Source organism: Camarhynchus parvulus, chromosome 2, assembly GCF_901933205.1.
Source record: "Camarhynchus parvulus chromosome 2, STF_HiC, whole genome shotgun sequence".
Taxonomy (NCBI): domain Eukaryota; kingdom Metazoa; phylum Chordata; class Aves; order Passeriformes; family Thraupidae; genus Camarhynchus; species Camarhynchus parvulus.
The window spans coordinates 106,266,589-106,410,767 of record NC_044572.1 but is presented as its reverse complement, the minus strand read 5'-3'; the positions used below and the strand labels follow the sequence as shown (position 1 = coordinate 106,410,767).

Here is a 144,179-nt window from a genome sequence, read left to right as displayed (position 1 = left end):
AATTTCTGTGGTTTCAACTTCCAGCCATCAGCTCTAATTTAGAGCCCTTCAGTAGCCAGTAGTTTTTTTCTGTCTCTCACTCATACACCACAGCACAACCATCACTGTGACTCTCTTCACTGCTCTTTTCTGTTCCTCCCACCTTCCCTTTACCATGGGAGTGCAAGGTCTGCAGGTAGCACACCAGTATTGGCCTCACAAGGCTTTCACAAAAGACTATTCCTTCTCTTTGTAGACCTGCTGAGTACCACAGGATGCTCATTTTCACCTCCTTTTCTGAGCACTCTCGCTCCTCTGCCATACCCCACAGACCACCTTCCTTAATCTGTATTTTTAGCATGGAATTTTTTTTAAATGGTCCTATTCTTCCAAGGTATTTAATCACTATGTAATTGTCCCCACTTTTGTTTATCACTTACAGTCGTCTGCAAATTTTGCCAGAAGTGATGTTGCAATTCCAGAGCCCTGAAGAAAATGTTTAAGAATATCATCTTCAATGTCCTCTAGTTTTCTCACCCCTGTTGTTCAAAACTCACTGAATTTCTGTGTTTGTAGCCTCCTCTTTTGTGTTGTCTGTAGTACAGGTTTTTTTGGAGAGACGTGACCGTCAATTTTTATTTCAAGTTGTGCTTCTCCTTCATCTTCTCATGGATTGTAGCCGTCAGGCTGCGTGTAGTCCAGGAATCTTTTCTGTCCTTTGGCAAAAATAACACATCTACAGCAGGACCAAAAGTTGTTCCTTCTGCTAACACGCCAATTCCTTTTACCTAGGTGGAAAAAATGAGCTCTAAATTCCTTCTCAGAATTTCTTCTCACTCATACAGTGTCAGTGAGGAGGTCTCCTTACACAGCTGTACCACCAAGAGCAGATTTACCTGCTGGAGCTATCAAATCTTGGGTTGATCAAGGGTTCAAGGCCTGGCTTCAAACCTTATGTTCTTCAGATGAAGCCACAGAGCTGGAGGCAGACAAGACAGACAGCAATGTAACCCCTGTGTGCAGCTTTTGGTTGAAGCAAGCCCACATCTGCCTGCTGAGCAGACATTGCCCCAGGGCTCAGTCAGCAGGGCTGGCTCTATGCTCTGTGGCCTCATCCTCCCCTCCAGCACACACTAGCACAGTCAAGGAGAAATCCAGAATTTATGCACTTTAGCAAATGGGCAAAAGATAGGAAGCAGAGATGTTCTTGGCAGACCTTTAACTGCAGCAAAGGTCTATATGGAAGCATTTTTCTGTAGGGAGTGAAAAGGGCAGGAACAGCAAGGAGGAATGTCCTGATTCCAGCTCCCATGTAGGAACTGCGGCATTCCAGCCAATTTAGGCAATTCCTGAGATGAGATAGAGTTGCATCCCAGAAACTGTATCACCACAGTTTTTCCTACCTCCTATACCTCATAGCCCTGTGCAGCAGCCAATTGTTGGGGGAAGTAACAAGAAAGTTGCTTCCTTCTTCCTCTACCCCTTCCCTTCTACCCTTATTACAGTCAAGGAGGAATTCTTAGTGCTGATTTTTAAGCAGACTGAGAGAAAAAAGTGCAGTTGGATGGCATTTACTTACCCTTGGCCAAATTTGAGATGGAAGTTTATGTGTTCAAAGAAATGTAGATAGCAATCTTGACTTTGTTGTTTGTATTGCAAAAGTATCAGGAAGCAAAGGTGCTCTGTAACTAATTTCTATTGTATTTTCCAGGCAGCTTGCTCAGTGCCATAAATCTACTAACAGATGACCTCAGATGTTGCCTTTTGAGCACTTTTGAGGAGCAGGAGCAATGTTTGTCCATGTCTCTATAATTTCCCTACTGAATAAACAATGCTCCCTTTCCCCCAGGTGTGACTGCTTCATCAGCATTTCCCTGGTTGTGCATGAAACGTGAGCATGCTGAACAATAAACCCTCTGTTTTCCACAGCTGTACTCACACCAGCAAGACTCTTTGTACCACTCTGAGGCTGAAAGCTCTCACCCTTCTCCCCATCCTCCTTGTGGGGATGCAAAAGATCCTAGAGAAAAACCCAGCTTGTTCAGCTATGGGGAGATTTACTTCATTAGCCCTTTAATCGATGAGAAGGAAGTCACTGGACTATGTGCCATAGCTGCCATCCTGGAGTGCTGCCAAGTCCAACTTCCAAAAGAGGTAGCTAAGTCTGGAAATACGATGTGATATTACTCTGAGCACTCAAAAGTGGACTTGTCACCTGCTGAGAAAAAGTCCCGTGCAGCCTCATTAACTGCAGCCAATGCAGTGGAAACTCCTGCACATGCCTCTCTTCGAAAGATGCTGATCAAGAGATTAAAAAAGTATCTCTGATCTTATTTTTTCTCTCTCTCCCTCTTTCTGTCCTTTTCAAGTTCATGGATCTCAGACTTGCTAAGGGTGAAGGATCCACTCAGAATGAAGATACTATGAAAGAGGAGAGCTGAAGATCAACTCTTCAATTGGATGAAAAATTCAATGATAAAACCATCTTCCATTTTGTTTAGTTTACCTACCCAAAGCAGGCTCTTACCAAAATCTCTTTTGCATGATTTCCCAAAATATGAGAAAACCAGGACTCACCTCTGGCAAGAATGGCCAGAAGGGAAAGGAAAAGCAGACAGGGAAAGCTTAGCAGATGAAAGGTGTTAAGCCTTCAATTTTTAAATCCTACTATGAAAGACACATGCACTCTGTCAGCTTCCAAGTCCCCAGCTCGTTGTCCCTGAAGAGCCATGGGGTTGAGCCAGCCCTTTTGGGCTGAGAGCTGCACACAGGTTTAACACCTACGTTAGTGCTCTCCATCTGTCACTATGTGTAATTGTACTTCCCTACCGCTGTTCGCAGAGTGGGGGACGACCACGCAGAGACACAGCTCTCTTCTAATTAAAGCATTTGGATTTAATCAAGGTTACAGCAGCTTGAGGATGCCAGACTACCCACAGAAAAGACATCATCCTGAGCCATCTTAACTGAGTGCATAGATTAAGAGGAAAGAAAGGAAGCAGTGCTTTCGTTCCTTTCGCTTTGCACTTCTGCATTCCAGCTGCCATGGCTGAAGGCCAGCACTTGCTTTTGCAGGCAGCCAGAACTGCAGGCTGTGTGTGTGCTTTCTTCGGTACCAGGGGTGTGGAGCTCTGCTCCTGGACAGACCAAACTGGATGACATCACAGGGAGGGCATCCCTCCATCTGACCCTGACACTGGGGGACACTGGAAGGCAGAGATGGGGAGAGACTGGAGGAGGAAGATGTGAGCCAGGAGTCCTGCAACCCTGTGGCTGCCAGAGTATTGTGTGCCAAGCCCTCTAATGCCTCTCGTGCCAGATTTTCCCCATCTGTAAATGTTGTTTGCCATTGTCTAGCTAATTTTCAAGTGACACTTGAAGTCTTGATACTAGGTCATGGATTCTACGAACAGCTGTGCCTGTCAAAGACTATCGTTTCTAATTGGGGGTTACCATGCCACAACCAGAAAGCATTGTCACCTGAGCTCTGCCAAGAAAGGGGCACACAAGCCCTTCCTTATCTGCTTCAAGCCAGACAGTTAGAAAAATTGCCTTACTCATCTATATAACCTCACTCATCTGCTGTGCTCAGGAACTCTCACTGAATCATGTCTTCTGGTAGCAGTAATAACTTCCAGCAACTAGCACAGAAACACCTTCATCTGAGGTTGTTGAGTGCATGAGGGACACACCCCTAGAGCTTCACTCTGCAGCACCAGCAGCAGGTACAAGACTATTCTTATGCATGTATTCTGTCCTCCCTGTGGACATCTCAGAAACTCTGTAGCCACAAGAAGAATGGAGATGTCCAGATTTGGCATTCACTTCTTTTGGTTTTAGTTTTATGGCTCTGGAAAAGGGACACCAAGCCCTTGATGCAGAGAGTCTTAAAAGTCATGCAACCATTTGCCCTCATAATGTTTGGGATTCAGATTTTGCCATTTTTGCCAGCTAAGACTGATCACCTGAATCTCCCACTGAAATGACAGAGTCATCAGTGGACCAGACATGGTTCTCTACTGGAAGTCACTTGCCTGAAAGCCGTGTTTGTGTTACTGCAGCATCATGCCTGAGCTTGCAGTACTGACACATCAGGTAACACACTCCTCTGTCAATGCTGAGCCCATTTCTTAACATGAACTTATGGGCTGCTTCAAAGTTCACATCTTAAAGGCACAAAAATTACCTAGAATTTCTTTGGGCAGGGTCATGCCATTTGCAACGGACTAACTTTTGAGTGTCTGGTCACTACAAAAGGTTCTGTCAAAAGACACTACAGAGCACTTGACAAAAGGTAGAGCATCACACAACAGAGGCCAAAGCACAGATGCAACATGACATGAAACTCTGCGAAAATGAGTGTATCTTCAGCTTTGCCTGTTTCAGGTGCTGAGATATTTAATCTCTTGTCAATTAACATATATTTACAGTTCACTGCCTAGAACCCTGTTCCAAGTGGGTCATGGGACTCCTTTTCTAGCAGTTGTCAGAAAAGGAGCTGGTCCTTTCAATAGCTGAAACTGACCTTGTATGAAGGACTCAGCAAGTGGGGAGGGACAACCTGAAAACCCTTATCCTTTGGGCTCCCTCCAGCCAGGAATGAGAGAGGAGGTTGAATTCCCTTGGACAGAGGGGAGCAGAGAACTGGAAACTTCATGGCACATGTCTCTTGGCACTGTCACTTGGTCTCATCTGTCCTGGGTAGGGTTTAGGTTTGTGTGCCTGCTGAAGCAAAAACCTGCCTTAGGTCTGGCCGTGTGTAATTGCATAGCATTGAAACCATCACTGCAGATACTCCCTGAAAAAGTAAAGCTCCCTGAATGATCCCTGCATAATTGTAAGCTAAATAAACTTTTTTTTTAAATGTGGAAGTCCAAGCTATTTGTGCCTTTCCTCACTTATCCAGAGCTTGCTAGGACACCAAGCCTGAGGCATTTAAAGCACTGCTGCAAAGTATTGTTCCTCATTAAATTCTGTCTTTCCACACCCTCATCCCCTTGCCTCACAGTATTAGGTGACACTGCTACCTCGCAGCAGAAAGCCATCAGCTCCGAGAAGTGATGATAGCCTTTTTCAGGACTGCAGCACTGCTGTGAACAAGGTGCTCAAGTATGATACATTATCCCTCCAAGGCTGAAAGTATCACCTCTGCGATGCTCCTAAACTCTCAGCTAGGTGAGGTTAACACCACAGCCCAGGTTTCTCATGTGATAGAACATTGATATGCTCCTAACCAAAAAATCAAGACTGTTTATACACACAGGACACTGGAGCTTAATACCTTTTGCACTACCTCGTGCCCGATTTATATATCCCTTGTGGGCAGGAGAGCTTATTGCTCAGAATACATTCCAATAACTTTTACACATTGAATTTGTTTAATTAGCAATAGCTATTGGAAGCCCCACTATGGAATACTTAATTTTGTAAACTAATAGCAGTGTGACTAAAGAGAATCATATAAACCAGCAAAGGATATTTCCTCAGACATTAGATTTATTTCCTTGACAGATGTAGTATAATTTTATACTACAGTGTGGTAATATGGTAGATTACTATAACATAGTATATACTGTAATACAGTTTTATACTACTATGTATTTACAGCAGTTGTTCTGGTAAGTATGGTGTAAACTTTAAATAGTTTAATGTATTTATAATGACAAAGCAAATCCTGTAAAAAAAACCCAAGACGGTTCACCAAAATGGAGCTCTGCTGCTGCAGTTTCCAACAGAGCCAGATTACAAAATAAAGGGATGCCTGTCACCTGGGGCAATAAAGTACAGATTTATTTTAAACCAGTATTTTTGCCATGTCACATTAATGCCCTGTACCATAGCTCATGACATTCAGATGTTTAAATAAAGGGGTAAGTAGGCACTTCTCTGGCAGCAACCACTTCTCTATGAACCTGTGTTTATAAACTTGTAGGCACCTGAAATCATTCTTCTAAGGCTTCACTTGAACTCAAAATTCCCACACACTCAGCCAAGATGAATCTTCCTCCAAGCAGAATACACTTGCCAGTCCTATCATAGAGCAACACTGCACAAAACTGCTGGGAACAAACTGAAGAGTGTTTTATCCAATTGCAACTGCCTGAGGTCAATGAGGAAGGCATTAGTTTTATTTTTAGCTTGCTTTTACAGCCTGATTGCATTTTTCATAAGATAATCCAGTAGAGGTTCTCCTCTCTGTTGCTTTGGGTTTCTTTTTAATCATCAAGTTTGCCACATTACTAATTAACAAGCTTTTAATAAATCACTGATTGTTTAATATGAATCAGAAGAAGAAAACACTGGCATCCCATGACTAAATTTTTTCATCTTTTGTTAATAGAAACACCAGGATATTTATCACTGAAGCACCCCAGCACCTCTCAAAAAATGAAGGATTTGGTCTCATAGCAGCAATAGGAAAGTGCAAGAGTGATGTAAAATGAGGCTGGCAAGTAGGAGGCTGAGCAAAGATCAATTAAAAAACTTGCTTTCAGTCCTAAAAGAAATGGGTAACACCAGTGTCAAGGCAGAGTAGGCTGTTTAGCAGTTTGTCCTATCTGACAACCATTTTCCAGTCCTGGGGTTAGTCTTTAATTTAGATTGGAAGACTATAGAAATAAAAACAGGCTACAGGTGAAAGTCAATAGCCAAACCTGCTTGTAGTTTGGCTTTTGATATCAGATACCAAAGATATATTTGCTTTTGTGTAAAGCTGGAGTCTCTGCTTGGAAAAATGGGTGCCATGGAATTTTAGCAACGGTCAGAGGTAAATTTCAGTAATCATGAATTAGATTTTGAGAAATTATGAGATTAGGGTAAAAATTATAGAAATGTTTTTGAATAAATGCTCTTTTTTGTTTTCATATTTGTCCTTTTTTTCTCTTTACAGCATTGAGCTTTTTGCTTTGCATGACGAACTGTCAAAGCACTGTGCAAATTGCAAGGAGAAAACTCTCACCAGAAAAATCTGTACCTTTTTGTAAAAATATTTCAGCCATGCATTTACTTGTCTTTTCAGTGTGTAAAATACACTTAATCTTCTTCTAAAAATGGTAGTCTTGTCTCTGTTAATTTCCCCTCAGATAGGACTTTGTGGCTGGGAACTCTTAATTCCTGTCTTCAGCCACTTTTTTACTGTTACAATAAATCTTTTGATCAGAAGCTAGAGTACTGGAGCTGGATGAGAGTGTATGCAAATTCAGCCAAAGCCTTTGCCCAGTTGATTCAATCTTCCTTTTAATCCCCATGATGATCTGCAGTAATGGATAAAAATTATGAGCAGGAGAAAGAAGGGAAAAAACAAACCCACCCTCAGGAAGCAATTTCGATTGCTGTGAGGAAGCACTGGAGGCTTTTAGCCCCAGGGAACTCTCCCCAGTTCACTGGAGGCTTTCAGATACCATGGTGATGGGGGACTTCATGAATAACTAGGTAGATAAATGGTAAGTGCTTTTGATCTCTGCTAGCCTGCATTTCATTCTGTCAGCTGGAGAAGAGGCTATTCAAATCTGTCGGCTGTAGGAGGTCAGCCAGGAGAGAGAAAATGTCTTCATTACAGCCTTCTGTTCAGCCAGGCCTCCCAGCTGACCTCGGTGCCCGGGCTTGTCAGTCAGTTGAGGCAAATTTTCCAACCGAGGGAAGACGTTGCTGCGCCAGATTTTTATCCCTGGTTTAAGAGCTCGAGCTCGGAGGCAGCAGCAGAAGGCCAAGGAAGAGTTAGCTTGCATTTTGACATCTCCCCCAAAACTGCCATGGGATTCATGGGAACCTCCCTCTGGCAGGGGTGCCTGTGGGGAACCTGAACTCATTTTCCTCAGCACTTTTTCAGTGCCACTGGGGCAGGAGGCCCTGAAGGCAGGCACGAACAGAGCCACTATAGAAGACAGAGTAACTCTGTCATTAGAAATGCCTAAATATTGATTATATTTTCTGCCTTGAATCTTCTCATTCAGTGAATCTCCTCTCACAGGTCTGACATAAATTTCAGGCACAGAAGCTGGAGTTCTCTTTAACTTCCATTCCAGGCTGAAAGTGAATGTCTCACATTTAAAGATCCCACCTATTTTTGTGGCAATACCCAGGAAGGAAACCAGGTGCAGAGCCCTGTGTAATGGAGAAGGAAGATCTCAGCTATTCAGGATGGAGAAGGAGGTCACATTTTTGCAAAAGGATGCATAAAAATTGAAATAGGAATTCCAATCCCATTATTTGGTAATGGGATTTGTAAACCTCATGTTCACAGGCTGAGATAAACAATATATGCTTCCCGAATCCCTCTTGGAAGAAGAACTCCTTGCAGCATAGCTAAATTACACAGTAAGTTATCATTTACAAAGAACAAAAATAGGAAAAAGAGCCAGTGAAATTAATTTGTGTCTAAAGGATTTTTCACTTTTTGGATTGAAGGGTAGGGAAACAGTCTCCTCTAAAACCACATGTAATGGAGATTTTTACTGTGTTAGATCGTTTCCAGAAAACGCTATAAAAATGTTCTTTTTACTCAAGCCAGCCAGGTTTTAATAGTATCAAAGCAAAATATAGTCTGCTATTAGCATGAAATAACATTAGCATAAATAGAAAAGAGTAAGGACACTTGAAAAAAGTTCCACATAAATGGCCTGCTCATTTCACTAGACACTACTGTAGCTGAGAAACTGTGAAATTTCCATAATAATCGAGTGCAGAGAAAAACAAACAACAATTTTATTGATAGGGAAATTACATCCTGTTGCTGAATATAAAACTACAGCTCTGTTCAATGGCCCTTTAACAGCATTGAAAGTATATATTAATTTGTAAGCGTAAATGAAATGTAAACAAAATATTCAGTTCAGTATGGCCACAGAGACCTCCTGATAGTATTTCAGGGCAGGAACCCAGGAGACATATGTTTGGATTCCATATCCTAGACTCCATATCCTAGAGCTAGTGGCATCTGATACCTTTGTGGAAAAGATTTACGCAGCTGCTGTGTGGTGACATACTTGTGACAAAAAGCACCACACCAACTGGCCTGTGAGACATTACTGGCCTTGGGGGAGAAGAGCTCCTTTGGGTTTTTTCCTTGCTTTGTTTCAAGAAGAGGATCCTTCCATACTTTGCAGAAATAATCCCAGATACTGCAGTTGGAAGTTACACTGCTGCAGTGCTCAGGACTGCTGCAGAGAGCTTTTCTGTGCAACAGGACTCTTCCCAAGGGAAGCAAACTGCTTCTGTTATGTGGAGAGCAGTAAGGAGAGCAGCTATGGAAAGGGAGTCCAGCTGGGAGGGACCACACCAGTTGTTGCCACACAGACACAGAGCTGGCAGCCAGGGGATGGGGCTCCAGCTGCCCCAGCAGCCCCTGACTCCTTCGGGGCTGGGACATGCGTGGTGAAGGAAGCAGAGCTGCCTGGTTTTCTTAATGAGCACCCTCCCAGATGAACTTCAGCAGCTGCCACCATGAAGCTTGGAAAACCCACAGGGAGTCTGGGGATTGTGGCACACAAACCCACTGGAGCCCCAGAGCTGCTGTGATCCCAGACCCTGGTGGTTCCAGCCAGGAACCTGCTGTGGTTCCAGCCAGGAACCTGCTGTGGAGCCAGGCTGTGGCAGATGGGGCCCCACCACCCATCCCAAGTGCTGGTAGCAGCAGATTCCTTCCTTCTGCCTGTGCATGTGCCTAGGTGTCAGAACCCCAGGACATCCCTCTGGCTGTCCTGAGCAGCCAAGACGCTTGCCAGGGGTCTTAGACACCCTGGCAGAGAGCCCAAAATGCCTGTGGTTTTGATTATGACTCATGGAGCATGTTACCAACATTAGATGAAGATCTGCATGCCACGATAGTTAAGTAGAATAATTGTGAATTTATCACAGGGTGAAAAAGTAGATTTTGGGGTTTCTAGAATGGGGGTTCAGGGGGCATAATGAAGGGATCTGGGCATGTCCAGCCTTTCTCCTTCTTCTTCTTCTTGGCCTCCATCTTCTGCTGTGATGTTGGCACCTACAGATTGGTTTAGAGTAAAAACTCACTGTCGAACATAGGCGCTAGGTATTGGAAAGTAATTGTAAACATTGTATACTTAGTTTTTAGTGTAAAGACATAACACCGCCCTGGGGGCAGGCAGAGTGCCTGAATTGTCTTGCTGAACGGACCTCAGATGGACAGGAGAAAATATCTTATAGATAAGGAACAATAAACAGCCTTGAGACTGAGAACTGAAGAACTCTGACTCCTTCTTCAAGCGCCGGGCTGGGAAAAGAGACTTTCTAACATTTCTTGGGGTCACTCTGACCAGTGAGAGGCCCCAAGACACCTAGGTACTGAACTACTCTTTCCCCATTGCCTCCTACACCCACAAACACTGCTGCAAAGTAGGTCTGAAGAGCTTCCCAGTCAGCACAAGGGTGCTTTACATCTTCTGCGTGCTCTGCATGGCAGTGAGTGATTCTCCCCGGGGCAGCACAATGAAAGGAAAGGCCCTAAAATGATGCCTTTAGCTGCACCCCTGCCAGGCAGCCCCCACCGAGCCCAGCCTGGATGCCTTGTCCTCAAAACACGGCATCCAGGGGATGGAGAAAGGTTTGGGGGGGATGGGAGTGATTGTGTGGCTGCACAAAGCCCGTTGAACAGTTAATGCTTTAACCTTGCGTATAATTTATACAATAAACAAAGTCACATGTTTCTCTAATAATTTAGATGTAAGCAAATGTTGATTTATTCAGGAAGGCTACTGCCAGCAGCAAAGCCTGCAGCACTGAAATTTGAATTAAACTAGGACAGAAGCAGGCTAGTCTATAATAACATTTGTATAATTTTATTTTTGCCCTTGGCTCAGTTCATTTCCTTCTACAGTAGATGCATGAAATTGGTTCTTCAGCCACCTTTAGCTGATGTTCATTGATATCGGGGGTAGGCAGAGAAGCAAGAGAATGTAACCTTTTTAGACTTTGTGTTTGCAATCATAAGGCCATGAATTCTTAGGTCATTTATGACAATCATTTTCTTCTGTGCCTTTCCTTTCCTCAGTACTCTCTGACAGTTCCATGTCACCTGAAATGATGGGGCTTTCCCCCACATTTTTTTTTTCCTGCATGGAGACTTCTAGAACAGAGCCTGCTAAACAGATGCAAATGTTGTGTTGTTTTTATTCTTTCATTCAGGCCTGAGGGCATGAAATTGGAGTTCTCTTACTCTGCTTTCAACATGAAGGAAGGGGACTGTATGATACTTCAAAAATGATGGTGAAAAAAACCACACACTAGTACAGATCCCTGCAATGGATCCCTTGGCTTCTTTTCTAACTTTGTGTTTGAGGAGGAGAAAATAAGCTGGATAAGGGGGAAGATACAGACAAACACAGGGCAGTGGTTCTCTAAGGGGTTCCTGGTTGCAGTGAAAGTCCTGCTCCCAAGCCTCAGAAGCGCAAGAACACAAAGATAAAATGTTTCACTTTTGTCCAGAGCACCCACATTGGGTCTCCAAGTGAAGTCAGAGGATCCCTCTCTGCAAGTGAGCTCTTGTGTTCCCTTTCTGGCCATCACTGGGCACTAAGTGGGTGCTGTCCCACTGCAGAGGGAAGTCCAGTGTTATCTCCCTGCACGCCCACAAGTCCTCTGCAGTGCTGGGCTGCTATGCCCTGGAGACCCTCCTTGAAATCCTTCTAAAGTCACTGTTTCCAGCTGTGCTGAGCCAGGAAGGACACTCCTAGGCTGAAAGGACTTTATGGGCAAAGGAGTGAAAGAGGAGAGACTGGAGAAAGGGGAGATGAGGAGAGGGAGAGAGGAGCTAAGAACAGCACTGGCACAAGAGTGATAACTTCTCTGTCTGGCAATGGCACAAAGTCATCTTTTAACTGCAGCCAGGAGAATGTTCTTACGTTGCACAGGATTGACTTATTTTTTTCCAGACATACACCTGGCCAGGTGTAAAAGCTCATATGCCTATCACAAACTGGGGTAATAGTGCTCTCATGCATGACACCCATGTATATGGTGATTTCACAGCTGTGGTATTTGATAAGGAGTGAGTTTCATTTTTGCAGTCCTCTTGGTTGCAAATAAAAGCTTCTTAACAAGACTCAAAATTAAACCAAGTCCTGTGAGTCCAGGGCAGTTTCTGGGGCCTATGACCTGTCCATGTCCCCAGCACACACAGACCCTGAAACCTGTCAGTGGCACTTTCAAACCAGCCCAATAAAAGTTTGAGCAGAAACAGCCACCTGATGTGTTTTAGTAGAGGGCTGTGGCTGACTGCCAGGATGGGAAACGCCAGCCTCAAGCTCCTCCACTGTAAAAGTAATGTTCTCCCTCTCCTCACCACAAGCGACCACTAAAATGGTACCAGTCCATGCCCCGCTGAGGGACCTATTGCCTCAGGAGTACAAGCACTGAAACAAGACAGTTTTGCAATCCTAAATCCTAGGAGCATGTCACTTATGGATGTCTTGGATCTTATGGCCCCACATGACCCATCTTGCACTGTCTCACCTAAAAAGGGCCATCTCACATTCCCCTTCAAGCAACTTTCCCTGGCTGTGGGCCACAGTGAAGGGAGCAGAGCCACCTCTGTGTGACTGCTGTGTCCCTTCAGTTCTGTCCATGGCAATACTCGCAGACCTTTGTTCTAGCCCACAGTCCTCTTCCTCTCCCCACCCGCTGGTTACTGTAAGCAAGGCAAAGGCAAGCTGGGGGTATTTCCTTTGCCAAAGCACGTGGGAAGCAGCAGCAGACCACAACACCACCGGCCACAGCCTCCCAGGCTGCTCTTTGGATACCACAGCCATGTGCCCCTGACCCGGGGCAAAGTCAAGTTTGAGCCCTTACTTCCCTTATTATTAATTAAAACATTGGAGGAGATCCTCAGCTGGAGTATTCATTGCTCCTGGCACTTGCCCACTGGTTTCTGAAAGCACCCAGAAGTAGTCACATTTGTGCTGTTAACACTGATCTTGGCTCACACTTCTGCGGTCAAATAAATAAATATCACTGCGTCCCATTTAGCTCTGTTAATGCCACATTAAGAATGGCATGTGTTTTGACATAACCACCCCTTCCCACATTTCTTTTAAACACCACAAATGAAGCATTAAAACTCCCAATCCATCACAGTGACATCAGATCAGTGGACTGTGACTTTTATGACATCAGAACAATTGATTATATGACTCTTTTATGTGTAGCTTGCTATGCGACAATTGCTCTTCTCTCCATATATAACATCTTAACATCTCAGAAAAATCTCAAGAGATAAAAAGGAATCACTGTGAAGCAGTGAAGTACAGTAGTTACAGAATTGCCATAAAGCTGTCATAAAAATTGTAGAAACAAAAATGCCTTTAAAGATGGCAATGTTCCATTATGGGTCCCTAGCTAATGGTCTGGAGTTGCCCTATGCATACGTTACCATATTTACTGCTTCTGGATATTTCTGTGCCTTTCTCCCAGAAGATTATGTTGTTATCGAGACATGCTGGTTTCCCTGCACACTTTAAGTCTCTTTACCCCATTATATCACCTCTAACAAGTCAAGTGATATTTGTACCAGGCAAAATTCAGGCTTTCTTTTCAAATAGCCCAAAAAAATGAATGAAAAAGAAGGAGAAGGAAAAAATCTGACAAGGAAAGAGAGGTATAATCAGTTTGCTGTTACAAGATTGCTGAAAGAAAACAGATATTCTGTAGTGCTTATATAGAAAGGTATTGTTAAAATTAGAAACCAGGTACAGAATAAGCAGCTCTCTCCTGCTGAGAGGTGACATGGAAAGCTCTGCCCAGAAGACAGACCTCCAACTGGATTTTTTGCTGTAAACCCACATGTGCCTGGGCCCATGTGCTGCGCCACATAGCTGTATGTTTTCTTGTGCTCTCCAGACTATCCACACAAAGCTGCTACCAAGAGCAATGAGCAAGAGAGTGCTTCTCTTTTTTAGATACATATGTGGCTTCTGTTGCTCTGTGGGACAATAAGACCCCATGGGCAAAAGCTAATTTGTTGGTTTTTTTTTTTTTATTTTATCTTTTGCTGTAATTTCAAGGCAATTTGATGTAAACAGAAAGGTGCTACAGTCATAAGGATGGCATAGGTCATTGCAGAAATAATGCCTTGGGTCCTGAACGACGAGCTCTGGCAAACCCATCCCTGCTGCTGCAGATGTGTGTGTTCCTGTCCCTCCTTGAGCAGGGTCACAGGGTCACATCATGTGCCAGTGCCCTCCCTGATCCACCTCCCTGTGCTTTCCTGGGGGTCCAGGATGGATGTGCACCATTGCTCCAGCACCCACAGGAGCCACAGACACACGGTCAGGCGTCTGTCTCATTCCCTCTGCTCCTGCAAGGGGTGACTTGTGGCAGAGGGGATGGGCCAGTGACCTGAGCAAGGGCTGCTGTCCCTTGAGCAGCTGCAGCTGTGCTGCTCCACATGTGAGCCATGGCACCAATAGCTCCTTCCCAGGGTGTCTGCCTCACTAGAACAACACAGCAGCTTCAAGAAGCACTTGAATACCTTGAAAATACTTTGGGATCCTTACACAGGAGGCACTAGAGAAAATATATATTTGTAAACTCTTGATGGGTAGACAGGTGTGCCAACACCCTCTAGTCACCATCAGAAATGATGCAGTGGAAGAAAAGCAGGGCCTCTCCAGCTGTTTTTTCCAGCCCCTCCAGCACACACACACACACAGATATACACACACCTGGGAGCTCCAAACCACAGCTGGACAGGACATTTGCTGCAGGGAGTAAACACAGACTGATGGACCTCCACTCAAAGCTGCCAGGCAAGGAAAGCTGCAGAGAGTTCAGCAGCCTAAAAACCAACCTCCAGGTATGGTGGTACCTCCGGGAAACCCTGGTACTGTAGTGGGAGGGAAGCTTCACCAGACACTCCCAGCCTTGCTTGGTACTCACATGAATCAGGGATCTGGATAAATTTACTCCTGGATAAATTACGCCTTCTTTTCTTCTTCTTCCTCTGTCCCTCCCAAAAAGGCATACTGTGGGAGGCTGAGAGAAAATCTAAGCTATCTAAGATGATGAATGATTACTACTTATCCCTCTTTCAAGGATCTGCACTCTCTTTTATTGGGGTGAGAAGGGAAGAGAGTGTGGCTGGGACCTTTACAAGTGCCCTTAGCAGACTCCAGGGTGATTTCAAGGGCAGCTTATGGCAGAGGATATTGACAACAACAGAGCCCATCTTGAACACACACCCTTAACTCAATTTATATGCAGACCAAGCTGCAACATTATTGTTCAGCTGGGGGCATATTTAATTGCTGAATGTTCTGCAGATGTCTTGCAGGCTGTATAGATAAAGGCATTTTAAGTTGCTGACTTATAACAGCACATCTTTCTTCTTTTAACATAAAAATTCCTACCTTCTTTGATGGATGTGGAATTTTTAAGACAGAAATCCTGTGCTAGTCCTTGAGAATATTTTAGTGAATGTTAAACTCCCTGACACTGCATGGGAGCAGCTAAACCCTGATGCCTTTTCATTGGGGAAAAAATCAGCTTCATTACTGTAAAAGCAATGTTTTCCCATGACATGAAATTGAGGAAGGCCCATTATTGTTTATGAAAGCCCAGCAGTGTGACTGGCCAGGCTCTAGCCAGACACTGAAGCATGGCAGTTTATTTAAGTGCAAGCAGCCGGCTCAGGGCTGAATAAGACATCCAAGGAGTCCGGAGCCTTGCCCTAAGGTGACTGTCACCCAAGGGCAGCTCTGAAAAGCAATGCTGGGGCCAAGGGTCCAGCACAGCTTCCCTCCTCCTCTGCAACACTGTGAGGTGCCAAACAATTCAGGGTCAGCCCCATGAACTTAAAGCTCCTGTCTATTGCGAGTTCCTATCTTATACTTAAGGACTGAATACTGCAATTACCCTGTCTGGGTTTTGGGGTGTTTTTAAATCTCTCCCAACCTTCAAGACTAATCAGACTTACAAATGGTTGTCCCATATAAATTTTTTAATGACACCTATGATGTCCTTCCCAGCTTGTGCTGCACCAAAACACCTCCATCCCAGTGACATAGGTGTCTGACAATTTGTCAAGGAGATAGCCATAAATTCGGCAGAAAGCTGGACTCCATGTAAAAAAAAGAAAAAAAAACATAAAAGCTGGGAGGAGGCAACTTGATGTGGCATGGCTCCTGGCAATGAGGAAGCATGAGTGCATACTGAAGCTTAGAAATAGAAAGTGATGTCCTCATAAAAATATGGCTCTAGGCTGGTGTGCCACTAGAAATTCTTCTGTCAGTTTAGAATATTTAGCTCTAAGGGATCTCTACTTTCAAATGGATCTTTTGATGCAAAATAGGCTGCACAGACAGAGATAGTGTTGAAGAAGGCAGAGTTGCATTTGCTCCCAGTCATGCTTGGTAAACTGGAGATTTTTAGATAGGCTTTTTGATCCCAAAGTATTGAGAGGGCAGGTGGGTTACCTTACCAATGCGTTAGGTCTCCAGGTTCTTCTAACTGAAAACTGTTGCTGATACCAGGGCAGCCAAATAATAACTGAAAGCTTCAACACTGCTGGTTATCAGGGGAACCTCTTTAGCCTAATTTGAAAGCTCAAAGCTTCAGGCAACTGATTTTTTTTCGTTACAGGCTCTTTTGTGTGATGTTCCAATGCAGTATATCCAATCAATGATGCCATATCACGCGTGGTACCATCATGTGGATGTTTATTCCCCCTGTGTTTTGTATTTGACTTGTTAAACTGCAAGTAGAGTTCAGGGAACAAACGGGGGGGAAAAAAATAAAAAGCAAACTCCTTGGCTCCCCTACTGCAGAAATTTTAAACTGGTGCATACACAAGCCTCAGCGCTCCAAGAGAAATGAAAAGAAGCGGAAAGTGAAAATATATACATATGTATACACATGAACAAAACATGAGCCACAGTCATGGCAATCTGGGCTCTGATGTGCCAAACAAAAGGGGTTATTCCTTCAAGCAATCTTTGTGTCGTAAAATTTAGGACACGGCAAGGCTGGTTTATGATCACACTGTAGATTCCACTATAAAACTACAGTTTCTGTACAGTAAATTCCACTGGATAATTAGAGCAAGATGCTTTGGAAGATTTTAATATTGCATCTTCTAAAAAAGGGATGTTAAGGATAGTCTGGCTGGAGAGAAGGGGACAAGACTAATTATCAAGATACTCATTCTTCCTTTCTTCTGTACTTCTTTTCACGACACACACTTCATTATTTAGGTTCATTTGGGGAAATGACAAGAATTGTGAGGATTCTTTCTACACCAAGTTTTTTAATGTAAATAATAATGGTCCAGATCTTCAGATTAAATGAATCAGACTATTTCACTTACAGCGTGTCTGTGTAAATAATGTTAAATTGATTTTATTTATTGGGATGCCAAAAGTAAAAGTAAAAGCAGGCTGTATGATGAATGATTCATTTACAGAGGGTGCTGATGCCTTCTGAGGTTTTGGCCCAGAAGAGCAGGAGCAGCTTAAGGAAACTCCATCATTTCATAACCCTTTTGATTTAATTTCTTGTGAACTATTTCACTTTGGAACAAAGATCTCAGCTCAACTAAAACCAGTGCTTATATTAACTGCATTTTTATTGTGTTTACAAGATTTTACTTCCAATCTGGTTTCTCTTGCCCCTCTGTTCTGAAGCAAGCCAGAAATCTGCATATCTGGTGCTGTAGTCCCTGGTCAGTGAGACAACTATGAGACAGTCATTTTCTCATTGTCTTTCCACACAATCACTCTCAATTAAGAACTAATATTTGTATCTTAATATCAGCAACAATGGGACAAACGGGGAATCAAAAGTGTCAGGCATCCGGCAGAGATGCACTGAGCTGTTTTCTTAGACCAGGAGAAGAATCCCTGCTTTTATTGGCTTGATGGTGCTTAGTGATAGAGCTGATGGCGCTGACAACCTTGTGCTGTCATTGACACAAGCCAGGCATGAGGCTGTTCCATCCTGCAGGGCTGTAGCCTGCATTTGCCATTATCCTGAAGCACTTACTAGGTAGCTGGATCTTACTTTTTTTTTCTTTTTTTCTTTTTTTTTCATCCTAAAATATAAAATCATCTAACCACTATTTATACATTTCCGTGAAAGCAAAGTGTCTGTGGACACACACTGGGAGTTCAACCAGGGCTGCTGTCCATTTCCTGCATTAGCTCCCTGCCATGTGAATCTTCATGGTAAGTCCAAGATGATTTTGTTGATTCCTGGAAGATGTCATCAATGCAGTTGTGACAGCAAGGGATGAAACAACACTTACACCATCACACTGGGCATATTAATCTCATTCACAAGGGAGGTGTTACCCAAATTTAAAGGTATTTCAGCTTAGTAAACAAATCACTGCTGGAGTCAGCTGGATGTAATCAGATGAGACCTCTTTTCTCCCTTAAAGGCTTTGGTGTTAGAATAACAAATCAAACGGTAAATTGATCAAATTCATGCAAGAAGAGCAAAATTTTCCTTCTTAAACCTACCTGTCTTATTCCGTATCCACACAGTTCAGATCTGTTTGTCCACCTTTCATATATTTTGAGTTCCTGTCATTTCTAAGCAGGAGTTAAGAAGGTGAACCTAAGGAGGCAATGGCTGCCACTCAGGATACTCAGTTAAATAGTGAAAAAATAGTACTCTCCAGCTAGGAAGCACAGCAGAAAAGCAAAGAAATGCATGATTAGGAAGCAAGGTGAGCCTGCTAAGCTCTCAGCTCGGTGAGGTGGAAACAATGGAAAGGCCCGCCCATGCCTGCAGGGGAACTGCAGTCCCCAGGAGTCCTGGAAATTGTGCCAGCACCTGCCAAAATGTGCCTGGGGTGGCACAACATCACCTACCTTTCAGAGTCCTCTGAAATCTGAAATGAAGCTCAGCAAACCAAAGCTAAATACAATTGTAGAACTGTAGGGTTTAGACATTTACCCTGTGAATGCACAGGGTATAACCAGGCATTAAGAAATTGAAAAAAAAATTAAAACAAACTCCCACAAAACCAAACCAACAAAAAAAAAAAAAACCACACAACAAAAAAAACACACACACAAAGAAAAAAAAACCAAACATGTAGGGACTGGGTTTATTTAAACATCATAGCTAAGAGATGTATGAATCCAGGTGTGTTACAAACGTTATGCTCAAATGATGTAGCAAGTGACATTAGAAGGAATGCTTTCCATGCAGGCAAAGGCAGCCTGGTACAGAATTACCTGCAGAATTCAGCATGGCAAGAACAGCAACTATTTTACCTACTGCCAGCTTATTTTGTATGACTGGCTGGGAGCAGCATTTTTCTGAAATACCACAACCCAGACATTCTGGAACCACCAGCATCCCCACAAGCCAGGGGGTTCCCTTTTGCTGCTGTTTATTTTCACTTTGTGCTGGAGGAACAAAGCATGCATTTCTGTCAATTCATACAGTAGTAAGTATGTTCAAATTAATGTCTGTCCTAACAATAATGTCAAAAATAACTCCTTTTTCCAAAGAGCAAATTTTAATTGCCACCCTAATCAGTGTAATAATCGGGGCAGTATGGAGGGTTTAGGCCCCAGTTCATCGAAGCATTTAAACATGTGCTAAGTATCATTGCACTCGTGCAAAGAGTGCAAAAGAATAGCAGGGCTGAAGGCCAAAATAAAACTCTTAAAACCAGTGAATGAACTTGTTGCTATTGTAGAATCATGGAATAGAATCATTTTGGTTGGAAAAGACCACTAAGATCATTGAGTCCAACAGATTATCCAAGCCCACCACTAAACCCTAAGTGCCACATCTATACGTCTCTTAAATACCTCCAGGGATGGTGACTCAACTGCTTCCCTGGAAAACCTGTTCCAGTGTTTGGCAACCCTTTTGGTGAAGAAATGTTTCCTAATATCCAATCTAATCCTTCCTTGGTGCAACTTGAGATGAGGTCTCCCTTTTTGAATCATCTTTTCTCCAGACACCGCAGTTCCCTCAGCTGCTCCTCATCAGAGTGGTGCTCTAAACTCTCCACCAGCTCCGTTGCCCCTCTCTGGACACACTCCAGCACCTCAATGTCTTGTAGTGAGGAGCCCAACACTGAGCACAACATTCAGGTACTGTGAGGAGTCTCTCTAAGGAGGATCTTATTGGCATTTCCATGCTAAAAAGAATCAGTAAAAAGCAATCAATTGTCACTACTCTGCGGAATTCAGGAAGTCAAATTTAGAAAACGCCCTTTGAAAAGATGAGATCATCTCCAAATAGTGATCAGGAAACACGTTACCTCCCATCACTGGTGATCCCACTGTGTGCAGGGGTGGCTGCCATCTGCAGTCACCCAGGAGCACCCAGGGGCTGAGCTGGTGATGAGCACCTGGACCTCGAGAGAGCCTCCAGGCAGTCTGTGATCCAATTCAGCCATTTAGGACTATGGTGTTTACACATCTTCCTGTAATGCTCCCCACAGTCTGCTGAGCAGTCTTTCTGACTGTCCCATCTTTCTTTAAAAATATTTTTTCAAAACTCAGTTGGAGAAAGCCATTCTGAATAAAGCATTGATTGTATAGCTCATAATTTTAAAATTATGAGGGGTTTGTGCATAGCTTTGGCTCTGCTGCTCACAGATAGATATGTATGTGTTTATACACACACAGAGATACACACAGAAGAGTATTCAGTATTACTATTCCTGTAAAGGAGTTCTCATAAGCCAAGAAATTTTTAAAACCTGAAAAAAAGTAACACAACATATTTGTTGCCAATACTAAAGGTAATATGAAATTGCAGTATACTTGTTTCCACAAGCTTAAACTTTAGATCTGTGATATGATCCCCACAGTAAAATTAATTTGAGATCAAGATAGAAATGAGAAGTACAAACCTGGGGTATTTAAATCTATAGGAACTTTGCTGTTGACTTCAGTTTGACAAGGAGTACAGCTGCCATGAAAGTTATTTTTTCTTGGGAAATACGAGCCCTTGAAGTACCAAGTAACTGTCAAAAAATCCAGAAGGGTGGTATGTGGTACCCATCCATTTGTAGGTTCCTCACTCCCTGAAGTGCTGTGATTGAAAGCCAAGCATTCATTACAAGAAAGTTCACAATTTAAATCTTTCACTTAGTAAAGTTTTGCAACTAAGTTAGTTAAGAAGACTGAAAACGTACATAAAAACAAATCCCACAGCTGTATAGCTTAGACCATAGAGGAAAGTTGTTGTATTAACTTTACTTGAGAAATAGATTGTGCCTTTGTGATCTTACAACATCATTTCTCACTGAAATCCAGCAAGCAAATTCCTCTCATAAACAGAAGTCATCCACACCAATACAGTATAGTTAAGATGATTTATTTGGATTTCCTTCAAGCTTTTGACAAGATCCTTTACTAAAAAATCCTGTAAAGGCTGCACAGTAGAAAAGTAGTGTTGTTCTCTGTTGTAAAAAGCAAACTGGGAGACGGGAACTCCTGAGTGCTCATTGTATTTCCTTTGATCTATATGCCCTGCTCATAATACCCCGGACACTTATTCCTTCTGCGGCTTTGGGCAAGTCATATAATCTCTCTGCCTCGTTTTCCTATCTCGAGGGGTATTGCATGGATTAGTTTGTCAATGTTTGCAAAGCAGCTGAAAGAGTATTCACTGGATTCTCCCAGGGAAGCAGGGACGCAGCTTCTTGGGAAGTCATGACCAATAAACTCTAAGGCATGCTACAGAAAATGAAAAACAGAAGAAAAACTAACCCAGTTTTGACACAGACTCCACCTAGTTTAGTCTAACTTGTTCCTGAAAAGTCTGCATACACCAACTCTCTTTCCACAGCTATTAGCGGACCCCAGGACCTGCCCAGGTCCTTCAGGTTTTGGGTGTGGCTGCTGTTGAGACAGAAAGAAATTAATTGCTCCCAAAGGGACACCAAAACCTCCCTCAAGGAGTGTTTGCACTAGCAACCTGGCAAAGGAAAATAAACAGTGAGTGAGTGACACTTGCTGATACTCATTGTCCCATGCCATTGAAGAGGACTGTGAGAAGCTTGAGAGGAACTGAAAAGCTTTGGTGTATCCTGAATTTGGGGATGACTGATGATCAAATGAAATTTATCTTGGATGACTATAAGGGAATAATTGGCAGGGTTTTCTCTGTGACCTCATAGCTTTTACTTTGATTTAAGTTTGGCTTGAATTTGCTGCACAGTCACAACCAGTACATTTTCATGTCTGTCTGTATGATAGCATAGAGAAATAACTGAGGAACAATCCTAGGCATCAGTGTGGATTTAACTAATCACTGAGTTTAAAAGGCAAATTGAAAACAAAAGCTAAGAGAGAAATCAAAAGAGACAATACCACAGCCAAGCCATCGACAAGTGGCATCAAATCACCAGGCAAAGCCAAAGGAATATATTCTCAGCATTTGTAATCCTTCCTGATCATTTTGGGAACTGCTTTTCTCTGTTGGCTGATGTCATAAGAGTGAAGGTGGCTGCTGCATTAGCAGCATTTTCTCCTGTGGAAGACAAGTTCAGAACACAGAGGGATAAGCCACCTTTGGCACTGTGGGTGCATCTGCAGTAAGTTGTTTTTCACTTTGGAGTAGCTCTCAGTGCACACAGGCAGTGTAATTGCAGGGAGAGGAGAAGGCAATCAGCTGCCTTGGCCAAGCCCTTCTCCTTTCCTTGCACCAGCAGCTATGCCAACTACATCAAGCCACTGACTCCTTGCCAGCACTGTTTGCTTTTATATCTCTCAGAGAAGTGTTCCTAGCATAGATGTCACCTTGGCAGCAATGCTGTCCTGCTGATGTGCTCTTACTTTTGAGATGCCTCTTTTGTGCCACCTTCTTTGAATTGTGTCTGGATTTATATTTGGTGGTCATCATGTCATTTTTCTTCTAAGAGCTCCCTTTCCTGTGTACTCTCCATGGTTCTGTTGCTCACCAGAACGCTGAAGACTAGAAGAAATACCACAAAAAAACCCAGAGCAGTCTAGCAAGAGGGACTTCTCTCAACATCTGTCTTCTGCTGGTCCGGATGGGGCAAGGTTGCCCAGAGGTATGTATGGCAGTATTGCCTTTGCATGAACTAGCACAGCAATTTTCATTGACTGTGGCATCAGAGGGAGAGTTTTGCCAGATGGACATTTTTCCCTGGCAGACATTTTCAGCCTCTGCCTTAGGAGATGTGACTGTGTTTATTTTCACAGGCAGTCAACTAAAATCCTCTTTAACTTGTAGGTCTCTTCATGACCCTCCAGCAGCTGTGATAGGACCAGCAGGGCATGGATTAAAATATCGACGAGCTTCTGGTAAAGCCACTGGTTTTGACCAAGAAATTAACAAATATGGATTGTGATGAGGCCACAAGGCTCATATCCCTGACTGCTGTCATTACCCCCAAAAACACTGTTGTCTATCACCACCTACTATATACATTTACATTTTTCTTATATAAAAATAGCTACTAAGACATTAATAAAACATGAAAATTACCTTTATAACTGCAGCTGGGATATATACACTATATATGGAATCAAGAAGGAGACACACAGTACTTAACATTTAAGCAACTTCCCTCCTTTGCATGCATAAATTCATCCATCAAATATGGCCAGAGTAGCCCAGGTCCTGTAATTTCCTGCAAACCCAAAAAATTACAATGATATGAAATCAGTATGTGAATAACTGTTGCTTTTCAGGAAGTGGCTGGGAGAAAAACATTCTTGATTTAAAAGTGGATTTCTCCAAATTATTCTAAACAGAAAAGCTCCACTGCTTTCCACAGATTCCTGTTTCTACAAAGAAAGAACAGGAGAAACACCAGTTTTTCAAAGTTCATGTATAATGTTGAAGGCATAACATAATTTCTGCCACACATAAATATAATACGAATAATAACATGTTTTTGCTTTGGAAAGGGATTGTTTCAGACACTTGCTGCTTCTTTAGCAGAAGGGTAGTGAGTATCTCCTTCAAACATCCTTTTGACAAGATACATTTACTCTACAATGATTCTAGAAAACTAATCTGGTTCCAAAATCTGCAGGTCACTCCTTACAAGCAGTATTTGGAATTCTAAAGACTTGGAATACACTATTCCTGAAGGGTGGATGAAGCAACAGCCCTGTTCACATCCCGTGATCTGCCCCTTTCTTTATCCAGATCCTTGAAAATCCCAGATCATAATACCCACTCCCAGACTTTGGGCTATTCAAAACATAGGCACAAATCCAGATTTCACAGCTTGAGTTTCTCTTGCAGTTGTATTGTGTATCACTCTGAAATATTTCCTCAGTTCAGTAGGATGGTACCTTGGGTAGAAATTCATACTTCAAATAATAATCTTCATGTATTTCCATATTATGCTGAATCACACATTTTCTGGAGGAGAGCGTTTAGAAACACATCTCTGTTGAAAGAGAATGCGGTAACATCAATGTCAATTTACTTTCTGAAATCTCAAGGTACACTTGAGTCACACTTCTGAGAATGATATTTTCAATGTTAAAAATCCACAAGGGAAGGTTGTTGGTGTGTTTTAGTATTTAACAACACCAAATACCTCTGCTCATTGTGTCTGTGTATATAGGTGTGCTCAGGGAATCATTTTTATAGGTAGGAATGCAGAGAGATTCTGACACCCAAAGGATGCACAAAGAGATACACTAACATAAATTTCTATGGTGCCCTGAAGGTGCTTCCATTGTATTATAGGGCTTCTCATGAGCAGTTCTGGCCCAGGCAACAGGACCACAAAGTAAAACTGAGTGTTTCTGGACTAGATGAACTGAGAATGAGGCAGATTATACTACTTGTAGAAACCATGTTTTCTGTTATAGGCTATTGAAATATGAAAAAGAAAACAAGTTAATCAAATGCTTATTTTTCTCCTTACTATTTCCCTTCTCCCCCAACCTACACACACATACCCACAAAAGCACATTTTACCCACTTTTCCTCAGTGTAGTCTTTAATTAGAATGAGTTGAGCAGTTAAATTGGAACGATTTTAGAGCAATTTGTACAATCTCATGAGATACATTATCAGTTATGCCCTGAATTCTGCACAGTCTCTCTGAACAGTGAGACCATCTGAGGCTCCTTCCATACTCAACCCTGCTGTATTTCACATGACTCAGCCCAGAAAAGCTTACAGTAACTGTAAGAGTGCATTAATCCTTTTGCAAAAGACTAATTGACAAATTGACTAATCTGAAAAAAAAACCCCATCTGGCCTTCAGTGAGGGGGTAGAGGTTTCTAACCTGCATTGGGGAAATCCAGTCAGAGTAAAAGACAGCAGGAGCAGAGGTGAACTCTGACTCTCTGACTCGCCTCTGCCCTCACAAGTTGTTTAGAACGGATCCTTTCTCACCTATTTTGCAGCAGAGACAGGTTTTCTGTACAGAAATGTCTGAAGGTAGGAAACAAAGCTTGGTACTATCCTCTTGTGCCCCCCAGAAAGGCTCTGGAATCACCAAGCAAGCAAAGGAGCTTCTTCTCAGGGGAAAGAATAACTGGGGAGGGAAGAGAAATGCAGAGAAAATGAGAGAAATGCAGAGAGTTTCCCAAAGTTAATTATAAATGCATATGCACATGGGAGGCAATGACACCAGGGTAGGGTTCACATTTTCAAACCTATGTGCTCAAAGGCAATACCCTAACCTTTTTAACCTATCCACAAGTGTTGTGATTTGCTAGAGGTTTTAGCACCTCTAGCCTCCATTGCTGGCAGAGGGATTTAGAAGTGCTAAAGGCTTCCAAAAGACACTCACAAAACAGCCCCCAAAACCTGAGGAGAGGCTTTCTGTGAAACTACTCTGTGATCCCTTGATTACCCATCCAGACTTTAAGATTATGCATAGCTTCACAAGGGAGCAAGAAGAGTTTTGTACACTCCTTCTGTAAAAATTTATGTTTCTGGACAAGGGAGTTCACTCTGGGAGTTTTCATACCAATGATAAAATTACAAAAAAATAGCTTCATGTCCCATTCTAGTGATGCTATTTCACATTAAAACAGCGACTCAACAAGTTTGACATTACTCTCTGAAGCAGACAACTGAAGGAGCTTGCAGTACAAGAGATTTTGGTGCTGGGATGCAGAGAGAGCCATCACCCCCTCTTACAGTGACTGGCAAGCAGAACTGTCATATCTGGTCATGACATAAGGCCAGAGCTAAGGGATCCACAAGGAAATCCACCATTCCTGTCTCTGTATGGATTTGCATTGCCTAACACAGGGACAACCACATAACCAGGAAGTGTAGTGGGATGTAGAAGCAGTTTTGTTCAACTTGGTCTTGTTTAACCAGCAGCAAAAGGACAGAAGTGCAAGCAGCCCACAAGGACTATTGTAGAAATATGGGAGAAGCACTTGCTGCTGCTCAAGTTCCGTTCCCTTCCTATAGAAGATCCAACACCCTGTAATTCTCACAAATGCGGAAGGGATGTTGTTGCTTAGATTACTTCACTATTTGGTAGGGTTCACACTGTTCAATCCATTTCACGGCTAAATAACAAAATCTATTTCATCAAATACTACATCAAAATATTGCTGGTAATAAAGAAAAAGATACATTATTTTTAACATTCCTTGGGGAAAACCAATCTGGGAAAAGTGTGTTTATAAATCTCCCCCATTCAAATGCAATGCAAAATCCTTTCTATTTTTCTCAAAGGAAAAAAGACCCACTGACAAAATATCTAGTGCAGGCAACGGTTGCTAGCTTTGTATTTCCACACTAAGCTGCTCTTCTCCGTATTTTTGAAACAAGACTGCAGCACACATGAAGTCCATGAACTGCAGGATGGAACTTTTAAGAGAAGGTCAAGCTGACAAGAAGGCCTTCCTGAGAAGAGCCAAAGTACTTGTTTCCAGACAGGATTATAGCTAAATCAGAAAGAATGCCCTTTAGCAAGTGGACACATATGATCTGCAGCCGTTGGAAAACCTGCCTGTTCAAAAGCTGCAATTTTCCAAACTGTTAACATTGACAATGATATGGAAAAACTACTGTAGTTTTCCAGAGGCTAATTGTGAACAGGTGATGATTTGAGGAAAAATTCAGAAGTCAAACACTGAGCTCAGTTTGAGCTCATTAAGGTTGCTATTCAGCATCAGTAAAATATTCATAATGCACAAACATGTTGTAGTTTTTATAAACCTGTTTAAAAAAAGATAACTCCAAGTAAAATGGAACAGAATTTGGTTTAATGTGTTCTCCTTTGCATGCAAATTACCTCCCAGGAGTTAATAAAGGTAAACACTGCTATCTTATTTAGATATACGTGGCAGCCTGTATGGGTTATATTTATATCTCGTGAACATTACCAATGTCAAAATACATCCCTAGATCAGAGTTTGGCCTCATCAGTAGTAAACTCAGGCCTGAGTTTAGACAGTGAAGGCTGAGGATACTGCAGACTGCAAGAAGAAAGAATAACCAGAGCCAGGGTCTCTCTCCTCTTCCTGGGCCTTACTATGGAAACGTTTAATTTGCATGTGAAAAGAGATGCAGATAGTACTTCAGTGGAGCAGTTAATATCGACTTCTTTGAGTAAATCTCCATTTTATTCATGTGCCTTTATATTTTGTATCCCCATGTAGAGGGAAGAACCATACTGCAGTCCCATCTTGGTATGGTAGTGGACAAACTGAGGCAGCAATATGCACCCAAAAGGGCTTGCAGCTGCCCCTGTGGGCATTTACCCTATCCCACTTCAGCCCATGATTTTCTGTCTTGGAGACGAAAGTTTTACCAAATGAGCCTCCTTAAGGTAAAAAATAATATGATTTTTTACTTCATGAGAAAATATACCTTTTCTTATCTAGTGCTGACATCATTTGATAAACTCCTTGCTGCAGGTAAAATAACTGTACAAGGATATTTTTCATATTTTTAAAGGATGCTATATTGCTATTTTTCTTCTCCTTTCACCATAATAGCCATTTGCTAGCTTGAAATTAAAGTTTTTTCCTTTACTGATTATTTTTCTCTGCATTATGCAGGTCGCTAATGAGTGCCAGGCTGCTGGCATGGCTTTATTTATTTATTAGAAAGAGAAGTGCAGTGAAGCATTTAAAAGTCACATACACAGGCCATATTTTGTGTGTATGTGTGTTGACACATTGTAATACAGAAATAAAGTTGGGTCACGACACAGGTGTACTTGACTTTATGTAAGGTTTTATTTCATCTGGATGGAAAACTGAAGTTTTTCTTTACTGTGAACTGACAAACCGTGAGAACCTTTAAATTGTTGAACCAGCTTTAAGTACTTTAAAATCACTGTGCTCAAGCTGCATAACATTAGTAAGGGTTGCAATGATCCTGTTTCATACAAACCCAGTTGGGGAAGGGGCATATGGCTGAGGGGAGTTTTCCCTCTTGTGTGCTGCTAGTATTTGGAAGAATATTAAAAATAGAATTTGAAGATGAAGCCACGTTTCTTGGAGCACGTAAGCGTGCGATTACTCTAGCTTTTCCTTTTAATTTCTGTCAGCCATTCCTGGTTAATTAACCTATTTGTTCTGGTTACAACAGAATGACAAAGCATTCGCAAATGGTGCGAGATTCCTACATGGGAAGTCCTACCATATTATTAGGCTTATCACTTAAAGAAAAAAGGGAAACCAAAGAGAATGCATTGGGTTGGATGCGTTTTTAAGCAAGGGAATTAGTCATTCCTCAGGCTGCGGCAGCTGCCGTAGGAGAAAAGACGATTGTTATATTTTGCATTACTTTCTCTAAAATACTAAAAACGTATCATAAAAAGCTAATTGCAGATATTCTCTGGACGAGTCTGGTTCTATTCAGGGGCTTTACTGGGCAGCTTTGGCCTCGTAGCCTGGTCTTTCTCCTAAGAAATGTCAGTAAAGTCCCTGAATTAATGGACTGTGAAGTGCTTAGAAACATACCGTTTCACAAAAGTATACAGCGAGGATGTGACACTAATGGGAGGTGACCCGTGGGTTTATGACAAAACAGTCCACTCTAACAGCAACAACAACAAATTAATACAGCTTCTCTGCGCAGAGGCTTGGAACAAAGCAATACACAGTGGCGTGGGAGGTAAAAAAAGGTGGAATAAGGGGAAAGTGACCAAGAGTAAGATTTGTAAATTATTTGTCTATTTACGGTTTCGTTGTCTTCAGGAGAAGGCAGCTGCAAGCTGCAGTGCAAAGAAAATTAAAAAGGCAAGGTTCCATTGTAATTGGGTAATTGGGGAAGGAAAGTTAGTAGCGTTTGGAAACATGTCACATGTACCTAAGTGGTAAATTCCAGGATTTGCTTACACGGATTTGTTTTATTTTAATTTTGCTGCTTAAAAAAAAATAAATATAGATAGACACATGTAGAAAAATTTTAAAAATGCAGTGCAACTCCTTCAATCTTTTTGCAATTCTGCATGGTTGAACATTTGAAATGAGTTTGTGTATCACCCCCAGGCATTGATTCAGACTCGACTGGGGCAAAGCAGACTCCATGTGCTTATTTTTATACACGTCATTTGGGAAGTTATATAGCCAAGGGAACAGAAAATGTGTTGCTCCACTGCCAAATTATCCCATATCCCTTGATCAAAACGGGAGGTGATCCTAATCAACAAGTTGTGAGACCTTAGTGCAATGGCAATGTCAGGTCAACTCGAGAAAGTGAAGAGACAGAGCTAAATACAAATAAAAAGAAAGAGAGAGACAGAAAGGAAGAAAGAAACAACCAACAATCCTTATAATTATCATCATCTGCTGCTTTTCCCTCTTCTGGCAAAGAAACACTCCATCCATTTGCAGAAATCGCCCGCGGAAACGTTACATCAAAACTAATCACAACGATTAAAATCAGCTTTTCTGTGCAAGAGGAGAGTAAAAAGCAAGTTGTAGGCTGGAATGAGACTGTTTTTTCCACCAAAAAAATCCGAAAAAATATACACGCGATATATATATATATATATCTTTCTATATGCACGTTTCGAAGGAGATCAATTTTATGCCCGTGTGATCAGTTAATTTAATTTAACTTTTATTTCGGAGATTGATTCAGACTGGAGGTAGAGACATGAGCTAATTGTATCCTGATCCTTGCCTTGAGGGGTTTCAAAGCCCTGGAGCAACTATTCTCTGTATTTTGCTCTGTCTACCTTAGCCAAGCTATTGCATTTCTCTCTGGTGTAGCGAGGAGAGCAGACCGCTGCCGGGAGAGAGAAATATCGGAAGTGTGAGTTGTGGGGAGAAAGGGGAGAAAGAAGGGGGGAAGGAAGGAAAAAAAAAAAAAAAAAAAAGGAAGGGGGGAGGAAAAAAAAAAAAAAAAAAAAAAAAAAAAAGAGGGACACTCTGGCGGCTCCGATGTTCCAGGTAAGGGCTGCTCGGGATTGTTGTTGTTTGCAGCGGAGGGTGCGGAGGGACTCGGGCGCCTCTCGCTTCCACGCATGTGCCGGGCGCTCGCACCCCGCGCGGGGACGCGGCGCGGCCGCCTCGCCCGCCGCGCTCCCCCGCGTAACCCCGCGCCCCCGCGCAGCGCCGCGGGGAGGCGGGCGGCGAGCGGCGGCGAGCGGCGGGAAGGAGGGAAGGAGGGAGGGGGCCGCGCGGGGGGCGCCTCCTTTCCCCGCCGCTGCGATGGGGGGACTCGGGCGCCGGCGGTGTGTGCGGGGCGGGGGGGAGGGAGGGTGGGGGGATGTGTTTAATTTAAACGTGAGTGTTTCCGCGCTGGGGCTGTGCGCCCGGCATTGTTCTCGCCGGGCTGCAGAAGGGGGCCGCCATTGTGTGTGTCTGTGTGTGCGAGAGCGGGAGGCACCTTCCCCCATGCCCGCGCCCCCTCCGGAGCGCCCCGCGGCGCCCTTTGTTGCCGGGGCGGCGGAGGGAAGGGCGGCCCCGCCGTTCTCCCTCCGCGCCGGGACCGCGGGTGCCCCCCGGGACCGGCAGCGCTGCCCCGTTCCCTGTGTCCGACGCCGGCCTGGATGAGGGAGCCCGGGTCTGCCGGCTAAAAAAAAAAAAAAAAAAAAAAATTTGAAAGAAAAAAAAGGAAGAAGAAAGCAAGCCGCCCGCCGCCTGTTTCCAATCAGCGCGGTACAAGTTTATGTGAGCGCGCCCCGCGGGCACCGAGCGTGCTCTGACTGTTCGGGGGAATTAAAGATGGGCGAAACGCTTCCCTCTCTGGGCGGCGGGGGCTGCCGAGGAGGGAAGGGAAGGGAAGGGAAGGGAAGGGAAGGGAAGGGAAGGGAAGGGAAGGGAAGGAAGGGAAGGGAAGGGAAGGGAAGGAGGGAAGGGGCCGGGCCGCCCGGTGCCCGCGGGCAGCGCCCGGTTCGCGGCGGGGGCGCGGTGCAGTTGGTGGCTCCCGTAATTGTTGTTCCCGGTCACGAGCCCACAGGAGAAGCTGGGCCTGGAACGCAACTTTCCAGCTTCAGCTGCCCCCGAGCTCCCGGGGGCCGTGGAAGGAAAGGGGGCTGTGCGCTGCGGGCGTGGGGACGGGGAAACTCCGGGGTGACCGGGGGAAGTTGGCTCCTTGCGCACGCTGAGGGCGGCAGGCAAAAAAAAAAAGGAAAAAAAAGTGTCGGTTTAATAGTTTCGGCAGTGCCCGCGGAAGGATGCAGGCCCCGCGGGTCGGAGGCACTTGGCGAAACTTCCCTGTGCCTATTCAAAATGACTGCGGTGATTTTGGTGTATTAATTGCGCCCGAAGCACAACACAAAATGTTCTAGCACACGCTAGAGGTCCCTCTCAGAGCTGTCAGACGTGAGGGTGTTTTCAGGTTGGGTTGTTCTTCATTATTTATTTTTCCCCGCTTTAACTGTTTGAATAAGACCGCTGTCCCTTCAAATGCCAGCGCAGCGTGCTTTGTTCAGATAAGGGTGAAGAAAGATTTGCGACTTTCTAGTTTGTGCCGTGGTTGTTTGGGCATCGGTTAATAAACTGCGCTCTTGGAAAAACGAACGTAAACGGTATTAATTTCATGCAGTGATTTATGAGTTTTGTTTGAAATAGCCTCACCGTTTGTTGTTGGGGCCAATTCCAAATTTTGTACTCTGTTTTCTCAAGTGAATCCTGCCATGGAAGTAAACAGCGTAAAACTTGAATAAGGATGCCAGGCAATGGCTTGTGGTTTTTAAAAGAGAAACATACAAGCAAGCAAAAAGCCAAGCATTAAGATTATAAAGAGTCAATAAAGATGATGGAGGTGACTAAAAATCATTGATCCCGAGAAATTTCCATATCCAGACCGTGTTAGAGAACTAATTAGTCCCCTCAATCTTCATGTATTACAACAATATTATCACCATTTTACGGATGGAGAAACTGAGAAATAAAAAGAAGGTCACTGACTTGCCTGAAGCCATATAGCAAATAAAAGATAGATCTGGAATCAGCTAGGACAGATTTAGATCTCTTGCTGATTTGCACTGCTGTAACCATTGATTTCAGTGGAATTCTTCTGGATTTAAGTCAAGTTTGGACCTTATGTGTTCCTCTGTCCCTTAGAAACACTGACTTAATGTAAATTCCATTTTGACCATGAGTGAATTAGATGCAAGATTTTAGGGGGCGTATTTGGTGTACATCCACTTTTGAAAGACAAATTGCAGTGAAACTTTAGGACTCGGTTGGCTTTTGATTATTCTTCTTTTTTTTTTCCTCAGTAGAGTTTCATTTGTCACCTCAGTGTAGTTCCCTGGTTGGGTTTCGATATTGTGGGTTTTTTTAAATGAACGATTTCCTCATGTCTAGTGCAGGTTTTTTTACTCAGGATTCTGAGAAGCATTTCTTGCTAGATGTCTCTGAATGAAACCTTCAGTTTTATGTTGGAACACCCTAAGAACGCCATAAGATTTTGTGTGAGGAAAACTTCCATTCATTGCAGTTCTCACTCAGGCAGAAATGAAAAATTGCGTGAACGTTGTTTGCAAAAAACAGCCAGGCTTTCCCCTGCAGAGTGGAAAGGCTGCATGTAGAAGACTTGCTCACATAGGCTCTTTATTGGGTTATGGTAAGTTTATGTATGGAGAAAATGCGATGTGAAGGGAAATATTCACTGATCATAACAAATGTTTGTACATTATTCAAAGTGGGGTCTCCCACAATTAACGAAATACCAAATCTGCCAGTCACAGTCAGAAAGCATTTCACATGAGCCCAGCTGGGAAGGAATGATAATTTCTGCTTTCTGTATTCCAACTACTTTAGAAATATTTTCAGGATACCATAAAGCAGACACAGATGTACAGATTGTGGTTGTACTACTTTACTCTTCATTTATTAATGTATGCTGGTATATACAAACTGCCTCCACTGAAGCACAATATGAAGTTCCTGCTTTCATGTCATCAGATGAATTTAGGAAGATGCTGGTACTTCAGGGAGCTGACATTCCCTCAAGTGCTGCTGACATCACTGCAGTGAGGGTCTGACCTGACATCCTCATGTGTGGAGAAGCAGGCATGGAATTTGGGTGTAATTAAGACTGTTCCACCCCCTCCCCCTGCTCCAATTTGAGCTTGTATGTCTGAAATAGAGAGCATTTAGTTGGGAATTAGCTCCACAGAGTGCATATGGTTTGTTTAAGACCTTGTCCTGGCTCCCTGGCTGAGCAGAGTTTTAACTGCCAGAGCTTGAGCCTCCTTTCTCATGTTCTGTGCAGTAAACTACTGTGCCTCACTTGCAGTACATGTTCAACTCTTCTCTTGTACCAGAGGAAAAATAATGTTGATCAGAAGCAAATTTTAGCAGAGATGCCTGCTGTTACTTATTTTGGATCTTTTTACGCTGTTGCAGCGGAGCCAAGTTGGATCTCCTTCCAGGAAATAAATTTAGTTAGTTGTTGGTTTTTTTCTGACAGAAACATAATTCTTACTGTAAATGGAATCTTTTCTGTTGGTCTGTGTTGCATTTATATTTTCTTTTTACAGCCTGGGTAAAATTAATCTCTGGTATAGTGCCATTGACTTCTGTGTTGTTTCACAAAGCATTAATTTGTTTTTCTGTGTTAAAATACAGATTTCAGTTGTCCCACTTTCCATAGAATACATTTTTCTTTAAAGAAACAAGTTTGATTTTAGAAGGAGACAAATATAAAATGCACATCTTCATTTTTATTTTGCCCACCTTTACTACTCGTGCAGGCAGAGATCTCTTCTTTCTCTACTTCTTTGGTAAATAAGGTTGAGTATGTATGTTTAGAGAATGTCTAGGCAGGAGAAGGGAGTAGCTACTATCTTCCCAGCTGATAACACCTTCAAAAAAACAGTAGAAGTGAAAGCCATTAGCACATTCCATATTGATGATGTATGCTGTAGCTTTAATAATCTTGGGTTCTCTAATGTGCATTTCAATCATGCTCTTGATCCAGAAATCAGATGAACAACATCCCATATCCAAATGAGCCAAAGCTGATGCTGTAGAAAGTTCAGTTGTAATCCCGTGTTTATGAAGTGAGTGGCTCACCTGATAACCTCTTCCTGACAGCTCCTCATCTGGCTGCCTTCCCCCACCGGCAGTGGAAGTCAGGGTTTGATGTGGTTGGCAGGTTTGTGCAGACTTTGCAGGTGGTTTGTAGGCAGCCGAAGTCTGCGGGTGAGGGATGCAAAGTTTAGGAGTGCTTGCTGGGACAAAGGACAACAAACCCTGACAAGTTATGTAATGGCTTTTACTCAACTAGTCTTCCTTGCCCAGTGCACTTATGGATAAGGAAAAGCCTTTAAAACAAACCCAAACGGAAAAAAACACCTCTCAACAGCAGTGTTGCTCAAAGATGATAGGAAAAGGAGATCTGTCTCACACAGGTTAATGGCTCTTTCTGCTTCTCATTCTCAAACAAGACCTTTACATCTGTGGTTGTTCCCCCTCAGCCAGCGTTTAAGACTCAGTTCTGCCTCAAACCTCAGGTTCAGGATAGGCATCTATGGGTTTTCCCTTATTTTCCCTGGCATAGTTCAGGATTATTTGCAGGACAGAGCCACAGGCATGTGCATCCCACTTCTGACTCTGTGATTGTGGTTGCCTCTATCTAACAGGCTGCTGGTGTGGGAACAGAACTGCTGTACTAGGCTTTGTCAGACCTCACCTGTCAGCTTTTAGTTCTCACAGGTGATCTCTGAAGCCTCATCATGATTGGATTGGGCAGAAATGATGGGAGGTTGTCTCAGGCAAAATATCTCCAGTAGACAGGAGGAAATGTTAGTATTTCTGCATAAGTAACAGGTGAAACTAAATCTGTAGAACAGTGTGCATCTCCAAACATTCATCTTTGAGGAGAGTGAGCTTGAGCTGGAGCCACAGCTAGAAGGCTGACGGGGCAATGGACAGTCTGTCTTTTGAAAGGAGATTAGAAGAGGCTTGAATGTCCTTTTTAGCAATGTGTAGTCTGCAAAGTGATATGAAAATTCCCTCTCAAGGCACACAGGTAGTGAATCCCAGAGAGAAGAGAAGTAGCTGTTCAAGCTAAATGACAATAAATGTGGATATAAACTGGGCCTGTTTAGGCAATAGTTTCCCAGAACACTTTCAGATGCATTATCTAGAAGATGCAGCATTTAAAGTGAGACCTTAAATTTGGCAATACTCTGTTTTGTGCATGCCTTTAAAACCTGGGCTACTTGGAGAATATTTCCAAAAAGGTACCTCAGTGACCTTAGTTGTGACCAATAGGCTATGGTTGATTAAGTTTTTTAATCAACATTTCTATCAGTGGCCAAAACAGTTAGCTTTTTAAAAGAATAAACACATTTATATAGATATGTAGATATATGTGTCAACAATCAATTTCCATACCCCAAAACCACTATTTATTTTGAATGTTATGTTCCTTAGATAGAATTTGAAAAATGCCAACTGACAGAAACATTTTTCAAAACACAAAATTTTTCACAGAAAAAAAAAAATATCTATTTTTATAATCAGTGAAAATTTTGCATAAGTTTTGTCAGTGGGAGGAATTTCTGATTTGCTATTCACATAGGATCCTTAGTTTATTTTCGTTCTAGCTGCAAAACTATTTCTATAGTTCTTCAATTTTTCCTAATTAGACCATTAATGCTTGCAGTTTTTCTATGATTTCTTTAGTGGCATTCACTTTATTTCCAACACATTCTATAAGAAGGAGAGGGGAGATTCAGCAAAGAAACATGAGCAAAAAGCCCATTTTTCTTTTCCTCACTTTCTTACAAACGTAACTTCAAAACATCCTCTCCATCATCCAGTCACCCAGTCAACTTTCAGCACGCTAATTTGCTTTCATGCCCAGTCTGTAAATCCTGGTGGGGCAGGACCATCTCCCCCCCTGCAGCAGAGCACTGCAGGTATTCCACAATTAATAATATCTGCTGCCATCAGTGTTGCCGGGAGAGCCGGAAGAGGAGAGGGGGCAGGTGTTGAGTATAACTCCGAATTACTGTTGCAAACCAAAGACTCCAGGGGCTGCCGAAGCATCTGAAAGTTTGCTTCCTGAGAGCACTTTGCCTTGAAACAGCTTTATTTCCCTCCGTGAACTGAACTCTGCGACAGCATTAGGTGGAAGAGGTGCTTACAAGGTGAATACAGGTCCATCAGCATGATCACAGAGATTCCAAGGGAAGGAGGGAGGAGCGCCCCGTTCGCCAGGACCTAGGGAATGGAATGAAATGTGGGTCTCTAGCTAAAATACCGATGCGAGTCTCCCCAGGATGCTTTCTAAACAAGGCAAGACTCACCAAGAGGTTAAGTTGCCCTAAGAGATGTTGATGGGCCGTTCAGCACAGGGGACCGGTGCTGAATAATTCACAGATCGTTATCATTTCTGTAGCCCATTATGTACTCATTACACCCAATCCTTTCTAGACACTAAAGAGAGATAATCCATGCGCTAAGGACCACTCCCGCAAGGTAAACAGACATTCCTGGCTTGCCACTAACAGGCAGGTGTGACACCATTTATCTACAGCAGCCTGCTCTGCTCTAAGTGGGACGGCAGGAAAGGGGTTGACAGGCTTAACATCTGTATGGGAGAGGGCCAGAGATGGCAGGGCAGCTGTCCCAGCTGGTGGCTGGAGATGAAGTGTGATAGATGAGTAACGTGATGATTGACTCTCACAATTAATAGACAAATATAATGTATAGAGGTTAAGAAAAGTTTTACAGATTTATGGTTAGATTTTACCCCCTCACGTGGTTATCAAGGGACAGCTGGAGTTGAGACGTCTGGGAGGGCCGGCTTGTTAACATCTGTATGGGAGAGGGCCCAGAGTGATGGACAGCAGGGCAGCTGTCCCAGCTGGTGGCTGGAGGTGAAGGCTTGGAGACCATTACAGGAGAAAATGAGAAAAGGGCTGACTAAATGGGCAGAGGACAATTTACACCCTGGCTATCAAAGGAGGCTCACAGATGCAAGGAAGTTAGGGAGAGCCTTGAAGACTGGTGAAAGTCCAAGGGAGGAATTCAAACAGAGTCAAAAGGGAGACACCAGCCTATGTGGACAAACAAAAGGCCAGTGGGTTTATTCTAGGCATTCAGGAGATGGTCACTGACAAGATCCAGGTGAAATCTTACATGGATCTGCAGCTTGGCTCTGGAGAAGGGGAAAAGAAACAGTGGAGTTCAAGATGACTGCAAATGTGAGCTGAGAGACAAAATGAGAAAGTGCAACCTTCCATATCCTCCAGCTTTTCCTTACAGTGGCCTCTGTGGTATAAAAATAGCTTGGGATTCCTGGAGGCAAAATGAGGACGTGATTTTTGCTATTAGCAGAAAACTGAATTTCTGAGGCTTGGTAATGCTTTTTCAAGGAAGAGACGTCCTGAGGAACCAAGAGGCAGGAGCGTTCCTGTTTGGGAAGAGCTCTGGTCAGGAATAAAACAACTCTTTCTCAGGTGGTTCTTTCAGGGAAAACTGTGGCTCTTAAGAGGCATTTTCTTTAACTCAAAAATCTGTGTTTATTACTGCCCGCATACAGTCTTTCCTTTTTTCTTTAGTCTTCCTCAAGTACTTGCATCAATGTCCTGCAACTGAGAGTTCCACAGGTTGCTGAGAGATAAGCTGTGGAGTGATATCCTTGTTCATTTATAAGCTAATGCCTTTTGTAATTCCATTAGGTGCCCTCTTGTTTTATGAAGGGCATCTGATTTCTCCTTCACACCATTCATTATTTTATATACCTCAATTCCATCATCTTTTACTGTTTTCCTTTCTAAATGAAATAGTTCTGGTTTTAATCTTTTTGTTTAGAAATACCCCCACATGTCTCTAATCTTTTTTTGTTGCCTTTGGCTATCTAGTGTAGCTATCTATCACTCCCATCTTGCTTCTCACTGGATCTTTTAAAGCTAGTTCCAAAGTCATCAGCGTGAAAGAGACTGAAGGATGGTATTGTGGTTAAAGTACATTACCGAGACTCCAAATTTCTTCTTCCAGATCTCCTGCCCTGTGACCTTAGACTAATCACTTGGCTGCAGAGTTTCACAATTTCCCTTTTAGTTCCAGAAAATACAACAGGGAAATCTCAAGCAAAATATATTAAGTGTTTCTCCATGTCTAGATGGAAATTATTCTAGATGCATAGCCATGTTAAATGTAATGGTTTTGGTTGTTTTTCCACAAGGCAGCTGCATGTGTGTTGAAATTTGTAACTTCTCCCTAACTCTTTGATTGTATGGCGCTTGACTGTTTCCTATTTGTTACACTCCTCTGATATTAGGTTCCAAGCATATTCAATTAAGTAATTTCTTTTTTGTTATTTTATGGTGAGCTTCGTATGGAAAGTATGAGTTGCTAGCAATTTGGGCCAAACAGACATATGACTTTCATGTATCCTTGGGGATTTGGAAAGTCAGCACAGCTCTGATGAAAGTGAAAAACAGGATGAAATTCTGACTTTTTACATGTAGGACACAGCCTGTTCCTGGGAGACACAAGGTACACCCAACTCCCACTCATACTTCCCACGTGTGGGCTCTAGACCAAGGTATTGCTGGCTTGCCTGCAGTCTACACAAACGAATTATCCAAAACCTGTCAAGTCTCTTACAAGGAGCATAAGACTCACCCATCTGGTTCCCTCCTCTGGCGTTTACAGCAGGGCCTGGCTGTTACATATTTTTAGCACCTCTATCACTCTCCAAAAGCCCACATCAGGTCTGGACACCTTATTGCCTGGGCGTGTCATCTGGTGCCTCATTTCAGGCATACAGGAGCCAGGAGCACTCTGGATGGGTGTACATTGCTGTCACAGCGCCACCCTCCAAGGAATCTCCCCAGCACACACCTTCCCAAGTGTCATCGCTTGCTGCAACAAGGTCATGTGTCAAGCAGTGGGAGGAGAGATCTATGAGGTGTCTGAACTATAAAAACCTTTCTTTTAAAATCTTCTTGTCCCACAAAAGATGCTGGAAAAATACACTTTGAGAGGATGCTATTCCAGCAGAATGACAAAAGCAAGCTGCTTTGACATTTCTAGCATAAAACTAAGGAAAACTACATTGTTCTTTTCACTGCATTTTTTTTTGTCTGCTTGTTTCCCCCCTAGCCCCATAGCTCCTTTTTTTTTTTTTTTTTGCCTTGGTGTCCCTCTTTCCCTTTGTAAACAGATAGTCAGCTCCTGCTTTCATGAATCCCCCAGACAGCACTGTCTGCTCCTTCCTCTGGAGCTCAAGCCTCTGTACGTATTCCTGTGCAAGCCCCAAGAAATTTGGTGCTTTTGTGGTCTCTGTGAAAAGAGGCCAATCCTGGAAGGGTCCTGATAACCCCATTCAGGTCGATAGGCTTGTTTGTGTGATTAAGGATAACACATAAGGATGCTCAGGGGTGTTGAGACATCAAGAATATTTGCAGCTTTAAAAAAGAAAAAGGGTGGTTTGGATTTTGGTGGAATTTGGAGTGCTTTGTTTCACTTATGCCTTATAGCTGGCATTTTGTCATAGCCTTGTGCTCACTAGCATTCCCATGACACACGAACATGCTCAAAAAAAACTTCCTGTGAGAAGTCAGTGGGCTTCATTAAATTTTCAGAGTTTAGAGCTGTGATCCTCTTTGCCCCTCTCCACGGGCGGCTGGCCCTGCCAGATTCTGATTGCTTATGTGGACATTTGATAAATCTCACTGTGGACTACATTTGCTCTTTCACCCAAACAGTCATCACACACATTTTCCTAACACTTTAAAATTATGCCTGCCAAACATTTTCTGATGTAAAGTTAAAAACCATCTATTACTGAAGTGATTTTTCAGCCCTTGTGGGGATGTTTTTCTTTCTTCTTTTTTTTCCTTCTTGTGTAGTTCAGATAGTTTCAAGCTCTTTTAAACAGGCTGCCAAGGGTCAGTTTCAAGAAAAAAATTTCTTCTTTAGTTTTATCCTAAAAAGTATGGTGGTGCTGTTGTTTTCTTTTATGCAACCCCTTTCAAAGCTGAATTCCAGTGAATGTAATGTTGTCTTACTGCCATGGCCACAGAGGACGTAATACAAAGCTAGAGATTGCTGCTTCTCTGTAAAGGTGTCAATCCTGCATTTATATCAGGAAGGAGACTTTTCCCATTGACTTCAGTCAGCCACAGCCAAATAGGGCCCACTCCACCATGCTGAAGTTGATGACACTCTCTGAAGTTGGGGACACTCTCTCTGAAGTTGGGGACACTCTCTCTGAAGTGGCCTCCACCGTGTGCAGTGACATTTGTGCCCTGCTGTGCTCCTGAGATGTCCACACTGGCAATGATGTGGCTTGAAGGGTGCACAGCTCCCCCCTGGCTGCCATGCTCACCTGCAAGGAAGGGAACTGGGATGGAATTGGATCCAACTCATCCAGACTTGGAGCACTCCCAGGTTCCCCAGTCTAAGCTGGACCTGTGTGACTTGGTTGCATCTTTGCAGTCCAGTGATCTGGTGTCTCTCATAGCCAGGCTCTACATGCAAACCATTTGTTCATAGTCAGAGCTTTGCCTGACCCTTCCCTAATTTTTCCTCCCTGTACAGATCATATTCCTCCAGCCAGTGTGTGAGCAGAAGGCAAGATGTCTCTTCTTTCTTCCCTTTCCTCCCCTTCTCAGCGCCCTGGGCATTTTCCATAAATGCCTCTATTTTTCCTCTGGGTTCCAGAACTGTGCATGGTTTTTGAAACTGATTAAAGCAGTTTGTCCTACCATGGCAGAGAGATGCTAAAACAAAGCATGTGTGTCTCTTGGTCTTACACCAGGATTTTTCTTAATCTTTTTCCCAGCTACTTGTTTAGCAAACATGGTTAAACAGGATCATGTTGTAAAAAAAAAACAAAGCAAGTCTTACCTTTCTAGAGACCACCAGCCTGATAACACACACAGCTTTTTTCTAAAACCCTGCTAGTGCCCTTGAACTCACTGAAGCCTGCTTCAGCATCGAATGGTCTGACCAATCTGAATTTATCATTTCCCTTCAAAGCGCCTTGGCAGGACCTTTATTTGAAATCGTATTTTTTGCTTGTTTGTGTCACAACTGCACTTCATGCAGTTTCTGGAAGTGTAGAGACTTGGGTCTGGGCCAGTCCTAAATAAAGAAGCTAATACACAATTTCCCCCCCAGCCTGGTGAAAGACAGGAAATACAGAACATCATATAAAGCCTCCTCGGGTGCAGATAGAAGCCTAATAACAATATAACACTTAAACTGCACTGCCATTAAAATATAATCCTTAAAATTTCTTGCATTTGGAGGGAGGAGAGAGTTGCACAGAAGTGCAGAGAACGAGTCAGAAGTGGAGGCATTACAATCTTTACCCTCAACATGGAACTACTTAAGGTTACGGTAATTGCATCACAGAAGGTATGCATACCCTGAAACCAAAAAGGAAGCAGGAAGGCTAGAAAAAACAAACACAGCATGATGAACCAAACAGGTAACCTCAGGAAAAGGAAATCTAGCCCTGGCTAACCTAAAAGACAGGAACGTAAACTGGCAAGGGAAAATGAAACACGGGAAACAGGAGGACTGAGAGGATATTTCAAATGCAAAGAGACACATTTCTACAAACAAACGAGAAATTAAAATATCTAAAACAGAATTAGTGAATTTGCTGGATCAAAGGGGCAGTTAAAAATGACAAGATACAATTATAGAGACTACATTATATCCTCCCATCAGTCTTTACCAATTGAAAATGCAGTCAGTCTCTAGATATTCTATTTAATTACTGTAGATGGGTGCCTGTCAAACACTGAGGTATCAGAAGAGAAACTGCAGGATTGACATGCTAAAGTAACAAACCTCCCAGAGCAGATGGCATCAATCAAGACTGATAGCTGTTAACAAAATCATGCAAGTTCCCCTTACAAATAGGCTATTCTGCTATACCAAAGCAACAGAACATTGCATGTATTTTACTTTAAAATCAGGATCATCTCAACCAAATGAAAAAGAAAGAAATGTTGAAGTATATGTTAGCAAACTAAAAAATCTGTTTAATGCTAAGCATGGGTGATCCAAGTAACAGCAAAACATGCCTTTTATAATTTCCTAAAAAAATCTTGAAGTTCTCGGTGATTATGCAGAACCATTTAATATAAAATTTTAAGGAAATTTCAGAAAGTCTTTGATAATTTATCTCAGAAGATGTTGTTAAGAAAATCTAAATCATGAAGTGAGATGTGAAATTCTGCCCTAGATCTGTTTTACAAAACAAAGGAACTGTTGCAGGAATGAAAAACGAAAGGTTGGCAAGGAAGCTGGTAGAATACTTTGATGAATTATCAGAACAATAAGGTGGGACGTATAAACATAACAACATGGGGAGAATTATCTGTCCCCTTGGTCATCCAGGGCAAGATGACTCTGAAAAACTTGGGGTACCAAATAAACTGAGATGAAGTTTATTTATGAAAGTGGCATTATTTTATTGCTTTGCCAACATGGAAAGTGCCAAATATGAGAGGAAATATTTTGTGTTCTCTGAAAACACTTTCAGGTTATGAAAAAGCTCTCAAACCCTCTTACTTTCTTTGTCATGTAAGAGCAGAGCAGCAGTGGAAGGGGCAGGCTGGTGCTCAGTCCCCTGAAGGCAAAGCTGGAGAGGCTCCAGGCAGCACCAGAACCTGGAGGGCAGCGAGAGGGGCCCCTCTAACACAGGCAGGCTCCTCACCCAAGTGAGCTGGTCTGGTCACCCTGCTGAACAAGAGTTAAGCACAGAATGGACCCAAAATGCACCAAAAGAGCTGGTTTGTTAAGTGAGGAGATGGAACATATCATAAAAGTAAATTATATAATCAATGCAGTTGGGAAAATAAATTCAGTCTTTCATTTTGTTCTGCCACAATATTAGGAATTTTTTTCTGTAGTAGTAGTGTTACTTTGTAAAAAAAAAAAGCTAGTGTTATTCCTTGAAGATTCAGGTTTTTTAAATTCTTGGCTAGAACTGGCTGCAGCATCACTTCTGCCTATTTCCATGTTTATTTCCATGTTTATTTCCCTGCCTTTGCATACTGAACCAGCCAGGGCAATGATCTCACACAGATCAGAAATGCAAAAGGAAACATAAAGCCAGAAAGTCTACAGCTGATAAGAGGAATTATATTTTGATACTAAATGGAAACTGCATGGTGCAGGATGGACTAGATGACCTTTAATGGTCCCTTCCAACCCAAACTATTCTATGATTTGAGGATTCTATAACTGACAGCAAATTGAGCTCAGCCTGGATTGGCACAGTGAGGTTCACCCAGGGTTGGTCCTCAGGAGAGACACAGAAGAGAAGGCTGTACAAAAATAGGACTTAGTGTCTTACAACAGTTGTGATCCAGTTTTAGGGAGAACTATACCATACTGCCATCACATTTTTTCCTATAAAAATGACTAAATTTTGTAATCCAAAGGTTCCTTTCACTGTTCTTGTGCATTTTCCTTCCCTTACTCCTGCAGTGATCATGTTCTGCTGCAAAAAGTGTTCAGTTTGTTGTGAGTTATTTGAAATTTTGTCAGTCCTGGAGTGGGCAAGAAAGAAATGGAGAGATGCTTGAATAAAGAGAAGTCCTCATTTATAGAAATGAATAGAACATGATTAAAGCAGTGAATAAGTTCCTTTCATCTCACACCAAATACAGTATTTGTGGGATGTCAGGATTATGAATTTCTCGTGAATGACTGAAGTTCAAAATACTCCTATCTGTAATTTTGTAGCTAGTGGCACTTCAGGGTCCAGGAGTCACCAGAGGAAATTACAGAGAGGGAAATCCTTTAGAGAAGAAACTTATGACACAAATCACAGCAGAGAAACGGAATTTAGTTCCAACACACAGTACATGCTTTAGTCTGCAAGCTAAAAAATAATCATATGAAACCTCTCTGCCTAACCTGATCTACAAATAAAATCCTTTTAATTCCTCCACCTTTCCCTGGCAAAGAGTAACATTACAGGTAAAATGGTAGATACCTCCAGGGTGATATTACCGACACTGAATTTTTTTATTATCTAAAACAAAACAAAAAATAAAAAAGAGATTGCGTTTTGTTCTTCTTAATCAGTGTCCCCAGTGGATGCTTCTGATCTTCTTTAACAGAGTATTTTAGAAGAAACTGCATTTGAAAGCCCAGGATTTGACTTTTGTTTTTTATAACAGGACTGATAATCTTAGGTGCAGAGTTGCTAAGCTCTGAGAGCACTGAGATTCCAGGCTTTAGAGACCACCAGAAAACACAAAGCATTCAATATCCAATGCCTTCCCACAAGCTCTCCTACAGAGACTCCTGGGCTAACACCTCTTGCTGTGTGTACAGGAGAAGGGCAAGGAGGAAAGTGAAAAGTCACATTGCACAGTTTTCTGTTCCCAAGCACAGGCTGTGTAATCTCCACACTTTGGTGCACATCTTTGTATATTCTGGGATTAATGAATGTGGCATTCATACCTGCCAGTCACAAAACATCAATTTGCATGCTGCTCCAAGCATCCCTGCCTGTGCCAGGGTTTTGTGGAGGTGGTCAGAACCTCACAGGATTGGACATGTTGGACAAAAATTGCTATATTTAGCTATGCATAGGGAGTTCCCCTGTTCCCTTAGGTATGTAGTACTTTTGCAACTTGATGTAATAGTGAAGGCATTTTCAAGTGTTTTCAATAACTTCTTCAATCCATAAACTGATCACAGAGCAGGGTAAAACTGGTTGCTAAATAGAAAGCCCAACTACATCCCAGCAGACTGGCAAACAGAACAGCAGGAGTCACTGTCCTGAGGCAAAGAAATGAACACCAAGGTCTGTCCAGAATTAAAACAGAGCAGGTAGAACCTTCCCGAGTCACTCACAGGGAAGGACATGGTTGCTCAGTGCACCATGCATTTGTGAATGGTGGGAAGATTATGAGCAGACAGTTAAACAAGGAGTTGTATTTTTGTGTTCTGTTCTGAGTGAAATGAGAGAAACAAGTTCGCAAAAGACACAGAGAGTCAGCCATAGAAGTTGTGGATTTGTTTTCACTGTGCTAAAAAACTCATTGCTAAATAGGAAGCACAACTACATCCAAGAAGACTGGCAAACAGAACAGCAGGAGTCACTGTCCTGAGGCAAAGAAATGAACACCAAGGTCTGTCCAGAATTAAAACAGAGCAGGTAGAACCTTCCCGAGTCACTCACAGGGAAGGACATGGTTGCTCAGTGCACCATGCATTTGTGAATGGTGGGAAGATTATGAGCAGACAGTTAAGCAAGTTGTATTTTTTGTTCTGAGTGAAATGAGAGAAACAAGTTCCCAAAAGACGCAGAGAGTCAGCCATAGAAGTTGTGGATTTGTTTTCACTGTGCTCAGAACCTTTCTTTTGCTATGAGCAGATGACAGCAAAGTCATCGTAAAAATTATAATTATTTGAATAGAAAACCTCTAAATTAATATAATGTTAGTAATGATATTGGCCACCTATCCTGTTGCATTTTTTAACAGCAGATTTCAAAGTTTATAAAAAATAGGTATTTTACTTTGAATGCATTTTTCAGAGAGGGTAACTGCTGCACAAAAGATGGAGTACCTATCCAAATTCAGCCAGGAGGCAATTGGCTGAGTCAGGAATAGAAACCAGAGTGCCAGCCCAATGAGGAAGGCATCCTAAAACTAATGGAACCAAGCAGAAATGGGAACAATGTCCCCACATTTCAGCACACACCTTTTTTTTTATTTAAGATGAGTATTTAATTAATTACTGAACTGGTGGCTCTGCCATTCCTCTGCAGAATGAAAACAAGCACTTAAACAAGTCTCTCCTGTCAACCCCACCCAACACCTACTCAGTTACAACAGATGGATGAGTGCCACAGACCAGATGTCAAAATGATCCCAAATCTGAGGCTGCACAAGACGCTGTAGCATGCTGCAGAAAAGAACCGCTCCTGCAGTAATATTATTGAAATGCCAGGTTGCACTTATCCCTGTTAGAGGTGATGTGCACAGAACCCAGACAGCAAAGGCTGTAGCTGCTGCCACAGCCTCCTGAAATCTTTCCATCTCTTTTAGTAGTCTTGCCTAAATTTTGTTATCTTCTGAAAGTGGGAAGGTTTGCTGGGAAAGGAGATAGAAATACCTGGCTGGAGTCCAAGAGGGATGAGATGGGTGTCTCCTCTCCTTGGAACAGCTTTGATTACACCTGCTTTGTAGTGCCTACTAATAGGGCTGCTTAGGAGGCTCCTGGCTGTCCTTGGACATCAGCCTTGAAGGACAGGTGATGTCTCTTCTGAGGCACTTAAAGTCTTCTCCTTGAAGAGATTCAGATGTGGTGTGGACTGGGATGTATGTATGTGAGGAAGGTATGAAGCTTTTACATTTACATAGGTGCCAGCTTCATACAAATGGTTTATGTAATGTTGTATCCATTGACCACTTTAAGCCTGAAGCAGTGTCGCCTTCTGGGCAAACCTGAGGGCCTTGAGGTTGGATGGATGGCCCAGAGTTACTGGGCTTACCAAAGAAATTGGTCGCTCTCTGTGTCTGTAGCTTGGCATGATGACCTGAGCCAGGAGAGCTCCCCTGGAACTGTGGAGCATCTGTAGTTGACACAGAAGAGTTCAGATGAGCTCCAGACGTGCCTTTGCAAGCCTAGTTTGACTTCTCCCAGAGCAACAACTCTTGCAAACAAAAACTTGTTCAGTGGGACTGGCACACTCATCCCAGAGCCCTGCCATAGTCTCAGCAGCTCAGACAGGAAATATGTACAAAACAGTTATCTGACAAGAAAAGGTTGTCAAAACTGAAGTTTTTTGCAGGAGTTTTTCAGTTTTGATTAAATCATAAAGGGCAAAGCCTTCTTAGTTAAACTAAATTATCTAGAAGTACTGAAAGTCTGCTGATTTGAGCAACTACATAGGAGAGCCTAAACACCTGGAACCTGGATAAGGCAGAGGTTCACCCTTCAGACCTGAGAATGGTTTTCCTTTTGTCCTCTGGATTTGAAACCACAAAACTACCATTTCTCAGATATGTTTCTGTCACACTGTCCCTGTGCTGGAAGAATTATTTTGGGTACAGAAAAGGGAGTCCAGGGAGATCATGGATGACACTGTTTTACTAATTTTAATTTAGAACCCCTCTGTGTGTCTCTCTTTTTCAGAGTATTTAGCATTTTGCAGCATTCTGCCCCAGTTACATGTAATGAGCACTTTCACAAATGAGGTCTCAAGTCATTACAGTCAGACACCCACAGCAAAAAAAAAGTAGAGGGTTTTTGTGCCCACTTTATTTGGTTTAAGTTGCTAGTCCAGTACCCTAACACAGAAACTTTGCAGCAGAGCCAGGGATATAATCAAAGGATGTATCTTCAGCTCCAGGCAAATCTGAGACAAACTGTCGGACTACAGATGCCTATTCAATGAGTCGCATCCATCCTGGGCACTGAATGAGGCAAAGGCCCTGTAGAAAAAGGAGGATGTGATTAGATCATTAAGTGCAAAAGAAAATGTGGCAGTAGGAGAAGCAACATAGCTATGCTGACTTTAAGCTAATTAGTGGGGAAACAGATTTATTTTAGCTGTGGCTGCGTGGAAGGCTCTAGTGTTGGGTAACTTGTATTAATGTCACATCTCTAGTTTGGTGAGCAGACTTACCATATTCTCTTTGGTGCCCACAAACTCTCAGCAGCATAAGAGAGTCAGGATCCCTTTTCAGATCAAAGCTCAATCATGTTTCTGCTGCCTTGTCACGTTCTCTTTATGTTCAGCACACGCATGGGATCACACAAGGCAAGGCAGGCATGGCCTGAAATACCAAGGCACTACATGTAAAATGGCGGCCGATTCTTGGCAGCAGAGTCAGGAATTCAACACGTTTTTAATATTCTGTAGGATCTTTGTTTTCCAACACTAAAGAATAGAATCTATTCCAAAATCCCTACAGTGTCTCTGTGCATCCCTACATTTTTGATATTATGTCCATAAGGCACAAGGAGCTAATCTATGTTAATCATTAACCAACTCCAGAACAATGACATGTGAGTGCGAGTTCTTTGTGGATATTGGACCTCATTACTGTGTTCCTTTTGGAGCAGTGACCTCACCATTTTGGCTTGTGTTGCATCAACACCATCTAACACTGTAGCAATGGAGGTACCAGGGGGTTATATACACGGTTATTGAATTCTGTGTGCTTTAGTAGAGGTTTTATATGTTGCATAATTTTCCAAGACAAAATTTTAAAGCTCTGATTCCCAAGATGGAAAGCAGTTTCTGTCATCTAACCAAGATCAAGGAGGTGATGCCCACTTGTATTTTCACATCAGTGCAGCTGTGCTAACAGTAATGAGTCTCTATCAGTACAATTGTTGGTCAAAATAAAATGAAAACTTCCTCATTAATCAGTCATGTTATTAAAACTGTCAACAGACAAGTCCTGATATAGTAAAGGAAGCCTAGTAACAGAGGACAGGAAGGGATATGGGAGATCTTCTACAGTTCTGTAGTTGATATTTTGTACTAGTTGATTAGCAGATCACTAGAACTTCTTGGAATCAATATTTTCTTTGTGACACTTATGTTTGATAAAGTGTTGGAGAGAACAAGGAATAGTAAAGAAGAGCACCAAGCAACGCATATCGACTCTCTAGGTAATGATGATACCTTGGAGTCAGAGAAGAAGGGATGGTCTGAAAAAGAAAGGAGGAAGAAAATACAATGGAAATGTGAGGCATAAGAGAGCAATTGAGGAAGTTACTTGATGGCTGAAAAGTGCCAAATATGTGTCGCTGGATGGCTCTGAGTTCCCAGTGAAGGCCCCAAGTGAAGGTGCAAATCAGAGCTTGAAATGTTTTCTATCAATGCCCTTCCCACCCACAGTCTGTTGCCAGAGCCAGTTATCCATCCCTTATCATCCAGCAGCCCTTCAGGAGCCCTCGCTAAAGGCAAAGGGAAGGAGCATCTGAGGCCATGGTTTCTGTGGCTCAGAAGACTGATTTCCCTTCATTTAAGGATTAATGTTTTTCACAGTTCTAAGGATGACTGCTCAAATGTTCTTAATCGTGTGTGTGCTTGCCTGATGGGAAATGTGCAAGAGCATTTGGGGACTGTGGCATTGGTACATGGCAAATGGCCATTAACAGAACAAACTCTGCCTCTGGCAAATTAACTTTGCCCAGAGCTCTAGAGGGGTTTTTGTATTGGTGGTGGTGGTAGTGGGTTTATTTTAAAGTGAATTTATTTGATGAAATAATTGAAATGAAGGACATAATTTCAGAAGTTTTGTGAGGATGGAGTCCTTCTTCCCTGATGTGTGCACTTACTTTTCAGTTCTACTTTCCCACTTCTGTTTGCCTAGGCATTGGCCTGCATCCTTTCATGTGTATTGCCTCTGATGTCTGACTCATTATGGCAACAGAAATGTTGATGCCAGACCCAGAAGCAGTACTTAAAAACCTGCTATTCTCTCTCCTTCAAGCTCAAAGCTAACCCAGTTTGTGGCAAATGAATGAAATGCAATCATTTGGCACCTTGTCCATGCATCAGTTTGGAAACATAGGACTTTTCTCCTCTGCCCTTCTGTGTCTTTTTCTATTTGACCAGGCTGCCATAAAGACCAGTAACTCTGGGGTGTGGAGTTTAATGATTGGAAAATAAATAACTGGTTTAGTGCATTCTCTCTTGTGTTGCCAAGCCTCTTCTCTCACCTCCTAGTATGTTTCCCATTGTCTCACATCTAGGATTAAAGAGATTCCTGGATTTAAAAAGGGAAGAACAATCATCCTTTATGTTTGGGATGAAGGATACTTAGCCTTTATGTTTGAAGTGGAGGATAAACAGATAAGGCAGTAAGAGAAGGGAAAGGTAAAACAGGACTTGAAAATTATTGCAGCCTGAAAACTCAAACCCAGAAGTCAAGTGACTACTCCCAAACACACTGTTTAAAAAATAATCCAGGTTTCATCTCTTTCTTCATGCTTTGTTTTGGAACATCATGTCATCATGAATACCAGAGATTAGCAAGAGCTGGGCAGTGTTTTACCCAAACACCAGCAAGGACACGTGGCTGAAAGCAGAGAGATTCCCCCACACATAGCTAGGGACAACAGTCCTGGCAGGACTGCAGTGCTTGTTGCCTCCTTGAGTAGAGCATCACAATTGTTGGGCACCATGTGCCAAAGTGAGGAGCTAGAACCTCCTGAGGAGGCAGACAGGGTTACAGAAAAATGAAGAAATTTAGAGAAAGAGGGGTAGAATCATCCTGTATTTCCCACAGATATTACTACTGTTTGTTCAGCTGTTTGTGTGGGCCCATAGGAACAAGAGAGCAGCCAGGGATTCTCCCAGAGAAGTGTGGGAAGTAATCTATCATGAGATGTAATCACAGCTCAGAGAGGAAGGGTTTTTCTTTTCTCTTGCTTTGAAGCTGACAGCCATGCAGTGTTTTATTTCCTCCTGTTTTCCACAGGATTGCAAAGGAGAAGAGATAAAGCAGAAGGAGGAGATTGTAGAAGGCATGTTCAGTGTAGCTTCACATATCAGTTCAGTGTATTTTCTGCACCACTTTTCCTGGTCTTTCATCTTTCCAATCTCTCCTAGCAGAAACATAGGAAACAGTTAAGGCAGATGGGTATGTAATTCTGCTCATTCCCAAAGGAAGACCAGGTGGTGAGGGAAAGGGCATGGGAGAAAGCATGACGTGATTTGGAGAGAGCGGAGCATGAATGAGGAGGGAAGCACTGTCCAAGCTGGGACTGATGTGTAGCATTTCAGTCACCTGGCTATGACGCACAAGGAAAAGGGGAAAAACTGAGGAGTTTATCTTAGAAGAATAAGAAAGAAGAGTCCCTGGTCAAAGATAATTATCAGCCAGATTTACCAGCTCAAGACTGGACTGTTGACAGTGGCATCAAAATTAAATTTCTAGTTTCTTTCAACTGGAGTGAACAAAGAGAAACTATTACATTTTGTACCCCTTTGAGAGTTGTGAAAATGGCAAATGGGAGAACCCTTGGTGTACCTTAAAACACAACTTTTGTTAACTTTCAACCACCTTTGGGGCAAAGTGGCTGAAGCCAAGCAAGATATGTGCTGCTTGGCACCACTGTTTGGAGTCCTTACCAAGTGTCCCAGGAGAAATCCTCTCTTGCCTCTGCAGGCACAGCAAATTTACTTAGGCTTCACCTGTGACTGCAGGAGTTTGTCTTGAGAGAAGGTTGCTGGAGGTTTTGTACAGAGCTGACCTGAGACTCTAGCAACACAGAAGCTGCTGAGGGCAGCAGATTGCCTTGAGGAACAAATCAGCTCTGGTTCCAAGTCTATGTCATGTGTGCCAGAGCCCTGGAAGATGAGACTTGCTCCTGCAGCTGCCTTCACCAAGGCAGATTCACTGCTGGGAGGGAAAAGAGGCAAATCCCACCTCTTGTCAGCTGTGGGATGAAGGAAATCTGGTTCTGCAGCATCCTTTTATCCTTTTATCCTCTGTTACATCTGTCCCTTCCCTTTTCTGTGTCAAATATACTCTTGCCCTGAACCTTGTCCACTCCTGCCCTTTACTAGGACAAGAGTTCAAATTTAGTTGTGCTGCTGAGAATAATTCACCTGTTTTGAATATAGAGCTCATGCATGTGCCAAAGGAACATAAATGGATCAGGGCTACAGGAATGCTCCTACAGTGACTCTTTCTAGTCACTGTAGGGTCTGCTGATGGAGAACTGCAGGTAACCAGACCACATCTTCCTCTGTTAAATGCTCCTTTCAGCAAAATTTTGGAGAATTGTAGACAGTTTGACAATAGGATGGCTTTGGGGCTCTAAATGTTTGGCTAACTGCCAACAAACTTAGAGGGCACACAGGGATTGTTAGAGAAAAGCACAACCTGAGTGGGAGTAATTTCAGAACCATTTAATGTCCTTTAGTGGTACAGCTCCAGCCCCCCACCTTTTCCTGTTTTTCACTGTTGTTCCATCTTGGTTAACCCAGCCTAACCCTGATATCCCAGTATCAAATCTTGTCCATGGTGAAATTCTACTTCTCTCTGTTATGACTTTTAAGTTATAATGGGTCAGGCTGGTTGTCATGAGTACAAGAAGAGTTCCCCTCAACATTGCTAATTTTGCTAATGTGGTGGTAGATTTTGTAGGAGAGAGCAAGAACTAGAAAATCTTCATGACCCTGAGCTCTGTATCCACATTAAGGTCTCACATATATCATTAGGACATAGCAGCAGTCTTGGCATCCTTGCAGTTTACTGAGAATGTCCTTTAAAAATATAATAGTTAGTTGAATGATGGTTGATTTCACAGAGCAAGGGGACTTTCTATTTCCTCCATGAGGAAACCAAGCCAAATCTGTGATTCAGATTATTCTACCGGAAAGTTTTTAGCTCTTGTGCCCAGATTACTAATATTTTCCCCCAAGGTGTATGCATTTTGCAGCGAGCACAAACAGAGTGGCATGGATCACCAGAAGCTCTCAGATGACTGCAAACAGCTGAGACAGAATTCTCCTTTCCCCAGTCTATTTGCTAAGCCTTATTCTGTTGGCAGATTCAACAGAGTCAACCCAGGCAGTGTCAGCCCAGAACAGAAGGATGTTCTTCATGGCTGGATGCAAAGAGACAGGTGCAACCAGTGGTCTTAGATTCTCTTTCCTTGCTTTTGGAGTGTTTCTTGAAGTACTTTGCAGGATTAGGTAATAGGTGCTTTATAAGCAATAGGTAATTTCCACATGATAAAAGTTTGGTCTTCATTATCCAGCCAAGTGTCTTCAAACTGGTTATGCCAATACAATAAAATCCCTGCCCACTTCTGCATACTATTCTGTGATTTGGCAACATTTTACACACACTTGAGACATACACTCTTTTAGCACTGTGTAAAACAATTGTGTCATCAAAGTCAGAAGTTTTATTAACTGGTTTTGATTGTTTCCTTATTTATATTAGTCAGTTTTCAGCTGAAGTGGTTTTTTCCTTTGGTTTATTTTTTTTTATTCCAGCTGAAGTTGTAGAACATTCACAACATTTCCTGTTTGTTTCATGTCCTTTCTGCAAAGCAGAAGAAATTGAGAAGAATGATTCTCTCTCTGAGGTTAAAATGAAGGATAAATTTTCATATGGGCAAGTGATGGCTTGCCTATTGCATATTAAACTAATCATTTATGCATAAGACTTTGAGAAACTACTACTGTAGGGCCAATATTTGCCACTTTTGATTTAAAAATATATTATTACTGATGTATTGTGTGGAGGAGTCTTGCCTAATACAAATACCACAGTGCTTACATTCAAATTATGCTGGAAAATGTTGCTTTACATTTCCGAACCTTTTAAATGGTGAAAACTTTTCTTATTTCTTAATATCAATATTGTTCTGTTGACCAGCAGATAACACACTATAAGCTTTCAGATATTACTCCACTAATTTAACCAAAAATACTGAAAAAGTATTGGACTTATGTATATTTGTTGTTTTATCAACTGTCACCCAGCTCTAGAGAAAGCTTAAGAGATGGAGCAGTCCTTGAGAGAGCATGAACAAAACCAGAATTCAGCAGCTTATACCTCAGGTGGGCTTTTGAGCAGCACAGAGAAGGGGGGTACTGGCATTTGTCCATGGTACTAGGGAGAAGCTTCATGAAAACTCAGAGTTCATGGGCAGAAAGTATAAAGAAATTAAGATCTGGCAAAATTCCCCAATGTGGAGGTGGTTTGTAGCTTCTGTGTATGTCTGGTACTACTGCAGGGAGCTGGAATTCTCAACATGACTTCCTAGAATAGTACCAGGCTTCTTGGACTTCACAGAGCTTAAGAGCCAGGCAGACAGGAACCCCTGCAAGGGTCAGACTCATTCTGTTGAGCAGCCAAAAGGCCTCTAAGTTTGTATCCTCCATAAAACAAAATTTCAGCAACCCCAGTAAGTGAGAATGATTGTACAAGTCGTGGGTGGACAGGCTGGCCCATGAGCATCCCACCTTGTGCTTCTGGCATGATATAGCTTCAGAATCCTTTTCCTGTATGAGTTTGGATGTGATCAAAGCCAGGAAGCAAAGCAGGCAGGTTCAAACAGATTTCCTGTCTGTGGATGCTAATCAGTGCTGCTGACCTCAGTAGGACATCAGGATTTTTCTAGTTTGTTCAGCTGCATGTGGGGCTCTCTCTAGCCATCCCTAGTTAGCCCAGGCACTAGTGGCCAAACTGGAATTCAGTAGCCAAAATCCTGTCCCTCTCTATATGGGATCTGACAAACTCATTTGAAGCAATGTGTGAACAAAATTAATCTACAACTTCCTTTGAAATACAGTGCCTGCCCCAAAAAATGTTAAAAATTGTTCCAGATACTTTGATCCATTTAGCTTTACAAACAAAGGTCCTATAATTCTGCCTCTACACTTTAGATATGACTGACATTCCTAAGTACTTAAACTCCACTACTCTTGGATTGAATAAAACTAGTTCTTAGGGAATATTATGAAACATTTTAGTGTAAGCCAACCCCAATATATCTTGCTGGACAAAAGGTTGACAATTTGAGAACTCCAGTGAAAACAGAGGAACTAAGATGATTAAATGCTCTGTCTGGAGTTGTGCAGAACGATCCAAGGGTAACTGCTGAAATAGTAGGAGATTTTGGTAAAGTATCCAGAAAGTCACATCTAGCTGGTCTTAAGGGAAAGAAAAAAGTGGTACAGAAAATGTAAACCATAGAAAGAATGTATTTCCCTTCACTCTACTACCATGTGCCAGAAAGAGCGAAGGTCAGCTGTTCAGAAGAACACTGTGTTCACTAACTCTAATTTAATTATCTACATAAGCAGCCATGTTTGCAAATGGCTAAGGACCAAGCAGCTCCCATGGAAACCATATCAGGTGCAAGCCTGTTTAAAAGTACAGCTGGCTTAAATACCTATACAACCATTTTTGAGTGCAGAGACCTTCAGATAATCAAGCCAAAAAAGTTCTTGGTTCTGAGAACTTGAAGAAATCTGAGTATGAACTTCTTGAAGTAGTTCTTTGTGATTCTCTGACTCTTCTACACATATTGCCAAAGAGGTAGCAAAAATGGCTTGTGTGTAGGATTTGGATGGTGATTTTTTGATTAAGAAATTATGTGAGGCAAAGAAGTTAGTAATTTAGAGACTTGTCCAGAAAACCAACTCAAGTTATCAGCTTAGTTCTCAGAGGCAATTTTATCTGGGAAATCCCAGGAGTTCCAACCACCAGCGTTCAGAATAAAATCTTAATCATATTTTAAAATTACAGGGATTTCTTCTTCCTAAAATTGCAAAACTGTGGCTCGCCTCCTGTTTTCCAAGTATCTACAGAGAAGTAATTCAAGCTTTCAAAGTTGTCTGCCAAAGACTAATTTTAAACCTCTCAGTTCCAGCATATGGAGGAGGAAACTCCAACCAAGTATCATGAGGCTCTGAGATTTGGCAACCCTGCCATCAAGATGCTACTGTTGAGGCCAAATCCACAGGAATGGCCTTGAAAGAAAGACCCTATTATCTCTCACCAGCTCTTCAAACTCTCCATCCCCAAAGAAACTCACAATTGGAATAGAATGCTGGGCTGTTTGCAAAGAGATTAAATTGTTCACAGCTGCTTGGGAAATAACAAACTTCCTCCTCTTTACGGTGTATTTCTGAGCCAGGTGGAGGATACCGTGTGAGGTTCTTGTAGGACCTGGAGTTGGCACAAAGAACAACGTTTTCAAGTCTGCACATATATCTGAGTTACCAAGGCTCAATAATAATTTTCTGGCAGATTAGTCCTGCCCTACAGCAGGTTTCTATGATCACTAAAGCCAAAATGAAAGCAATGGGTCTGGATTTCACACTTTATATCCTTCCACACTGAAGCTTTGATTTTAAACACTGCTTTATTTTTTTTTCTTTTGACACTGATCTGCAAGAACAAGTGTGACAATTCACAGGTAAACAGCAGAGTAAACTGAAGGAACAGGTCCATAACAGACCAAGTGACACACTCATAACTTGAAGGAAATTACTCAGAATAACTCGATAAACCTTTGCCAAGATTGTTAAGGGAGAGATCAAGCACTGCAAATTGCAAATGTGACCTTGTTTTGTCCAAGGCAAAGGAAGAGCTTGTAATTTTTCGCTTGCTTATTTTAACAATGCTCATTTCTACTAAAAGCAGGTCTTTACTATCAAATAACTACCTGCTTGTAGTTGTATAATTCATGAATGTGCAAAGTCTTGGCTCTAGGATTTTTAGATTATTTTAATTTATTTGATGATACCTTTTGTTCTGTAAAAAGAAATTGAGTTTTAGCCTTGATCTTCAAATGAGAAAACTTTGATTCACGCCCAGCTTAACCTTTCATAAATAGAAAAAGCAAGGCTATGCAAAGCACAGCACAATTCAAGGCTGGACAAAAAAGCTTTGCAGTTAAGCATTCTCAACAGTTGCAGAAGTGGTTTGTTGGGGTGTTTTTAATGCCAGACTCTTACAAAATACTGATGCTTACCAGATGCTAGAAGGTATTTTTCATCTATTTTATTACCTGATGCTGGAAAAAGAGAGGTATATCCAATACATCCAGTCTTTTTCACTAAACTTTATCAATTTTCTTTTTGTTTTCTCTGAATCATTTCAGGTTTTCTACTTTTCCAGGCTTTACTCTCTATAACTTAAAATGCGGAAAATGCAGGTGCAAACTGCAAAAAGACCTGAAAGGTCCTTTATGGCCTCTGGCTTTAAACCTCAAATGAAAGTCCTGACAGTATCCTGAGGCTTCACCCCCAGTTTCATTTGAAGACAGATACAGTGGGAACATTTAATTAATGCCAATGGTTTTGCATAAAGGACTTCCCTTTTTTTTAAATATTCTGCCACATTTTCTACCATTTTTTTCTTGGTATGAATTAAACCATGCTATAAAGCAGGTGATGGGGTCTGGCAGTAAACATTGCAATACCTTTTTTATCCTAGCACTCTTCTTTCATATGACCTATGAATTTTTCCCTTCCACTCGAATGCTGCTGTACAAGTTAGTGTAACTTAAAATTCAACAGCAGTGGAAAGGTGGGTCTGGGTGACAGCCTGAGCAGGGCTCTGACACTGTTTAACAGTGTGTATACACCCTCTGTGGGCTTCCTTTGAACTCACACAATTCTAAAGTTGCTTAAATTGGGTTTGTGTCAACCCAGCTGAGATAACTCAATTGAGAAGAGAAAATCCAAGAAGACAGACCATTGGTACTGGGGTTTTTGCTACATAAATACCTGAAAGGGAATTTCCAAATTCATGATGACACAGACATAATACTGGTGGAAAAGGGGAATAATCAGTTTATTTCAGTCACTAAATCAAAACAAAAGTATATTGACAGTGAATTCATTCTATAAAGAGGCTTTAAAGCCACTAGTCGACGGTCAAAACAAGATTCCCTTTTCCATGCTGGGCTGTGGGCCAGCTGTTGTCCTGTCCCTTTAGGATCCCATGCTCTGAGAAAAGCCTGGTATGAATAAGTTGCATGGGGTGTAAAGCTCTACCTCCGCCCTGTGCAGGAATCAGTGCTCAGCACACCTCATGGCAACACAGAATCTTTGGGTCATGCAATGGGGATGGTAAAAGGAACCAAGATAAAATCCATATGGTACAGAAACAAGTGAGAAAGTGCACTTCTTCAGAGCCTCATGTTATTACATTCTTGTTTGGATTGGAAGTCTTTGGTTTTTTCCCCTTTTTTCCTAAAGGAATGTTTAAGGAGCTTTTTTAGCCAGGTCTTGTTATCATATAACCAGTTGTCCCTCCCTGCATTCGTAGACCTCATCCAGCCCAGTGTGACTTCCAGACGGAACTCATAGTCCAAAATAAATGTTTACTGGAAGATTATGATCAGAAAATAGGATTTCAAGAACTCCATATCCAACACAGCATAAAGTTACGCTGTATTGCATAGTACTTAAAACACTGTATGAAGTAAAAACTTTTACTTAGACCTACAACACCTGTGAGCTTTGTGGTTTCACAGGGATCCCTCTCTTTGGAGCTCCCTTTCTTGAGTTAATGGCCATGTCCTTCTAAATTTCCCTCACCTTCATGTAGAATGTATGGACTCAGTTGAGAAGGAATAAAAACTAACCAATTATCAGCCTGAAAGACAGAAAGAGCTCTTTCTGGCTCCATGGAGAGCAAATTTTGTGCCACTAACACACCAGGTTGCTTGGTGTCAGTAGTTCATAGAAATGATCACACAACCACTACAGCAACATTAACCAGCTACCACTGTGCCACACGGACCAGCCAATTTGTTTCAAGTGCCCTCAACACCAGAGAAGCAAAGACAAACACAAACTGAAATACAGCTAAATAAAAGCATTAATATATCTCCTGGCAACTTACCTCCAGCACATTTTAAAAGACCCTTAAAACCTTTATGCAGCACAATGCAATTTATTACCTGCCTCTCTCCAAGCTGTCTGACAACATAGCTCTTCCATATTTTTGGAAGCAAAAGTGCTCCAGCTGCTTGACACTGAAAATAAAGGTGATTTGCAAAGTCTTGCCTTTTAGTTTGCCAAGCACTGAATGTATGCTTTCTTACAAAGGTGATGGCTTGGTTTTTCTCTGGTTTATTTTGAAAAAAAAGCGATTGGGAAACAAATTGTGGTCTCAGTAGCAGAAATATTGCTTTTGTAAAAGGATAAAAAAAACCAAAACCAGTGAGTGAGTGAGTGAGTGAGTAAGGGCAAATACCTGTAGAGGGGAAAAATAAAATAGGAGCATACTGGGGAAATAGGCTTTCAATTGGCATCGGGGAGCTTCACGAGGGGGCTGGCTTGATGCTGCCTTCGCCTTTCACAAGGTTTGGCTGGTAGCTGGTGCTTTGATATGTGCAACTACTACTAACATTTCATAATATGACAATCTAAGAGGTGAAATAGCTTTTGTATTTTAAAATCCATTAAGAACAGCTGCAACTTAGTGCTGATGGATACATCCTCACTTTACTAAATCAATGTCTCCTTTGTTGAGTTATATGAAACTGTTTCATTGCCACACAGATGGGAGATGCTAAAAAAAAAAGGAAAAAAATTTAAATAAAGGAGATTTAAAATCTGTTATAGCGCACTACATGTTAGCATTAGCTGTCCCTAGTATGAGGAAGTAATGAAACAACTAGAAATATCATATACAAAAATAAAAGAGTAAAATAAAAATGTAATTAGCATTTGAAGTGACAGTTCTGAAATGCTAAAAAAGCTTATCTCAAAACTGCATGTTTCTGGGTGGGAGAAGGATTTCTAGGACATGCTTTTTCCCTAAGTGAATTTTCCAAGAGTCCCAAGTGTTATTTGCCTTCTAGTTCTGTAGTGTCAATATGGATTTCTCATACCAATTTCCACATAGCCTGCCCCTACAGTGAAAACATCTTGTGTTTAGAAAACATATTACGACATTTAAAAATGTTATTGTATTTAACAGTAAAAGTGTATGTGGAGAAAAAGTTATTTTCTTTAAAAAATGCCTGGTGGCCAGCATTAGGGTTAACCCACAAGCTCCTTTTAAGCAGTGTTTTTTAAATAAACTTTTCTAAATGCCTAGACAGGATCCTAATAAGCAAACGGACCCAATGTTTTTTCTTTGCTTGTTGGGTTTTGGGGTATTCCAGTTTAGTTCCTCGTGAAGTCTCACGATGAAACGCCTACCAAGACTCACCAAAGCATGAAGGTTTAGGTGGCTGCAATGAAATAACCACTTACAGAGGCTACGGGAGAACCAGATTTTGTTAGTCTGAAGGACAATCGGGCTGTGGAAAGCTTTAGCACAATAGCCAATTTTCAAAGAACACAGCTCTAGCAAGCTCTCTGCTTGCCAGGGGCGAGGCCAGGGGCAAGAGTAGCTTAAAAAAGAAGTGAAGAAAGACCTGAAACTATTTGCTAATTGTGGTAACAACCACTACCTTTATTATGAACCAACTGACTCATGGAGGAGGTTTTGGTTTTTAAACTGGCATGCTCATTCCGCGGTATATGAACTGATCTCCAAGTCCTCGTAAGGATAATCCTTAGTGAGACCAGTCCATTATTAGTGTTCTGTGGGTATCACATCTTCTTTACTGACAGCAGTAATAAAATGTATTCTCCAAGTGCGGACAGGACCTATTTGATAATCAGCCTCAAACCTTGAGTCCTAGGGGAGAATGTAGAATGCTGTCTCTGCCTGCACGGAGCTCTCAGCAGGATAAACCTCTGATTAGTGACGTGGAGGGTGGAGTGGATGTAAGTTTAATGTTATATGCCAGCTCACATTAGACAACCTTGTGCAACTCTGTCAGTTTTGGAATGCAGTTCGATTACCTTATCTAACTGGAGAGCTTGAACAATGGGATTTAAATTTCTGGAATACAACTGACTAGGCTAAATGCTATTTTTAGGAACATAGGTAAGTTAACATATATGTATATGATTAACTTACCTATTTGCATATAGATTATACAGGTATATAACTTATGCATGTGTCTTCCCAGTTATGGGCACCTGCAGCACTCTGAGCACCTCACTTGCTACTCTCTAAATTCCCCCTGGCTGCTGAGGTGCTTCCAATTGATGTGTGTAATACGGATGCTCCGTATACATTTTTCCCCTCCAACCTCACTGCAAGTTCTTTATGTCCTTTATACTTACTATTCGTATACTGGGCTGCATATTCATCTGCAAGTCTGTCAACACAGTTCACCTCCCACAGTCAGAAAATGGTGATTAAATGAACATCCAAGTACAGAAGCTGTCAACCTCGTGTTCATCTTTTTTAAAGTTAAAAAAAATATTCAATTACCTTTTGCACTCATATGGCTCTGAAAAGGTCTTTAAAAAAAGTGTCTTCCACAATCGTAAAATAGAATCAAAGGTCAATGCCAATCACGTAGTTTTTAGCATTTACAGGAACAATAAAGAAAAATAATGTCTGTAAAAAAAGGTTATGCTGAAAACCCTGCAGTTCTCTGTCTTCTAGGGTGGGTTGTAATAGCTCCTAAAAGGAGCTTGTCTGGGGAATTTAGCTTTTAACCGCAACAAGGTACTGTTTGTTTTAGCTATCTGTTTCAGCATTTGGTCCATCTCATGGGACGGTCTTTGAGACTTTGTTTCAGGATTAGGTTACAGATAGAGTATGACAAGGAAAGGAAAAAAATCCTTATTTATATCCTCTTACGTGCATGGGGGAAAAATGCAGAATTTTTTACATGCGCTATCGACTTAAGAGGGAACATAATCCACTCTCAAACTACAGAGTGAGCACAACTTCTGTAGTGCGTGCAACAACTTTGACCTCCGTGTAATTACTCCAGGCTTACATCAATATAACAGTGCCGGGTTTCTCTTCAATTATTTCCCGGGAGTGGCAGGCTCTCTTCCCGCAGTGCTTATTTATTTCGAATTGGCCTAATTTGCTCAACAATTTGCACATCCCTCCTTTGGCACCCCACGTTTCCCGGACGGCGGGAGCTGCGGCTGTCCGGGCCGCCCCGTCCGTGGCCGTCGGTCTTTGCCCCGGGGGAGCGGCCACGGGGCTCGGCACCGCCCAGCACCGGCGGGCACCGAGCCCCCCCAGAGGGAACCACCGCGGCTGGGGCCCGGCGCTGAGCAATTCTTACGGATGAGTAAGCAGCAAATGTGGTAACTCAGGCCAACAGCTCTGCAATTAGGGCTATAATTTCAGGTGCAGCCAGCAGTCGCAATGAATATTTATTTCATCGTACCGAATAAAAGAAATGGCCCGGGTAAATAGCACGGGGAATTGTGTGGGGTAATTTGGTTTGGAGAGTTGCGGTGCTACCAGCGGGGACCCCCCTCGTCCCGAGTGGGACAGGCTCCCTCTCCCCGCGGTAGGCTTATGCCCTCGTTCCTGCCCGAGCCCAGCCCGGCCAAGAGCCCTTCCCGGGCAGGAAGGGTAAGGAAGGCAGCGCGCAGCCAGCCGCCTTCCCGGGGCAGAGCCGGGCGGGGGGCGCGGGCGGCGGGGGCAGGGCTGAGCCGGGCTCCGCGCCCCCCGCCCGCGCTGCGCCGCTCCGGGGCTCCCCTCTGCGAAAACACCCGCAAAGTGTCGGGTGGTTTTGGGTCCGGCGGCTCCGCACCCCGGCGCGGTGGCGGGAGCCCCCTCGGGTTTTGCTCCGTCGCGGAAGAGGGTAGCGGAGGAAGAGCGCGGCGGGCGCGATGGGAGGCAGCGGCGGCACGGGGGGGCCGAGGCCCCTCCGGCTGCCCTAAGGTCTGCAGCCCCAGCGAGCAAGAGGGCGGCCCGGAGCGCCCCTCAGCCCCCGAGCCCTTATTGCTCCCTCTCCGCAGCCAACCTCGCCGGGGCTCCCGCAAGCCAAGCGAGCGCCGCGGCGACCGACTGGCTGTTCCCGGGCGGACTGCGAGCCGCACGGATGCAATGCCCCGAGCGTCCGTCTCCTCCCGAGCCCCTCGAACGAAATCCGGGCGCCCGATTAAAGGTGCGAGGTCGGCGGCAGGCGATGTCGCGGCAGCACGGCAGGCGGGGAACGGGGCCGGGTCCTCCGCCCGCTCCCCGGCAGCATCCTATCGAGGTCTGAGCCGTGCTGCGGGCAGGCACAGTCCGAGCCTTTTGTGTGTGGGGGGGTTTGGGTTTCGTTTGGGTTTTTGTTTGGTTTTTCTTTCCTTCGCTTTGCGGGGTTTCTTTTTTTTTTTCCTTTTTGGTCTGTGTTTAAGTTACTGTGGAATGAGGACGTGCGAGGCGTCGTAGCAGTTCGGTGGCGGTCCGTCCCTACCGAAAGAGCCGCTCCACACGCGGAGTGCTTTCTTTTTCGGGGATGGGGAGGTGGGACGGGCGCCGGGGGTGGCGGGGGAGCCTCCGGGCCGGAGCGCACCTGCCCGGCGGGTCCCCCCGCTCCCGGCGCCTATCAGCGTTGCTCGACGGGACGGACCCGAGGTGAGCGGCGGGCGCGGTAAGTAGCGCTCCCTTCCCCGCGGTACCCCCTCAGCGCGACTCAGCCTCCTCCCCATCCATGCCAGCCTCTCCCGCCCCTTCCCCGCCGCCGCCAGTGGGAGCGCGGCCCCTTTAAGAGCCCGGCTTTGCCTCCCGGTAGCTGAAGGTCATTAAAACACAAAAGCGCTCCAGCGCTGCGGTCCAATATAGCGCATGCGCCCTGCCCGAGGACTGGCAGGGAGACGGCAATATGGCGAGAATGCCTGGCAGCGGCGGCGGCGGCGGAGAGTGGAGCGGCGGCGGCGGAGGGGGCGGCGGACGCGGCGGAGGCGGCGGGAACAATGCGGGGGACCGGCCGTCCGGCCGCGGCGTCGCCCCCCGCCCGCACCGCTACTGCAGCGCCGGCGAGGAGGAGGAGGGCGAGGAGGAGGATGAGATCCAGGAGGTGCAGATAACGGGGGACGAGGAGGAGGAGGACGGAGCCGATGGGGGGCTGCTGCTGGACGAGGAGGAGGAGGAAGAGGAGATGGGTCTGGAGTGGGACGGCGAGGAGGAGACGGAGCCGCTGCCGCCCGCCCCGGGCCGTACGCCGGGCGGCGGCAGCAGCGGCGTCGGGGCTGCCCGGGGGGGAGCCGCGGCGGCTGCCCCGGGGGGCGGCGGCGGCGGCGGCCCCGGGGGGCGGCGGAGGACGCGGAGCTGGAGGCGGCCCTGCTGCTGCAGCGGCCGGAGCGGGCGCGGCTGAGCGAGAACACGCGGCTGGCCACCCGCTACGCCGTGCGCATCTTCCGCGAGTACCTGAGCGAGAAGGCGCAGAGCCCCGACTTCGAGACCATGGACAAGGGGGCGCTCTGCCGGGTCCTGCGCTCCTTCTACGCCGAGGCGCGCTCCAAGAGCGGGCAGCTCTACTCCAAGTCCTCCCTCATCAGCATCCGCAGCTCCCTCAACCGCTACCTCAACGAGCCGCCCTACTGCCGCACCCTCGACCTCACCAAGGACCCCGAGCTGCGCGCCGCCAACCTCACCCTGGCCGCTGTCATCCGCAAGCTGGAGGAGCAGGGCGCCGGGCCGGTGGTGCAGAAGCAGGCCATCACCCGCGCCGACCTCCGCAAGCTCTACACGTGCAGCGTCTTCAGCACCCAGAGCCCCTTCGGGCTCCTCAACAAGGTCTGGTTTGAGACCTGCATGTACTTCTGCACCCGCGGCCGGGAGAACCAGCGGGAGCTGGAGGAGGACTCGTTTGGGCTGGCCGTGGATGAGGACGGACGCAAGTTCGTCTACTTCAAGGCGCTGGGGCCCTACCACAAGTCGCGCTCGTCCTCCTGGAGCAAGAAGCGGGCGGAGAGCAGTGACGAGGAGAACCTGCCTCGCATGTATGAGACTGGCACAGAGTTCTGCCCCTATGCCAGCTTTGTCAAGTACCTCTCCAAGCGCAACCCCCTCTGCAAGGCCTTCTTCCAGCGCCCGCGGGACCACTGCAGCGAGGGCGACATCACCTGGTACGAGAACAAGGCCATCGGGAAGAACCTCCTGGGTACCCGCATGCAGATGCTCTCCAAGGCGGCCAAGCTCTCCAAGACCTACACCAACCACTGCATTGGTGCCGTCTCCATTGCCACCCTCAACAGTATCGCTGGCATTGGCACCAAGCTGGGAGGACTGCAGCCACCCCAGCACCACCACCCCCCTCCCCACCACCACCACCACCTCCTCCACCACCCCGCTGGCGGGGGCTGCTACACCCCTGCCACCCTCAACGGTGGGCCTCGGCCGCGGCCGCCTGCTGCCAACCCCTACGTGCTGCCCAAAGACGGTGACGCTGCGCCGGTGAAAGCAGAAGCGGCCGCAGTGGCCCCGGCCAAGCGGGCGCTCTACGAGGCAGTGTTCCCGGCAGGGGCTGCGGCCGGCGGCGATGCCTGTGGGCCCTCTGCCTCCCCAAAAAGACTCTGCCGCCGCCCCGCTGAGCCCCTGGATGCCGCTGCGCCCGCCGTGGTGGTGGTCTCAGTGAAACATGACCCCTTGCCTCACCTCCTCCCCGAAGCAAATGGGCACAGAAGCACCACCTCACCCACAGTAGTTTCACCTGCTATTGTTACCCCCACACAGGTAACCGGAAAAAGAAAAAGGAAAAAAAAAAAAGTGGCAGCCCCTCACCCTGCCCCACATAGTCTGCACTGCCCCCCTCCTTTCTTGCCCCAAGGCTGGGCACTGAGGCACACTGGCAACATTGGGGTGACTTTTGGGTCACGCTCACTCTTCAGGCACCCAAAGCCCAGACGCGATTTATCCAACTTATTTGCCCCCCCAGTCTCTTCATGCCCTGCCACTGGTCCAGTGGCCACTCACTGTGTGCCTGGGTGTTGGACTTGACTGGTGCCTGGGTGCTGCCATGCTCCCCCTCAGCGGCAGCACCAACAGCTCAGCCCTGTGGGCTCCCCTCTTCCTCCTTTTTAATTCTTTCCCTCCTCTTTTATTTCTCTTTTCGCGGGAGATGTGACTTAGGAAAGTCGGGCCAGAATAGTAGATAGGGGCATCAGGTATCGTTAGTGTGTGTGGTGTTCTTGATGTGCTAATGAACTATTTGAATAACCTCAAATGCAAGAAACAGCCAGGAGAATACTCAATTACACACTAGTAATGAGGGTGTAATTTTAAACTTCAGAAGTTAACAAGAGGGTTAATATGGCAATTGCATTCATCTTGTATTTGTTTATTTAAAATAGCTCTGTTTCCTGGCAGTGATCCTTTTTTTTTTTTTTAAGGCAAATTTGCTTTAGTTGCTTTAGTTACCATAGTGGCGAAATATACAGTAAGAGCACAATTAAACATGTTTAGGTGCAGCTTAGCTGTGGAATGAGCCCAAATTCATTAGATGTGTTTGGTTAAGGTAAAACGGTGTTGTCGAAAACGCTGTTGAGCTGTGCCTTGATGTGTGCCTTGCAGAGCCCCCTCTGCCGTGTGCCAGCACGTGCTGGTGCCTGCTCCCCATCCCCTCCAAAAGTACTTTCCTCTCGGGTGTTTGAGCGCCGGAGCTAAATTGCTTCAATTAAAGCTTCGCTGCACCTCTGCAATTGGCTTGAAGTTTGGAAGCCATTCTAAGTAAATCTGTAAAGCGTACGCAGTTACGTTGTGCCCCATAAAATACCGCGTTTCGGGCAAGAACTTTACTGCTGGCTGCCCTACATGATTACAAAACCCCTCTGACATTCTTGTGTCAGGTAATAACAGGGATCGCAGCCGTCAGCCAGGGAGCGCGGCGCTGGGCAGGCACAGGTATATGACATGCCTGAGCTGTTTCCCGAGTGGAAATACCAGTTCTGGACAGACTGACCCTTTCAAAGAGTTTGCCAACTAATCAACCAGCCTGAAGGCTAATTGGGGTGGGGAGGGGGAGGGCAGGGCTCCCAGCGAATGCCTGCATAAGCATCCATGTTCTTTAAGATACCTGTGACCTCTCCTTTCTTTCGGGGAGGCTTTTTTTGGACCACTTCAGTGGAGTGCTGTAGCTTGATCCCCTGCTGTGTGTATCTGGTGTCTCTGAATGGCTTAGAGGCTTGATTATGTGCAGATAATGTTTTTGTTCTAGCTCATTATTTCAGGTAAAAGCTAATGCTCCTCGCTGTATTTAACCCTAGATTCCTCTTCCCCTTGCTTTTAACGATCTTGAAAGCAATTTTGAAAGTTCGGGCATAGTTCAGCTTTTGAGGAGGAGCACTGCACGTGCGTCTGGGAAGGGGAAGAGGGAACTGAGCAGAGCAGTCAGTGGTCAGGGAGTGTGTGTGTCTTTAACCTGTTAAACGAGGCGTCTTCGTGCTTTGAGTTGTCAGACTAGAGAACTCTATCTCTACCCTGGCCCACAAATCCTTTCACATTTGTAGAAAGCTTAGGCGAGGAGAAATCCAGCTGCTGTAGTGTTTGTTGCAAAGCTGAGCTTCCTACAGGAAGCGTTTGGAGCTGTAATTCTCATTAGCAGTGGGGTGTGGGGAGAAAGGGAGAAACAGCTAAAACAGAGTACACAGGCATCTGCTGTCTTCCTAAGTGTATCAAGAAAGAAAATGAGCAATCAGCAAGGGTAATAGAACTAGACAATGTGAGTTTTATCAGTAATTATATGGAAATGTTCACCTCCATTCATAATTTCACGAGTTAAACAAGGTGTCCACTCACTTTTGTAGCTGAATCTTGCTTTTGCTACAAACCTACAAACCTCATTAATTTAAATCTTTAATGGAAAAAAAAGTGTCTCTCTCTTTTATTTTTTTTTCCCCCCATTTTCATTACCAATTTTTCTTGTGTCAGTCTTAACTTATGCACTTCTGGGATGTGACAAAATGAAAAAATACTGGCTGTGGAATGGATTTCCTTGGGAGACTGTTAATGCTAACTTTTTCTCTCTAGCTACCTTTTATGATACTTACACTAATCGAGGTCCAGGGCATTTCCTGGGGAAATTAATGACTGGCTGAGGTTAATGGCCCAAGGCATTGCCTCAAGCCATTGGCTTCCCCAGCCCGGTCATTAATCCCCAGGAAATGCCCTGGCCCTCAATCGTTATTGCTTAATTACAAACAAAGAGTTTCTAGGCCTTTTTACTGAATATATCTCATCAAGTACCATGACACTAAATTCCACTGTTGACAAATATTACAGATTCCTTGAAAACATGAAGGTCATAAGTTTGTGGTTTGTTGGTTGTCTTTGTAATTAGTCTTCCAGGGGACAGACTGTGCAATACTCTGGTGAAAAGTGGTGGCATAATGTGTGGGTATCTTAGCATATATTCCTTATACTGTGAATTTTGATTTTTTTTTTAATAGCATTTAGCAAAGTATGGAATATAAAAGTACTAAATGGGATGTCTTCAATTTTCATTGACTGTCTGAGCAAGAATGTTGATTTTATGCTTTTGTGTTGTAGCCCCCATTTTCGTTTAGCCCTGAATTGTCTTTTCAACACTGAGTTGGTTGAAAGGAGCCTCCTCCAGAGCTCAGGAAAGGTACATTAAATGTTCATCTTGATCCAACTATTGCTTTAGGTTTTAACCTTAAGAGCAGCATTTGTAGTGTATTTTAAGCATACAGCACTGCCATCATGGCACAACTTTCTTTTGAGTCCTTATTTGCTCTGAAGTGTAGCAATTTTCCTGCCACTGACAGCACTACTTCAGTTCAAGTTGATGACAGAGAGATGTAATTTGGCTGTTGTTCATCTCCCATGTTGCTGAAAGATGAACAATAGCTAAAGCTTGAACTTTTGATGCTACAATGTGGTGGTAGCTTTTGGGTTTTATAGATCTGGTACATGCTGAACTTACTACAGAAGTAATACCCAAAAATAGGTGTAGGAAAATAGTTTGGCCTCTGCCATGGGGGAGGAGAGTTGCCTGTCACTTGCAAATGCTTTGGTTACATTTGTTCTGTAACTCGGTTGCTTTTCTCTGGCCTGTTTGTGAAGAATTTATTAGCTATTAAGATATCTACCAAAAGCTTGGTCATTAAAATCGGAGCCATGTGCATTTTTCTTAGCTGTTTTGGGGAATCCTGAAATGCCTTTTTTTTTTTTTCCTTCTGCTTTAAATTCAGAGTTGCTCTTTTTGCTGTCTTTTGATCTGGCATATGCCTTTTCATTGCCTTACATTCTCTTTGAGGGGTTACTTTGACCTGAACCAGAAATCTAGTTCTGGCTGCAGGTTTTGCAGAAGAAGGCAGAACAAATAGCACGTGAGGAATATGAGTAGACAGTAGGGACAACCGGGAGCAAATCAAAAGTAGCTAACAAGTCTAACCCTTTTTAGTCTTGGATTTTGGAAGAAGCGGACAAGAATCTGATCTGGGAACATCCTGCACATTCCTTAAATGGCCACAAAATAGACTTGTGTTTTGTACAAGTATCTCTAGTACTCTGACCAGAATCGTTGGTAGGTGCTTCCCCAGTGTGCCGAGCAGGAGAACTCATCAGGTAGCTTCAGGGAAGGACGCTTAGCATAGTGGTGTGAGGATGCTAGGCTTTAGTTCTACCAGGGTAATAGATGCAGCAATATCCCTATCTCAAGGGCTTGAAGTACAGTGGCTATTAAGACTGATGACTGCTAAAGACCTTGTTAGTTCTTGTGACAGTCCTGCTATTGATCAGGTTTCAGAGGTTAGTGCTGTGCTGGCTGCCCTACTGCATGCTTAGTGCTCTTCTCTTTGATTACTGAATTATCCCAGGTTGCAAGAAAATCCACAATTTTCTAATTTTCTTTTTTAGAAGAAGCACTGAGGTTAAAATCGTAGAAGGTAAGGTTAAAGAAACTTTAATCTATGGTTTAAGAAATTGTATCTAACTTGAGGCTGCTGTTTGTTACTTTGTTACTTACAGATTTTTTTAATGAGGCAGGGTTTTGGTCTTCTGCTGAGTTACAGATGTGGAAAGTAGATCTGTGGAAGGGACTACTACACCTAATACTCATCGAAATTCCTCTGAAATCCTTGGAGGGCAGGGGTATAATGTAGTAGTGGTGTCAAGTTTGGTCCCCAAAGCGTTCTTATCAATCTCCATGGTGAAATGCAGGAATCCTGGCTATGGGTCTTTTGGGTGGAAGTCAGTATTGTTTGTAACTGAGTGCTTCTAAAGATTGTTGAAGAGAGATAGAGTTTTTCTTTTTAAGAAAGTAGGATATCCCAGGCTGCATTCCTTATAATGAACATGAAGGTTGGTAGGCATGTGAATGTTTCCCAAGATGGGTACAAGACAAGCAGAATAGAGATTAGACGTAGTAATCTTATATACAGCTTTGGGGGCAGTACATGCGCTGAAAGGAGTGAAAGGGACTGGTTTTTCTTTCTTTGGCTGAGGCTGGTCCATGCTGAATGAGCTGTTAGGGAGTTGATTTTAAGTGACTTGGGAGAGTATTTCAGGGCAGATCCAAGAATGGTGTTTTGATACATGCATTTAGAATGGTGGCTGTGGAGCTAAAGGTCCAATACTCTCTTTGTAGGTCCTCTTGGTTGCATTGGCGTATGATATGTTGGAGGTATTAAATCGTGCAACTATTTCAGCTGGTGATTTCTACTATCACTTAATTTTTCAAAATATTTTTCCTTTTTAGAAGTTAGACTAATTTTATTTAGTTGCATCACATGAGCTGGTCGGAGAACTTGCTCTGTCCAGCCTTCAGTGATGGCAGGAATGCAAGAGGTGACCAGTTCCTTGTAGCTCAAATGAATATGACTTTTGTGATACAATCAGGAGAAAAGAAAACAACATCACTGAAGGTGCTGCTGTATTTTGACACTCTTTTACATTCTGTAGAATCTGAAATGACTCTGTTGGTACTCTATGCACATCAAAGATAAAACGCAAAAGCTTAAAGGCAGCAGAGAGCTGATTTTTTTTTTTTTTACATAAAAAGTATTCTGTGATTATCCTGTAAAAGATTTCCCATTGCCCACTGCTCTGTTTCTAGAGAGCAAGAGATCAGAAACTGCTCAGTCTAATTGGTGAGTCTGTGTGACAGGGAGCTGCCTTATTTCATGTATGGTGTAGAAATAAATGAGTGCTTAAACCCTTTGAAACATACCACTACTGCAAAAGCCATAGGCTGTAATTAAATTGAATGTGGGGTTGTATTGTCTTGTGCCCTTGGCTATAAACTTGATAACAGGCCGTGGTATCCCCACCATTGTGTTGGAAGCTGGAACCTAATTAGAGATGTTGTAGATTTTCAGTCACTTTCGAAACCCTTCTGTTCATCTTTTTCCCTGTGTACTTTCTTATTATTTTGCTTTTCTGTTTCTGAAGCAACAAATGCACTCTTCTTTTCAGATGGAAATTGTTAAGGGCATGTAGCCAAATATGTATGTGCAAGATAATTTTTTTATCATATTTTGGATTCAAGGGACAAGTGTTGGTAACTGCATTTTATCTGATGTGGAAGAGATTTATTAGTGTTGAGACAGTAAAAATATATAATCATGTTTCCAGGGAATGCTTTCAGAATCTTCTAGGCATTAGAATGGGGAATAAGGAAGCGATTGGAACTTCTCATAATACCTTGATCTGAAAGTCACATTGGAAGATGTACAATTGAATTCTGTTCTGGTTGTTTTTTGGGGATTATCAACAAGGAAAAATGGCTTTTCTGGGCTTTTAGAAATTTACATGCTTTGCATTCAGCCAGTTTTAGTTGATCTGAAAACCTTCAAACTTGCTAAGGACTTAATCCCCGATGAGAACAAGTATCTTTGATATGTTCTTAATGCAACTTCTAGTTTCAAAAATAGTCAGAATTGTAGTGCACAAATGTATTATAAACATTTCCAATAAATTCTTAGTTAATTGATAAGCTTACCTCTTGTGTGCACCAGTACACTTCTGTAGCTAGGACAGATCATTTTAATGAAATGGAAATTTAATGACATTTTATAGCCTCATTCACTTTACCAATGTATGGATTTTGTTTATATATATTTTTTTTCACTATATGTTTAGGACACATCTGCTCCATATAGCAGAGTTCTGAGCTAGCACTTCCTTGGGACTTCTGACTTGCTTCAAATCCTAGCCTGAGTGTTCTGATGTGGTTTGCAGTGTTCTTGGTACTTAAAATAGGTCATGTAGTCTGGATATAATGCATTAGTGTGTGACTTCTGGAAAGAGGGAATCACTTCTCTTCAGTGTCACCAGCTGTAGGAAACCAGTCCTTCCCCAAGGTGGACATAGGAGATGAGGACTGAGTGGAGCTTTTTTGGTAGTGGGGATAGCTCGGGGTGGAAGGGAGGTTGTTTGGTAGGTGCTGTTCAGGTAACACAGGCTGGAGCATTTGTCTTTGTAAAGGGAAGAGAGCAGAAAACTCTTTACAGGAGGCAAGGTGTGAAGCTGAATTTTTGCTTTCCTTTCCGAAGGAATTTTGGCATTCCTTTTTCTGTTTCCTTATCCAGAAAGTCTTGTGGAGGTGCTGGGGTGATTTCTGAGCTGAGCTTAACTCTACCACAGTGCTTCACTTCTCACTTTCCTCCTCAAAGTGCCCAGGGACCAGGACCAGGTTTGATGATGCTGTTGTTAGTTTTAATTTGGCTTTTGATATCAGGAGTGAGAGGAAGAGGAGCCTGTGTAGTTGAGACTCTTCTGCTTGGTAGCACTAAGGAAGGAGCCACAGCTCTCAGGGTCCCCTGCAAATTGGCACCTGTCTGTACTCTGTTAGTACTTCTGTGTCAGCCTGTCAGAAATGTAATGCATAAATTCCTAAAACACCTTCTTTTAAGCCTTTTGTGTGTGTGTGTGTCTGCTTATGTTTATTCAAAATTAGAGATTGCTGGAAAAATTTCAAGAGTGATTTCTCAATACCCTTCAGCTGAATCCTGAGCTTTTACTCACCACAGTGATATTTTTAGCTGCTTCTTCTGCTGCTGTTGATTTTTCTCTGTATGGTTTTAGTAGGCTTCAAAAGTGGCAGAGGGAGGTTGGCCTGCAATAAGGGCAGCATCCAGTGTCTGATGCCTTGGCTTTGAGTCATCCAAGTCCAGTGTGGTCGTACTGAGCTCTTACTCTGAGGCAGGGTGGCCAGATGGGGAGCTTGTCCTCACCTTGCTGGTGAGAGCTCTTGTTTTATGGGTGCTGAGGAGTCTGCAGTGCACACCAAGGGGCAGCATTGAAACTCTTGGGCTCAGTAGCACCAGTGGTTAATTACTGAGCATCGTCTGGTTGGAAGCTGCCCTGGAGAAGTAGCAGCAGAAGCTGTGTGGTGTGTCTGGCCAGTGTGGGGGTGGGAGCATGGGTGTGTGGGTTTGGCGTGAAAGAGAAGGGGAAATCCACTCGTGTTGCCCTCCTCACTTCATTTTGACCTTTTGTCTGAAATATGGGGAAGAGGAGAAGTAAGGAAGATGATGTTGACTTAAATAGCTTCCTTCCTTCCTTCTTAACAAGGGCTGGCTGTTTCACCTGTGACATGCCTGATAAATTCCTTCCCTTGTATTGAAATCGCCTCATTCAGAAGAATGCGAGTCATCTGAAGTGCTGTAATTAACCCATCTAGTTTTGATGCCAAATTGGGAGGACCTAGCTGAGAGTTGGGTTGACAAGTTGGAAAGTGTAAATGGGAGCACAGATGTCCTAACAGAATCCTATGGCTGTAGTACAAACTCTTTGAAATTCAGTTAAAGAGGGAGCCTGCTTCAACTGATTGCCTTTTTGAGGGTTTCCCTGTGTTTCTAATGATTTTATAACTAGCAGCACTGGCTAGTCACAAAAAAAGCTTGCATGCTCTTCCTCCTTATCTCAGATATGACAGTGATACTGGCTGTTTGTGGTGATGCTTTTCGTAGGCTTTTATCAAGTTGATCAGTACTAGTTTCCGTCTTGGGTTTAGAAAATGTCGTGTCTTTCTTGTCATGATACAGTAGTTTCTGCAAGCTCTCCTAGACTGTTACAAGACCAGGTTCACATTTTGCTCAAGTTCTTAAAATGCTTTTTAAGGGATGGGGGAAATAATAAGATGCTCTAAGCTTGTGCAGTTTGACTAATCAGCAGTTCAGAATGACCTGTTGAGCTTTTCGGTTTATTTTCTCTTGTCTCTTAATTCAGTAATGCTGAAGTATGTATCTTGCTGATTATCTCTTTGAAAATACAGTTTCTTGGGAAAAAAAACCAAAACACTTTCTCTGAAAACACACACTGATCAGTGACTGGCTGACTTAGGAGGGGAAAAGTAATGGTTCTTTGAGGAAGAACAGATAAGGCAAAGCCATGTGGTCCATGAAACCATGTGAGGAAAACTTAAGTTCTCTAGAACTGACTGGATCTGGTAAGAATATGATTATGATTTTTTTTCCCTGGCACAAACGCTTGAAAAAGTAATATTCCTTAGCAGGGATGGCAATGCAAAATTCCTCAGCCTTTGTATCTGCTTTTTTCCCTCCTCAAATGCCGTTTGAAAATGAAATAGGCAGAATGGGACTAAGGTGGTTTTGGTGTCAGCCTCAAACTGCTGCAAAATCAGCTTTCTGAAGCTGCTGCCAATCCAAATCAGTATGTATAACACAGTTACAGTTTGATTTTTGAAAAGCAAAAGTAACTTTTATGTCCTTTCAGAACTTTGTCGTTTTGCTTTCCTTTTGGGGTATTTGACACACTTTCAAAGTAACCTTATTACTGGTTTTATCTCTTAGAAGTCTTTGTAAGTTACCTTTTTCAGGAGACTTTTAGTGTGTTACTTTTGAAATGCACTTGAATACAAATTTTTTTTGTTGTTGTTTCCACTGAAAGTACTCTAGATACAAGCTGTTCTGTTCAGGTTTAGGCATTGGAAAGTATCAAAAGTAAGGAATTTTAAAAAAACTAAGGAAAATGAGGTTTATTCAAACTAGGAAGTACAAATATGTCAACATGAGCATGGCATGTAGAATGTACAGTGACTCAATAGTAAACATAGTATTAGTTGAGTTGCTAATGCATTGTATTGATGTATGGAAGTAGCACTACACTACTGTGTAACTGGCAAAATTATCCCCATGTTACAGAGGAGGATAATTCAAGACTTCAGAATTTATTGTGGTAATTCATTAAGAAAAGATCTCTCCTTCTTGTGCTAAAGTAGAATTTTAACCACTCAGTTTTTCTCAGTCTCAGTATATTCACTTCCAGACTGCCAGTGGATATAATCAGGATCATGAATGTAATAGTAGGCTAGATTTGCAGTACAGGATAATGATATGGTAGTAACTGTGATTGCTATGTAAAATATTCAGAAGCTTGTGTATGTTGTTTTAATTGTTGAGAGATACAAAGGCATCAGGTCAAATCTGTATCTTTCCAGGAAAAAAATATAATACATGAAAATTCTTCTTCTTTTTTTTTTTTGATATAGAAGGCCCATGTCCAAATTTTTGCTAAAACAGCAAAACACACTCCTCCTCCTCCTGCTTGGTAACTCAGCTGACTATTCTAACTTATTCAGGCATTTTTATTTCTGTAAAGTGCAGGACTGATTTGACTGGACCCTTCTTTTGCTACAGGGTTATGATCTTACCAACTTAGTTGCTGTGAAGTGCTCTGGTGTTGTGGCATTGTTCTGTGTAGATTACCAGCAGCAGAGCTGCCAGAGCTACCCAGCTCCCCTAACCCTGTCAGCAGCTGCCCCTGGCCTGGCACAGGGGCTGGCAGTGCCCTCCATGGCCTGTCCCTCCTGCAGGGAGCTGGTTCAGGCTCCAGCCAGAGGAGCAGGGGCCACTGGAGTAGTGGCCATGCCAGCCCTGCCTGTGGCTCAGAGTTCTGCACCTCTTCTCAGGCTCCCCTCCCAAAAAGGGAACTAATGCTAGAAGGAAAAATTAAAATGTCTTCCCCCTCACCCCAATCTTTATATAATCAAAAAAGCTCCACCCTGAAAAGCTTTAATTATCTTTAATGTTAGTGATAGTGGTCTGAAATAACTGTTATTTACCTTATCTGAAGGGACTAGATTTTAGAAGGGGAAAGGAGCAGATGTGAGCTTTCCAACCTATCAGGAGGCCAGAAAGGTTAAATAACTGAGCTAGCAGGATTTTGAAGGCAGAGCGTGATTACTTTGTGAGAAGAAAGAGATGGAAGTAATAAGTTGAAATGGAAAATAAGAAGGAGAGGAAAAGCAGGGTGAGAATACCTTACCAACTACCTTGTCACAGCATATCGATTGGGGAACTAGATTAACTTCTGTATGCCAGTGTGCTTCTGCTGGATTAGTTAATGGATTCAAGGATCAAAAAATAATGTCTCTCTTTGGAGAGGGGCTAAAATTGGAAGAAGAAATTAGGGGGAAAACATCCTTCTTTCCTAATGCTAAATAACAAATTTAGTAGGTGCACTGAAACAAAATCTGATCAAGGAAAAGGTGGACCCAGACAATTAAAAAATTGGAAGAAGAAATTAGGGGGAAAACATCCTTCTTTCCTAATGCTAAATAACAAATTTAGTAGGTGCACTGAAACAAAATCTGATCAAGGAAAAGGTGGGCCCAGAGGGATGGCAAAGAAGAAGTATGCATATTTTTCTTTAAAGTAGAAAAGCTAGAGGAAAATATAAAAGAACAGTTAAGGGGCAGAGAGGGAAATCTGAGTTTTCTTCAACTTTAGAGTGAGTTAAAAAAAAAAGTGAGTGGGACTTAAATTAAGTGTGTTGTATTATTGCCTCTTAGGGGAACTAAAATCTGAAGGTTTTTTTTTCCTTAACCTTCAAAAATGTGAAATTTAAACCGTGGTTTCCTGTAGAGTTTTGTATTGGAGCAAGCCTTGGTTCTTGGGTATGTATTCTGAAAGAAATCTGCTGTCAGCACGGTGGTAAAATGGCCTGTAAGCATTGTGTTTGGTTTTATGCCTAATGGACAATAAAGTAGTTTCCTCAAGCTACTTGAAATACTCCTTGTAAACTAAAGTGTCCGGATCAATTTCTCATTCACATCTTATTAAAGCTCACTGAGGAAGTTGGGAAAGCATGTTTTTGATCAGAGCGCTGTAGAACCTAGTCATAAACTCTCTTAATCCTTAAGCTACTCCATAAAATTCCTGAGAAGAACCCCGGTGGGTTCCTGCTTTCAAAGACAGCTTCATCCCACCTGGATGAAGCCGAGCAGGGAGAGCAGCTCCACTCTGTGGTGGGAGGGCACTTGGGAAGTGGATGGGGTCGAGGGGGAGACAGGTGGAGTGTCTTGTTTTTCCCATGTTTATCTGACTCTCAGTTTCCTAGTGGAATACTACGATTGTTGAATTATTTGCATGAATAGCTGTCTGCATCCAAAATGACTTCTGCATGCTAGTCTATTCTCTGTATGTTAATGCCTGAATTTCTCTTGTGTAGTCAGTTCATGTTACATGACAACCTTTAATGCCTCGGTGGTATGCTTGATCAAAACACTTTTTTTTCCCCCACCACCGAAGAAACACATGGTGTCACAGCTCTGAGAAGTCAGGAATTTCTTGTTGGTAGGTAGATGGCTGGGTGCTAGCTTTCAGCATCACATTCTTGAGAAGAAGTTAAGCTGCTATCATACTGTACTCCACTTTTTCCATAAATATATTTTAAACTTTTATGATCTGTTCTATCAAGTTTCTGCCTATGCATCTGCATGAGTAGGAGGCTCAAATCAATATTTACAGGGTCTGCTTTCATGCTTTATATATGCAGCTATATCGAGATACATGGTTGTGCATTTTATAAGAAACTTACACAAGGGGAAGTGTTCATCTGATCAGCAATATCTGCTTTTTTAACAATGATGGGAGGATGCTTGGGCACAATTGTATAAGGAATGTGCTTTGGAGAAACTGTCAAATATGCTGGCCATTTTGTGACTTGAAAATTGTGTTTAACTGTGGAGAGAAGTGGCCACCACAACATCAAGCCTCCCTGGAGCCACAAGTGTGCTGCCTGCATGCCAGTGGGACAGTGCCACCAAAGTAAGTCATGTTTCAAGACACAGGAGATGACAATGTTGGAGATGCTGTACCAGCTAATGGAAGGCTGTAAGCAGGATACAGGATAGATGGCAGAGGTGTTATTCTGGCTGCACTAGTGAAAGAGACAAAAAAAAGGAGGTGGGGAAAAAGGTCCCCATCTGTAAAAATTGAAAGCGTGTTAGCTGCTCCTAAAGCACTTTTTTTGGTGACTGGTGAGAAAATTAGCAGTCTCTGTCTGGGTCTTAGTGGGCAAGTATCCTTGCATGTTGGTTGTCATGAACTCATGCTGGTTGTCCCTGCTGTTGGCAGCCTGGGTGGTGAAGAGTTGCTATTGCCCCAGAGGTGAGCTCCTGACTGGCAGGACAGGGTGATAGCCACAAGAGAAAGCCTGCTCTGCCAGTGGTGCACTTTTTGCCTGCTAGGCTGTTGATGTGATGTTACCTCAAAGCAGCAGACTCCTGTACCAATTTCAGAGGAAAAACAAGACTAATGGCCAAATTTCTGCACTCTGTGTCTTTCACTAATTGTGAAAAATAGCAGTTTGCTTCTCCATCCTCTTGGCTTCACCATCTTTTTCATATAAGTCACTGACTTTTACTTATGGCTTCTTGTCTCTAATAATTTCCTAATGAAGCAGACAATTATATTTTATTTTATCCTGTGTGAGCTGCTTCTCATAATTTATTCTTGCTTCCCTCCATTCCATTTCCACTCCAGGCAAAAATTATTTCCAGTGAAGAAGGGCTGGATGTGTGTCATTCCAGCACTATTGGAAATGACCCTACAGATTTGCTTGCATACCCTGTTTTCTCACCTAGAATGCATGCAAGGAAGGTCATATGGGGCCTGTCCCCATACCCCATCCCCACATCAGTGGCCAAGAGCAGATATCTGTAGAAGAGAACACAAATAGACAGATAGGTGATGCTTTTCATGTGGGTGTTATAAAGATGTTTGCCACTTCTCCCTCTGAGGTGTGACATGTCAGAAGCACATTAACCATTAAGAAGCAGATATTAACAGAGTCACATTGGACCCGTGGGATGTATGGACCCCTTTACATTTTCCTCTCAAACTGTTTTGATGGGAATGTTGATTACAGACAAGGTAAACTTGTTTGTACTTCATTCATTAATAACAAACTGTAAACTGCCCTGCCTCCCCTCCCCACAGGCAAGGCACTTGAGGAGATGCCAGGCAATTAAAGTACTTAAGACAGTAATTGCAGTCAAATATACAACAAAAATAAAATCACTGCACATGACATTTTTATGCTTGGTTTTGTTCTGTGCTTTTATTAAACCGCAATTCTTGCCTTACGATTGAACAGGAATCTCTCAACTGGTAATACCAAAGTGTTTGACAAGCTTTCTTTGGTTCATCTGGGTATTTAGCAAACTCTTTGATTGTCTTCCTACTGAATGCATCACAGCTCAGATTCCTCTTTTTAGATGTATCTTGCTATATAATGCTGGTGTACCTCTGAGCCTCAGTACCACTCAATACCAATGCTATCTTGAAACTCTCTTTCTTTTCTTGCTGGTTTTCTTACTGTACAAGGAGTAGCACCTCTAGTTGTAGTGATGCTTAGGAGGAAAGGCTGAATTGGGCTGAGGTGTTCATTTGGCTTCAGATATTTGAATTGAACCTGATGCATTATAAACTCCAGAAATAAGTGTCCACAGGTTTGATTTGTGAACCTATTTACTGAGTTAGCATCCTGCAGTAGAGAGTTGTGTGTATGTCAGCTCAGTATTTTTAAGTGAAATTCTAAGGGACTTCAGCATTCCAGATAAAGTACACTTTAAAAATACAAAAACTTAGCTGTAATGAGATCCAGCTGGTGTGCATAAACCTTTCACATTGTGTTACATAGTTAAGTTGGTAAGTAATGTATGGGGAAAAGTTCTGGTGGCTTATTCTTTTGTACTGGAGTTTTACGAGGCTATATAAATGCTGTAAGTATTTAATGGGGGAAATGCAGGATTAAAAGCAAACAGCTGATGATGTATGGTACAGAGATGTCATAGAGCAAATGTGTAGTAGTATCCTTTCAGTAAATATGAGATGACTGAAACTAGACAGTGTTGACGTATGTTAAAATAGCTCTCATAAGAACAATTTCCAATTGATTGGTTTTATTAATGTGACTATTGCAGATTATGCTGGATGGCATCACAGTGTAGATCCTCTCTGAGTAATGTTTTGACTGGTCTTTTTATTCAGTGAAATCTACATTGCTGTGGTATTCAAAGCAGAGGACAGGCTCATGGGCTCCTTACCATAACTTACCAACCTGTTCTCCTTTTAACAAACTGTAATTACAGAAACATAAACTACATCTTCATTTACTTCAACGGTAAGAGCATGGGAGAAGAATGTGGGAAGGCATTCTTTGTGCCACCATCAATTTACTTGCCTACCCTGCAGTTGTTTCATAAACATCCTAGAAAGCTCCTGAAAATACCGAATGTGGAATGTGCCAGAAGTGGTTAAAATGCAAAACTTTGTCCTCTGACAGACAAGCCCTGGCAAATCTTAGCTTGATGTTACTGCCCTCGGCTGCCCTCCTCCTTTGTGGAAGGCTTTTGCTCCCTTGTGGAGTCAGCAAAAGGAACCATGTGCCTGCACTTCAGCAGCTACAACGAACCTCAGTCAAGGGATTCGGTTTTTTTGGGTGCTGTCACTGTCCCTGGTAACTTGAGTTGCCATGTTTATTCTGTGAACTGGAGCAGAGGAGGCAGGGGCATGTAGTCTGTTTTGCCAGCTGTGCTATGGGGGTGGTAGCCCTGGGGAGAGGAGTGGTTAAAAAAGAGTTGTCTGAAATTGCACAGCTATTTGCTGCATGATGATGTCTGAGCCCTCAGCTATCCTCATTTAAAGGCAATGGTCAGGGAGGTATCATAACATATTTAAAGCTTAGGTAGCTGCTCTTATGAAGAGTATAATTTACAATAATTGCCACTTTTAATAATGAACTGATCTATTTGAGATGCCCACTAAACGGTTAAAATGACAACCTAATTTTAAGATGCTGTTACCAATGTAGGTATATTGACCTCGAACTGTTCAGAGGGATATTGTGAGGTGATTTTTCCACAGCAAAGGTATATTGTGCTTAGGCACCCTTCTACAAGAAGGAAGCTGAATTTAAAACTAGAAATAAATCTTCACTTTCTCAAGATTTATTCAATGAAAGGTGAAAGGAACATTCAGAACATGAGTGAATAATAAAAATCTTCTGGTTATGTGGGTTTGTATGTTCTTGTAAATCAGTCAGCAAGTTCCCAGTCATGACAACCACGTCCCACACTCTGACATTGCAGCCACCGCAAAACTCAAGAGAGGGTTGTAATCAAGCCCTAATAAAAGTGGCGAACCAAACAAGCAGCATTAAAAAAACCAAGGTGCTGTCTTGCAGATTTCTGACTTAATTTTTTGCAGGCTGTCAGTATGCCAACAGACTCTTTAAACCTTCCCCCCTTCCTCTGTGGGTCTTCACCTTGCTTCTTTCTCCTTGGTAAAGAAGCAAGCTAAAATCACATAATGGGATTTCGTGCAGGGAAAATGGGCTCAAGACCTTTAATAGCTTATACATAAGGATTTGACATGGTTCAATGTTTTGTGATCCTTGTTTTTAAGGAAATGCTCATGTAAGATACGGAAAAGAAATAGGTTGAAAGACAAAGCAGTGATAATGGGTGCTCCTCTGTTTCTCTCACTGCTCTGGGGGCTGAGATCCCCACTGCTCCTGGTGAAGCCAGCATGAGGAGTTGGGCTGTACTGCTGGGCATCAGCCCTGCCTCAGGATTTCCAGCACGGGTGAGCTCTGGGCATGCTGCACCATGCCACCCAGATGTCCTTGGTTAAAAAATGAGGATAAAAGAAGCATTGCTGCTCAGCAGCCTTGGGTCCCTTGGCAGGGCTGTGCTTCTTGCCAGCTTCCCACTGTGTGCAGGACCTGTGAATAGCCAGCAGACCTGCCAAATCACTGGGAGCAGTGGCTGAAGGTGCTGCTAGGGATGACTGTGTACCCAACACCTTGTGTGCTTCTCCTGTGTGAATTGGCCTCGCTGGGAGAGAGACGTGAGCTTGCTTCAACCTCAGAATGGCTGATTCCAGTGCTTTGCCAGTCTCTGGCCAAAAGCTGGCCTGAACCGACCCTGCCCGGCTTGAGATCTGGTGGGATCGCAGTGCAGTGGGAATAAGAGGCACTTTGTTCTCCATCGTGGATACACTGTGATTAAACTTGGTAGTCATGAGGCCAGATTTACTGCTGTGCTCTCCCTGTTCTGCGTTGCACAACAGCACAAACGCCCAGAGAGCAACCAAATTTGATCCGTGTTTCCTAAGGATTGTGAAATTCTCCTTCTGTACAAATTTGCTGGCTGAATTTAAAGCATGATTTATAAAAAGGGCCTTTCCTCTTAGAGTAAATGTGATTGCCCTTTCTGTAGGGCTGCTAGATAAATGTTCTTAGTTTTCAAGGGAACTTTTTTGGCATGCTATCCTTAACAAGATTTTGGCTCATCTTCCCTGCTGCACACTTTACTAACTTATAGCTATTTAACGGAGATGCAAAAGAAAAATATTGTTTCTTCAGCATTTGGACTTGATGATGGTATACAAGAAACACAGAGTAAGGCAGGCATTTGTTTTGGACTGTTCAGAGGCTTTTAAAAATCGTCCAGTCTGCTGTGGTTCTTAATTTTGGTCAGTTTCCTCTGACTGCCATTGCAAGTAGACTTTCTGTTGCTAATCTGCTGCCTGAAATCTCTTTGTTCAGGAAAGCAAGTCTCTTTCTGTTGTAATCAGGGCTAGGAATTCAGCTGCAGGGTCACTCTTTGTGCTGTAGAGTTCACTGACCATGTTTTGCTTCTGGCAGTCCTAGCTTTGGCCCCTTTACACAGATCAATGCCAGGCTAACCCCATTTATTGCTACTACTGAATCAAAACTCTGCTTCTCCTATTTAATTTAGCTCAAAATAGATGTAATGCAAACAAGCATCAGCATGGAAAAAGGGGGGGGGAAGAAAAAACCATACTCAGGGGTTTTTTTAAATTAAATATACACTAAATGGTGCCAGGATGCAAGGGGAAGAATTATTTGGCATTGTATCATTAGAACCTTTCTAAAAATCAATCATCATCATTGATTCTGATTTGCATATGAGTATTAGAGTTTGTCTGCTTATCTTCCATTCCTTTGTTATGTATAAAACCATTTATAATGTAACTGCTACTGCTTAAGCTCAGCCATGCATTCACATTTCTCCTGGGTTTCTTAGTCTTAGATGAACCTCCTGGCTTGCTTCACTATGCCTTCACGAGGTGAACCTCCATCCTTATTCCTGGATTCCACAGTGTCAGCATCATAGAAACTTCCAGACTCGCTTCTGGTCTGCTGTTGGCAGGACTGTGTTATTCTCGGTGAAGCCACTTGATGCTGGCACTTTGTACGACTCATCACTGTGAGATGGGTTAAGAGGTTTTGTTGAAGCAAGCATGTGGCAGGCAAGACTCCTGTGGCTATCAAACCCCGTGAGTCTGATAGAAATTTTTTCTGTGTCTGTGGCACACCTCAGTGTGAGAAAGTGTTGGGCACCTCAGGACTTACTTGAATTTTAGATGACAAGACCGTCATGGCGTGGTTGGCATCCAGCCATCTTTCCTGGCCAGGGCTGGAGTTAGGAATTCCACTTGCCACACCTCATTCCATGCTGCTTTTCAAATATGTGGAATAAGACACACAGATACCCTCACCCGTTGTTGATTTCTGGATTAAGTTCTGTTCATTGTGCAAGGCAGTGTGGGTGGAAATCATGAGGTCTGTTTTTAATGCTGAAAAACAAAATCTAGCCATTCATCCTTCCACTCTCGCCCCTTTCCCCACAGATAAACCTCTCCCCAAGCTATTCCCTTTTGGTTCTTCAACTCTAAGATGGTGTTCATCAGAAATCAAGTGTCTAGTTCACTGTATTTGTAATGGGATGGAAGATAGCTGAGACAATCTACAACTTTGGGATTGTTACTGAAGTTAAGTTCTCTTATGCTCTCCTGGGTGATTACCACAAGACTCCTGAAACCCTTCCTGTTTGTTTCAAATGCTCCTTTATTTCTGACATTACAAATCTTCTGTTCTTGAAGCCAGGCTTCTCAAATATTTTTTCTGGAGGAGAGACCTACGAACTGAAATGTTTGGCATTTGGGGGGAGTTTGCTTTAGGTTTTTTTTCCCCCATTCCTAGCAATTTAATGCCTTCTTCTTCTGTCTGCTCTTTCCTTTTCCTTGAAGGTGTTTGTTGTTTCAAAAGGGGATTCTTTGGTTTCCCACTCCCAACATGTGTTCCTGTCTCTGTTGCACTCTGTCCTTGCCCTTTTCAGGAAAGTTAGTGCTTCAGCCTCTGCTCTCCTCCTATTCCACACCAGGAGAGAGAGCTGATGGTTTCCTCCACTGCTCCTGAGTGGGAGGCTAGCATGAAGTGAGACCCCAACTGTAAGACCTTCCTGATGTTTCCCTCAAATTTACCTGGTTCCAGACAAAATCCTTCACAGTTATCTCCCATACTTTATCTGAGATTGGTTTTTTAAAGACTCTGGATGTGTTGCCATGTACAGTTGTCCCTTTACCTGTCAACTTATCCTCTTGTGAATGTTTCTTCCATTATTCAAGTCCCTGTTGGAATGTGATGGGTTTCTTGCAAATGGTTTAAAAAAATTATTTCATCATAGTTGATGGTTTTCTGCACCTGACCCCTTTCATACATTTGATAATCAAAACTGTTCTTTTAATGATTTTTTAAATCTTTTTTGTCCCCAATCTTGTAGTCTTTATCCCTCCTTAAAGTTGTTTTTTCTGTATTGCAGAAGATAGGTTCAAAACTCTCTTTGGGCCTAGGGAGGCCCCTGAGCAGCATGGTCTTACTGGTAATTACCACTCAAGATATTCAGTAAGTTTCTTTCCTCTAGCTTTGGTTAAATGAAGTCTTCCCCTTCTTCCCTACAAACACAACAAAAGATTTCTTCAGGTATTACTCTGAGTGAGGGTAAGTTCATCTAAAGCTCACTGCCTCAACAGCAGTTTGAGTGAGCTGAGCTGAGCCTCCTGGCCACTGCCAGGTTTTCTGAGAGCCCCATTACAGGGCAGCCTGACAGAAGAGACATTTATTTCATAGCCAAATGCCTCTTTGCCCCTTGGTGGCTGGTCCAGCTGTGGCAAGTGTGACAGCCCGTGTTCAGGGTTGTCTCACTTAACTTCTGTGTGTTTGAAAATAATGTACCTTTATTATGTTTATCTTTGTTTTCTTGATGAAGCTGCTGTTCACTGGTTTAAGTTTGAGGTGTCCCTTGGAATCATCTAAGGATGTGATTCTTCTCTGTGCAATGACATAGATAGGGTGACTGTCGGTGTATGCCAATGTGTTTTTATTTTCAGTTTTATTGACATGTCTTGTACATTAGAGGCAATAAAAGCTAGTAGCTAGAGAAAGTGAGACCGGCATTTCTCTTTGATTGATCAGCATGGGTTTTGCTGCTTCTTTAAACATTTTCAGGTCCTTTTGTTGCCCAGCCACTGGTGTTTTGTGTTTTAGTAATGACCAGAGAAGTATTACCACAGACTTAGGAGCAGGTTATGCCATCCAATGGAGTGCATATTGTATATAATATAGATTTCATCCATTCTTCTGAGGTTGTATGCATGGTCTGATTTGGTGTTGGATCAAGTAAAAGCTTTTTAATATAAAGTTAAGAGTTTACCGAGCTATTTAGCAGAGATTGTTTGTCCACAACTAAATAGTGGATTGCTGCTTCATGAGGTTGGCAAAGGCAATGATGGCTGCTGTTAGCATATAGCACAGGGTTATATCGATTTGGGGCTAATCACCCCTGTGGGTAAAAAATTCTAAAATTAGCTGCCAAATGGATGTTTTTATCATATAAGCTACAAGGACTACTTGGGGAAATCCCTACGGGTCTGAAAACAATAACCAAAATTGTATTTCTTAGCCATGGATCTTAGAGTATCTTTTACATATAATGGAATCAAATGAACCAGATCTAAAATATGCTTTGTTCATGTGCCATATGATCGTCATCTTGCCAAGCACTCTTTTTGCCTGCCAGAGCAGACTCCTGTGTTCTCCTTTCCTTGGATCCTGCCCTTCACACTAAAAAAACAGAATTGCTGCTTGACCCTCATAGGGAATGGTGGGCATATGACTTTCTCCATTACTCCCTGAATACATTTCCAGCATTTAAGAAAACTCCAAACAGCAGAAAAGAGGCAAAGTGAAATAAAAAAACCTTAATGTGATACTGTATTGAAGGAGCCTTTTGAATTTACTCACAGCTGGTTTTAGTTTAGTTTGGGACTTCAGCATCTTCCTACCAGCCACCCAAAAACATACCTGCTTCTGTAAGGGATTTAAAATCCAAAGGTGGACAGATTTTGGGGTAGAGAAGTATCTGGGTCACCAGTGGGTTTGAGTGCAGGTTTCATGTGCCACGTGTACAGCCCATTCCTAGAGCTTTGGGAAGAAGCCCCCATTGCTGTGTGCTGCCTCGTGCATGTTTTCAGCAGGGGCCTGTTTCCTGCCCCCATACAGTGACACCCTTGTGGTGTTATGCTGCCTGTCCCAAGGTATTAAGTAACCCACAGGCATTTTGAAATAGTTAATCATAATATGATTTCTCTCACGATAGTGTTTGGGGTTTTTTCATTCTCCTGCTTGTTATGAAATCTGTAGGCTGATAATTTTAATGGGAGTTACAAGAGGAGAGGAAAAATTCCCAGCTAGCCCTGGAAAAGCATGGGAGAGGCGGGTAAATGCTCCCTATTGCAGTCCATCCTGACAAGAACCTCCAAAAAGCCTGTCATCTCAGTAAGTTCAACTCTCGCCCTTTCCTTGCACTGTTCTCCCTCTTGGCAGTCCCTGTCCCTCTAGTGGGGTTTTGATAAATTATCATTTTAGTGAGACTGGGGCATTGCTTTGCTAAGTTCAGCTTCAGAGACTTGTTGGAAGGGGAATAGATAAGAAAGAAAGAAAGAAAACTGAGTGACACAGGGGTCCTGAAGGTCAGGGTTTTTTGCTCATGGTGTTTCATTGATCCCAGAATGAGGAATGTATAATTTAATATTACAGTTTCACACCCTATTTCTAATTCTCTATGAGACTGAGCTGTGACTTTCAAAATTGTGGTTGTATTTACATCTTTATCATAAATTAGATAATTACAAATGGGTGGCTTCAAAGCACTTTCATGCCGTTTTCCTGCAGTCAGGTTATAGATGAAGCTATCTTTTTACTGGCTGCTGCCATAATTACCAAATGGACTCAATGTCTTCAAAATTGCAATTCCAGCTGAGAATATTTTATTACTGGTTGCTTCAAGAAAGATCTGGAGAGTGCTTAGAGCTCTTGTGTCTTACATTTCAAACATGTGGTTTTATCAGATCCTTCTATTTTGTCCCTTACCTTTTTCCTCTTAATATGGCCGGGAGACCTAGTAAAGAGTTTCTTATATTTTTCTTAAGTGTGGTGAAGGTGATTCTAGATACAAAATTCTTCAGGTAGTCCACAAGTGGGGGTGTTTTTTTGTTTTCATGTTCGGTCTGGAGCAGATATCTTCTCTAGATGGGTCAGTGCTATTTCTTTCTGCTCCTAGGCAAATTAATAAACCAAATTTAAAAGTGCAAAGGAAAGCAGGCGGCTGGCTGATTCAAAGGGAGAGGCTATGTTTTTCATCACCACCCTTTCAAAGCCTCTCTGCATCAAAAGAACCATTGGATTGCGAAGGCAAGACCTATGCCACACCAGAAGCTCCCAGTTCAGCAATTTTCCCAGGGTAAAATTATAACTCATGTTTCCTCAGCACAGGCTGTAACTGGCAGCGTTCCTTCTACTTCTAAGGGTGAAATCGCTGGGGGGAGAACAGACATCTAATGTGCCTCTGGAAGTTTTACAATGGGTGTTAGCCTCCCTTTGTGGAAAGGTAGATGTTCTTCTGGAACATACCCAAGGGCAGGTGCTATTCAAACTGGAGTGTAAACTGACTTCAAATAAGGCAGTACAGGCTTCTTTTTGTTCAGTTTGTGAGTCAAATCTAAAGAAGAAAAACCCATTTCTCGAATTATGACAATTCATGACAATCTTCCAGTTATCCCACTGAAGTCTACATTTTTATGGGTCTTTGAAATCTTCAGATACAACTGCAATTCAAGACATTAATCTTTATTCATGTACTGCTGATAGGATCTTACCTTGCAAACAAAACAGATTTTAACAATGCTTGTTTTTTAGTGTTACTTCTCACCAGAAGGTTATTGGACAGATTGCAAATTTGGTCCAAGAAGACGTAACCACTTGGTTTCTTTCCCACTCAAATCTTGACACCATTTGTGGGGATTTGTTTGCATTCAAATATACCAGCATGGTTCTGGCAAAGAGAAGTCCTTTCTTTCTAAACACAGGAGGTAGTGTTTGTTGTTGTTTTTCCCTTTTCCTTATGTGAAGGCTCTTGCAAAATATGTGTAGAGTGCCTGCTAGAAGTGAATAAAAGGCAACAGCTCTTGAGTGAAAAGTCTTGACTAAAAATTACATTATTAATAAATCTCAACCTACAAGTAGTCTACTTGGGAATAGTTGAAAGATGGATTCCAGTGTTCAGAGTTCCCCTGTTCATTCCCATAGCTGTTCCTGGCCCAAACCCCCATGTATGTGTGGTGAAGGTGGCTGTCACATTCCTGCCTTTGCTGGTGCAGGAGATGAGCTGGCAGATGCTGCATCCCTCACAGAGGCACTGGGAGGTGTTGACTGCTCTGTGCTGGGCTATTCCCTGGGACTGGGGAGAGCTGACTGAGTGGCTGCCTCTTGCAGGGAGGAGCTGTAGGCTCTGAATGGAGCCCCAGAGCATTTAGGTATGCTATCTGCAAAGTAGCTGGCATGCCAAACCTCTTGCAGCAGGGATGAAGTGGTCCAAGATATTTGGATCTATGCTTCTCACTGGAATGAGTGAAGCCTTGTATGGTGGGGAAGTAGCCTGTCATCTCTGCCCTTTGCAAAAGGTGGAACTCCATTTGTGTGTGCTTGCTTTCCATATGAAATACAAGTAAATTCTCTGCTACCTGAGGTTTGATAGAGGTACGAGGAGAAAAGCAACCTATTTTCCAGGTTTAAAGGAAAGTAAATGAAACTGTCCTCAGGGCAGCAGAAGCAAAGACTTTAGTATCAAGCTGTAGTGTTGTGGGCAGGGCTGCCAGGCTGCTGAAGGCTCTTCAGACCTGGAAGTCTTTCCCAGGGACTGTTCATCTTTTAATAGTGTTTCCTTCTTTTTTTTTTTTTTGTCCACAATGACTGCAATCGTTCCGTGCTCAGACAAGGGAGCACTTCATGCTTACTGGCTTGTTTCTGCAGTATCTGATGGGATACTTTTCCCCTCTTGCAAGAAGTTTGAGTGAAGGTGATTGAAGCACTGCATTGTGTACCTCATGAAATATTTTGAACTGGTCATGTCCAGCTTAGGCATTCCAGCTCAGGAGTTACGCTTTCGTTTGGTCACTCCTAACTCGATTTCATTGCTAATTTGAGTAGATGCTGGTGCAGAACAGACAAGCCCTTGGTGGAGCAAGTGGCCTGAAATGCCAGCTGTACAATCTGTCTGTATCATAGGACACTCTTAGCAGTGTCATGGCAAGTCTGTTACCTTTGGTGCCATGTCCTGCTGCATCTAAACACTGTGTCCTCCAGCATGGTTAGGGGATGTTTTTGCCTGCTGCATCCTGGGGTGAACGCCCTGTGATTAGAGTGTCAGGTGGGCAGTGGTGTGCTGTGCACTAGCTGGGAGCAGCTTTCAAATCCGGTTTTACTTGTAAATTAAATGGACGCTTTTGCTGAGTGAGAATTGAATCGGCACCTCTAAAGGCTGTAGAAGTTCTCCTTCCATGGTGAAAGCCCAAGTGTTTGTGTTTGGGGGTAGTGAATCTGGGCTAGACACCCAAGTTTCATTTGTTTTTTTAATAATACAGTGGGTTGGATGTATTCCAAAGATTCCAAAGATGCTTGTATTAGGGGCTTCAGTCAGATTCTGTGCTGGCCGTGTTTGCCACTTGCTTGACCCAAGCACAGCAAGTGTGCACATCAGCCACCTCCTACAGAAGGGTTGTGCTTGACCCAAGGAAGAAATGGGTAGGCAGTGCAGAAGAACAGGGATGTAATAAATGACAACATTTGGGCTGACCTCAGCACTACTCACCCAAACAAGCAAGGGGCTGAGTTAATCTTCCATAAAGAGTGCAAACTTATAAAATATTTTGAGGGAGGTATTAAACTTTTGTCTGCAGTTTTGAGGCTTAGGGAGGTTTTTAGAGAACTTCATAAGCACTTGAGAAGATACAACCTCTCTCTGTAAATTTTGCCAGGTTTTTGGACTCGCCTTTACTGCTGTACTGGTGTAGGCGCAGGCCCTCATTTGACTTCTGCCATTATCCATGAATTCTTTTTCTCCACTTAAAGATTTTTCTTAAGGGCTCAATGAAAAGTTTCTGATGAAAGTGTGGTTAGAGCTGTTCTGCTCAAGCTAGTTGTGTGCTATAGACTTGGCTCCTGGGCTCTGGTATTATCAAGGTGCCTCCAAGCTCTTGTCCAAGGATGGTTTTTAACTGTCCTGCGTTTCCAGGTAGGCAGCTTTCTCCACCCAGCACAAACAAATACTTCACTTCCTTCAGCCCTTTGCCTTGCATTTGGTTCTCTGCACCTGTGTCATTTATTCTAGGTCCTGGTCAGCTCTGAAATCCCAGCAAGGCTCATTTTCCCAAGGAAATGCCACCACATCTCTCCAGCTCTTGCAGCACTTAGCGTGTGTATGTGCTGTGCAGTGCCAGCATCTCCAGGAGGAGAAGGCTGAAAGCAGCCAGAATTTGGGATGTGCTGCAAGGGACCCCCGTCTTGAGGGGCCAGATCAGCGCTCCACTCCAGGGACAGTGACTCTGGGACAAGGAGAATGTACCAGTTAAAATTGTCCCATCAGGTAAGTGCTCCAGTCACCACTGCTGTGGCCACTCTGGTGTGACCAGAGATGTGTTTATCACCTTTGTAGGCTTGATCTGCATTTGGACTATTTCAAGATACAGAGAGGACAGTCCAGTACTGTTCCTGACCACTTTAGGAAAGAGTTTCAGCCAAGGTTTTTGTTTCATAATGAACTATACCCTCTACTCTGGCTATGAGGGACCCTTCTGGGTATCTCTGTCCCCTCTCTCAGGTGGCCTTGTGACACCAATCTTTCTAACTTGCATTGCTGCATGTATTTCTGCAAATAATACTGAGTGCCCCAAGCATGGCACTTGTGGTGTGAGGAGTGAGCAGCTGCTTGGCATAGTAGATCTTCTGCAATTCAGTGGCTCAGCATATCCAGAAAACCTTCCTGCTTTTCAAGCTCTCCATTGTATTTGACAGTCTTGCATAGGATAATTTGACCTTCTGTTGTATATTGACAGACATTCAGGGTTTAAAATGAAGCTTTAGAGATTTAGAATAATAAATCTAGCACTACTATTGAGTCTCAGTGGATCTGGTGTCTTAGCTTACTGTGGCATTGAATTGCAGCTGATTGTGTTTTGGGCCTCTTTCTGTGTGACGCTCAAACACAATTGTTCTGGAGCTTTGCCTTATAAACATAATTCCTAATGTTCAGAATCAGCAATCCTAAACCTTGCAGCTGTGAGAGAAAGGGCAGTTGTATTATATTGATGAAAGGCAAAACATGACAGTGCAATCGGCATATTTCTGCTGGGGAAAACAATGGGCTCTTTCTTTGTTTTGCAGACCCAGTGGCAGCAGTAAAGCCCAACCATGTCCTCAGGGAGCTACCAACCATTGGTGTCCGGGTGAAGAAGCAGAAGAAAAGGATGGATGTGCTTGCATGTAAAGACTTTTTGACAAAGATCTGAGCAATTTCTTTGTGCTTCTGGGCTCTTCAGAATGAAGGTGAAGAGAAAGCGCCATGATGGCATGCACACCTTGAGATCAAAATGCAGTTTGCATGCTCTGTGTGGTGCACTTGGTTATCTCTGACCACCTTGCAGGGCTCTGTCTGAGGGGCCAGCACGGTGTCATCTGTACATGCTGAGTACTAGAGCCACAGCTAGAGAATTTGGTGTGAGGACATCACCAGCCCATAGAGGTACCCAGGGTGTGATTTTCCCCTTCCAGCAGGATAAGCTCCTGGGTTTCTTGGACATGTAGCTTTGTATCTCTGCCTGTTTGCTACACCTTCCAGAAGTGCTGTTTGTACTATACTGATATTGTTTATGTTGAATAAATGCTTTCTCCAGCCTCTTTGTTGTGGCAACTCTTTTTGCTGAATTCAAAAAACGGTGGGGGGGGGGTACTTGTCTAAGCATTGTGGTGAGACCTGATGATGATTATGTTTTTAATCTTTAATGAAATGTTTGTTTTGAAAAAGTGCATCTTCAAAATGGGGACACTTGTGCAGGAGCCAAATCCAAGAGCGGTCCTAATGTTCCTGGTTTGGATGAGGTTCTCAAGCTGCACTTTCCCCCGTCCCACAGGCACCCCAGAGCATCAGCCTGCTGTTTATTTCAAAGTGCAGGCACACAGATGTCCCTGACACTTGAGTGATTTCTGCTCTGTGCTGGAGGAGAAGGGATTTGACACCAGCTTCTGAAGTTTGTTTGCTTTCGGATTCATTCCCTATACAGTGGGATATATGTGTTCAGACTCTTCTGCTGGAGGTGGCTGATGTGGATGTGTTAACTGCTGTTTGCAGTTGTTCCTGGGCACCAAGCTTTTGTGAGGAGAAGCATCTGTCTCATGTCTCTCTGTTGTGTAAAAAGGATAATGAACACAGACTGACTTGATACTTTAGAATAAACTACTGCATGATTTTCTGTTCTAATGTCTAGAACAGATAAAACAAGCTCACCCTCACCTCCCCCAAAAAATCCAAGGGAGTTAGAAATGTGTAAATTTGAGTTTCTCAGCAGTAATAATTGCTGGGGCTTTGACAGGGAATATATATGCTACTGAGTAGCTTATACACGTCTGGTTGAGCTGGGCTGGCTTACAGGGAGGACACTGGCTAAAATAATTCCAGCCAGCAGTGTCTTGACGTGCAAACTAAAATGATCCTCGCAGTCCCGTGAGTCAAGCAGACAGTTTGTACTTGAATGTCGGTCCTTCTGTGCCTGAGCTCGGCTTGTCTTGTGGTGGCATGGTTTTTGTCAAGGTTTCTGTCTTAAGAAGGGAACCAGGATGACTTTACTCAAGACCACAGAGTGTAAATAACACTTAGGACACCAGTGCTAATATTTTGAGGGGAGGAGTAAGCCTCCCATCTCTTTGATTTTTGTACACTTAGCACATTGTAGTGACTCATGTTCTTCAGATATCTCCTTTTCCTTCCACTTGCTGCCAGAACATTGACATGGTTCCTGTGTTATTGTCATTTGGTAGTCCAGTTGCACAAGTGCACATCTCAGCCCTGCAGCTACTGTGGTTTGTTTCAACCCAGGTGTAAAGGCTTATTCTTAAAGAATGTTTTTGAGAAGAGTTGGGGAGAAGATGGTATAGAAGAAAAGGCAGGGAGAGGAGAAGGGATTTGTAAACCCTTCTCCATGATCCTTGTCCCCCTTTGGTAGGAAGGCTTCTAAATTATACAGATTTTTGTAAATCCCAGGAGGAGCAGTTAAAGCAGGGCTGCTTTTGCTTTTGTTGAGCCTCCAGGAGGGCTTGCCTAGACCAGAAAATGTGAAGCAGATTCAGATATACTCTAAGGACCTGTGCCTGTGAGCTGCTTGTTGTGGAAAGACTCCTTCAAATATCAACAAGGAAGTAGAGGAGCCCCAAACTGTTCTAAGAGCAATGTTTTTGTGTGCTAAACCAAAACTGAAAAGTTTTAGACAACTTAATGGCCTTTAGCCTGCCTAGCACACAGATTTTGGCACTTTTGATTACATATTTTCACTCATTCTGAATGAAAGTGGGAACTAATTTTTATGAAAAGTTGTTGGAGGCAGGGGCGGGGGGGAAATCATCTGGATATTAATAATGATAAATGCTTTACAGGGTATTTCAAGTATTTTGGTCCATGGAACTGCTATAAAGCTGTATTTTCTGTTCTTACTTTTTTTTTTTTTTTTTTTTGTAGGATAAATAATAAAATGTTTGAGAAGGAAAGCTGTGAGGGGTCACCCTGTTGACAGGTCAGGAGGGTCACTGCCCATCCAGCCAGTGCAGGTGGTGGCCGTGGTTTGTTGCCCACTCATGAACAAAGCTGATGCAGTTCCCAAGGCAGACAACAACCTCTGTGATCTCCTGTGTGGGAGCAGCCGTGGCTGAGCTCTGAACCCTGGGTTCCTGGGTTCATGTCTCACCTGCCTGACACCAGAAAAGGCTTCTGAAGAGCTTTTTGGTTCTTTTCATTGTCAGCTGTTCCAGATAGCTTGCTAGAGCCCACTGAGTTTAGTTTCTCTGGCTACCTTCTCTCCACCTGTAATTCTTGCTAAGGAATTTTATTTGTAATCACATTAGGTGGTGAAAGCTTAGCTTACCAGCAATGCCTTGTTTAAATTACATTTTACCAAAGCTTGTTCATTTCCACGTTTGCAATAATCCAACCCAAGCCATGTATTTCTTCAGAGACTGTATGCCCCTTGTTATCCTTTCCATAGCTGAACAATACAGTGATTTAACTAATGCAGTTACATAACTCTGATCTGTTAAATGCTTTACCCTTTGGATGGTGATCTTCTGTGCTCTGACAGTGCTATTGAGTTGTGCCACATTGAAAAAATGGGATTTTTTTATGGACTTGCTTCTCTGAATCCCATGTTTGCTTTAGTTTCTCTGGGGCAACTGCAGTAGAAATACAATTGTTTAATTTCAAAGTATCTCCAAAATGGTACTGAACTGTTTTTATGCAGGGAAATATGCTTTGTGGGCTGAGACTGGAGCAAGGTTAGCATTATTGTGCTTAATATCAGCCACTGAGAAGAAGAACTTTGTTTCATGAGACACAATAAACACAGGTAACTTGAAGGGGAAACGTTGTAAAGGAGGAGGATGAAATAAAGGAGCAAAAGGTTTTACTATAAAGCACTTTTATTTCTTGGGAGTTTTAGTAGGTAAACTGTGTAAACGGCAGCTTGGTTATGACTTGGGTTTGGAAACTGGTTCCCTTTTCTTATGCTTTGTGGATTCTTTTGCCTTTTAAAATGCCCACGGTCCTCCAACCTATCTCCCATCTTGGCAGTGATGTTTATACTACACATTCTTCTACTGTTTTGTGCAACCAGTGCTATCACAGCTACGCTGAATGAGGTTCCAGCCTAACTACAATATTAACCCTGCAAATCTGTTCATTTTCTCTCGAGCAGCCCCAGGCAGGGTATACAGGAGAATGTGTCCAATTGAAAAACTGTGACAGACTCGGTGGTGGTGCTGCACTGTGCTAAATTGCAAGAGAGCTATGTTTTTTCTGCCAGAGAGGATCCTGTGAAGGGACATGCTGGTGTCTGTCTCATACAAGTTACAGAATTTGGTTTTCGTTTTAGTCTCAACATTTATTGATAATTTTATCTTTATTTTTGCCAAACTGTCTGCTTTTAAGCACTGAAATGTGTTCCTCAGACGTGCTGCTTTCATCCTGCTAATCGTCCAGTGCATGTTCCCCCCACCCCTAGTTTGTATCAGTCCTTGACTTCTTACTTTCACCTTTGTAGTTGTTGTTTTTAATTTTTTCTTCATTATTTTACTAAATACCGCTCTGCAGATCAGTAGCATCTTGGGTGGTGGTTGTACCACATAGCATTTGTAGCAGACATTAGTTTTGCATAGCGTGTGTACCTTATTTTGTCTGGACTTGTCTTCTTTGCGCTGCAGGCACCTCCTCCAGCAATTGTAGTGATTAAGCCTGGTATTTCTGCAGATTTATATTAACTTCTGCTTATAAAGAAAGAGAAGAAACCCAACCCTTCCCTCCCCCCCAACATCTAAACTAGATGTTTTTCTTCACTCCCTTAGTTTTTATCAGTATTAGACCGAAGCTTACTTTTGTGTATGAAAGAAAATTAGTTAAGTACCTTGTGGTTTATAGATGCCTTTTGTTACACACTGCTCGGATTTATTGTGCAACGTTGGCCTATAAATCATTTCAGCCAGACGATTACCTGGCTCGTGTTGCCTTTGTGATTTGAGCCCTTGAGCAGCCATGAAAAATGGAGAAACGCTGGTTTTTGGGGGCGGCAGACTTGGCTGGTCCGAGCGCCCCGTGACTCTCTCTGATGGCCGCGCTCCGCTTTGCTGAGGTTTGCTGCCTGGCTCCGAGGAGATGTTTACAAGGAATCCATTACTCTGTGCAGCTGAAAGACGGTGTTGAAAGAACAAAGGGAGTTTTGTGATGAAGTGTATCTGACTTCTCGCTGCTTTGCTTACCTTTTAAATGTAAAACTCGGTCATTTGCAAGGGCTTTTAGTTCTCAGGGCATCCCTATAAGATTCCACCCCGCGTGGAGCTGTCCTTCAGTCGAAAGCGGTGTTGTCTCAAAACCGCTCTCGAGAACGCATTTCTATTTTAATCCCCAACTTTGCCTGCCGCCTGCCTTCCTGGCTCCAGCTCACCGCCCTGCCCTGCCCTGCCCTTCCCTGCCCCGCCCGCAGCGCGCAGGCGGCCGCCGCTCGCTCCGCGCCGCTGCTGCAGCGCTCCCAAAGTTGGTTCATCAGCGGAGCATCGGCTCCGCTCCGCGCTGCTGCTGCGCTCCCATTGCCGCGGCTCAAAGTTGGCTTCATCAGCGGAGCATCGGCTCCGCTCCGCGCCTCTGCAGCGCTCCCAAAGTTGGTTTCATCAGCGGAGCATCGGCTCTTGCTCCGCGCTCAGCCCGGGGCGCCGCTCAGACCTGCAGCCTATGCGCGGCACGCCGGGGCAGCAGTCGCCATACGTATAACTTTTAAATGGAAAATGTCTTTCTCAAAGGCTGTCGATGTCCAGTGGTCTGCAGTCCATGAGCAGTTGACTAGTCCAGGTGTTTCTGCTTCTGTTCCTGTGCTATGTGAATTGGGAATTCAAGAGAAGAGTGTGCAGGATGGAGGAGTTGAGGGTTTGTATTCCTGTTCTGGTGGTACGGCAGTGACGGAGGGCTTGGGAAGGAACAGAAAGTCTACCTGGGGTTGTCTCAGTTGAGGAAAATATTGTTCTCAGTCTTTTTGTCTGTACCTCTTTCTGTCAGTGCTTTCCTCAGCTCTTAAAAATGAGAATGACCCTTTTTGTTGGTTTGGATTGACTGTCACAAATAGCGTTCAGGAAAAACTTGTTTTTGAACGTGATTTCTTCTTTGTGGGTTTTATCAGTGCGTTTTGCCCCACGTTTAAAATGTAGCCATTTCAAACTCTCAGAGCTGGATTTGTTTTAAAAACAGCTGAGTATTTGTCTGTGCTTTACTAAGATAAAAGTCTTGATCTGAGGCTATGAGACAGTCCTACTGATTTAAGACTGGGGGTTTCTGTAAGGTTTGTAAGGAGATCATTAACCCAGGTCTATCTTTTCACAGGACAGTCGGCCCAATATGTCAAGACCTCTGATCACTAGATCCCCTGCATCTCCATTGAACAATCAAGGCATCCCCACTCCAGCACAGCTCACAAAATCCAACGCACCAGTTCACATTGATGTGGGTGGGCACATGTATACCAGCAGCTTGGCCACGCTTACAAAATATCCCGATTCCAGGTAACTTTAAAAAGCTTCTTCTGCATGTCTTTGGCAAACTCCTTTTCTTCCTTTTCGTGCTTGGACGTCCTGGGGCTGTCTCAGAATGATGAATTTAGCTCCTTTTGTTTCAAAATTAAATTAGCTTTCTTTGTTAGTAGGCAGTTAGAGACTGACTTTTGTTTCCCTGCTCCGCTGTGTTCCTGACAAATGGCACTTCTGCAGCTCTTGATGTGTGTGTACTAAAACAAAGCTAGGAGAAAAGAGCACTTACTTTCTACTACCTAGGATTCTGGGTTTATGCCAGGGCACCCATGCTGTGGTTTGTTACATTCAAAACCTGTAGTGATACTGCATTTAATCCCAAAGGTGGGGGTGTTGGAGTATTTGTTTTGTTTCTTTTGGAACAGTAACCGCTCTCCTGTGCTGTCAACACGCCATCTCAGATGTGTCACTTGAGGCAAAGGCAAGGTTGAATGAAATAAACTCCAGGACAGTATTAACTGAATACTTTTAGGACTTTTCAACTAATTGGGCTCTTAATTCTCATGTACCTTTTGAATGAAGTATTTGTGACTCTGGTAGCTCAGTGATATTAAGCAGAGAACTGCTGCATGTGTGAGCAAATGGTGCCTGTAGAGTAGCTAAAACAAGAGTGCATCTCTAAGAAATCTAGAGTGCATTTAACAGTGCGTGTGGGCATTGCCTGGTGGTGCTGGCAGACAAGCAGTGTAGCTGGAACCCTAAGGGTTGGTCATGAGACAGCAGGAAGTCATTGTGTCCACAGTATAAATCTCTACCTTGCCCTTTGCTGCCCAATCCTGCTCTAGGAGGCAGGCAGTGTTCCCATTGTGTTCTCTCCAGTCTGAGGGGGGAGATTTTCAGTTTCTTGATCCCACAGCTCTGACCTGCCTTTTCAAAGGGCACAAAGCCCACTTCATGGGATGTGACTTGTTCAAAGCCTGGGTTTCACTTGATGCTGCTGCCTCTGCATCACCAGCGTTAGGTGGGCTGAAGCAGTGCTCCTGACAGGGCTGGAGGAAGAGAGCCCTACACACAGCGAGGCACATGGCCTCTCTTGTGACAGCCTCCTCAAGGAAACCCAGCAGAGGGGAGCAAAAGAAGCCATGCCAGAGCCTGGGTCTGCCAGGAGAGATTGAAGTAATGTCTGGGAAAACTTGAACTGTTCTTAGAAAACCAAATCTGTTCTTTTGGTTTTTTTTTTTTTTAGAAATTTCTTGTGTTCAGCTCCTAGTAGTTGTGATGACTTCGTGGGTTTTTTTTGGTAGTTGGAGCAGTGATGGTGTCTGACACTGTTGTGTATGCAGAATGAGAGGCTGCTGCTTCTGTTTTCATGTCAAATTCACAGAGAGAGTATATTACTTCAAGTGAAGAAACACTAAAATGTCATTCAAAAATGTGTCTGGTGGCAGTGGAATTTAAGCTTAATGTATTCTGTGCTCAATTGAGCCATTGTAGCACTTGAAAGTGAAAGCTATGCCTGTAGTATCAAAGGCAGTTTAATAAATTAAACATTTTAAAAGCTCTTCAAACATAATTTAAAGAAAACCCAAACTCTGAGTTGCAGTAATTCTGTTTCAAGTCGTTCTGACATGTGTTTTTGTTTCAGTTCTGACAGTGTCTTTTGAACCTCTTGATGAGTGAATATTTCCAGTGTAGCTGTTAGAACCTGGAATTCCCAGCCACTTCCAGAACTTGAGAGATTTTTTTTAACATTAGCAGCTTCAAAAGAGCAATTACTATACTCGTTTGAATGTCAAGACAATGGCATGAAGCAATATGCCAGTAATCATGATATAGTTGTTTGGGTTTTGTCTGAGATTTTTCCAAGAGGTTTTTTTCCAGTGGAGGGTTGGGATGTATATATGTGTGTATATATATTTATACGTATTTATATAGAGTGAGTGCTAGGTAAAAATTATCCAGTAATATTTGGACATTAATACAAATTGTTTCTTGAAGCCTGACCTGGTCAGTTTCATATCTAGCTAGACTCTAACTTCATTACTCAACTTTAGGACAAGGTTTTTGTCAATATTGCTTGTATGTTTCTTTTTCTGCCAGTATCACATGTGTGAATGATATCAAAACCAAGGAAGGTCTCATAGATATTTTTGGGCCAGTTGAAACCTCCTGAGACTTACTGTTATATGAAGTATTGTCTATGAAAAATAAGGTCTTGATTATCTTGCCTGAAAGAGCACTGCTCCAGGGATGAGTCAAGGCATCAGTTACAGGCTCCAGCCTGTAACAGGTTGAGACACGAAAGTCATTAGGTTTCTGACTCGTATTACATGCAGTCTAAGGGCCAGAAGCCTAAAATGAACCTTTCATCTGTGGGCCAGGTACCAGAGTCATCTTTCTTTGTGAGATTGAAAGGGTGATATTCAAACCAGCAGCTCTGGAGTCACTCTGACTTGCTGGTGTGAGGGAGACCTATTCTGATGGAGCAGTCTCTGCTTTGGAGCAAATGTACTCTTCCTTCTCCTTTTGGAGTCAATAGCCCCTCATCTTGTACCTCGCTGTTTTCTTCTTCCTGGACAGTAGAGTATGAATTGGAAAGAGTACTTTAAAAAAGAGTTCCTTAAATGATATCAGGTAAAGACTTGTAGCTTGAAGGGATCATTTTCCATAATACTTCTGTTAGGTTCCCCAACCCGGTTTGTGCCTTGACATGTAAAATGCCTACTGACAGATACCTATTCATCCCTCCAAAGAAACCTTGATGTGACTGTAAAAGTCTCTTGCTACTGTTGCTGGATCCCTGCCTTTTGCTTTGGAAAGACAATTGTGGGTTTTTCTCAAATGCTCTTGTGCTTGAAGAAGCCAAAGAATCAGACCCGATCTATGTTTTGGACAAAAGCTGACACGGTGAAGCAATCCCACAGACAAGCAGCTTATCTAATTGAGTAATCCTAGAATTATAAATTCTGAAGCTAAAATAATGCTTTTAAAAGCCCTCAAAATTAATTTTAAAATCTAGTAGCATATAATTTCAAAGAGCCCAGTTATAATCCAGACTAGGGAGAACCTATTGTTTTCACAAGGAAAATCCCCTATGAATACTTCAGCTCCTCAACAGGCTTTAGGTTCTCCCAAGAAACCAGTGAGACTGTGCCTCAAACATGGTTTCATGAAGCTCAATAAAACAATTTGCAAGACTTATGCTTTGGGAAGAAGCCTAAGTTTGAATCAGCCTGTTTACCAAGAAGGCCTAATGTGAGGTCTCTCTGCTGAAATAAATAGCAATTTTCTTTTAAAGTCTGAGGAGGGAGCAGATGTCCTTCTATGTAGATCTCTCCACTGAGACTATAGACCTTGGTGCATTCACCCCTGCACAGATTGTACAACCTTTAGTTTACTTGAAGTTACCAGATCTTCGGGTTGGTATCTGGCAACAGTGAGCTATCTGTTAAAGACTTGGGTGTCCAAATTTTTTTTAATTGCTTGCTTTTTGAAAATAAAGGGTTTTTTTAATAGTTTTTTTTCCACTGCCCAGGGAAAAAAAAAACATTCCAGGAAAGGAGGATCTGAGATGAGAGTCTGCTAAATGAGCCTTTCTCCCCCAAGAGCTCAGGCACATGCACACAGTGCCATTGTTCCCAGTGGTCACCAAAAAGTTCAAGGAGAACAGGTTAAGGTGTTAGGATTTATGATTGTGAGGAGAGGAAGCACTGGCTGGTTAGCTCTGATAGTTTTATCCCAAGCAGCCTACTCTCCTTCCAGTGCATGATCATCTTGCAGCAGGATCAAACCCTTTGCTTGGAGTCAGCATTCCTACATCTCTCAGCCTTAATGCTGTCTGCATGGCATCTACCAAAAGTTATTGTGTACCAGGCTGAGACAACCTCAACTAAATATCCGAGCTGAATGGGAAGATGTTGAACTTTGATCATACAAGCATCAGCTGTCTGATATCTGTGATATCAGCAATATCAGCAGTGTTGTCTATCTCGTATGTTCAAAGCATCTGAACTTTTAATTCGGTCTGTCCAAGTCATCTGGTACAAATATTTGCATAACACCATGGCATTGGATTGCCACATCACATATTCCCACCACAGAATGGGAAAAAAATCACTTAAAACCTTGTATATCACTTTGTACAACCTTTTGGAGTATCTGTGTTGCTACATCTCCCATCTTGAGTTACTCCCTGCATATGAAGATGGATTCTTCTTATACAGTATTTCACAATCCTTCCATATTTCTGCCCAGGGCAATTTCAAGTTTTCATAAGAACCAATCCATTCGTGTCCCAGTTTTCTTGCCCAATCTTCACTCTTAGCCCTCAGGGAAATTAAATTTCACACACTTGGATCCAGTTAGGACACTGACTTTTTTTTTTTTATTGGTAAGGGTTTCTTTTGCATCAAGATCACAGAATTACTTAGGAGACTGTCCTTGGCCTTTTTTGACAGTTTGCAAGAAAGACTTATCCTTCACAAGTTGTGTAGGTAGACTTCCAAGGACGTGCTGTGAATCAGGCAGCTCCGCTTGCCTGTATCGGAGCTCTGGCAGTTTCTGCTGTCAGTCCCCAGGTCCAAAATAAACTGATATTTGCTCAAACTCCTGCAAATTGCAGCACCATGCTGGAGACTCCTGCCTTGGTAGGAGACCTGCTGAGGTGAGGGTGGTCTGCACTTTGCATAGGCCTCCCTCTGTAGCACCTCCATGAAAGCAGCCCTGTCACAACTTTCCTACTCACCTTGGAAAGTACCTCCCAAACTGCTCTAAGTTATGCTAAACTTGAAGAAATTCAAAATTTTCTAACTAATGAGCATTTGGTGATTTGGGTTTTTAAAGGAAAAATTGAGAGAGTGAGTGTTACTGCATCTTTATTTCCACTGTCCTTATTTGGATTTATCTTCCTGAGAGGTACAGCTCTATCTCTATCTTTCTAGAATAGCAACATCAAGGGCTATTTTGTGAAAGAGCAAGCTTCTGTGAAAGTTTTCAGTATTGCTGTAACCAGCTTTGTCTGCTATATTATCATGAATGGTCCAGGTCACAGCTTTTTAATGTTTTGTAACATTCCTGGCAGGAGGGAGATAGGCAGAAGAAGTTGGCAGAGGGTCAGTTCAGTCTTTGTTATCTATCCTGTCTTACTCATCTCCTTATTCACCTTTTATATTTCATAATTTGATTGCTGCATGGTCTTGTGGCAAGGAAAAGTGAGGGCTTGGGATAGGGAAATACATTGACTCTCACTGACCTGTTCTGTGACCCAAGATAACTGATTTTACTTTGAGCTTCACTTGCTTCCTACCAAGGTTAACAAAAAAGCAATTTGTAGAGTGCTTTGGGATGATGATTGAAAGTGTAAAAGATTACTATCTCTAAGCATAAATATTTATAGATCCAGTAACTGAGATAGAGGTTGATGATGTTAATATCATCAGTAACATGTATTAATAAAAAATTAACTGTTGATTCATGAGGACCAGACTGAACACAATCAGGCAGTACAGTTGTGTTGGTTGGTGTAACCACATATGCAGACTTGGAAAGAAAATGGAAACAGAATTGTGAATGATACTATGGTTCATGCCTATTTAAAGAAATTCAGAGAATTTGCACAACTGATATTTTAAAGAGAACTCTCTTGCAACACACATCTGTCAATAAAGAGCTTGGAGGGGTATTTTCTGGTCCTGGCTGAACCAAGATTAATTGTAGCTCTAGGTATGTATATTGCACTTAGGGTATATATTGACCTCATTTTGCCTCAATTAATGATCACCACAGGTCAGTCATCACTGTTGCCTCAGTAGAAGTAAATATTTTTCAAATTGTAGTCCTGTAATATGTTTAATTTGCAAGGTCAGCAAGTTGCTGCTGTTGCTTGTGGCTGGTGGCTGGTGACTGGTGAAAGAAATGGCACCATCAGATTAGCAGGTTCTCACATCATGTGGTCAGTAACTGGTGGTGAGTCATCACTGAAAGGGGCCGCAAATTGGTGTCTGTCTTCCTGTTCTAAATGTCAGTAAAAGTGGGCTTATGTGTATTTACTTGGAGGGTAAAAAGCAGTGTCCTGTACTTGTTCAATGCTTTTGCACTCAAATCTGTAAAATGACAGTAAAATCAAGATAGTGGCTTGTTGGAGAGCTCTTTGCACATATGCAGTGCCAGGGAAAGTAGATGTGCAGACTTGATGCTACAAGGGGTTCTTTACATGCTTATTTTGGCTGCCTGGCTATGACAGTGTATAAAGAAATATGTACAGAGGAATAAGTGTCTACATTCAGGAGTATTAGAAAGCTGAAGACTTCAGCTCCTTATTTCTGAGGCTAGTAATCCTCAGAAATAACAATCATTTTTTCTTGAGGGGAAAGAAGAAAATCCATAGCCATGTAATCAGTGTGGGGATTCTTTTGCCAGTTGGCTTATGTGGGTTTGTAGGGGTTGGATCAGCCTGTAAGTCCAGCAGAGGGGAGGTTGTCAATAACTAGTTTAAAGGTCTGTGCTTTGAGAAATCATTTTATTGCAAAGGCTGCTTGGAATCCTTGGTGGATGGAAATTTGTGGATGGGAACCTTACAACTTCTGTATTTTTCTGCCCAATAGCATGGTTTCATAAGCTAGACTGAAGGCACCCAACCGGTATTTCTCACTCTGCCTGACCAATACCTGGGAAGATAAAACAATATTCTGAGTCTCTGGGTCTTGCTGACCTAATAAGAAAAAATCCCACTAGAAACTGAGGTGGCACTGAAGTATTCTGCTTATTGGTCACTTCTCATAGGGCCCAGGTTTGAACCATAGTCATGAGGTTCAGTGGTTTGTTTTGCCTTTTGCTGTACTGACAGAAGTTCCTGATGGCAAGGAGTGTGTTAGCACGGGGCTCTCATTCTGCTCCCACATAAACTGTTTGTACTTCATTGGTCTTTCATGAATTGCAATATAGTTGCTAAGCAAATTGGCATCTAGTACATACATAATTGCAGAAGCAAACATATTTGGCTTCCAGTTTTGCCGTCAACACCCGGCCACCTCTTGGGTGTGTTTGAAGCTTTAGGATATAGATTCCAACTTCTGGCTTACTTCTTTCTGGTGATGATCGGCCTTCTGGCTGGGTTTCATGTATACAAGTATGCTTGCCATTTGGGGATGTATTTGCAGAGGTTGCATAGGAAATGGTGAAAACTGCTCAGGACTCAATGGTTATGTGCAGACATTTTAATGCAAATAAGGCACAAATGCTGTGTTGGCCAAGAGAATGTCACCAGTTCCTGTTATGTGAACTTTTCCTCTAACTTAACCAGTCTGCAGTTTATTCAAATATCATAACCAGACAAGTGTCATCTGGCAAGCTTTATTCTCCTTTTGTCTTTTGTTCTCAACGTTTTTTTTGCCTTTGTCTACACCATGCAAGATGTTGATGTTTCTTTGACTCTTGCCTTTCAGTATCTTTTTTTCTGTCCCTGTTCTGCTCTGAGCATTGACCCTACTTCTGTCAACTAAAGTTCCTCATTGCTTCGTCTTCATTTCTTTTTCATACACACTTTTCTATCTCTGTTGGAAGGAGTCAGAGCTCACAGAGGTCACAAGTGATCTTTACCTGACCAGATCAAAGCACATTGCTGGCTTGCTTGTCCTTTTCCCCCCACAGATGTATGGTTGTCTGGCTCTTGTTAACAGTGAGCTGTCTTAGAGTAGGTAAGCAGCCAGCATGTTTTAAGGATATCTCAGATACTGCTTTTGCTCTTAGTGACATCAGTTCAGGGATGTCTCTGAGACTCATTCACATTGATTCCTTTCCCTGAGTCTTTAAATCACTAATCAAATAAATTGTTTCTAGCCCTGATCTGTACATTAGCTTGGGTCTGTAGGACTCTTGCAGCACAGTTGCAGCTCTCTGCAGCAAATGTGGGCACTTTTCTAGGCAGTTTCAAGGCACTTTTTGCTTCTGAGAACCAACGGGCTTCTGTAACCATTTGAAAGCATTTAAGCTGATCTTGTAGCTGCTACTTGTGGACTGCTTTGTAGGGACATGCCCTTAGGAGAGCAGTGGGCTCACAGTCACTTTGCTATCCAGTCCTTCCTCCGTGCAGCACCATGTGTGCAGACACTTGGGTGGCTCAGGTGCTCAAAGCAATATAGCGCGACGCTCCACCTGGACTAGTTTTTCCTGCTTGCAGCAAACTCAGCTGTGCCACGTCTGGTACCCAAGCTAATTACTGAAGACCTATCTTTGCAATTTCTTCACACTGCTGCATTTTGCAGAACAGGCATTCGGTGATGGAGAGCAACACTGGCAATTCAGCTTCTATGAATCAAAAACTTTCTGTTTGCAAAGGATTAAAAGAGGTAAAGGGGGAGAGTGACAGAAAGATGAAAGGGTTTTGTTCAGAAGATGAGAGAGTTGCACAAAGCAGTGTAAATGCAATGGGATACGCTTCCGCAGTTCAGCAATTCAGAAAGATAAATTCTACCTCCTAGACCACAATGGGGTTTTCTTGATAAAAATGTGAGAAGCCTGTCAATCAAATGGTAGACATAATTGTTCTTTAAGTGACCTATTAACATCCCATTCCTTTTAATTAAAAATTGTATTTAAGTTCTCGTTCGGGCCATATTTGAACGGTAAAAACTCTTTCCACACGAGGAGTGTTGCAGGTGAAAGGCTGTCACAAGCTGTGTGACACATGCAAAACAGGAGTGATTGAAGTCCCAGTGCAGCAACATGTGGCTTGCTTTGGCTCCCTGCTGACACAGAGGGAGATGGAGGGATAAGCAATATCTCACAGAACCACACCCAAGCCCTTTGCATTCCTTGCCTAAGAAATTGCTTGTAGTTGCTCATTGTGGCATAGAAAGTTATAATACACAGCATTTGCCATAAGTGTGTCACTTCGGAGCAAATGATGGATTATGTCCTTCCACACCCCAAAAGTTGTTCTTTGTTCTGCAATTAAAAAATAAATGTTGCAATGTTGAATTGGAAATATTTTGTGCCGTACAATAAATTTGTTTTGTTAGGTTGCCTGGGTGTAATTGCAGCAATGTCACTGCATTAAACCCGTGTCATGGGGTAATGGTTTCCTGCCCCTACGCCAGTGCCAAGCCCTGCTCTGCTTAGCAGCTCTATTGCTGTTTATCTCCATCAGCCCCTGTGATTATTTTGCTTCTGTGAAACTTTTTTCCTATTTTGTTCCATGCACACTATAAATTATAGTTCTTTTGGAGTGCTAACCACAAATCCCAAACAGTGGGAAGCTCTGCCATGCCAGAGTGGCTCAGCTGGGAGCTGGTTTTAGGTTTGCCCAAACTTGTCAGTGATAGGAGGGGAAGAAGGTGCTCCAAACCGTGACGGTCTGCTGGGCCCCTTCTACCCATCTGAAAATTGATCCCTCTTAAGCAGTTTAGAGGACCCTCGGGGTCTTACATAAAAAATGAAGCCCTTCCTGTCTTAGAGCAGTGCAAGCAGTCAATACAAAAGAGAAAAATGATCTTTTAAGTGTATCCCATTGAATCCATTATCTCGAGGGCCCATGCTTGATGCTTCATCAAAACATCATCGTCTTGGTGATACATGGGAGAGGGTGAGGGGGCATTCAGGGGATTTCAGAGGAAATGCTGCAGTACTCTCAGCCACAGGACAGGCTAAATGTGATACAAGCCAGAAAATGAGAGCTGCAGAAAAACTGATATGTTCCTCCTTATAACATATTGAATTTTGCATGTTTGAAAAGCAAATCTTTCAGGAAAAGTTTTGAGTGTTTCTTTTGTGGTAAGAAAGTCCTGTCGGGAGCTTGTACAGTAATGTCTTTGCTTTCAATGAGAACATAAATTTGCAGGTTTTTTTTTTTCATTACAATGATAAAGAAAATAAAGGACAAATAAAAACCAGTGTTTGTACCATGACTAACTTCTACCCTTGTTGTTGGAAGTAGTGATAGGGTTGAACTGCTCTATCATTACCTCAATTGGTGTTGGATTTCTGGTTCTCATGAGCAAGTGTCAGGATTGTTAGTTTTAAAATGCTGAAGTTTTAAAAATCTTTGCATGCCTGTACTAATGATTCATATGTTTTTCTTAGACTAGCATGAAAAGAAAATCATTGATTTCTGTTGTTCTGAGTTTGAAGTATTTATAGCAGCACAGTGGAGTTTTTTATTAGATTACAGGGGTAGGAGCTGATCTCTTGCCATCAGTGTTTCCTTACTGGAAATAGTAAGAATATTGCTCTTTTGCTAGATTATAAGCAGTAAAACAGAAGAACTGGAATTTGTTTTCAATAACCAGTAGCATCAGTAATTCAGAAATACTGTTGAAAAAAGGTGTTTTTTTGGAAGACAGAACAACAAAGAAGCACAATTTCTGAATGTAACTGAGCTGTCAAACACACATCCTTTGGGGTGTCCTCCATTTCCTTTGGTGAAAGCCTAGCTTAAATAAACTGAGCAGTAGGCAGAGGGTGTGTGCCTTTGCACAACAACATACACCCAGGTACTTTGTTGGTCAGGGTGATCCCAAAGGCAGAGTGCTGTCAACATTCCTAATTGGTTATTACCCAATAACACACACCCTCCAGTGTCTTGGGACTACAAAACACTTTTTACCTAGCCTTCCTACATGAATAATGAAGCACTTCAAATATTCATCCAATTATAGTCAGCCTCTCTCTTGGCTAAGGATTGCCAAATGCAATTGGACATACTTCTGACATAGAATTTCAGGCTATATCTGTGTTGGAAGGGTTTAGTCATAATTCTTGACTTCTGGGGAGAGATTAGATATCACCATGATGGTAATTTCTCCAGCCTCAAAAGCTATTGTTTATTCACTTTTGCTATGAAATTCTAGTTTACTAGCGGTATAATGTGGGAGTTTTAGGAATATTTTTTTCGTTTTATACTTGGAGCTTGTCACATGAAACTGCTCATGTTTGTTTGTTTGAAACAATGAGATGTTTTGCTTTTTCTCCAAGTGCTGTGGCTACAGCTGCACAGGATTGAAGTTGCCATAAAGCATGTGAAAAGCAGTTAATGTTTACTTCCAAACATGTAAGCTATATTTATATTCATCTTATATTTTTTCTGAATATTTTGCTGCCCTGCACGATTGACTCCTGATGTGCCAGTGGCTGACTTTTAAATATGTTTTTCTCGTGCCTTGCTAACATTTTCAAAAACAATGTCCTTATCCTTTGCAGAATATTAAGGCTTAATTTTGCTTTACTGGCTTCTCCTGTGTATGAGCTCCCCTGAGTGATAATCTTCCCTCTGGCCTTTTAAAACCTGATGAGGGTGGTGCTCTGCTCATGGCAGCTTCCAGCCCTGCTGCAGTAGTGCCATGGGGAACCGCTCTGGCTCCATTGTGCTGCCACAGAGAAAAGCCCAGTGTCCATCGCTGGAGATGCAAAGGAGATGCATGAGTAGGGAAGTGGTGGCAAATGTTATTCTAGGCAGATACAAGCTGTCAAAGCAGTGGCAGGAAGGATACCTGCCTGCTTATTTCGCCTTTGGAAGAGCTTATGGGAAAGGAGAAAAACTGCTGCTTTTCTGTAGCTAAAGCGTATTTGGAGGCTCCACTTTTCATCAGACATTCTCATTTTCCCGGTTTCTAATATTGCAGTCTCATAAAGCAGGGCCTTGGGCCATCCCTCTCATACTGGCCTTCCCTTGCTTAGTAGCTAACCTCGATAAACCCATCAGCAGAGCTACAATTGCACTTTCCCACTTCCACTTTGGATTAATGGTGTAGCTGAATGGATGCTGCTCTCCAGACCACAGAGGTCTGATTCTAGGTGAGCATTTAATTCCCCTCTTGGGAAGTAGAAATAAAAGCCCTAATCAGGTATGTTTCATGCTTCTCTCTTGGGTAGGCTCAACAAAATGAAGGATGAAAAAGATGCTATTGGAAGTTGCTGCTCTCTGCTATCATTACAAGCCATAAAGCACTGGTTTGAAAATAGAAATAGCTGGTATGGGTGCAACTTTCAATTGTGTTTAGCTTCCATGTGGGTCAGTTTATTATTTCCTATTAAAATGCAAAGTAGTTCAATCAGAGGCATAAGCCCTTCTTCCTTTTGTTTATTAAGGAAATCCTGGAAACATGATAAACATGAATGGCCCTGGGAGTGATGAAGAACATATAACAGGTTTGGTACTGTGTAAAAACGTAAAGCTGGCAGTGCAATTCCTATTCAGAGAAGAAAAATGAGTCATGTTGTTCTCCAAACCTGAACCTGAGCCTGCAGAAACTCTGCTGGGCTGTGCCAGGCTGTTTTACATTGGGACAACTCATCTGCAGCTCTTCTGGGAGTATTTCTTCAAATAATCCTTTCTGTTGCTATGAAGGACCACAGAAAGGGCTCTGTCCCTTGACCTTGCAGGCCAGAATATTTTTCTTTGCAGTCTGCTTCCACTGGGAAAGGTGATGAAAGTTTTATCTGTTGGAAATTGCAGAGGTTGTAGACAGAACAAAATAAATGGGGTGAAGTCCCAAAAAAGCAGCAAGTGAAATCTAGTCCTGATAAAGGTCAAGTTTGTTGTAGCACGTTGCTGACTAAATGCACATCCATCATAGCAGAGAATTTATTTTCCTCACTGATGTCCTAATATTGTTGTGCCGTAGTAACAAAATATTGGCAATGGTAGGGCAGGTAGTTTGGAGGGAGTTGATGCCCCTGCTCTGAATTGACTCCACATTCTTCAGCCAGCAAGAATGTGCTGCTGTCAGCTCTCCCTGCTTCAGAGTTGAGGTGTAGCTCCTTCATTGTCATGTCTGAGTCTCTATTTCTAATAAATAATAAGCCAGTGATGTGCTCCCAAAATTAGATGTGGAATTTAATTTTGCCTGTGTTCACAGACCATGAGGAGCAAACATGCTTTGTCTGACTTCAATCCTGCAAAGTAGCCTGAGCTGCTGTCCACAGTCACATGCTGGCTGTTTCTGTGCCCCTCAGTATTTGTTTAGCAGAGGATTTTCCTCGAAGATCAACCAACTCTTGAAGCACAGTGGAGAAATACCCCTTCCTTTTGTCATCCTGTTGTGAGGCTCAGTTCTTTGTAAACACTTCTCAGGGATCCCTGCAAAGCTGTTGCTGCCTTTGTGTTACCAGTGTGAGTGTGGCAGACTCATTCTTTACTGCAGCATAAATCCCTGGGGCAGATCTCTGCCAGAGGTCTTCTGACATCAAAGCACACAGATAGAGCTTGGTGGCAATTAGAGGCAGCAAAGATGGATTATGTGCCTGCACCCACTATGGCTGGAGCTCTGGATGGGCTGCAGGATTGAGGGATGGAGTGGGCACAGCTGCTGAGCAGTAGGGCTTGGGGAAAGCATCCGATTCAGGGGGCAGCTGCAAGCAAATGAGACCTGTGGTCTTGCTGCTCTTGTTGACTGCACAGCTGCAGTATCAGTGGTGATACAAGAGCCCAGTCGGACCTCAGGTGCCTTCTCCCTCCTATTAAAACCCATCATGGTGCCCAGCAGCAGGTTCTGCCTTTCTGCTGGGCTGGCCCAGGTCCATTTTGCCTCCTGTCATTACTTGTGGGTAGTCGTCTTGTGGTATACACTGAGGGAAGAAAAGCTGTGCAAAAGTGAGGGGCCAAGAACTGCACTCGGCTTCCATCACAGGACTGTGAGGTTAAAACAAATAAATACAGACTCTTGTGCATAGGGTGGTTAGCAATATTTAATTTGATGATCTGACTTCCTAGTCAAAGTTGGTTGTTTTAACACGTTATCTTTCTCCAGACTTCTTCCTTTCATGGTGCTAATTGGCTTCTGCCTGCCATGAAAAGCGGAGGTTTTTAGGAAGGTAATGGAAAATAATCAAAATCAAACTCTAGCCCCAAACTGTTTGTTGCAACACCAGTGGCTTTTGGAGAGATGGGGCTTTGATGAAACAGTGCAGCTCTTGATTACCCTAAACTATTTTCAGTCTTCTGCAGCTTTCGATAACGTGGTTCTGTAGATCTCCTGTAAAGATAGCAGAAAACAATTTATATCTATGCCTTCGGGAGAGGAAAGAAAAAGAAAATCAGAAATCTACCAAGACACCTGGATTTCTGCGAAATTAAAATTTTATTACATTCACATATAGAGCAAAAAGCATTGGTATTAACTAAGTACACAAGTGGAGGGAATAATGCAAGGTGGTTGTAATGTGTTTGATTTTCAACAGAGGGGAGGAGAACTTTCTGGAACAGTTTTCTGTCCCAAGAATGTCTGTATTAGAACTTGCATTGTTCTAAAAAATGTAGGTTTGAAATTCAGTATTTTTCTCAGTAAATTCTTAGCTGTTTTTTCTTCTTTTGTTAAGGAAATCCTTGTTTTTGGTATATGCACTCCTGTTCATTCTTGATTAGGTTTTTTTTTTCCATTATTAGTGCAAGCTGCAACTTAATTTATTGATATGAGGGTTGTGTGGTGTTACCAACATCTGGGGGAAAGGGCAGATGCAGTATGGAGAGACCCTTAGGAAATGGTGCTTTTTTTGCTTCTGTTGTTCCACGTGTAGTTATATTTTCCTCTTTTTAGAGAAAAGCATCACAGTTAAGTGAATGAAATCATGAAAACCTACACACTCAAGCAGTAGTCTGCTTCATCAGCAGCATATTTCTACTAGTTTAAAGTAGTGCTCAGCTTAATGGGCATCTTCTTGTTTATTAGCAGCCTGAACCACCCCAGGAAGATTTTCACTGTTGGGTTGTGCTGGTTTCCACCAGGAAGATCACAACAGATATAGGACATATATCCTCACTGCTGTAAATCCTCCAGACTGATGGAGTTAAGCTTGTTTGAGTGTTTCTCCACAGATCATTTCCCGCCTGCATTCAGCATTTATTAGTCGCTGCATGACAGGGCTGTTGCGCAATCTTTGGGATGCACCATCACTGCTGCAGTGGTGCACAACGTGTGCGTGGTATGAGAGCCAGCCCTGTGTGGGTGGGCTGCTCTCCACTGCAGTCTCTGTCTGTCCTTGGGCTGTAGCTTGATTCTAGAGTCAGCTCACCTCAACACCCTGCTAAAGTACTTGAGGCTGACTGCCTGCATTTAGGAAGCAGGACTCCCATATGTGACTTTGGATGTCACTCTTCTGTATTCCTGTAACGAAGCTGTAGCTCAGGAGGAAGCTAGGACCAGTCAGCTCCTCTATATGAGAGTAACCTGACCTGCCATGTAAAAGAACTCTTAAATTAAAAATGTTGCAAATTCCTGTACAATTTAGGAGCACTACAAACTTTTCCTTTGAATTTAATATCATATCAATTTGTAATTTTTTATTTAATAGAGTCCAACTTTTTAAGAATTGAAATGAGTGTCTAGGAAGAATGTTAGATTTTGTTTAATTTGTTACAGTTAGTTTCTGGTCATTTTTGTGAGTGGGATACACTCACTTTGACATGGGAAGCTAATGCCTGTGCAGTTTCTGCTTGGACTCTGTGGCTGCACCAGCAGGGCACAAGCCTGCAGTAGCGTCCCTGTGCCATCACCCAGCACTTTGAGATGCCCTAGAGTATCTCAAGTGGCAACAGGCAGCTGAATCACATCCTGGATGTTGTTTATTAAAGGAACCATGTTGTAACATTTACTTTTGTCATGTGGTATTTTTGCAGATTTTGCTTTCTACAATTACGGCATCTGTTTTCACATCCATGGATTAATTATTCCTTTCACCACTAGTTTATGGGGCTGTATTTCTTCTGTGCTTCACTTCTCTTCCTTTCTTCACTCTCTACCTCCTCCACAGGATTGCATCTGACCTACTGTTGGGTTTGATACACTGCAGGGATGATTACACCATGGCAGCATCTAATTTAATAAACAATAAAGCCACTGTTTTGTATATGTAAAGTTTGTCAATGGAAATAATGTTATCTGTATGTTTTTTTATCACCCCACCACCAGCAAAATGTTCAGGTGTGGCTTTGGCATTTCCAACCTGTGCAATAAGCATTATTTATTGCTCAGAGCCACTGTCTAAGATGTTTTAGGTGGACTTTCCTGTCCTCTTAACTGATTAGCACGCAGGTTCTGTATGAACTGATTTGGTTAATGGTGTGATTTTTCTAGTTACTGAAGTGCATAAATCACTGCAACCTCTAGCATGGAAGCGATTAAACATGGAAATGTATAGGAAGGAGTTATACGGGTATAAACACGTTTCTCTATGTAGACACTTGTGTGTGTCCACATGAGGAATCACAGCAATGTAATTGTACTGGATGTGAGTTAATCAAGAAAAGAGCAGTGTATAGTCCTGTGTTTCCCATATTTAATTCTGTGCTCATAACACCTCCCTCTTCCTTGCCTCTGTTGTGTATGCTTTTATTCTATATGGATTGACTTTCTAGAAGAATTTGTAATCTAGGATGTTAGTCTGAAAGTACTGCTTTCTGTCTAGGTAGAGGAATCTCTGAGCAGGTGGGCTAAGTAAGGGAAAACACTAATATTTGAAGTATAATAAATGTGCTGTTGGGTAGATGGCCTTGCAGCTTTTCTCATTGCAATTAAAGTAAGCTTTATAGGAAAAGAACCTTATTTGGGCAGCCGGGGTAACTTTTGCAGTTTTCATAGTATATGTGTAATAATATTATCTCCAATACATTTGCCTGCCACTGTGCAGAGAGATGTGTTGCTTATTTACTAAACATGTCATCAGCATCTCCTGTTCCTCCTCCTCTGTTCAGCATTTGTCCCTTGGGCTGTATTTTCTGCATATTACATGAGTCCTGTTCTGAAGAGTCATTCTTGTGTGCTTTCTTCACAATGTTCCTTAGTCTGGTACCTTCTTGCTTCACTTAAAGGAGCTTAAAAATTAGGGCAGTTGTGCTTTGTGGTAGCATCACAGAGGAAATCTGGCACATGCTTGGACAGAGTCCATTTTTCTAGGTCAGCCCCCATCCACCTTACCCATTTTCACTTCCTGCAGTCCTCTCCTCATCCATGAGAGCTCCAGCAGATGAAGCAGGGGTCCCATGGGCAACAGCCTGCTAGGCTGTACAAACCTGGCTTCTACCTGGCTTGGGTGCCAAGTTCAGGGTGCTGTGAGAAAAGAGTGGATCATTAAAATCTAAAGTCTAAAATCCTTCACACAAAGGGAGGTTTGCAAATGTGACTTGCAGGAGCATCTCTAATATCTGACATATCTTAACTTGTGAAGCTTGTTTTGACTACCTTAATAGTGTTCTTTGTACATGCATTTTTTTCTCCTTTGTCTGTTTGTGTAGGGATTTAAAAAAGCAGACTGAACATCTTTTCCACCTTCCCTGGCAAATTTGTCTTCTGACAGTCCAAGCCCTAGCTCAGTAGCAGGGTTGGGACCTGGTAATGTGTTTTACAGGCTTCTGCTGCACAAGCTAACAGCAGCAGATTGTTGTCCTCTGCGTGAACCTCACTTAAGAAGGATGTTACAAAGTTTGTGTGTGACTTTCATGGGTATTTATTGAAAGCAGAAGAGTGAGGATGTTTGGGAATACTTCATTCCTTCATTCTGGGCTCTGGAGGGTGGTGTTTTCTGGGGACACAAGCACAAACATAGTTAAGACACAGACATCTAAAAGTTTTAGAAGTGCTTCGTCTCTCTGAGTTTTATTCATTAATGGGAAGCTTTTACTTAGGCTTTAATGCAGTAGTGGCCTCTTTATCTCTCTCAGGAAGCAGTTCCTTCAGAATCCCTCACAGAGCACACAGAGGTTAATTGTGCAGTCTCCTGCTTTTATGGGCTGCAATGAAGAAGGAGCTTGTGCAACTCTTGCAAAGGGAAAGGCAAGTGTGTTCTTGTCTTGTCTATGGAAACGTGCTGTCCTTTCTCTTAGAGAAGGCAGCAGTTAACAAAACAACATAGATGTGATTTCTGGCTAAGTAGTCAAAGTTATGAAGATCTTGGAAAGCTTAATTCATTATGGTTTCATTGCCATGTTTGTAATTTATACGGAAAGAGGTTCCAGGCATGTGAGAGTGATGCCAGGTTCTCAAAGTAACATCCTGGAAAGGGGCAGAATTAGCAACACCTTACAGATTCTACAAAGCATATACATGCTGTAGTGGGTTTGGATCCAAAACTTGTTTTGCCACTACTTTTCTAAGGCATTTCTTGGAGAAACTTGGAGTGTTTCCTGATTTCCAGTGATTCGTATGTGGAATTTTGATGCTGAGTCTTCTCAGGGATACAGAGGAAATACTGAGAACTAGTAGTGGTTTGAATGAAATTCATGAAAGCTGAGGGGCAAACTTGATGTACAAAAGGAATACATCAAAGGATTTCCCCTATTCTGAGAAGGTTTTTTTGTTGGCTGTTTGGTTTTTCTTGATCATGAGTTTTGAAAGGGAAATGGCTCTGGTAGTTTTTTACAAGCTGCTTTAACGGTGTCCTCTCTTTGTGGAGTCTGCATGAACAGGTTTATCAACAGGGATTTGAGGATGAGTATTGTTAACCATCATTTTATTTAAAAAAAAAAAGTTGACAGACTCAAAGGAGGCTGAGTTGAAACTGATATATTTTTTGCTCTTTACTTAAATGTAATCCTAAGACACAAGTTCCACTTTTTTACATTGCTGCCTGTGAAGGAGCTCAGTGTTCTGTATATATAGATTATCATGGCCTTTGGGATGTTGTGCATCCACTGGTTTACCTACTTTCTGGCTTTTGGTATTGAATGATAAACACTCCTGTTCTGCTCCTATCCTCCATTATCTGTACTCACAGCCAACCTGGCCATCTTAAACATGATTAAAATATAATTCAAAAGTTATTAGCTAATTATGACGCAAAGTACTTAATTTGCCATTGCACCCTAATAACTTAAAGGTACTCCTGATAGCTCAGTAATAACCATATCATAAGCAAAAGGACACGGTTGCTACTAACTTAATAGGCAGCTTCCCTCAAGATAAAACAAATAACATACCTCAATGAAATCGGATTCAAGCTTAGTAAAATCATCTTGGCAAGCAAAGAGAGTATTTGTTAATTTTTCTGTGAAATGTTATCATTGCCAAGAAAACTTGGTTACAAAAAACAGAGATGGCAAAAGTATTTGCATGAATAATTGATTTAACATTTCATTGGTTTAAGTGATTTTAGGAAAAGTGGTTTTGATATGCTCTGGAAAACTAGAAAGTTTTTAAGGACTTATTTGCAAGATACTAAACACTGTAGGAGATGTGGGGCTTAAAGGCTTGTAGACTGTTTTTTAGTGTATCCAGTGCATACACAAGCCTGAAAACAAAGAATAGTAGAGATGGCATTTTAAAAGGCTAAAATCCTGGTGGCTCAAGCTGTGGCTATGGTCTCTGGGTGTGCAGGAAAGCCCATGTGTGTAGCTCCTTATTGCCTGATGTCCTCACAAATACCTCAAGCAAACTGCCCCCTGTGATGAGAGGGATGATGGCAGGTATCTGCAGCCTCCTGCCCTGCTCTGAGTCTCCAAGATTTGGCAAGTGGGTCACTCAGGGTGCTGGCTGGTCCAGAGGTGTCGCAAAGTCCTTGAGGCAGAGAAGGGCTGCGGCACCATTCTGTGGCTTGGCTGAAGAAACAGCCAAGCAATCCCCCAGTTTGGGGATTGCAAGGCTTAAGTTTTCTGGAGACATATCTGTATGGTAGCAAAAGGACTTGAAGGTGTGTTTGGTATCTGAAGACAAGCAAGACTGGGAGGATCAGGGATGTATTCAGTCACAGGATATTCTGACTTGGTAGGGATCCACAAGGATCATTGAGTCCAGCTCTTAAGTGAATGGTCCATGCATGTCTTGGGAAGTGACAGCGACTTCAGTGTCTGTCAGATGGAGGAACCTCACTTTCTGAAAAGTGATGGGGTTTGTGGAGTAAAGATCCTGGTTTGGGGTGGGAGAATAACTGGTGAGCAGAGGATAGACCCCTCTCAACCACATCGGAAGCCTTTAATGCAGCCTAAAGAGCCAGGAGATTTGGCTGACACGGTATTGAAATTGCTTTTAAAACACACACCTGCCCAGCCTTGTGTGAAAAAATGCAGATTAGGGTTTCAGCCTGTTCCTCTTATCAGTTCTGCATCTCCCTGGTACACCAGAGCAGAGAGAGAAGGAATATGGTAAACAGAAACTCCCTGGCCCATCCATGGTCTGGGGTAGTGCTTTCCTGGCCTCACCCTTGTTACCATCTCACAATGTGGGAGATGGTTTCCATCTACCTGCAAATACTGTTCTCTGTCTGGTCATGAGTCAACAGCTCTCAACATCCCATCCCAACTATTTACTCCTTTCTGTTCTAAAATGTCAGCATTTCCACCAGTGCCGTTTGTGTCTGGGCAGATGATGGTCCTGATTCCATGGTCTGGGAATGAGGGTTTGAACATCCCAAGGGAAACCAGTGACAGAGACTACATTTTTGGGCTGGCTTTTGTGGAACATTTGGGCACCCTACCCCCACCAGGGTGACTGTCAGCCAACCAGTACGTTCTGTACACCAGGGGAGTTGCTGTATTAGCTCTATTTCATGGTGTGCTCATTAGTTCTGGTGTGAAACTCCTAGGTGGCTAGGTCACCTCTTTAGCAGGGAAAATGCAGCTTATATTTTATTTTGGAAAAACTTCCTTTTTGGGCTAACAGAGGTTAGGGTGCTTCTACTGACTTGTGGAGCCTTGGCCATCTATTTTTTAATTCACCTCTATGTTTGCTGTGACTCATGTGTCCACATTTGTTCTGCTGTCATTTCGATACCTGTCTCTCATTCTCCATGCTCATCTGTGGCATACAGAGACGTAGTTTCCTCTCGTGTCTGTAGCATTCCTGCAACATGACTACACCATGTTGTGCAATTCATACTTTTCCAGTTAATGTGTCAGTTTGTCCATTTGGATTAAATCCAGCAGCTTTTAGTTCATTTTGTAATATGTCTGATTGGTTTTCATCTCTGCTCCTGATGCTGCCTCTGATCAGGCAGGTTGTAGCAAATCCCATGTTTCTCTCTTTTTTCTTAGTTGTTGGTTTTTGGTTTTTTTTGATCTCTAGTGTGTTCCTTGATGATACCATGTCACTCATCATTTCAGATCCTTCCCATCTGCTCCTCGCATGCTTTGCTCTGCCTTTTAGATTATTCACCACTTTTTGTCTATCTCACTTCCTTCTAAATGCCTTATGAGCCCTCTGAGCTTGCCCCTACCTTTTCTTTTACTGTCATGCTGAAGTAACAATCTTAAGATGTTTGAAGTCTTCTTCATGTAAATGATTCAATTCCTTAATCTTTAGCAAATATTTCTACAAAGGTTTGACATCCTTTTACTCAGTATTTGGCATTTATCTGTTCTTTAAAATGCCATGTAACTTTTTTTTTTACATCTTGTAAGAACTGGTGTTTAAATACCTCTTCCCGTACATTCTTCTTCTCTGTAATTTTGGCTCCTATATAAATACTTTTTCTATAGAAAGTTTAATGAGCTTTTAGGTTTTAATGCATTTTTCCCCTGTTACCCTTGCTTTATAATTATTTGTATTAATCCATCTTCTCATAATGTAGGAACTGTATGTGCCAAGAAATTCCTGAGACTCATGGACATGAAACCTTAAATTAAATGTAAGAAGAAAAAGATAAGAACAAATTATAATAGCACTGAGAGCAAGAGATTACAACAGGGTATTTGGTTAAAATGTGGTTTTTGTAATATATGTTCCTGAAAATTGCAAATGTATTCTGTTATGTTTATGAGCCAACTTTTGTTATGCAGAATTATGAAGGTTGCTATGTATTCAGCCTCTGTGGATCCAAATTATGTGAGTTATTCAAAAAAGAAAAGCAGGTTGATACTGTTAAAGTGGTTCCCTGAAAAAAAAGAATAGAAATCTCATAATTCTCCACTTGGGTAGGATAACATTTCTCACTGGCATGGACACCACTTCAACAGTACTAGCTGCTAGGGGACAGTGCAAAATTATATAATTTAGACATACGAGGAAGTAAAATTAAATAGCCATGAGATGAGCATACCATTAAACAGATCTCATTTATAATGGGCTCTTATGCAAATTGCCTTTGAGCACTCAGTAAAAGAAAATGAAAAGAAATTAATAAGGATGGCTCGAACTAAAAAGTTGCAGAGGAAAAAAAAAAGTAAAAGCTTGTTACAGCTCACTCTCCACACACTCCAGAGTGTTAAATAAGCATTCCCATTAGCCGCATAAATATAATGATGTGAAAATAAAACTTGCACTTAACTTTTAAGGACCAAACTCCTAATCACTCTGCTGCAGTGGCTTCAACCAGATGAGTAAGATTTCATATGAAATACATTTACTTTGTCATGTGATTCATTATTGGAGGGAAAGAGATGTTTTCATGAGTATTTTGCTCTTTGCTATCTGCTGAATATCCTCCTTTAGTGAAATCCAGGCAGTTACTTGCCTTGCCATTAGTGTGGGATTGCAGGTTCCAGGGCATCACTGCTGCTCCTCCTGCTGCACAGCCCCCTCTGATTGGTTAAGAAAAGGACTTCTCACCAGTTTTCCTCCCTTTTTCTTGTTCTGTGAAAGACGTGGGGAGCACAGAACTCTGGCAGCTCAGAACAGTTGAAAGTAGTTTATTGCAAAAAATTTTCAGTTAGTTTGTAGTGTCCTCTGATAAAGATGTTAATATAAGAAATTATATGCTGAATATATTCAATTATAAGAAACCTGTATTTTCTTAGAGAAGAAATGTTTATTTCTACCTTAGTTTGAAAGTAATGTAATATTCTGCATATTTGTAAACATCAAGGCTTGCAGCTTTTCCATGTTCCTTGGATCCTTTTGATTACAGAAATGAAGAATTTTAGCTCTGTCCAGTGAAGCCATTAAAACACTCCGTAGGACTGTCATTTTTTTCTTGGCATTAAGAGAGTTTTGCAATAATTGACTTGTTTAATTATTACTGGCCATCTTGTTCCTAATTATTGCTGCTTTCCCACATTTCCAGCTGAGGCAGAATATACTAAAGTGAATATTTTCTCTTTATGTGTATAATAATAATATATTTAAATATTTCTACAGCAAGAGATCAAGGCTATAAACACATTATGTATACAGTTTTGCTGCAGACAGTATATTTTTATACTTGACAAGTAGGACTTTTTTCTGAAGAATTTGAGAAATCCTGCAAGCAATCATCTTCCTGTGCTAGCTTTTTGGTATAGAAATGCTGTTACAGGAGTGCTGATTTGTGGGAAGAAATATCCATCCCTGTAGTATTTTATGGAATTAAAACAATGATATTTTCCATTCCCTGTTGTTTTTTCTCCAGTAAACAAGGGCTTGTAGGTATACCCAGTTTGTGTCCTTTAAGTAAAAACAAATTCTCATGTGGAAGCAGGGTTTTCCACTAGTTACATTTTCAACCCTTAAAGCATTTGATTTCTGACAGTGGAATATGATACGTAAAGCCACAGACATTAATTATTACCCATTGGAGGTCGCACTTTCAACCCATGGGACATTAATTTTCCTGATATATGGAAAATTCCAGCCTGTTAGTTTTAATTAAATATTTCAGAAGCACATTTTCTTGTAAATGGACTACAGTTTCTTATCCTTTACCCTTGATATTTGGCTAATTCTGCATATAATTATCATCTTATTTTGCAAGCCTCCTTCAAAGTGCTCTCCTGTCTCAAAATTCCATTCAGCTGTTACGTATTTGTCATTTAAAACTGAAAGGTGTCTTTGCCAGTCATCAGCCAACATTGCCAAGAAGAAGATGGGGAAAAACATCTTTCAGGTTTCCTTGGGAAGTGAAATTATAATGACTTACCAGTCCCTTCTTGTGCTAGCAAACTGGTATCTCTTAAGCATGTATATACTCCCAGTGTGAGACTCAGCAAAGCTTTGGGTGGCAAGGGAGGATGGTGATCAAATTGTACTGTACAGAGGAGGTGACAAAGTGAGGCATGAGTGAGTGCTTCCCACTATGCCCCTGCAACACAAGAGTTCCTGCTGAGGATGCTGGAAGGTGAGGATGCTGGCTGTTCCCCAGATCCTGGCATAGCCCAGTCTCCTCTCCTGATGGTTGTAGCAAATGCAGATTAGGAGCAGGACCATGTCACCAGATTTGGATCCCATAGTACCTCAGGTTTTTCCCTGAAGACCACATGAAGGATGCTAGAATCAACATTTTCCCATCTGAAAAGGAAAAAACAATAATTTCTTTACAGAAGTCTCTCTGCTGGGGGTCTACCCTTCCAATGCTGTTTTAATATGTGAAAGTATATTGCAGAGTGATCCTGGGAGGGGAGTCAGGAGGGAATTGGGACTTTGCAGCTCCTGGGATTTTGCTGCTGCTGCTGTTACTGCTGCAGAGCAGCCGAGCACTGAGGCAGCGCCTTCTGTTAACACTTCCAGTCCATTCCCAAAGACATTCAGGTCCCAGGTAGCACTCCCAGTGGCTGAGCACTCTCCTCAGCATTATGGTTTTGTCTGAAGGCTCCATCCTCTGATACTATCTTACTCTTCTCTAAACAATTAATAAAATGGAGACAAAAAGCCTAGAGGTTTAAAATATGTAATTATATAAGTAATTTAGAACTAGGAAAATGCTGCAGAAACCAATTACAATTATACATTTCAGTAATGACTGACTTGGCCAAATACATGTTTTGTGTGTGAATTCCGTGATAAATTTGAAGATGACATGCTTGAGTATGAGGGAAAATTAATTCTAAATGCTGAGTACTTCCATATTAGACATAAAATGTGGCTCATACACCACATGAACAGGAGCCTCTGTTATATGGGCTGTCGCAGCTTTTGAGCAGCAGGACAGGCAGTAACAAGTCTTTGAGGAAGAAAGCTTGAAGTTCAAGGGATGGCTTTGAAAGAAAAGTGTTCTGTACCGGCTCATGATGCAAAATATATTTAATTCATTATATGTTACAGATTTCATGCAATTTGAATTGATTCATGCATTTATTACAGAATTGTAAATGGCCAGCTGGGGTTAATGGAGTTTTATTTGTTTTCTGGTCTCCTCCCAGCTGGTGAGAAACTATAGATGAGATTTGTATTCTGTTCACAACTTATATATATATACCTGCTCCAGGCACAGACATTGTTCCAAACTCAATTTGGGTTGCCTGTGCCATTTTCAAAGGGAGGATATTTGGCTGTTGATGCAACTCAGTGTATGGTTGCCTGGAGCCCTGCCCCTCTGCAGTTCCCTGAGACCCTGCTGCAGGCCCTGCTGCCTCCCTCTCTCTGGGAGCCACTTCTGTCTTTTGCTTCTTGAATCCCTTCTGGACATCCCCTTCTGGTGGCCAGTGGATGGGGCATCTCTCAGCCTGGGGTGCTTTGTGCAGCCAGGAGGGCTGATCACCTCTGAGTGTTTGGTGGCTTTTTTTTTTGTTGCTGGTAGTGGGGGTTCGTTGTTTATTCACTGCTTTTAAAACGAAACAAAAACAGTGTTCCATGACTGTCTGTTGTCAAAAAGTACTTCCACACTGCACATACAGACATATGAACAGGCACACAAAATCAGACCTGCCAGTCACTCTTGCTCGTTTCATTGGGAAACCACCAGTGACTCAGGAGTGTTTTGCAAATGCCCCAGTGCAGGAACAAAACATTTATTTGATATCACTCTGAGGGTTTTGTTTGGCTTTTTCAGCCTTTCCTATTGCTCTAAATAAAGCTGGTTTGGGAGGCCCACATCCAGAAATGTATGTGTACTCAGTGGTTGATGTTGCAAGACCTGCTGCCAAGCAGAGGCTCTCTTGGTGGCTGTGTGGTTCTGGTGGTGTCTAAAAGCTGAGACATTTTTCTGTATTATTTGAGTGTTCTGCTTGATACCTGCCACAAGCATTTAACTTTTACATTAAAGCATTACCTCACATTGAAATGTTATCAACTCCATACCCCCATCTTTACATTACCACAATGTGCTGCCCCTCACCTTAGCTGTGCCTGCCCTAATGTTGGTTGCAGTAAATGGTATCCAAAAAGTGATCTGAGTTTAAAACACAAGTGAAAACCAAGCAAAGAACCAAACCAAACTATTCCCCAGGTACAGTTTCCAAACTAAATCCAAACTAAATCAAGTTTCCTATGCAGTGCTCTATAAAGCAGAATGAGTCAGTCCAGGGCGTTGGAGCATCTAAAAGGGATGGGTTGTGCTGAAGGGGACTATCAAAAGAGGTGTCCAAAATAATTGAGGGATTATCATCTTATGAGATACAGACTGGGGCAGTGAGGTGGATGGGAGAGGCTGCTGGCCTGGCTTCTTCCCTTCCACCACCCCAGCTGTGCTGCTTGGAACTTAATAAGGCCATGCTGGAAAATATGTGGCTTACACAGTGGTTTGAAACCTGCCCTTTTCTAATGAAACAAAGCCACAGAGCTGCTTCAGTGAAGTGTCTATGGGAGGGTTTTGTAGTGCTGGGCTATTTGAGGAGCTCTTGAGCTGAGCTTGGTCTGACTGTGCTCCTTGTCTCTTGTTTCCTCTCCAGAATTGGCCGGCTTTTTGATGGCACGGAGCCCATTGTCCTTGACAGTCTCAAGCAGCATTATTTCATCGACAGGGATGGGCAGATGTTCAGATATATCTTGAATTTCTTAAGGACATCAAAACTCCTCATTCCTGATGATTTCAAGGTGAGATTTCGAGGGTCCTGGGTGCTTTGCATGTCCCTTGGTAAAGCAAGTATCTGGTGTGTAGTCAAAACAGAGCCCTGGATAGGGAAGGTGGACTTGCAGGGTATGGTATTTGATTTCAAGTACATGGCAAAAGTAAGAATGGGGTTGCTAAAGTGGTGTCTTCCTTTCCTAGAGTGGCATCAATATTAAACTTTCGTGGCCAGATTTGACACAGGGAAATTAAATGTTGTACCATACTCATGCAAACAGAAGCGACAATCTGCAACTGACTGCTCATGAGCTTTACTAATTATTTGTCCTCTCATCCATTTTTATGCTTCCCCAGTGATTGCAGCAGCTCCAGTTTCCACTTCCACACTGAAATTCAGAAAATGGTGTGTGAATCACAATATTGACAAAATAAACTGCACGCATGGTAATATTTGGGCATTAAGTCATAGACTGTTTTCTCCCTCAGACTCTTGAATGCGTACTGCAAGTTTAATTTTGGAGTTTTAGAGAAGTCAGGAATGAATCATTCTATGTTTATTATTTAAACTTTAATAAAGAGCCTGGTTTTTTTTTCCAGTTTTTAGTAACAAATTGAATTAGTGATATTTCAATGTCAGACAAAGGCTACAGAGGCAGAGCTTCAGAATCCATGTGATGTTTATTCACTGTAGGAAATGCAGCAATTGGGATTGAACAGGAGAGGTGATGGGTGATGAGGCAGGCATGGAGCAGTTCACACTGGTATTCAGTCCTTTTCCCCTCCTAGCTGAGGCAGTTTTTCAGGCATTTGGGCATAACAGGTGTGAGGCTGAGTTCAAGAGCTGTATTTCGGCAAGCTTTGAATCATCTGCTGTAGACACATCCTTGCTGCTCCCCTAGTGGCAAGGGCAGATCTCCCTGAATAATGTGGGAGTTTGGAGCAAACCGATAAGCATCATTTCCTTCTTTTGAAGCCTTAGCCTGGCTTTGTGCTGCTCTCGGCACTTCTCCTGCAGGTTAATCAGAAATACAGAAAAAGGAAAAGCCACCTTTCATGCAATATTAAGAAATTACATATGTAGAGCTTTTTAAACACATAAATATATTGTAGCGGTGTTGAAATTAAAAATGTAATTCCTGGCAAGTTCACTCAACTGTGATGTTCAAAGGGGTGTCCTCCCCAGTTATGCTTTAAGGTGTACAAAAAAACCCCAGTGATTAAAATGAACAGTGTTTCTTGTTTCTTAGAAATATGTGGGTTACATTACTTTTTTGTTACACAACAAATGTAAGCAGTATTTTTACCATGATTTAGGTATCCTCATCAAGTATTTGGTTTCTAGTTCAAATTCAGGACCATATTGACTGTTAGCAGGCTTCTCTTGACACTCTGTTTCTCTCTCATCCCTAATTCTTATGTATCTCTTTTCTCTGTATAAATATTTTCCAAATGGTTTTATGCTCTTACACCTAGAAAAACAATTTTTTAAAAATGTTTTTTAAATTTAAAAAATGGCAGTAGGCAGACTCCACATCATCAGTTCCAAATTACTTTTGCAGTGGCTATGCCTAGAAATGCATTCCCTCTGCTCTGGTATTTGAGATGATGTAGTAAACAATACTAGTGGCAAAATAGGGAAGTATTAAAAAATACTTAATTTTTAAAATGCACTAATATGTGCAAACATTATGCAAATATCTGAATCATTTTACACTAACAAACATTGCAGGCTTCCTCATTTACATTCTTATACCTGTTATAATGCCTGCTAGTATTGCTGTAAGACACAATGGATCCTAGTGATGAATTTTCTGAATTCTGATTGAATTCTGTTCCATCTGTTCAATGAGATCATTATTATATGACATCACGGTGGGGATGAAATATGGGGAAAAGTGGGATTTTTTTTTTTTTTTTTGCAGAAGGGAGTTGAGCAAGTATAGCCTTTCCCTACTCTTGCAAGTGCTGCTATACTCCTTGTGTTCCAAGTGGCTGATTGTTGGAACCCAGGAAATTCCTCTGGCTGCCCTGGAGGACTCAAGACCCTGACAGGGGGCTCGGAGACCTCGGCACAGAGTCAAAAACACCTGTGCCTTCGATTTTAGCCCTTGGAAAAAACAATTACCAACTTTGTATGAAGATGTGTAAGCCACAGGAATTTGAATAGAATGTTAGTGAATTTATCACAGGGTGAAAATGTAGAATTTTGAGATTTTAGAATGGGGGTTCAGAAGCCAAGATGGAGGGATTTGGGTTGCCTTGGGATTTGGATGCCTTGTCCTTCTTCCTTCTTCTTCTTAGCCTCCATCTTCTGTGTGATGTTGGCACTTTTAGATTGGTTTAGTAGAAACACACTGTCTAACATAGGTGATAGGTATTGGGGAGTTATTGTAAATAATGTGCACGTAGTTTTTAGTATAAAAGGTAACACCGCCCCTGAAGGCAGTCAGTGTGCCGCGAACCGGCCTGCCAGACCTTGGTGGGTCAGAGAAAGAATGTTAGAGATAAGAAATAATAAACAACCTTGAGAACGAGAACAGAAGAATCCTGACTCCTCCTTCAGCTGCCAGGCTGGAAAAAGAGACTCTCTAACACATCTCAGGGTCCTTGTGACCGCAGAGACCCTCAAGAGCTGATGGTTATTTTTTGCTTGCACTGTTACTTTATTACACTTTCCTACACAGTCATGAGGAGCTCTGTCCGAAGGGTTCCTTAAGCAGTGTCAGCCTGAATATCCATCTTCCTTAAGCACCACGTTAGCAATGCCTCTCTTAATGTGTGTGTCTTTCAGGACTACAGCTTGTTATATGAAGAAGCAAAGTATTTCCAGCTTCAGCCCATGCTAGGAGAGATGGAACGGTGGAAACAGGACCGGGAGAGCGGCCGCTTCTCAAAGTCCTGCGAGTGCCTGGTGGTGCGAGTGGCCCCAGATCTCGGCGAGAGGATTACACTGAGCGGAGATAAGTCGTTGATAGAGGAGGTGTTCCCCGAGATCGGGGATGTGATGTGTAATTCTGTCAACGCCGGCTGGAACCACGACTCTACACACGTCATCCGCTTCCCGCTGAACGGATACTGTCACCTCAACTCAGTTCAGGTAGGATGTCACACTTGCAGTTTTTGAAAGGGAGCTGCTGGCCAGGTGCCAGTGGGCTGACCCTGTTCCATGTCACTGGAGCGTTTTGGTGAGCAGAATCAGCTGGAGTCTTTAAGCAACTTACTTACTTACATGTGTCAAGTTGTCTTTCTCAATTTAATTAATGTATCGCCATTTAATCCATTTAATACATGCATCTCCATTTAATTCATGTATCAATTCAAATCTCTTTGCAAACAAACTACAGTAGTGTTAGAATTTTCTCTGATCATAGGGAAAACCCTTCACTTTCACTTCCAGTATTTTTTCCTGATTTTATATAGCATAGTAGAGACCTGTTGCGATTGATAGGACAAGGGATAATGATTTAAACTAAAATAGGGAAGATTTTTATTAGATAAAAGGAGGAAAGTTTTTCAGTGAGGGTGGTGAAACACTGCAACAGGTTGCTCAGAGAGGTGGTGGATGCCCCATCCGTGGAAATATTCAAGGGTCAGGCTGGACAGGGCTCTGAGCAGCCTGATTTAGTTAAAGATGTCCCTGCTCACTGCAGAGGGGTTGAACTTGATGATCTTTAAAGGTTCCTTTCAACCCAAAGTACTCTATGATACAATGTAGCAATGTCTAAAATCAGTAGATGTTATGAAATGGATAAGAAAAAATCTGGGAGACGAATGCAGGTAATTCCTGGAATAATTACAATCAACTTCAGTGTTAGTGTTATGTTTTTATCCTTTGTTGGTTAAAAGCAACCAACCTCAGACACCTGCCTGCCCCTAGTTAGCACATTCTGCATAGCCAGCACTTCCCATGTGAAATCATCAATGGCACAATTGATGCTGTTTGATTTAAACACACCTCCTACATGCTGAAGGCTCATGGGTGAATTCTTCTACAGAACAGCCTTGCAAGCTGAGCTTGGCATCTTTTCATCTGCCAGGTCCCACTGTCCAGGTAGAGAATCACAGAGTCATTAAGGTTGGAAAAGATCTCCAAGATCAACAAGTTCAGTCTTTGATCAAACACCACGACGTCAACTAAACCACAGCACCAAGTGCCACATCCAGTCATTTCTTGAATATTTCCAGGGATGGTGATTCCACCACTGCCCTGGATAGTCCATTCCAATGCTGAACCACTCTCATAGTGAAGAAGTTCTTTCTGATGTCCAACCCAACCTGAATGTCCCCTGGTGCATCTTGAGGCCATTTCCTCTTGACCTGCTGCTGGTTTCTTGGTAGAAGAGCCTGACAGCCACCTTGCTACAGCCTCCTTTCAGGTAGTTTTAGAAGGTCACCCCTGAGCTTCTTTTTCTCCAGATGAAGCAAGCTGAGCACTGGGGCACACTCTGAAGGCTGGCAAGGCACTACACTTGTGCTAGCCCTTAACACAAAGACTTAGATAGACCTATCTAGACCTATCTAACCCATGTTATGCTTGGACAGCTGTCTCTTACTGGCCTTGACTGTCATGTTGAAGCATCAAAATTGTTTTGTCCTGGAGATTAATGCAATTTTAGGACAGCCTTAGATGTCAGATTACAACTGAAAAGGCGTTTCAAGGATGGCTGCTTAGCTATATCATAGGATATCATATCCATTATCATATGACAGTTATCAAGGCAGTTGTATCCTTCAGCACTTTGTCACTTATTCTGATGCTTACATTTTTGTTGCACAAATAAGAATTACAAAGCATATTTACTTATGTGAAAAACCTGAGTCAGAGTGGCAAAATATGTACAGGCTTGTGTAATGATCCCACATTGACAGTGGGAGGACATAAGTATCTCCCAGTACTAATAAAAATGGGAGACAGGACAAGGACTACCAATAGACCTGAAGGGTGAGGTACAGACCAAATGGATTGTCCAGGGTGAGCTAGTTTCCAGAGTTGCTTCCACCACATTTTTTCTCAGGACCCAAGTTCTCCTGTTCTTTTTTCCAGTGGCTTGAGCTGACACATTTGGGCAAGGACAGGGGATTTTGGCATATATTGTTAAAAACTAAAGATCACATGTGTTTTGATCACTGTTTCCAAGTCTCTTTTCCCATCCCTTCCTTTTTTATATGATGCTGTGCAGTTAGCCATGCTCAAGTACTTTGGAAAGACATTTGCCAACCTGAAGCATTTTATGTAAAGATGTGGCATGTCTTCTTTGAAGCGTTTTTAAGCCTCAGCTTGCTTCTTACCCTGCCCTCGTCCTTTGCATTCTTCTGCCATTCTGCTTACCAGTGTTGTTCCAGCATACATGCAAGACAAATTGACAACTGGTAAAACAGCTGGGGAAGCCATGGTAGGCACCAGATTCCAGCACAACCCTTGTGAGGTCTGAATAGAGGGTCCCACATCCTCTGGGGCCCAGGAGAATCAGCCCCTTCCTTGGGCTTGGCAGCTGTCAGGCTGACCCTGGTAAATCCCAGGAAGTCTCCTTCACAGGTGAGGCAAAGGAAGCACAGAACAGGTGAAGATGATGATGATAAAAGTAACAAAGAGTTGGTTTTTAAGTCTCTAAATAAGTATCATGGTAGGTTTTCTGAAATTATGACCGTTGTTATCTACACTGTCACCATTTCATTGTGGTGTTTGCTCAGCATCTGCTGTGCAATCATGTGTTTGCCCTTTTGTGTTGTAAATTCTGTAAAGCAGAGAATGTGTTTTTCTAGTCCTGTTTCTGTGGCCAGAAGAAAACTGGATTTGTTGACAGTACTAAAAAAATAAAATAAATTTTTCTTCATTTTTTTTTTCACTGCTGGGTGGCCATAGTCAGCAGAAATCAATCCAGTACAGTTAAGCTGTGTAACCACTTTTTTTTCCCCCTAGCTGAATCCATTTGAAAACAACAGTTATTATCATTGGACAGCAAATAGTCTGTTAATTTATTTATACATTGGTGTTTGTTTCCTCTTTTTTGCAGGTACTTGAGAGGTTACAGCAAAGAGGGTTTGAGATTGTTGGCTCATGTGGAGGTGGGGTGGACTCTTCCCAATTCAGTGAATACGTATTGAGACGAGAACTCAGAAGGACATCTCGTGCACCCTCTGTCATTCGAATAAAGCAAGAGCCTCTGGACTAAAATGGACATGTTTCTTTATGCAAAAAAAAAAAAAAAAAGGAAAACAAAGAGGAAAAACAAAAAGGGGGACATTTCATGTGCAGTTTGGACTCCAAACAAGTCCTGGAACTAAAATTGAATAAAAGACACATTTATATCAAATATAGAGACCACACCTGAATTCATATGGGAACACTTGGAATAGTAGTGATAATAATAATAACCTCAAGGTATAAAAGAAAACACACACACACACATAAAAAAATATGTATGTATATGTATGTCTGTACATATATATATGTATGTATATGTCAAAGGGTAGGAAATGCAATGACAAAACGTGGTAGATGAGATTGGTGCTGTGATGGCCATCAAGTGTCCCAGGCCCTTCCTGGGCCCACTTAACGGTGTACAAGCCATTGCCAGGGGGGGATTCATGGACTGTTCTTCACCCATTTTCATTGCCAAACAGCCATCCACTTTTTAATGTGTACACATCTTGACTCAACTTTATTTGCATATGGAGGTTTATGTCTGTCTTTTTTAGAGGTGGATGGGCAGATATTCAGGAGACGACCATCCATTGCATTGGAAAGCTGAAATTTTAAATGTAGTTTGTACAGAAGTCGCACACTTTTTGTCAGCCCTCACAGATGTGAAAGGTTAACTTTTCTTTTGAATGAGTTTTTTTTGTTGTTTTGTTTTGTGTTTTTCAAAGGGGGCCAGAATAATTAATATTTGGTAGAGATGCTCTGGTTTGAATCTGCTGCTTTCCTACAATTTTTTCAAATTTTATAATGTATTAAATACAATAAACTCCTGTTTAAAATAACAAGGGTCTGGTTTAAGCCAACAGAAGCAGAGAGGTGGGATTGCACTGCACTCCAGCATGTAGAGGGGCAAGGCAGTGGGCAGGCAGAGCTGCCTGCACAGGGTGCAGTGAGTCTAAGGCAGCAGAGGCTGTTGAGGGATCTTCTGGTGTGGTGCACATGGCTGCTGTTCCTTCAGCACTCTCCCAGCTGGAAGAGAAACTGTTGGTCAGACGTGAAAATAACACCAGCTCAGCCCAGGGAAACCCATGAAAAAATGACACCTGGTTCTGTAACCTTCAGTGTAACCGTGAATCCTTGCATCATTCCCTCTTGATTAAGGAGTTGGCAGCTTTGACTCTCCAAGCCCTTGCCTTGCTGAGTGTTAGTCAGCCTGTTTGGTTTTCAGGTTGCTCATTTCCTTCATTTCAAGACGTTGTTCTTCTGTCAGGAGAGTGACCCTTGCGTTACCATCGGCTGTGTCTCTTGGTAGCAGGCAGTAATTCCACGTTCTGCATTGGAAGTCCTGCCAGCTGCTCTCTTGCAGTATCACTAAGGCCACCTCTTCATGGGCACGGGCTCCAGGCCTGTGAGATTTTGCAGAGGCACCACATCCTGATGCCACTGCACAGATTGCTCACGGGTTGATGCACCAGCAACCACCACCTTTCCTCCAAAGTATCTTTTTATGCACTGTTACAGAATATGACTCTGTGTTCATCCTAGTATGGAAATTTCTATCAAGACAATGGTGCTGGCATTCCATTCATTTTGGTGACACTTTGCTATTTATTTAAGAAAAGAGAAACTGTTAGATACATGCAACAAGGTTTCCAATATAGTCTAACTAAAAAAAAAAAAAGTTACATTTTTTCTGGTTTTTATTAAAATGTGTCTGAGGACGTCTTTAAAATAACTGGCAGCACATATCAATGGTTTGGAATTACTGGAGTGTGAAAATGGGTGAGGGAGGGGCCTCTAAAAATTAAGGTTCATTAGTGGGTTATTAGATTTTCAATGTGATGCTGATCTGTCTATCCACAGTACTGAAACAGCTGCCTTATTGAAAATGCTTGTTTTCAATTAGCAGCAAGAAGTCCTCTTACAAAATAAACAAATGCTTGCTCTTACTGCCCACAATTTGGTTGTTAGTCTGCATAGAAGTTGGAAAGCTAAAACCCAGGGAAATAAATATTTTTAACAGATCTTCAAACCATTGGAAGTGATGAAATTTGTGATGTCCAAAAAGATGCCAGTCCCCGTGGGTTTGAGAGTCCGTGGGTTCCAGTGCAAGGTGATGTGATTCTTCAGAGACTGCTGTGCAGGCTGGAGCTGGGGGGAGTGCAGCTCCTTTCCCTGCTCCTTGGCAAGCAGGCACTGCAAGCCTGTTGCATCAGCAGCCCCAAAGGTGTCCCCCCAGTGCTGGCAGGGCCCACACTGCCTGCAGCCTCTGCACAGGAGCTTTGCCTCTGATGCTCTCCAACATGTGGCTCCCAGAGCCAGCAGGTTGTGCTCTGCTGGTGGTTTTGCTAGCTCAGCGTGTACCTGTCCAAGTCAATGACCTAAAGATATCACTGTGCTCCTTCCAAATCCTCAACTGGCTGGGCACCCTCTCACCAAGCTGCTTTTGTTGTTGATGGAGTCAAAAATCACTCTGACACCCTGAATATAAATGTCTCTGCAATTACAATATGGTCATGGAGTAAGAGGTCATGAATATTCAAAGTAATGGCTGATGAAAAATGTATGCAGGAATAAACTGGCTGTAGATTTTTAGAGAGCAAATGAGATTAGTCCTGTTTGCAATTGAGGTTTATAACCATGTGTTTTTAAAATGTTCTTTAGAAAAACTGATCAACAAACAAATGAGCAATTTCTCCAGGAATGTGGGGGGAGTGGGGGGAACCAAGAAGCACCAGATTACTGTCAGCTTGTCTCTGGAGGTTAGTAATTTTGACATCTAAATTGATCTAATTTTTTATTAGAAAGTGTTGACTCCATTTTATGCCATCAGTGTATTTAATAACAAGAGGCAGAACTGCAGTGAGTGGTAGCTGCTAACATGGTACTTCAGCAAGTTGGTTAAGCAGCTGCCAGAACTCTTGCGGACGTGCAGAGATTGCAGATGGCACCAACTCCTCTTCCCACACTGAGACACGTGCAGAGGAATTTGGTCCTCACCTTTTCTTTTGGTAATGAGAATGTTGGATTTCTGCAACAGCCATTGATCCAGGGTTTAGTTCTTCCCCTGAATGTACCAAACAGCTGCATAATGTAAGTATGGATCCTGGGGTGCTTGGGTCAACCTTAAAACTAAGTGTCCCATTGGAGACTGAGCCAATTTACTCTGTGCTGGAGAAAGTGAAGTCCTGCTTTGTCACTGGGTTAATCTCTCTTTCCAGAAGCAGTACAGGTAAAGAGGTGCTGCTAATTTATTCTGTCTTCAGGTAGGCACTAGCCAGGCAGTCTGGCCCAATGAAGGATTCTCCTCTCTGTTGCCACATGTCTACAGAAGGAAGCTGATCATCTCAGTGCTTGACTGGCACAAGCAAGTCGAGTTGACACATTGTTTTATGATGCCCACTAAAATGCATAACGAAAACCAATGGGGAAAACTTAGTAAACTCCAAAAACATGAAAGTTGAGCCACCCATTCAATTATTTTCCTTTATGCTGAACAGGCACTGAATTCAATTTGAAGTCAAACACTTTGTTCATAAGCATAATTTTTTGCAGTAAGCTTTAAAAATTGATTTCTATACTAATTACAGGGTTTTTACTGCCATCTAAATGACTTGTCAAGTGAATTTTTCTTTAATGTTTCCATTGCATGAGTTGGGGGGGGGGAGAAGGGCTGGATTTTGGGGGGTAAGAAAAGCATTTTTATTTACCAGTGGTCAGTTTTTCAGAGAAATAAAAACATATATTTCCATCTGTCATTTCTTCACTGCAGAATTCTATATTATGAATTATTTCTATGGACAACTGGTATTTGTATGTCAGCATTCAAGCTGCCTGAGGTTTATTTACAGTGGAAGTGAAACCAAGATATCCTTAGGGTCTGTCGACCAGTTGCTTTTTCTCAGATTTCAGTTTGAATGGTTTATTATTTCTTGAGGGTCTGGAGGGATCGCCACCACCAAAAATCAATATGTTGCACGAGGTCCCAGTGTTGGCTTTGGCTCCTGCCCCATTGATCTGTTTTTTTGAAGACCTCAAAACTGACTTAGCAAAAGGGTCTTCTATTGGAGGCTGAAACTGCTAAAATCATAGCCTTAACTCCTCCTAAAAAGAAAAAATGCAGGCACATACTACACAAGATCATCCTCTTGTAAGCTGAGCTAGCTCTGCTTGCTGGTAACCAGGATGTTAACATTGATGCTGTGGGGAAACCCTAGTGCTAGCCTGCTGAAGCATCTTCTATTTGCACAAGTAAGGGCTCCAGAAATGGAAATGTCATCTGACAAATGGAGAAAAGCCCACTTCTCCTTCTCCTTGAATCTGTTTTTTTTTGTTGGTTTTTTTTTTTTGTTTTGTTTTTTTTTTTTTTTGGTTTTTTGGGGGTTTTTTGTTGTTTTTTTTAGTTTTGGTTTTTTGGTTTTTGTTGGGTTTTTTTTGTTTGTTTGTTTGGTTTTTTTGGTTTTTTGGTTTTTTGGTTTTTTTTTTGGAAGGGGGAGTGTTTGTCTGCTTTGGTTTTTTGTTTTGGTTTTGTTTTTCTTTTGGTTTGTTTGTTTCACTTTTTTTTTGATTAGGGACCCAATAGGAGTCCTGTGTCCCTAAAATAATAGGGTGTAATATTTTTCAGGTGATGTTGGAGATTATGGGCCAGATCCCATCTTCTGCCCTCCATACTCATGGTGAACTTGCCTCAGACCCCAGTCAGAAGCCCAAGGGGTGCAGTGTGGCCATGGGCTGTCAGTGCCATTGTATCCACAGCAATAGTATGTAATCTCTGTTGCTTCTAAAAATACATTATTTTCCACTGCAGGTCAGAGGAAGTCTGGGTCGATGAGACTCTTCTCTCTCACCCTCATTAAAGCCCCATATGCATGAATTCTCTCTGGAGAGGCTGTTGCTAGTATGAGCAGGCTGGATTTGTGCTTCTTGGGGAGCAGGGAGTGCTGGTGCCATGGCCCAGCCCATTGATCCCTGTCCTGTGGTCCTCAGAGCACAGCTCTGGCTTGCTGGTCTGAGGAGAGATGGAGAGAGGGACATTTGTCTCTGTGCTCTGGAATTTGAACTGATAAATGATCTCATCTACAACCCTAAATGGTCTTGTGGCTTCTGTTATGTAGTTTGTCAGTGTTGTTATTAATTTTCCTGAGGAAAATGTGAAGCATGGGATGGCTGGCCTTGCCTCCTTACCATTAGGATGCAGTCTAAAAGACAGGGTGACATTGACTTAAAGCAAAAACTGCATATGGTGAAGTCCCCTAAATTCATGTACTGCATTCTTTCTGACTTCAGGTCACACCAGAGGGCTCAGTGAGGCTCACCAGTGGATGTTTGATACTTCATTTGATTAACTGCCAAGAAATTGCAAAAACAAAAGGCAAAACAAGCAGAGCACGGATGCTTGTTCTGAAGTTCTGGAGCCATAATTTCACTAATCCCTGCTGCTTCTGAATAAATATTTCAGTTCTGGGTGGCTTACATTAAAACCAAAAGCAGCTGTGCATTTCTTTCCCTCGCTTTCTCCAGCTCAGGAGGCTTGTTTTTCTTCTGCTGGGGGCTGTGCCTGGGCAGCTCAAGAGTAATAACTTTGGCCCTAATGCAGTGCTTGGTCTCTTCAAAGCATTGTACAGAGCTTCAATTAAGCACCTCTCTACTTCTAAGGGAAGAAGGCAGCAATAAACTCACCTTGCAGCTGGGGAGGCTGAAGAAGCTTGACTGCCACTCACTTGGGCCTCAAATGGCACATCTGGAATCCCACTTTTCCACAAGCCCTGTTGCAGTACAGAAAGAGTTGGAAATCAAGGAGGAACTGTGACACATTTATTTTTTTAAGCTGAGAGTTTAGAGAAGGTATTCAAGCACATAGAAGGCATTGCTGGAATGTCTGAATGAGCTTAAAATGTTAGCATTACAACCATGTTAGGCTTGATGCACCTTCTGATTTCTTTTTCTAATTCCTTCCAAAGTGAGAGAAAAATAAATTAAATGAAATAAAATTTCCTTTAAATACATGTTTCAAGTGAAGTCAACTGATGGTCTACTTAATTTTTTTTCTCTGCCTCAGCTCTTCAAGGGACTATCATTTTCTGTTTATGTTTATGTTCCTTAACACAGAACTCAGGCATTAAAATGGGAGAAGGAACCAGTGCAGTTTGTGAAAGAGCTTTGTTTGTTCATACAGTGGTCACAACAAAATCCTGCTGCATGCCAGGATGGCAGGAATGTTTTCCAGGTGTGGTTGTTGAGATGGGGCAAGGCACGGCTGGCTCCCAGCTTCAAATGCTCCACAATAAAAATTACAACAGTGGGAAACTAGGGCTCAAACCCTCATGGATTATCTTCCTCAAGCATTTGCTCATCTTTCTCACAGTTGAAGCCTTTAGATGAGTAAAAGCTGTGCTATCATCTCTGCTGTAACCAGTGCAGCTATTCCAGAAGAAAGCTGCTTGGATCAGGGACAGCTGTTCTGCAGAAAAATTCTCTTCTGATGCATTATTGATAGATGTAAGTTAAAGCCATAAAGCTTGCAGCTTTATCGGGCAATATCTACTAAATCCTGGAAGCATGTAAGATAACCTAAATGTAATCTACTGCATACCAGCTTCTTCAGTGATGGATAGCACCACAAAAGCAGGACTAATGAAAAATTAATGAAAACAGTTACTTCCATAAGAAAAATGATCTGTTTTCTCCCACCTTTGTATTGATTTTAACTGGCCCTGTAATTGGAAGTGTATAATTTTTTCCTCAGGTAAAGAGGATTGAGGGTGAGGGAGAGTGAGTGTATAATTCTATTCATGTTTGTGACATACTTTCAGGCTACAAAAACAAAGCATTTTCCTTAGGATGTTGAAGCCGCCTGTGAATGCCAACTTCAAGCATATTTTCTCAGCTCAGGCAAACTGCCATGCTGGTTTGCCTGAAACCAGATATTGCATGAGCAGAGTACTTGGCATACTTTGAAGGCTAGCAAAGAAGTACAAAGAAACAATGTTTAAGGAAAACCAAATACAGTGCATGTAACTTGGTGGGTTTAACATGTTTCATGCATTTAAGTTCCTTCCTGATTGATCTGCTCCTTGGTGAAAGGGAAAAATCATCCATTGCTCTTTGGAGAGGGAAGGAATGTCAGGCTCTGAGGAAGGACCTTCTCTGTGAGACCAAACCAAACATACCATGATGTTCATGCGCCAGCTTGGCAGAGAATTCACACTCACAGTGAGCCTCAGCCTCTTCTCACTAACACACTTAAACACAACTGTCTTTTTCTCTAAATTTAACAGAGCATTTCTGTCTTTTTCACCATCTCACAGCAGAATTCAGTAAGATCTGCAGCTGCTGTAAACTCTATTTTAAATTATTCCTAAGTCTTTACCTGCTTAATGTTAATATATCCACTGAGCCCGAAGGGTAATGCTGAGATAATAAATCAATCAGAACAGCATATAGTTTGTTTTACTAGGGTAAAAAAGTGCACAATTTTAAAGTGTTTAGGAAATGCTGCTTTCCTGTTCCTTGTTGTATATGCTATGGGTCTTTTTCTAATCTCTTCCATCAAAGACATGATATGGGCTCATAGTGTTTTGAGGACCAGGATGTTCTACACATTTGTAGTAAATGTTACTCTTAATCTTTGGGGATTTTTTTAGCTGATATGCCTTCATTTAAAAAGTACTCTTTTTTTTTCCACTTGAGAGATTCAGCCACGTCTTTGGTTTTTTGCTTTTATTCCTTGCTTTTCTTATTGGCCTGGTAATAGCTGCAATACAAGATGAACCACTCCTTTCAATGCATGTCTTTAAAAATTAGGGCATTTACTTGCCCTCAGTGTTTGGCTTTATTTTGTCTCAGCAGCCTGCTCTGGTCCAGCCTCAGCTGGTGCTCCACACAGCAGATGTGGTGACTGCTTGGCACCACAGAGCCTTTGTGATGGTGTCCTGCCCAGCTCAAGGGGCCCTGCTGCATGAGTGAGAGCTGCAGGAGCAGCACCAGTGATGGGAAACCACCCAAAAAGCTGTAACTGTGCAGCAGCCAGAGGGGGTGCAGCCCAGGGCAGTGCCTGTACTCACTGCTGGGGCTGGGAGAGGTGCTGCTGCCAGCAGGGGTTCTGGGTGCCCAGCAAATCCTCTGGGTCCCCAGGAGATCAAAAGGCATCTGGACACAGTCCTGGGCAATGGGCTTAAGGTGGCCCTGCTTGTGCCAGGTGGGAGTGAACAAGATGATCTCTAGAGGCCCCTTCCAACCTCAACCAATGTATGTTTTCTGTCATTTCCAAGAAGACTGGACTAAGTGAGATGTGAAAAGTTCCTCAGGGAGTGTGAAATGTGGCTCTACCTCTTTACTTGGTGCCATTGTTCAGATTTTTTTGAGTTTTAATTCTGTCCTCTCTTTCTTTTCAATCAAGAGAGATCTTTTACATTTTTTTCAGTAGGGAGCAGAATGGGGATTCTGTCCTAATGGGACTTGAAAGCCACTGGGTGCAAGTGCTGGACTTAATGTAATAAACTGTAAAATAATATTTAAAGTATTACTCACAGAAATTCAGTGAACAGTGAAGCTGTATCTCACGATTACATGTCACTGATGCTGAAGAGCAAACAAGGAACTTCAAGAAAGGCAGATGCAGATCTCCTTCACGTCTTCTTTGTGGGGTCCTGATTTGGGGAGACATTTCAGGGGGCCCTTAGCTTTTGGTACAGTAGAAGTTTGGTCTTTATTTCATGAGACACCCACAGTACTGAAATTGTGTTTGTATTTCCACATCTCACCAAATGAAGACACAGAGGGGCAAGAACACACCAGAGAAAGCTTCCCTAAAGTTCTCTCTTCCTGTTTTTTTGTTTGTTTTACTTATTGTAGGGCTAAATATTGATTTTTCAGCTCTGAAAAACTGAAGACATGGCATCTTCTTCTGCCATGTTCTCAATATGCTTAAAATGAAAAAAGCACTCCATGACCACATTTTTCCCCTACAAAAATGTGAGCAATTAGCACAGCAGGTTCTCAGCTCAATATGTATAATTTTTTGTAAAATGTATATAATTAGTTTGGCAGACAGCAAAAGCACCAACACAAGCATAAACCCTTTTATGAATCCATATGTAATACTGGATGTTGATGGATTATTACTACAGCAAGATGTCATGTTAAATAACTGATGCAGATGTACAGTAGCAAATAGTTTGCCATTTTCATTAAAAAAGGAAACAAACAGAAAAAAGAATTTCTTCACATATTCATTATTTATTGAAGTTGGGGGTTTTTTATACACTCACTGCTGGAGCATCTGGGTGTATTAAACAGCTGAATTCAATATCACATTAAGCTAAATTGCCCACAATGGGCAGCTGCCTCATTTCACTCTTCTTAAAAGTCCAAAATGTGTTTTCTGAACCTGAGGCATTTGTCTCCTTGCCGAAGTGGTGTGCTGGTTAGTATTTCACCAAAGGGAGAAGCAGCGGGGGACATGTCCTTCTGCTGCTAACACCCTGGCCAAAACATTCTCAGAGCAGGAGAGAGGACAGGGATAGGAGGAGAGGTCAAAACAGTGCTCCTGTTTTGTCTGTGTGGATCTGGTTTAAAACCTGGCAGACAGGGAGCATCATGTGCTGTCACTGTGGGGCTGGATCTGAGGGAAGAGACACCCTCCTGGACAAGCTCAGAAGCCTCCTCACTCCTCTGGCTCCCAAATATCTATGTGCCATGTAGGGGTGCAGAGCAGCACAGGCTGCAGCCCTTTGGCTTCCTGGTCAGGTCTGGTATAGCCCTGCAGCACTGGACCGTGGGCTGGGAGCAGCAGGGTGGTGCAAAGAGGGATGTGGGGGAAGGTTTTTGTGTTTGGGCAGGGAGATGTTCTGGAGGAGCCACCTGGGTTTGCCCTGCTCACCACTTGGACCACATTCCTGACCTGGGCTTCTCAGTCCTGCCAGAAACCCTGAAGCGCCCTGAAGAAAAATCAGGAACTCCAGCAGGAATCTGTCCAGGCTTAATCTCTGGGGCATGTCCAGTAAAGTGGGTCAGACAGGGGACCTCCCTCCATTCCTTTCCTGCTCCATTTTCCCCTACGTCCTTTTCCATAGAGACTCCAAAGAGCTCAGACATTTTCCAGCCTCTCTGGAGGTGTCCACACTCCTCCAGCTGTTTCTTCCTGTCACCTGTGAGGCTCAGAGCCAGATGTCAAAGCCCCCTTATCGGTGCCTGTACCCAGAACTAGCTGCATTTCACACCAACCTTCCTACACTCGTATCTTCCTTCTACATCTTCTTCGGCTTCTCTCTCATCCCCAAGTGGATTTTCCAATTAATTTCCCACCTTTTACATCCTCCTCCTCCCTTAGCCCATTTTCCATCATCTCCTTCCAGTTGTCTGTTTTCTTTCTTCTATAATCCTGTACATTTGGATAATTTTCATTTGGACTGTTTAACATAACCACCGGATTTGTGTTTTAGCCTTGTTTAGCAGGTTGGAGGCTCTTTTTTCTATCTTATGTTCTGCATTTTCTTCTCCCTCTTAATATGTCAGCATTAACAGAATGGGATCCAGCTCCACTTCAGTGATTGGGATTGACTGGGATTCACTCCAATTCACCAGTGATTTCCACAGGAGAAGAAGGAGAACATTCAAAATATGAGAGGCTAAACCCAAGTGTCTGGGTTTGTCTAATGCTAGATTTCCCAAGCTTCTCCATGCTTCCAGCATCTCCGAGCTCCAAAGGGACCTATAAGTAGAAAGATCAATGTTTCTGAAAAGCAGACCACATTTCCTTAAGTTACAGAGATGGAGGCAGCATCCTGCCTGGAACCTTATCCCCAGCATGTCCCTGCTAGATATGGTGCCTAGTCCTTCAGCCACATTTATACCTATCAGCAGTATATTTAAAGGGAAGGAAGGAGAAAACCCTTTTTTGCCTTCCAACTTCTTTCCAGGGGCAGCTTGTAGAGCTTCATATGTTCCAAACAAACCAGAAATCTCCATCCAATCCCCCAGCTTACCCAGTCACACATTACCTGGCCATGGTGGCGCCCCACAGTAGTGTTCTGAGCACATGTATCCTGCTGACATGCTGTGGCCATCCCTAAAAGACAACTGCTTTGGGTGAAGTCACTCATCCACACAGATAATCCAACAAAACCACCAGTAATGTACATTCAGTGATAAGCTAGAAAATATAGTTTTGCTGGCAGGATTTATTCTGTGACCCTGCTCTCTTCAAGTGAACAAAGTAGTCAGAGATGTGAGGGATGCCCGCAGGAAGCCTGCCCAACTTCGGCATAGTCTGGGATGGCTGTGCTGCCAAAGCACTGCTAATACAGCCCTAGGAATGGGCAGCCCTGGTTGTTTTCAGCCTTGGTGTGTAGAAAGATTCCCACATTGTGCTCTGATCACATTCAGGTGGGTTTTATTCTGCAGCTGCAAAACACCTCAGAAAAAGAATCCAAACTGACCTCAGGAGTGAAAGAAAAATGGAAGGATAGCTGGTTTTGAGTGAGGCTCCTTTATCAAATGGTGTCAGTTCCAACCCCTTCTGTTCAGGAACAGCCCCAGTAGAAAAAGCCCCCCTTTCCAGCTTATCCTTCCTGCAGCTGTCACTGCACTGCTCTTTGTTCATGAAGTTACCAGCACACTGTCTCTCTATGTGATCTAGAGGCTCCCACTGTTTATTTCAATGTAAATATTTTTTTTGTTGAGAAACAAAAGGGGCTGGAAAAAGGGAGGTTATGGGAATATTCAGGATGAGATAAGGAATCTGAGGCAGAAAAGAACACACCAATTACCTCAGCTCACATGCTCATCTGCCAGATGAAACCAGTTTTACCGGCTGTTGCCCAAAGGCAAAACACCACAGGGCTTCTGATGTCATGTTGGCCTTTGGTTATGAGCCCGGGTAAATGGGTACCTGGCAGAGAGAGAAAAAGGGCTGTGCTGCTTAATGCCAGCTTCATCTATTTATGTTCCTCTAGCATCAATTAAAAATATCTCTGTCTCATTCTGCCTGCCTGCCTGCCTGCTACTGTGGTATTTGTTTTCTTTCCATAGCACTGCAGATTGCTTTGCCTTACAGTTTACAACAGTGAGAGCTGGCACTTGCCTCTGGCAGGGCAGAGGATGAGAAACCATTTCACTTTTCCTCCACTCTGTCTTCGTGTGGAGCCACAAAGGTGTTTGATGAGCTGGTTGTTGTGAAGGGGTGATGTACAAGGCCAGGTCTGTTGTTAATTTGCAGTGCTTCAATAGCATTAGCTTTTTCCTTAGGATTTAAATTGAATTGGTGGCATTGCTGGGACAATATAGTGCTGTAGATCTGAAGTGTGTTCTGTGTACTCATCTGTCTTTTTTTTCTTTATTATATTACCCTTCTTTTTCTTCCTCTTTTTTTTTTTTTTTGCCTTTTTTATATCACCAAGACCCAGTGAAGCAGATTTTATGCTGCAATAATTCTGTGTGTTTTGGTTATAAATATCCCAAAGCAAAGTTAAAGGTTTTTTCATATAACTATCAAAGCAAGTGTCTGCTTCAGCCCAAATTGAAAGGGAAGTTTTACACATAAAAGTTCATCAGTGGATGGTAAACAGCTTCTGTCCTAATACAATTGCAAATATTCTGCTGCAGCACAGACCAACACCTTTGGTGAAACTGATGGTATCTGACCTACACACAACAGTTCCCTGTGCTAGTTGTTGTCCCTGGAACTTAACCAGGGTCTGAGCATCCATGAAATCCCAGGAAAATCAAGTTTTTTGCCCGTAGCAGTATAAAACATGCTTCCAGTCTCCAGTTTCTCCTTGCATTCCTAGCTGTCTCTTTGAGAGCAAATAATGCCGCAAAGCAATTTAAAAACAGAGGAGGTAAAAATCAGTAACTTCAGCAATAGCAGCACAGCCAGTTTCCTCCATCACAATCTCCCATCTAGATTTTCCAAGCAGACTTGCAATTTCAGTGGTTGCCTTGGCATGTGCCCAGGGTGATACGCCTGAAAGCAGCCAGGCTGTCTGAGAGCAAATGCGCAATGATTTTGAAAAATCAGGGTTTTTCAAGAGTTCTCAAGTTGATAATCAAATACTACTAAATATTTCTCATTTTTCTCCTTCCTCAGAGTTGCGCACCCTCAGAATGGCAAATGCTTCATGATCTGAAGCCAACACAGCAGCACTGGTATCACTGGCTTGCAACAGCATCTATTTGAAAGGATGTTTTAAAGCAATCTGCAGTGCTGGAAGGTGGCTTTTTCTGTATTGCTTCTAGCTAGGATGTGCTGATCTGAGCCCTCGGCAGCATAACTTATTTATTAGGACTTCATACAATTTTTTCCCCCATTGACACAGGATTAAAATTAAACATTCCTAACTGCACAAGATGAAAGTATAGCTTAGCTCATTCAGGTACATCCACATTACACGTGTGTAAGCGACTGCTCTCCGCTAGCTTCATCCTGTTTTCCTGTACAGGCAAAACTCCCCCAAGATGACTTGCCTGAGTCAGATGTTCAGCTGAACCCTGACTGTGCCCAGAGGTGGCAGTGATTGGGACAAACCAGAGCAAACCTTTACAGCCTTTGATTCTCCAAAGACTCCATCAATAGCTGCCATTGATACTAAGGAGGGCTGTGATGAAAGCTGAGATCCTTGGGAATGCATCGATTCCTTGGCCCCATCATTTCACTTGCCAAGCACAGTGCTACACCCACATGCAATGAAGCTCAGTAAGTCACCTCTTCACGAGCTGCTGGAGAGGAGATGCATTCCAAACCATACAGCTGCCTGGCTGCCAAGCACTGGAGGCACAAGACAGCCACCCCTGTGGTCACTTGGGCTGACTCCACTTCACTTGAATACTTTGCTCATACCAGTTACCAAGTCTGAGGCTAAGGGAAATGGTGGTACCTTGCCATGGTCTCATCCCTGGATGCTGCCTCTCCCAGAGACAGTCCAGGCAGACAGAAAATGTCTGGCTTAGTGTCCTGCTGCTAGTGCACAGCAACATCTCACAGGGTGGTACTGTGGGGAGCCAAAAATCCTAAGAGCAACCCTTGAGACCCCCAGGACCCAGGAGAAGGAAAGGAAAAGCATTCCCCACCAAAGATCCATTGTCAGGGAGGCAGCACTAGCTGCTGTGGGTGCTGGGAAAAGATCAGATGCCTGCAAAAATCCAGCTGGAAGGGAAGGCATCAGATACAGGATAAAAAGTCTCTCTGCATTCAGCCACTGCCATGG

General features: G+C 42.8%; 1 protein-coding gene across 5 annotated transcripts; it reads left to right on the top strand.

Moving 5' to 3' along the window:
* The first annotated feature begins 30,072 nt into the window (after positions 1-30,072).
* Positions 30,073-132,005, top strand: KCTD1 (potassium channel tetramerization domain containing 1). Of its 5 annotated transcripts, none has more exons than XM_030967774.1 (5): positions 30,073-30,139; positions 97,138-97,316; positions 123,715-123,859; positions 126,625-126,930; positions 129,848-132,005. In XM_030967774.1, the coding sequence occupies exons 2-5, from the start codon at positions 97,153-97,155 to the stop codon at positions 130,004-130,006; spliced, it is 774 nt and encodes a 257-aa protein (XP_030823634.1). In that variant the 5' UTR covers positions 30,073-30,139; positions 97,138-97,152; the 3' UTR covers positions 130,007-132,005. The 5 variants fall into 5 exon arrangements, with proteins under 5 accessions (XP_030823634.1, XP_030823626.1, XP_030823608.1 ...); XM_030967766.1 differs by lacking the exon at positions 30,073-30,139 and adding an exon at positions 30,236-30,276; XM_030967748.1 differs by lacking the exon at positions 30,073-30,139 and adding an exon at positions 62,426-62,721.
* The last annotated feature ends 12,174 nt before the right edge of the window (positions 132,006-144,179 follow it).

Coding starts and splice junctions, on each gene's coding strand:
- KCTD1 (XM_030967748.1), top strand. CDS start 62,656: ATGCAATGCCCCGAGCGTCCGTCTCCTCCCGAGCCCCTCGAACGAAAT. Junction 62,722..97,137: donor ATCCGGGCGCCCGATTAAAG/GTGCGAGGTCGG, acceptor ATCTTTTCACAG/GACAGTCGGCCCAATATGTC. Junction 126,931..129,847: donor GTCACCTCAACTCAGTTCAG/GTAGGATGTCAC, acceptor TCTTTTTTGCAG/GTACTTGAGAGGTTACAGCA.